The sequence below is a fragment of the Papio anubis genome, chromosome 14, assembly GCF_008728515.1.
Source record: "Papio anubis isolate 15944 chromosome 14, Panubis1.0, whole genome shotgun sequence".
Classification (NCBI taxonomy): Eukaryota; Metazoa; Chordata; class Mammalia; order Primates; family Cercopithecidae; genus Papio; species Papio anubis.
Window position 1 is genome coordinate 60,652,246 of NC_044989.1, and position 130,174 is coordinate 60,782,419.

The window sequence follows — 130,174 nt, forward strand, 5'->3', positions numbered from 1 at the left end:
GCATGCGCACTCACATATAGGGTGAAATGTACATGCATTTTAAAGATTAATATAATATGAGATTAGGATTTCAAAAGTAAGAGTGCGTTTGGCCTTAAAATGGCTCTATCTACCGATTCAAAACACATTTCCATGTGCCTGGGTGAGTCAATTACACATAAATCGCATCACTAACATTCAGGTTCTTCAGCACCATGCCAGGTACACTGGGGGGACAAGGGAAATTACCCTCACAGCTGTGAGAATCTATTTGAGAAGATGTAACTAAGTTATGAAGAACAATTCACTTATTCAGTTACTCAGTAAATATTTGAGCAGCTGTTATGTGCAATATTCTTGATACTGAGAATAAAACAATAAACAAAAGATACAAAAATCTCTGCCCTCTTAGAGCTTACAAGTCCGGTGAACAATGGCATGATAAAGTACTACGTTCAACATAAGTACCAATGATTTGCAGAATGCTGAGTGTGATGGCGCAGCCCACATGATCAAGGACAACTCAATGCTGGTGGAAGTGTGAGTAGGTCTGGTCACTCGGTCACCCACTCTGCAGCTTGTGCTCCTCCACCCGTGTGTACAGAGAAGCAAAAGGTCTGTTTTTGCCCACAGGAAGATAATATATGCATGGATGAGATAATGTGTGTGAAAAGGCATGTAGTAAACTCTCAAGTGCAATGTGAATTATATGTCTTATTATGTATGTGACACATTCTGTTTATGCACCTGAGTAGAGATACTAGAATCATTGTAGAGAAATCCATGTTCAATCATTTTCTACTCTCAATTTTTGCCCAGATATTTTTCTGCTAAGTTGAGCCAGCTTGTACATAAATATCCCAAATCCTCTTTGGTCACACTTTGGAATCCCACTGAGGTACTGAGAACAGTAGCCACCTCAAAACAGCATCAGAGAAAGACAAAACCACCTGAGACCTTTTCCAAATGGACTCTCGTTGCTGAAAGGGGAGAGTTTGGGATGGAAGAAGAGTTTACCTATCAAGGGCGTCCAAAGTCTGGATTCCAAGGTAAGATCCAAAGCCTGGATTCCCTAAAACCATGTGGTACAGCTCAGTATATTTTGGCAAAACAGAGTCCATTTCCTTTAGTCATACAGGAAGTTTACACTGTTTCAAAGAGTGTGAGCATCATGATAATTTATGGTTCAAAATAAATCCATGATGTAAATAAAATAATCATTATTAATCCCATTTGGCAGATGTGGAAAGTGAGACAAAGCAGGCTTAAGAGAGATGCCCAAGGTCCCGCTGGCTGGCCATCATAAAGGAGTTCCATTTTCTTGGCATACTGCAGGATTCCTTTCACCATGTCTCTCACTAAGGCCCTAGTGCCAAGAGCTGCCAGAGACCTCCTCCTTAGAAGATCCCCAAGCCTAGGGTTGACCTCCTCTGAGATGAGCAGAATTGTTTGATGAGTAAACACGCACCATTAATTTGCCCATCAGACTTTTCCTGTAACATGCACTTGTCTAATTGCCCAAGAAATTCTTCCCTAGACTCTCCCTTCTGTCCCCCAAAATACACACCTAAAATACAAACACACCCAGACACATACAATGTGGATCCATTCAAAATCCATTTCTCAAGTGCTTACCTTCTAAGGCTGCCAGACTTAGTAAATAAAAATATAAGATACCTAGTTAAATTTGAATTTCATGTAAACAAAGAAAAATTGTTTGGCATAAGTATATCCCAGGCAATATTTGGGAAATACTTACAGTGAAATAAGACTTCATTATTTATTGCTTTGCACTAAACCGTTTACCCAAATGGAATCAGACTCTATAAGCCTCATAATCTAAAAATCAAATGGAATTTCTTGGAAATCAAGTGGAAAGAATTTCTTGCACAATTAGAAAGCGCATGTTACAGGAAAACTTTGATGAGCAAATTAATGGTGGGTGTTTACTCATAAAACAATTCTGGTCATCTCAGAAGAGGTCAACCTTAGGTTGACGATCTTCTAAAAAGGAGGTCTCTGGCAGCTCTTGGCACTTCCAGGCCTAAACATATCTTGGTCCTACTTGCAGTCAGCTGCAAAGGTGAGGAGTCTGAACTTATTTGTTTAATTGTCAGAGAATCTAAGAGTGATGGAAAAGTTAAAAATAATTTTGTCCCTGGCTTCCATGAGATTACACCTAAAGTAATCGAGACTAGAGGAAATTTAACCTGTGTATACATACCGAACCCAGAACCCTCACTGGAAACAGTACAACTGTCATACCCAAGAAGCAGTTTACACCTAGTATGAATCCCAGTGGCTGTGAATACGGTCATTTCTCTGCATCCTTCCTCAGCCGTACCAAAACCCCCTGCTCCTCCACCACAGTAAACTCTCTCATAACAAGCCTAGTACGCTTGTTGGCAAATGATAGGTTCAATTCTTATTTGTGAGAAGAAAATGCAATGCATGTTGGAAGCCATATTTTCAATAGTTTAGCTCAAGTTAGATAAAACTGCAGACTCTGAGAAAGATCTGGAGAAAGGCATCACTGATTCCTTTGGGGGACAGCATCTGGAACCAAAAGGAAATGGGTCCTGGAACCCAAAAAGGAACAAGCAAACAAAACATTGACAAGGCAAATGCAAGCTTTCTCCTCCTAATACTGAGTGAATAAATACTCATTATTACCTCTCAGCAGTATCAAGAAAAATAGCTAGTCCAATGGAGGGGAGTGATCCTCCAAGAACTGAAGAGCTCGTGGGCTCATTTGTATTTTCATCTTCCAAGTTTGAGGGAACACTCAGGAAAGATGTTTCTGAAACTTCAGCTCAACCTCCACCCAGTTAGAAAGATGGCTCTCCTGGTGTGTTTTTAATCCTATAGTATTTGTTTTAGAATGGGGTGGTCCTTAGAACAAGGATAGTGAGGGAGAAACTTTATTTCTTTATTATTTGTATTAGTATATTACAATGTATTTACAACACAGCTTCTACCGACTTTAACTGAAGAGACAGTTTTTGAGGGTGTGTGAAGAACTGTGAAGAAAGGCAGGAAACTCCCAGGGAACTGGTTGCAGGAGCATAGGATGGGAGAGGGAAACTTCTAGTGCTTATGCCATCCTCACCTCAACCCACCCTGTCGCTGACCACTGGCAAGGTTAGCTGAACCTGGACAGGGAGGTAACAAACAGGAAACCAGAGTGAGCTTGGGGAAGCAGGGAGGTGTGATCAGGAAACAGGGATATCACCATGCTGTGGAAACCCACACTGGCCTGCATGCTTGGGCGACCCTCTCTCCATGGGTCACACAGACACAGACACAGACCCAGGACCTGCCCTCAGGGACTGGAGCCCAGTGGGGAAGATAGATGTCTTCTGTCTTGCAAAGGCAACTGTACCATGCAGTAAGCAGTGTAGCTTGGTCAGTTGGCAAGAAGCACATGCACAGAGTCTCAGCAAAGCAGTGTCAACAACAGAAGAGCAAGAGAGAAAGATTCTTGGAATAATTTTACACTGGATATTTCTTCAAAACATGTAAAATAGCAAACATTCTGAATTTTGTTGAACTTCCTTATAGTATATGGTTGAGAACATAGACTCTGGAACAGAATGCCTATATTTGAAGCCAAGTTCTGTCACTTACTAGCTCTGTGATCTGGGACAAGTTACTTTACCATTCTGGGCCTCAGTTTTCTCAGCCACAAAATGGGGATAGCAGGTTGTGCAATTATTGTGAGAATTAAATGAGTTTTAACATCTGTAAAGCGAGCACCAGAGCCTGATCCATAACTAGCAGTCAGTGTTAGTGATAATTACGATGACACATATGGTTTACTACTTTTTATTTTAGATTACATACAGAGATGAGGATATCTTATTTTTTTAATTTTATTTGATTTCCAGCAACACCTCATTCTGTGCCATAGGATGGGTATTCCCCAAAGGCATTGTAATTTATGATTTATAGCCTCTAAAAATCTTAACATGGCCTGATGATAAACACTGTGGCAGAGGTATGCCCAGGGCAATGTCGTAAAGATGCCCCTAGAAGGCACTCATCCTTCAGGCCTCAGGAGGGTGCTCAAGGAGAGTTTCCTCTAGGAACCCTCTAAGCTGAGTCCTGAAAGGGCTGTCCAGGTGACAGGAAGAGGAGAAGTTTGTATAGAGGCCAGAGGCAAGAATGGGAGCAACACAAACCTGCTAAGAATGTAGACAGCAGAGCTGGACAGTAGGGCCACAGAGACACAGCTGCCCAAACCTAGGCGAGAGGCTACGGCTTAAAACCAAGTAGCAGAATGTGAAGGGAGAAGCACATCCAGCTTTTGGAGAGGGTCCCGCTAATCAAGGGCATTGACAGGACTTGGTAAGTGAGTGGTTATGAAGGTGAGGTGGAATTTTACTTCTTCTGGTCTGTTGGCTTAGACAACTGTAAAGATGTTGACACCATTTTCTGAAGCAGGAAACACAGGAAGAGGAGATGAGATGGGAGCAGGAAGAGTGAGGGAGGTGGGAGAACACCAGGAAGGAGGAGTTAAGGTCATGGCTTTCATTTGGAACCATTTATCTCTGATATTTGTGTAAAACAGAGCAAAGTATGAATGCTAGTAAGGAACTGGATACACAGTGAAAATAATCAAAAATCCAATACCCATCCCTTACATTATACAGAATTCTTCTTCCATAGAATGAATCACTTCACATGGTTTTTATAATTCCTGCGAGATAAGAACAAGTATGACAACAATATTTATTGAACACTTACTACACTAGGTATTTTGCATGTATTTACTCTCATAATGCTTACATGAACCCTGAGCAGTACATTCTGTTAATAACCCATTTCACAGTTAAGGACACTGAGGCTTAGACCCAAAGATTACAAATCTCAACCAATGACACAGAGCCGGTATGCAGCAAATCCACATGGTCTGTTTTACCTTTTGACAGCTACAGAAACTAAAGGTTAAATAGGACAAGGGTCAAGCACGAGGTTACATAACTGGGAAGTTGTGAAACCAACTCTAGCACCCAAATCTGCTACTTCAGGAGTCCAGTGTTCTTTGCCCCACCCCATGAATTCAGGCTGTAGGAGTATGTAATTTGCACAGGGGAAGATTGAAAAGATTGTTGGAGTAGGACCAACCAGTAGCCATGTTCACACAGGGCAAAAACTGCCTCTTTCCTTGTGCAGGCTCACGAGAGTAAGGTACTTCATCTCTCTCTGCTGCTGCTACCATGATGTTGATGCTGATGCAAAGGCTGGGTGCTACTGAGGATGGAGCTCTATCAATCCCAGCTCATTCTGCAATTAAGACCCAAAGACCTCTGTGGCCCTAGAGTTCTTGAGGACAAACTTGGGATGGAGCATTATCTTTTGTTTCCAGATTACTCAAGAGAGGAGAACCTGGGCCGCAGTTGTGTTTGTGTTCATTTATTCAGTAAGTATTACAATAACTGAGCAGTTACTGAAGTGCCAGACCATGTGCTATGCACACAGTACACAGTGACGAACAAAACAGACATAATCCTTCTCCTGTAGAACTCCCGGTTCCAAATGCCCCAGCTGCTCATGCCCAGCACTGGTTGAATGGTGAGTGGGGAATGGGTCTTACTACCCGAAAGCTGGCCTTGAAAAGCTGGCATCTGTGGTTTTAGTTGGGTCCCACTGATGGAGGGGACACTAGTCTGGCTGTCAAGGGACACTGGTTAGGCCTGGGTATTGGTTAGGACTAGTGACTGGCTAGGAGACGCTGGGAAACTCATCCAGCTTCTCCGGGCTTGATATAAAATGGGTGGTAGGAAGGACAAAAAGACTAGATCATGATTTTCAAACTCCTTTGAAGCTACATTATTCATTCTGTGTTCACTTAACAGATAGTTTTTACCTAGAGTCAACTTTGCGCAATTAACGTGAATAAAGTGAACATGGCCCAGGCCTCACTGAGCTTGAGTGGAAATCTTGTGCCAGACTCCACCATATGAAACAGATAAAAATGAAGCTAATCCTAGAACTCCAGAAAACGGCTTAAAAAAAATAAATAAATAAAAAGACTAGCTAATCTCTCAAGTTCCTTCCTACTCTAAGATTCTTGAGTTTTTTCCTCCAAGTCTGGGGCAACACAGCAGGAGAAATGCAACTTCTGCACACCTATCTTCAGTGCTACATCAACTGAATCTGTCTGAAATTTTGTCCCAGCCCCAAGCACTCAAGCTTTTCCAGGTACTGCTGTTTTGGTCCGTTGGTTTATTTTGAGGAATCCAGCCATTTGGGTGAGACTCCAAAGTGTCTCCTTCAAACCATTCAAGGAAGAGAAGACCCTATTTTCTTCTGGAGGCAGAACGATTTTCATGCATTACTTCCCAAGCACAGAGAGAGCCCTGGAGAGGCTACAATGGATATTAGCAAAAGCAAGAAAAAGAGGCACAGTTGTGAGTTGTTGCTCATTCCTTGAGAATCCTCTTTTTTTTTATTTTTTTATTTTTGAGAATGGCAATGAAAGCCCAGCTCCCCTAGTCCCTTGCTAGTTTGGTAAAACAAACAAGAGCAAATAATTTTTATTCATTGACTTTGTTCTTCCCTTCCAAAGAAACCTCTGCGTCCTCTAAGGAAGGCCCATTTGAGGCTTACTGCACACTGTCTGTCCACTTGGTGAGAAGGGATTTGACTTTGAATTTTTTTCTTTCTCACACCATTCTGTGCCAACGTGCGCCTGACCATTTCCAGATGAAATGCAGCCTTTACCAGAACGAGATGTTTGCGAAAAGGTCTTTAACGAACTGAAAACGTTAATTTGAAAAGTCTCCTCTGTGGAAAGAGTGAGGCTTGGAGAAGGAAATGACACACGGGCTGTGGACTGGCAGACAGCTGGTTTCTCTCAAGTTTTTCAGAGGGGAGATGGAGAATGGCTACACGAGAGTGGGACCCAAAATGGATCCTCACTCGGAGGGCAGGACCAAAATGGCAAGTCTGAGCTTTGTTCACACGCTCAGTTTTATTTGGTATTTTAAATGTCTGTATGCACAGGATTCCCCCTAGTGAAAAACAACGCACAGTCCCCCAAGCCTCTTAAGAGCCCCTTTCCCACCACCAGAAATTCCAGCAAATGCCCCACTGGCATTATTTCAAAGGTAACCTCAATAAGAGTGATGTTCATATAAACAGCCATAACCACCACTAACACCACCACCTTTTTTTTAACCAAGGTGTTATTCTGCCCCCTGCCCCCACCATCGGTGCCACCCATATTGCACACACGAGGAGAAAACATGAAAGTGACAGGCTCGGCTAAGAATGCTGATTATAAGCCATTGAGCAGATATAATTACAGGAATTGCTCTCCCTAGCTGAGCTGATATTTATTTCAGCAGTTCTGACCCTTCATGGGGATCTCGCTGCTGCCCCCACCCCCCAGCCCCACCTTCCTCCCTCCACTCCCACCCTCTAACTGAAAGCAAACCCAAGCCAAGTCCTGCTCATACTCTCGGCCAGGTGCCAGGAAAAGTGTAAATTTTCGTGAGCTCAGGCTGCTTTGCCAGAAGTCTGCAATGTGTCTGGACATGAACGGTTGTTCCCTTTTGTGAGGCCAGGCCTGAGCACCAGGAAGTTCTAGAAGCAACACATGGAGAGAGATGGGGTGAACCAAAAAAGGGGCAAAGGCAGCCTGTCTGCAGTAGACAAGGCTTGCCCAGGTGTCCTGTCTGAGCCCAGAGCCAGTCTCCTTATTGCCCTTAAAAAAAAAGTTGTCTTTTTAAGACTCAATATTCCAATTGTGTGCTGTTAACTTTGTTTCCAAGGGTAATTCCCTACTAGGACTTCACCCTTCATAATGAAAATTAAACAAGTTACATCTGAGAGAGTGTGTGTGTGTGTGTGTGTGTGTGTGTGTGTGTGTGTGTTTAAAAAAGAGAGAGAAATCATCTTTAAGCACGGGCACAGCTAACTAGATGTAACCCTTGCTGGTCCTGTAGGCTTGGCAGAGAAGAAAATAAAAAGACATTTTGAGGCAATTTGAAAGAAAAGATTTTAAAAATGCAAAACAGCAAAGATCACCAAACAAGGATGGGACAATATTAACCCATCTTCCAAGCTGGATCATTCTTGCTATGCCGGGGCAGGTGAGCTTCATACATTCAGAAACCCCCAAGACCCCAAAGGTAAGTGAGGGTGCTGTCCAGCCCCATTCAAGTTTTCTCTGTGTTGATGCTTTGCATCCACACAATATTATACCGGGTTGAATTTCACTGCATGGTCAAAGCCTGTGGTCTGTCTCTAAATTCTCTGGTTTTCATTTTATTTCTATTGAAAGGGGCAGTAAACTTTAATGTGGAGGATGCAATTATTTGGGGGCCAGGTGTGACTTCTTAACAAGCTTAAAAGCCTCTGGACAAAAGCAAAGCCAAAGAGAAGGGTATGTTTCTAAGTGATTAAAAAGCAGTGTTACTCCCTTCACACCCAGCCTGCCCCCATCTTGCCCTGACAGAGCAAGGGAAGGGTACAAATCAAAGATCCAAACTTTACTCACTAGATGAACATATGAAAGAAAGTACACTTGCTGCTGAGTTTCCACTGAACTGGCAAGGGCTGGGATGGGGCAAGGAAGAGCTTGCGTGATACAAGGTGGGATGAACACGCCGTAAGGTAACACAGGCTTTGCCTCGAGCTGCTCAATAGACATATATCAGAAAAAATGAAATAGAAATCATTTTAACAAATGGATTCAGTGTCAGTATACCAGCTATTATTCCTAGAGGGAAACCTTTTGCAATTTGAAACATTAAAAAACAGCTGCTATTTATCATTCAGGCCAACTTGGGTTGCCAGGAATGACAGGAGTTTTTACAGAAATAAAGGACATAAAAATCAACAAATTTTCTAAATTTTTTGAAAATACGGAATTCCAGCTAGAAATGTAGTTGCAAGGTACATGAACTAAAAAACTAAAGGAGGGAAAGAGAAGGAAGAAGAGAGAAGGAAGAGGAGAGGGAGAAACAATATACCCTTGGGTTCAACCAACCCAATTCAATGAGTTAAAGTGACCATGCTGTATCTTAAAAGGGACAGAAATTAGCAGATAATGTGGAAGGAGAGGAGCTGCCACTGGAGAACCAAGGAAAGAGAGGATGTTGCTGCACCAAGACAAGGAGAAGAAAGGAAATGAGATGAGGAAAACTGCGGATTAGGAGTACTAGGAAAAGTCAGAGACCAGCCACGTGCTTAAAATTGTTCGAGACTGGGCAGGAGGCAAGTATGTGAAGAATAGTAAAGGTGGATTAGTGATACACAATCCTCCCTTATTCTCTAGCAAAGAAGATTCCAGAATAAACTGTGCCCCTGCTATTTAGGAATTTCGTAGACCATATGCAGCTCTTAGAGCCACAGTGCCCTTTTCTAGTTGTCGTTGTTGTTTCTCTTGTGTTTTGTTGTTGTTGTTGTTGTTGTTGTTGTTTGAGATGGAGTTTCACCCTTGTCACCCAGGCTGGAGTGCAATAGCATGATCTCAACTCACTGCAACCTCTGCCTCCCGGATTCAAGCAATTCTCCTGCCTCAGCCTCCCGTGTAGCTGGGATTACAGGCACCTGCCACCAAGCCCAGCTAATTTTAGTATTTTTAGTAGAGATGGAGTTTCGTCATGTTGGCCAGGCTGGTCTCGAACACCTAATCACAGGTGACCCGCCTGCCTCAGCCTCCCAAAGTGCTGGGATTACAGGCATGAGCCACTGCACCCGATCTCTTTTCTAGTGGATAAGGGTCAAATCCATTTCCAGCCGCAAAATATACCCAAGTCCTCTCAACCTTCTGGGAGAGTAATTCCATAGATAGAAGGTGGAAAAGACAGAAAGGTTTTCAAAGAGACGCAAGAATTGACAGCAGAACAGGAAAAGTTTCAAGTCATTAATTACTAATGAAATAGAGTTAATTACATATTTGTGGAGTTTAAAAAAATTTTTTTTCTATGTTTTGCCTAATTTGTTTGAAAAGGAAGTTCAGGGTTTCTTTCTTAGTTTAAGAAATCTGCCTAAATGATTCTGTTCTTCTTGGTTACTTGTTCAGTCCACGGGTATTATTAGGGCCCAGGAGGCCTCTCAGGTGTGCAAAGCCCAGTCCCACTCGATGGAAGATTACGGTCTGCCTGCACACAGAGCCTCACAGGTGGGGAAGATCAGGCCACAGGAACAGCCAGCATCATTTCAAAAGGGCCAGACATTGTGCCAAGAGCTTTCCTTACCTCATCTCCAAGAATCCTATAAAAACTCATGGAGGTAGACAAGAATCTGCCCATTTACAAAGAAGAAACTGAGACCCCAGAAGGTAAGTGTCTGAGTCTGGATTATGCCTGGGAGACTCGAAGGAGGTGGGGGGCGACTGGACTCCTCTTGCCTGCTCTCTCAAGGGCTCGGCAAGGCTCTGGTCAGTCACACAGGCAACCTTCAAAATAAAACCACGCTTTACAAGGCACATAAAGGAAACTTGTTTTTCTATCTTTAGGTCATTCTGTGCCTCCATCTGTAGGGATGGAACTTCGTTTCATTAAACATGATATTTCTGTCAGCTCTCTTATGTTTTTATTGTTTTGTTTTCTCTTGCTTTCAATTAAAGGATTTTTTCCCCTCCCAGAAATTCTTTGGGGATTTGAAACCCACTTCAAGGAAGGAGAAAAAAAAAAAGGAAATCCATCTTACAGTATTAGTCACCAAGATGGCTGTGAAGACAACGGGCTATAAACCAAACTCGGCTCCATCTCCAAGACCAAAGAACAGTCTCTAACAAACGCTTTGAATTTTAAGAATTAGAAATAATGCTGGCAAACCGGTTTCCTTTTCTTAAAAATGCAATAATAATAATTTGTTTAAAACCTCCAAATTGACTCCCAATGTTAAAACAAATAAAGAACATGGGCTGAGACTTCAAGCAAAAGCCAGGATGCTCAAATGCCAGAGAAAAACACTTAACTATGAAAAAATTAAAATATGTGCTGGAAATAAAATTAAAATCCCAGGGAAGCAAATTTGGTGTTCACTAGAAGTCTTGCATTCTACCAGCAAAAGCAGGCAGTAGTGGGAGGCGACAGGGGCGGGAGGGACGGGGAGTCAGGAATGGGAGCAGGCTGTGTGGAATCTGGTGGAGTGTTTCACACTTTGAAATCAAAGAAATGGGCATGTGTAAGTGCCTGCTCTTCCTATGTGACTGTCCCTCTTTGTGGCAGAGTTGTGATGAAATAATCTCCCTCTTATCATAGCCTTTGATCTCATAATCCCCCTTTCCCACGCTATTAAGATATCCCATGTCTCAGCAATTCAACTTTGCATGCTCGAACTTTTTTTTTTTTTTTTTTTTGGCCCACACCTGCCCACACATCAGTGTCTCTGCTTTGCTTTATGCTTTGTCCATCTTGCAATGTTTTCATTAGGTGGGAGCCATGGCAAAGGCCAGCTGCCACCCCCACATGGGGTACTCGAGCCAGCATCCCTCCTCCATGGGGCTGGAGAGGGATCACAGAAGCAAAAGGCTCCCAAGGGCTCCAGGCCTCCCTGAGAGGGAAGGTGCTGACCCAAGGGAAGGGAAAGTTCACTTGCTTAGCAGTTCTCAGGAACACACTTTGTGTGTGTTTCATTCCCGAGCAAATGCTACTGATAGCAGCTCACTGGGGAGTTTGGCCCAAGAAGACACCGCCTACTTGTCTTTTGTGTTTAGCAACCATTTCCACTGGGTTTGCACCACTGCCCCTTTCACCCCCAACTTCTGAGTCCCATCCGAGACATCTGAACTGACAGTCTACAATGCAAGACCCTGGCCTGGAAATCACCTGGCAATTTCCTACCAGCTGCCTAAGGAGAAAAGAGCAGGATTCTGGAATCCAAGTTCAAATCAGCCTCACCAAGGTTCTTCACCACCTTGAGCCTCAGTTTCCTCCTCTCTAAAATGAAGACTCAGTGTCTTCCTCACATGTCTTTTGTGCCAGGCTTGAATAAGAGAATAACGATACCTTTCTTAGCAAGCACTATGTACTGAGCCTGTATGTGCATTATCTCATGAAGTCCTCACAGCACAGCCTGGCACACAATGCATGATAAACACACAAGAAAATCATGGTTGCAGGGGGAAAAAAAAAGAAGAAGAAAAAGAAGGCTGAGCTCAGTGGCTCATGCCTATAATCCCAGCACTTTGGGAGGCCGAGGCGGGGTGGATCACTTGAGGTGTGGAGTTCGAGACCAGCCTGGCCAACATGGTGAAACCCCATCTCTACTAAAAATACAAAAAATCGCTCAGGTGTGGTGGCCGGCACCTGTAATCTCAGCTACTCTGGAGACTGAGGCAAGAGAATCACTTGAACCCTGGAGGCAAAGGTTGCAGTGAGCTGAGATCATGCCATTGCACTATAGCCTGGGCAACAAGAGCAAGACTCCATCTCAAAAGAAAAGAAATCTTCCCCAAAGACACCAAGTTAGTAAGTTGCAGAGCTTGAAGTACTAACCACTTCTATGTTAGCAGTGTTTGTGCTTTAACCACAATTCTAGTCTTCTGCCTGGAGATAAAATTGCCAGATTTAACAACAACAACAACAAAAAATACAGGATGCCCAACTACATTTGAGATTCAGATAAACAACAAAATTTTTTGTTCTAAGTATGAACCATGCAATATTTAAAAAATTATTTGTTGTTTATCTGAAATTCAAATGTAGTTGAGTGTCCTGTACTTTATCTTGCAACTCTACCTGGAGATCCGCTTTACAAATGCAGTTTGAAAACGGTGAAGTGCTCACTTATATGAGGAATCTAAAATAGTCTTACTAGGGGCTGGGAGGAGGGGGAACTGGAGAAGTGTTGATCAAAAGGTACATAGTTTCAGTTATGCAAGATGAGTAAATCCTAGAGAGCTACTGTACAACACAGTGCATATAGTTAACAATACTATATTATACACTTAAACATTTGTTAAGAGGATAGATCTTATGTTAAACATCCTTATTGTAGAAAAAAGGAGAGAGGAAACTTTTAGAGACAGTGGTTAAGTTTATGGCATTGTTTGTGGTGGTGGTTTCGGGGGTGTATACTTATCTTCAAGCTCATCAGGGCATTCAGTCAGCCCTCCATATCCACGGGTTCCACATCCTCAGATTCAACCAACCACCCCAAAAAATTTTTGAGAAAAAAAGCAATAAAAAATAACAATACGACAATTTTAAAATACAAATTTAAAAATAAAGTATAACATCTATTTACATAACATTTACATTGTAATAGGTATTATATGTAATCTAGAGATGATTTAAAGTATGCAGGAGGATGTGACTAGGTGATATGCAAATACCGCATCATTTTATATAGGGGACTTGGGCATCCCCAGATTTTGGTCTCTGTAGTGGTCCTGGAACTAATCCCCCAAGGACAACTGTGTACATTAAATATTTATAGCTTTTTTGTACGTTAGTCATACCTTAATTTAAAAACTATTTTAAAAGAAAGTAAGAAAATAAAAATGGTGGACCAGGAGCGGTGGCTCACGCCTGTAATCCCAGCATTTTGGGAGGCTGAGGCAGGTGGATCAACTGAGGTCAGGAGTTCAAGACCAGCCTGACCAACATGATGGAACCCTGTCTCTATTAAAAATACAAAAATTAGCCGGGCATGGCAGCCCATGCCTGTAATCCCAGCTACTCGGGAGGCTGAGGCAGGAGAATTACTTGAACCCAGGAAGTGGAGGTTGCAGTGAGCTGAGATCACACCATTGCACTCCAGCCTGGACAACGAGAGCGAAACTCCATCTCAAAAAAAAAAGAAAAGAAAAGAAAAGAAAAAGAAAAAGAAAATGGTGGAGTGCTACACAAAGTAAAGCTCTTTTGTTTTTAGTCCTAACCCCAGGTCTAACTGGTAACAGGCAGGAGTTCCCAGCCCCAGTAGCTTTCATGGCCCATGTGGAGATCAGATAAGCTCTAAGCATATAAAACATGTGGATAAAGTTAATCAGGGTTCAGAAAAATAAGCTTAACCACCCACAAGTCCTCTCCCTACCACCTCCCTTCCCAATGACTGGGAGATTTTTTCTGGGACCTCTTCCCCTTCACTCACCACTTAAATAGCTAAACAACAAAGTCATTTCACCAGCTACATTTCTGGCTACTGCATGCCAGTTTAGTATGAGATCCTGAGGAATTTTAATGTGCAGATATGGGGCCTGCCCTCAAGTCTTCACTTTGTCATTGAAGAGACACTGTACAATTAAGTGTCAAAGCACAATGAGACAGCTCCCTCTTACCAGACACCTCGTTTTCATCAGGCACTACCCTAGGTGATCTTGTAGAATGCTCCCAGCACCTGGTCCAGGAATCACCCACAGCCAGCAGCCATCGAGGCAGCTGGAAACCCCCAGGGAGCTCCCATCCTACTGCTGTCAGAGGTGCCAGGCAAGGCCCTGATTTCTTATCTGATGGATAATTAATGTTACCAATTTGAGTATATTAGAATAAGAAGCCCTGCCCTTTTCCATCTCACCTCTTCATAGAAATCTCCTTATGACTGATCAAGATGGTCATGCCTCAGTTCAGACTGGACAGGGTCTTAGAATGTGACCTCTCTTAGGACACACCCTATGGCCAGAACAAGAGCAGAAAATGGCTCTATTATTCCTCGTTTGTGGACAGAGAGGAGAAAACAGTGTCCGAGTTTCCTTTCCCTAATGCAGGTTTGAGCTTTTACCAGCAGAGTTAGCCTCCACCTCCCAGACCACTTGCACCCAGACTTTCACTTCCACCTGGCTAGCAACTGCCCTGCCCTACGGACCCATGATCTGTCCTTTTCTTGTTATAGATGCCTAATCTTTTCTCATTTTTTTCCACAATTCCAGTTGATAACTGTAATCAACTTTCTGTCACTGTAGAAGAGGTCTGAGATAATGTAATCCCCTGCCTTCATAAGCAATGGAAGGACAGGATTCTAGGAGAGTTTTCCAACATCTAAGAAAAACAGAGCAGAATATAGCAAGGACAAAGGGGCCATGCTATTTCCAATTTCCCACGTGGCTTCTTCCAACTCAGCCTCTGGGAACACTGAGAGCATTATGCCTACAAACTGAACTGTATTAGGACAGCCAGCCTTTCTAAGAATGGTTTCTGCTCATGCAATTCCAAGAAGTTTCTCTCCCTTTTCCTGTTTCTCAACCTGGCCTTGATTCATCTCTCACTTAGGGAGTGCAAAGGAACCCTCTGCAAGATGAGCTGAATCAAGGGACCAGAAAGATGCCCACCTCAAATGCTGCTTGTATTGGGTAAGGCTTTGGAACCATCTCACTTATGGTCCGGATTTGACACCTTGGATAACTGAATCCATGAAACACGTAAACAAGATCTGACTAGACCCGCATGTCTTCGTCTATCATCCTTTCTTCATTTTCTGGAATGTATCATTCATTAACTCCATGCTAAGAATTATATCTACTTTCAATCTCAAAGTCTTCACTGTTTTATAAGGGATACTCAATATAACCTTTTTTTTTTTTAGCTTGCTATTTCAAGGCTTCATTCTACACCACTAACTTGTGGTTAAAAGAATTGTTTTTGTGGTTGTTTCTGTATTCTCTGTTTTGGTTTTTTGTTTGTTTCTTGTTTTTTCTTGCTATCCTTAAAGGAATTCTAGCATCCTAACTTTGATTCCAATATCTGATATGTGACCTCATTCTTAGCTTTCTGCCTCTAATATTTCCTTTTCCTCACCTAGAATACTCTATGCTGCCTCAGGTCTCTCTGAGATTTCTACCTTTGCTCATATTACTTTCCAAATCCCCCATTAATGTTCCCTTAGTTGTGAGTTCTTAAATAAAAAGGTAAGATTATTTCCCTCAAAATGAGATACACTCAACCTATTCCTTTTCACCATTTTCATGGTGAAACTCAACTTCAAACTCAACTTAAAAATTAAACGGTTTTGGGAATTCTTCTTTCAGTCTTCAGCCCATGCCAATCACGTCTGTGCTCTTTACAAATGGATGGCTAGCCTTGCCTCACAGTGACTTCCGCCTTCAAATCCTGCTCCCAAAAACATTTTCTCCCTGTCAGTTTGCCACTGACTCTCCGCAAATCATCCTGTGATCCCATGTAGAAAGGACATGATACACAAATAAATTTTAGTGTCCTATGCTTGAGGGTTATAACTGAAAATAGCTTGGTAGTCAGGAAAAATAAATGATGTGTGTATAGCACAAATATATATTTCTCTGTGTGTATATACACATCATATATATGCATACATATATGATGCTACATATATATGATGCACATGTCAATCATCTTAAATCCAATGTGACAATTTGCAAAATAAAATACAACTTCTCCTCAAACATCCCAGGATCTTTAAGTTGAAACAAATGCTTCATGGATGATAAAGCTATTTAAAACCCGAATTATCCTTCATCTATCTGTAGACAGCAACATCCCGTTTAGTACCCAACCTCAATAATCATCACTTACGATATTATTACCAGGGCTGCCGCTTATGGAAGGTAACTACATGCCAGCACTCTGCCAAGCAGTGGAAGCATCTGAACTCTTCCTTCTCACAAGAACCCCATGCAGTCGATATGCCTTATCCCCATTTCATAGATGAGGGAGCCAAGGCTTAAAGAGGTTGGTAGCTTGCTGAAGTTCTTATAATCTGGCAAGTGATAGAGCAAGGATTAGAACTGAAGCTCACCCCACTCTGAAGCCATCAGAAGTCATTGCTGCAGTTCTGAAAGGTTCCTTGGAGGGCTTCATGTTAAACCTGTGCAGGAGTCAGGAATCTGGGTCTTCTCACCAGACAGTTCACCCAGAGACTAATCAGTCAGCCTTTCTTTGGTAAGTCAAACTTTGCTCCGCATCTTTTGTGATGTATAAAGATGATTCATTGCTTACATGGAAATTGATCTAACCACTGTTTTATCAAAAATGCAGGATTTTCATATCTTTAGAAGGACTTCTTGAGGAAATTTGAATTAGAGAACAAAGTAATTAAATTTTTCTATCTTTTCTGACTTTTTTAGCTACTGATTAATGCACAGTCGTGGATGTTGGAAAGACTTAGGGAAATCAATAATAATATTAACCCTTATGGAAAGCTTTGGTATGAGATGGGATTGTAGCTCAAGGTCTTTGACGGTAAATAGTCAAAAGTTAGAGTTCATGGGTGCCAGCTCCGTTGGCAAGTGTGAACCTTCTTGCTACTATGACCTTCAACATTTCCATAGGACCTGACACTCTCTTGGTCCAAAGGAGATAGTGATCCCTTCCTATAACAATACCTAGACCCAGAAGAGAGAAGAAACAGTAGAGTTGGCTTCCACATTCAGGCAACAATATTGAAAGTGAATGGCGCCCTCCCCCAACACCCTCCCAACCAGGCAGATCATCCACCCCCAGCTTTGTCCTCTTAAGAAGAACGCCCCTTGTCCCTCAGGCCACAGTTGGTCATGAGGATTAACCCCTCCCACCCTTTCACCCCCTCCCCAGCATGGCCCCCCTTTCCAACCATCCTTTGGGCAGACATGACTGACAAGAGTACCACAGGCGATGATGTCACAAAGAGAGGGGGCAGTGTGCCCTGTTAGACCATCTTTCACTCCAGTGGACTCGCCTTCACAGACAAATTGATTTGCAAAGGTTCAGGCTGCCAGCCCAGCCTGCTTTGCATACAGAACACTCCCTGGTGACACAATAAAAAGTGGCCAGGCTAACAGAGGAGCGCAGCAGGGTCTGGCCGGTTCAAAGTCCAAACTCCACACCCCTCACCTCAGTCTGGTTTGAAAGGTCACTGTGTGTCTGGGAAAATAGTCGCAGGATACAATCCTTTATTAAAGGTCACTATTTTTCACCAGCACTTAACACACACTTACACACAAATTGAGACTGGAGAGGGAAAAAAAACTGGGGGCTGCATCGCATTGTATATTGTGCTTGCAAGATTTATGTCTTGTGGTCACCAGCAATAAACACGCACTGCTTCGGTATTAAAGTTCACATTAATCCACTGACTCCCCCTCCCCTTGAAACCAGCCTCTTCTTTGCCAGGCAAACCGGGGCAAATGGAGACTTTTGTTCATCTCTTTTGTTCCTTTCCCATCTTTCCCTTCCCTTGTTGCAAGTTGTTTTGTATTGCTTGGGTTTTTTAAATTATTTTTGGTGTTGGTGTTGTTGACACGCTGCCAGGAACTTTACTCCTAATTTCCTCTCTTGCACAGTGCATGATGTGTACCTAGCATTTGGGTCCAAGGCCATGTGCTGTCACCATGCCCGAGATGCTGAGTGTCCATGGATCTGTATGAGTCTCAGACCTTGAGAAGCAAAAGTCAAGTTCTTTTATGAGCTGCTGGTGAAAATCCAGGGGGGCGCTTTGGTTAAGTCAGTAGCTATAAAGCCGCCAACGAGAGTGCCAGTCCTGCCTATCCATTATGGTGTATATTTTATTTTAGGAAATGCTTCCAATACATGCAAAAATAACAACTGTATTTTCCTCCAATAATAGACAGTTCACATTGGGTTACCAAAGAACATTAACAATAGCAATCCCTGCATTCATAACAAAAGAGATTATCAAAGAAGTCAGCCCGAGCTGTTAGATTAATTTAGGCAAGAATTGCAAAAGAAAATATTTAGGAGAAATTCTATGAATTTCAAATAGCCAGCAAAATGTATGATGTTGAGAATTCCACTCTGCTCCATAGCACATCTTTGCAAAGCTTTTGCCAGTGATAGATTTCTGAGCTATCAAAAGCACATTAATTTTTTCTGATTAAAACAGCTGTGAAAATATACAAGTGTAACTGTGAAAAATCCAGGGCTTATTGTAATACTTTAAGCAAAACAAGGATAAAAGATTTTTAAATGCAGACTTGCCAAAAGTAAAATATCTAACACGAAGAGAGCTAATTCTGCGTGTGCTTCTGATATTTTGGCATAAATACTTTAATCCTCTTGTCCATCCTGTTGGCACCTCGTCTACAGTTGACTTGTTAAGGGCAAGTTCCTTTGTAATGTCGTCAGCACCTCTCCATAGTTATTGACTGTGCTCTCATTAAAACGGCAAGATCACAAAACAGCAGAAGTGAGAAGAGGTGGGGAGGCAGCCGGCTCCTCACTACAAAGGTATTCAAAAAGGCACAAGAACCTAAAGGAGAAATGAAAAAACATGGTAGAAGTGAAACTGTCTGACAAGGAGGAGGAGAAAGAGGAGGAGGACCTTTCTGGAGCTGGGGCCAGTTTTTAGAAATTCTGTTTTTGTGTTTTTGTTTATTATAAAAATACACAGGGCATCACCAAAGCCAAGTTCAAGTGGCTTGTAGTCTTCGTGCAGAGTTATGCTATGCTTGGCCCGTGAATGTTACAGACACACACTCCTTGTCTTCTTCTCATTGCTTAAAAATAAACCCTTTTTGGAGGAAGATGTCAACTTCTCTTTCTAGCATCCCTTCTTTGGGTTTAGCTAGTGATGATTTCACTGTGGGCCCAGAATCTTCATTCCTCATCTATTGCCTTGAAAGGCACGACCTTATGAATAAAGTCATTGTGTGATTCAAAAGCATGGTTGGGGTGGGCATGCTTTTTCAATTCAAGGTGGCTTTTGAGGGGAAGCATCCAAAATGTATCCCTCCCCCCACCAACTCTGAAGACAGCGTAAAGATAAAGAAAAGAAGAGAAAAAGGAAAGAAGCTCTCCCTCCCCACCCTGCTGCAGGCTAGACACACAGGATGGGGCTGTGTGCTGCGTGAGCCCTCTGCCGGCTCCCACTCAGATGGACGTTCTGAGATTGGAGGCTTCGGGTCTAACAGTGACATTGCCAAGTACTACCCATTCCCAACATAGAACCCAGACACAACATTCTCCTGCCTCCAAAGTAACGACTCTCCTGCATGCAAATGCCACTGTTCCTCAAATCTGTTAACAGAGAAATCGGCAGTCCCACTGCAAACCTAAGTGCCTGGGATTCCAACCCTCTCGCTCCCAAAATGTGCAAAGGCAGAGCACTAATGCACAAAATGTCTGGGGCTCAGCCACGGTGTTACATCAGTCTCTACAAAGGAGACTTTTAGGACAGTCAAGGATGAAGAGCTGGATTCTGAAGGAGTTTGAGAATTGCTGAGCCAAAAAGATCCCTCTCTTTCCTCCCCTCTGTCAAACTTTTTGTGCTCTTGCCCCTCCCTTCCTCTCAGCTTCTACCCACTCCCTCCTTCAGCCAGGTAGATTAATTCCTGGCCCCTACAGGTCTTTAAAGGGATCCACCCTCCCTGCAGTGACACCCGGTGCTAAGGGCAGGGAGGAACAACCAGAAGCTCATCTGTTGTCACATGTGGCCAAAAGACTCCTCAGGCAGGCTGAATGTGCCCTGGTCCTTAGACACCCGGGTACTCTGCTGTGCCCTGAATAGGATGCTCTGTGGTATAAACCAACCAGGACCACAAGCCTGGCCACCATCTGGGGGGTTCATGATGCCCTGCATCCCAGAAGGGCCCCCAAGATCCTTTGCAAAATACAGTTTTGCTCTGAAGGCCAGTCCTCTAACTCTGCAGCCTCCTGTCCAGGACCACTCCACTCACATCTCTGTATTCTGAACCTACTCTCCCTGCAGCATCCCAGGAAACCTATGGGCAGGTACCCACGGGCACTGCCCATCCTAGAGCCTGTGGAGAACTACCACCTCTCTCTTACTGTAAGAAATACTTAGATTTTTCCATGCACTGCAAGCCCTTGTAATTGTCCTTCCAGGTGGGTAAAATCTAGCTAACGCAAACACCTCCCAGGACAGAGTGCATCATCAGGCTGAAAACTAGTGTCACTTTTCTTTGAGGTTCATGGTTTGGGACATTTTAGTTTTTCCTGTTTTTGCAGACTCCAAAGAGAAATATTTCAGATATTTTCTTACTCTTTTACTATTAAAGTCTATAAGTATTATATGTGAGTGTGTACGTGTATTTGTGCAAATTGCACTAGGGGAAAATACTGATCCAGTCATGATTTGGTCACAGGGGAGGCCTCAGTCACTCATAGACTTTGAAGACAGGAAGCTTTGTATCACTGCATCCAGACTGACAGCTCCATGAGGACAGGGATTTTTGTCTGTCTTATATCCTGCTTAGCTGCAGCATCTAGGATAGTGCTGACTCCACAGTCCATACTCAATATATATTTATTGAGAGATGTTACATGTCAGAATGCAAGTATACAACTCAGTAGTTTCTAGCATCTCTTTTTTTTCCACTGATTCAAAGAAAATTCACCTGGATAGGAGATCAACAAGATCCCTTCTGCTTATTGAACCTTTCTTTTGTGGTCCTCCAAGGGGAAGATGAGGCAAACATGTGCGTGTGTCTGTGAATAGGCACATGCATGCGGGGTTACTAGCTATATGTGGGTTTTTTCCCTTTGCTATGTCTCATCCAATCCCATCTCTTCTTAGCTGCCTGGGTCATGCACCTGAGCTCTGTTATAATAGTAATTACAATGGTTTTGACAGCTTTCTGAGTACAGTTCGGAAAGCAGCTGTCACAGGAATTAGCAAGTTTTGCAAACAACTCAGCTCTGAGGTGGTAGAAGCCCAGGCTGGAACAGGAAGAGTTAACGGAGATGAGTGGGGTGTTATGCAAAGCACCAAATCCCTAAACTCCTGCAAAGATCTTTGATGGCCGTGATCAATAGATTCTCAGACCACACTGACATAACCTTGTCATGCCTCAGCAAGGGTACAGTGGCTAAAAAGGCATGGGGAAGTGGAGAGGTGGGAGGAGAGAGGGAGAGTGAGAGGACAGGGAGGGGATAAAGATATCATGCCCTCCCCTTGCTGGCTCCCCCAGCACCCCTCCTTTTCATACCCACCCCCTCTTCAACAGGCATCACACAGCAAGTGACTGGTAATGGTTCTTTGGCCTTGTATAGCTTTTAAAATCCTTCAGCTGAAGCATCTCAGCTCCAATCGCCAGCAAAGCCTGAGCACCCTTGAGACCCTGGTGCAGATAATCATCATCCACTCAGTGACAAGAAGCTGAGCGCCGCTTCGGTACCAAGGAGACCGAATGTGGCAGGGCACCAAGGTGCCATCTTAGATGCATCCAAGCAGCAGCGGCACACAGGGAGGTGGATGTGTTTGCAAGTTGTTGGGTTTTTTTCCTCCTTCTCCTTCTTTTTCTTCTTCATCTTCTTCTCCCTCTGTTCTCTCACCCTGCTCAGAGAATCCTCTTTCTTGAGAGGGATGCCGTTAACTCAGCTGCTCTTAGCGTGCTTCCTGCTTCCCTGTGTCTGCCGGGCCAAATTCAGCCCTGCAGTCAATACTGTTGGAAAAGAAAATGACATTAATTTGTGTAAAAGTGTACTCTAAAGGTGGGTGGGTGATTTTTCTTGCTTTCAGAGAGATGCAGGTTTGAGTTTATGATTACATAAACGAGAGCCAGCTGGTCAGCAGCTTCCTGCCTTCCACCCAGCACTTCCCCAGCGCTCTTTCTGCCGAGTGACAGCATTACAGTTAATGGTGTTGCATTATGTATACAATCCGCTGTGGATGGTACAGCTGGCTGGGACAGTCCTGCGGACCAGGGTGCTGATGGGTATTTACATGCCCACTGAAAGGTGAGAGAGAGACTGTCTAGAAATAAAAGAAAAGCCTTCCCTAATACACACAGAACCCACACCCCCAGCTGCTCGGAACAGCGGATACATGTCCAGGTCATTTAGATTCCCTTTCCACCTCAGGCCTTTGGCTCACATTTTCCATGCGCAGAGCTCCCTGGCAAACTGAAGATATTCTAAACAAGGACTACTACAGCCCTTGCACGTATTAAAAATAGCTCCCCAAACAACCCAAAATATTTTAACTCCATTGTCGACTTTCCATCTCACACCTTAACAAGGGGCAGTCCTCAGAGAGGGACAGCTCTGAGCAATCGTCCTTTGCAGGCGTGACTTTGTTTAAGGCCAAGTCACCAGGCCTGAAGCCCCTGCCTAGAAGCAGATCGATTTTACTGTTAAGCAGTCAGTCGTGCAAAGGAGACGCAGGCACTGGAGGTTTGCGAAAGGGAAGACACTGTTCTATTCCCGTCGCCGTGAGGACAGAGGTGGGCATTGCATATGCAGCTTTGGGATCCCCCGGGGGCGAATGAACATTAGGCACTGACCACCATGCTAAAAGAGGTCACCGTAATGAAGCTGGGGGCCTGGGAGAGTGGGAAAGGAAACCATCTTTGCCATGAAAGAATGGAAAGTTTGCCAGAAACCGAAGCAGGGGATTTTAGTATCCCAGAGAGTCTGACGAAAGAAAGTTGCGTCTTTAAAAAGTTATTTAAGGGATTGGCCTTCTGCGGGGTTGGAGGAGGTGGTAGCCTGTGTGTGAAACCTTAGAGAGAGTAGGGGCAGTTTCAGTGCCTGTCTCTCTCCAGCTGCTCCCCACACAGGGAAGAGCTGTCCCTATGTGCTGACCAAAACCTGAATTCACTTAGTGGACTCATTCACTCAATTAAGTTTCTTGATCATCTGCCATACACTGGGCACTGCCCTAGGTCCTGGGGATACCACAGCAAACGAAACTAACAAAAATATCTATCCCCATGGAACTTGCATTCTATCCTCCCATAAAGGACAAAGCCTTTTAGAATATAATGAGAGATGCAAACATTCTTGGGAAAGCTGAGATATGAGTTACTAAGGTCTGTGTTGTCTACGGAACTTTTTAATAGGGCAGAGAGAAAGGAACCCAGAACACCAGGTTGAGAGGGAAGGTAGGAGCTGAGGAAATGCGTGAGGGTGGGCCAGCCAGGGGATAGGAGAGGAGACAAAAAAGCTGAAGCCACTGAGGCAAGATTCACCTGACTTTGCAGTTTTGCTGAGGATTAGCGCTGGTCATGAGGAGGTAATTGTGCAAATAGCCATGGGATTAAAGGCCAAGATTCTGAGTTACTGTTTTATTTATGAGACAAGAGACTGGTGCATGTCTTCCTCCACTCAGCTATCAATAAGCCTGGGTCCCAAAACCCAGGCAAGGTGCAGAACTCCAGGGGTCTCAGATACTCAGACCAGCAGAGAAACTGTTACTAATCGCTAGGCAGCTGGTCTCATCCTTCCTGCCCTGTGTTTGCTACAAATATCTGAAATGCCTGGGACCCCAAGCATGTAGACCAGCCCCCCCTTCACTGAGAAAGATTCAACAATTTGTAAATACCAATTCTTTCCCTAAAATTCTGGTGTGCTGTTCAAACTCATTGAAAACCTAACCTTCATTCGCACCCACCACAACACCCAAGAAAGCCTCAGATTTCATGTCAACATGCCATGCTTTCCCCTTGTCTTCAGAATCATTTGGAGTCCTTGAGTCAAAAAAAAAAAAAACTGACTGCACCTGAATCATCCTGCAGCTAGTGCCCGGTTGCAAAGGAGGAGAGTCCAGCAGCCTCCCTGCCATCATGCAGTTTCTAGCCCTCCCTTCTCCCAGCCGTGATTTCTTTACCCAAAAGACCACACTCTTTGCTGAGTCCCCTGCCTGCCTCATAACATGACAGCTTTGGCTGGAGGTATCACCCATTTCCTTCTCTCATTAAAAAAAATAATAATAATAATAAGGAAAATGGGAAATAGAAGTTTTCAAATTACTTTATAGGAATCAAATACCACCCCAAAAATAAATCAATTTCTCTGCAATGCCATGTGTGTTTGTGTGTGTGCGGGCACGTGCACGTGCAGCCATCCCAAAACTATTGGCCTGAAAACCTGGCTATCCCACAGATGCCCCTTTCGACACAGCTACATAAAAAGAGGTCAGGTCTCGGTCTGCAGCCTGAGCTCAGTTTGTGTTCTGCCCAGGGTCACTAAAATAAAAGATCATCCAGAGAGCTAAAAGAACCAAAGTTTCTCAGCGTGCACACTGCCTAGGGGTGCTGAAACAAGGTTGAAAATACAACCGGGAATGTGCCTGCTGTGCAGGCTGTGAGATTGTGGCTGGCCTAGGATGCTGAATGCCTCGCTGATATATTGGGTGTGGGTCTGGTTATGTAGAGGCTGTAGCCAAAGAGAAAGACCAGAATACCCAGAGAGAAGAAGAAACAAAAAGAAAGATCTAGAATGTGACCGAGTGATTAAGAGACACAGAACAAGAGGAATGAAACAAAGAGGAGGGGAAGATAGAGTGCCCACTTTCCCTCAATATCCCCAGGGATTAGAAATGAAACCAAAAGGAATAAATGGCCATCCTGCTTGGTGATATTGGAAACCTCTTTTTTCCCTTAAAGGGAGGAAAAGTGGATGATGCCTTCTCTTTATCCAATTTTTAAATAGTTTTCAGGAAGCTAAAAAAAAAAAAATTGCAGACAGGGAAAATACAACAGCAGCAACAGGAGGGAGAAAAAGAACCATGAATGAACTCTGAACTGACTGTGAAAGTTTATGTGGCAGATCGAATTATTGTGGTTTTATGACTCTGATTTCTCCTTGCCAATACTTTTTTCCTTTCCATCCCCCGAAACTTGTTCCCTCAGACCCGCTTTAATGAACCTTAGACAATAGTGACCTCAGCATAGAGACATATATCCAGGCAGCCTCTGCCTGAGGCAGGAGATCAGGATGCAAAGGGCAAAGGTTTGGTCTTAAGAAAAATTTCTCATGGGGTCGGATCACACTGCCTGGTCAAAGATATTTTTCCCCCAACAATGTTTTCTCTCTTAAGATGACTGATTTTCCCAGCCAAAGCTTTTGCTCCCGTTCAGTGGTGTTCATCTCTTGTGAGTTTGGGTGTAGTTAGCTGCCTTCTGCCACTTCCCATCAAGGCCTTCACTTTTTTAAAGCTGCCACTTCTCCAGGTCTTGGCCTTGTGGTGTCAGCAAGATAGGCCTGGCTGGACTTCACCAGCTCCTGCCTCCCTGCACCCTCCCCACCTACCTTCCACCCCACCCTGTGCCTTCCTTAGGGGATTCATCATCTCTCAAAACTGCTGGGTTATGTGTGGGCCAATGGGAAGGTATTTGTTAGTTGCAAATGTTCAAATTAACACTTATTCCTGTCTCTGAGTCTGCAGGGAAAATCAAGCCTGACAACTAATTACAGCTTTTGGGGGTGAAAATAAACAGGAATGTGGCAAGTCTAGGCCTTAGTGCAGAAGAAAAAATATATTTATTTGTTTGCAGCATTTTGACATTTGAGGCCCAAAAACTGGAGAGAGGAGCCTGGAGCAGAAAGGGACCTTATCCTGCCCCATTGAGGAGTGGAGGGGTAGAAAGCATGATGTATTCAGGCCTTGCCACTACACTCAGGGTATCAGAGTTCCAGGGCACCCTCATTCATCTTTGCCAGACTTTTTATAGTGGCAGAGGTGAGGCACAGGTGGGGAGGAAGTTGTCCCAGGAGCCAGTGGAAGGTCAGTTGAAGATGCGTGAGCACCATCATGACTGCCCAATAAGCTGGTCCCTTTCTACTGAGCACAGTCAGCCTTCTGGGCCTGAAACAGACCTAGCCTTCCCACTACCACCTACAAAGAGTTTTCTCACTATTCCATCCCTAGAAATCTCTTGCCCTTCGTTTTCTTTGAAGCAGTGTCTTCTGCCACCCTTTTGCCAATGTGACTACTTTGTAGAGTTGGCTAATTTTTATTTACACTTTTCAGCCCTGATGAGATTTTTTTCAACCTGGCAAATATTATCTTCAGTCTTGGGAAATTCTCAGCCATTATACCCTCAAATATTTTGTCTGCATCTTCTTCTCTGTTTCCTTCTCTTGGGACCACTATTAAATTTATATTGGGGCATTTTGATCTGTCCTCCAGATCTCTTCACTTCTTTTACATGTTTTTCATCCCTTTAGCTCCTTATGTCACATCTTGAAACATTTCTTCAGCTCAGTCTTCCAGTTTCCTAATTCATTTTTTGCTGTGTACAATAGGCTATTTATCCCACCATATGTTTTAAAATGTATCTGCAAAGTCTTTCCTCTAGGAGGTGGAATCTAATTCTTCTCCTCTTGAGTTAGGTCTGGTTTTGATGACTGATCTAATTAATGGAATATGGTGGAAGTGACAATGTGTAAATTCCAAGACTTTATCATAAAAAGCCTTATGCTTTCTTAATCCTTGCTCTCTCTAGGATCACATGCTATAGAAGAAGCCTGCTGCCGTGTTATAAGAATACATCAAGCAGCACTATGGAAACTGAGGACTTTGGCCAACAACTACATGAGTGAACCATCCTAGAAGCAGATTCTTCAGCCCCAGTCAAGACTTCAGATGACTGCAGATTTGGCTCATATATTAACTATAACCTCATGAGAGATCCTGAACCAAAATCAACCAGCTAAGCTATGCCTGAATGATGACACAAAGAAACTCTGAAATAATAAGTGTTTATTGTTTTAAGCTACTAATTTTTAGCATGATTTGTTAACTAAAACACCCATGGACTAAATAATTTTATTCCAGTAACTATTTCTTTATTTATGAAGTTTCTAATCTTTTCATAACCACCTACTCTTGTTTCACTGTGTTTTGTTCTTATTTCATTATATCTATGTCCTCCCTTATCTTTGAAAACATTCAGATTATTCTTTGTGTCTTTTTTTTTTTTTTTTTTTTTTTTAGATTGCTCTATTATCTCTTTTCCTTGGATGTTGGTTCATCCATTTTCTGAATTTGTTATTCATCTTCCATGGTGTCGAACTTCCTGGGCATTTTGTAATTTTTGTTTGTGAATTTATCTTTTAGGAAAATTGACTGATACATTTGTGTGTGTGTGTGTGTGTTTGTGTGTATGTATATACACACGTACACGTATCAGTAGATCAGTAGATAGGTAAATAGATATAGATATACTGATATAGCTATATATCTATATACATATACTGATTCAATGAGATTCAATAATACATATGTGTGTGTGTATATATATATATTGACTCAATATATACTCAATATATATTGATGCCTAGTATATAGCAGATACTGTTCTCAACACCAAAACCTCAAAAATGACCAAAGCCCACAGGGTTCACTGGCTAATGGAATGACAGACATGTAGACACATAACTGTAATAATACACAGTATGTATATTATTTATTTATATTACATATACATTCTAAAAACCCAAAGTAGTCTTAAGGAGGCCTTGATACTAAGGCTCAGGCTTCTCATCTCAAAGTAATCTGCTCACTGGCCCTGGCCCTGAACATACAGGATGGTGCCAAGGTCTTGTCATGCTGGGTGGCATTCCTCAGACCCTTAGCCATAAGCCTAGGCACAAAAGTAAGGTGTTTCTGCTGCCCCCTCCCACCTTTAATGAGGAGAGTGTGTTTTCAGGCCTTAGCTCTATACAAGTTGTATAACTCCAGCCCCAGGTTCTCCAGCTAATGGGATTCCAGTTAGAGCCCATTGATTAGTCCAGTTTCATTCCCACTCCCCACAAGCCTAACAGCTAAGGCCTCCAAATTCCAGTATGACTTTTGTGTTAAATTACTTTACAGAAACCTCTCCATATCTGATCATGGAAATTTACTCTTGTTTAAGCATAGCTATGTGCTTGCAAAACTTTTCTGTTATCATTTGTGAGTATTCAAAGTAGAAAGGGGAGGCTGCAGCCTGTGGTCAATGTATTTGCCTTATACCAGAAGTCTTATTTGCTAACTTTCCACATTTATTTTTCCTCTCTCCCCAATCCCACCTTAAGCTCCTAAAAGGCAAGGACAAGCTCATGCCCTTTTTTCTTGTTATTCTTCTAATTGGAAGAGAATAATTCATTCAACATGGAAGCTGCTCTAAATATTTTTTATTGACTGACAGTTAAGGGGATGATATGATGGGAAAATCTGGGAAGAAAAAGAAATAATATTTCATCAGGCCTTGTGGCCCTTAGTTCTCAAGTTTGGAACCCTCTAAGTAAGTTGTTCTTAAGCTTTTCTGGATCATATACACTTTGGAAACCTAATTAGATCTCTGTGGAACAAAAAAAAAATGTGCAACACACAAACTCATAAAATTCTGCATTCTATTTCAGGAATCTAAGTAGTTTAAAAATAATAATATTAAAAAATAAAAATGTTTCTTCTTTTGGTGGTGTGAGTTATTTTTTTCCTGCTACTTACCAAGGATGCTTTTTTAAATCATTAGAAATAACCCTGTCCAGTGTATTCTCCGACAGTTGCAGAAGCTGAGGGCTTGCAAGCCTGGGTGGGGGCAGCCAGAGCAAACATTAGACTGACTGCTTGCTAGATGCAGCTTCAGGTCCAACTGCTTTCCATGATCTAGACTGCTTCTCCTCCTAAAATTAAGAACAGGTACACCACTCTGTGGTAGCATCACAAAAAAAAGTTAGAATTGACTTTAATCTTGTCAATAAAGGATGATAATTTGTTACAAATAGGGAACACATACTTCACTTGTTCTACAAATACATCTTTGTACCTGATCTTTTGTTGTGGATCAATAAAGTCAACCGGTAAAACTGGGATCTGCAGCCTCAGCCCCCTTAGCCAGCTGAGCTCATGCCATGCTCCCATCTGTTCAAGGTCAATCCAACCAATATTTATTGATGCCTAGTATATACCAGGCACTGCTCTCAACACTGAAAACACAAAAATGACCAAGGCCCCACGGGGTTCACTGGCTAACAGGATGGCAGACATGTAGACACATAGCTGTAATAAAAGAGAAGTGCTGAACTAGAGGTCTACACAAAGCAGAAGCCCAAAGCAGGGGCTTTTAACTCAGTGGGTTTGTGATGGGGAGGCAGGAGGGCTTGACTAGTGCTGGGGAGAAGGGAGTTAGTGGCAAAAAATGAGGCTAGAATAAATTGATAAAGGCTAAATTCTAGAAAATTTGTCTTGCCATGTCAAGGACTTAAGATTGTATCCTGAAGGTAATGGAGGAGTACTGAAGAATTTTACATAGGAAAGGAACACACTCAGATTTCAACTTAAAAAGACTCTTACAGAAAGAAAATTACAGTTAGTTGGAAACAAGTAGAAATTGTTTCAACCACATCCTCAATGCACCCTAGAACAAATCTAGAGATTAACAAAAATTACAACACTCCTTCCAAAAAATAGTCCCAGCTCCTTAACAATGTCAAAATTCACTTATGAATAATTTTCAGTTAAAGAAGAAATAACAGTTCAATTCAGACTACATAGAAAAGTTTATACATGAATTTAGGAGATGCTCTCAAATCCAGAGTCAGAGGAAAAACACGTAGCCTTAAATGGTTTCATCAGTAATTTTAAAAAGATAAGAATAAACTAAAATTTCAAATTAAATAATTTAGAAAAAGTAAATAAGATGCAATTAACAAAAATAAAATGGAAGTGAATGTATTTTTAAAAGAAAAAGAATAGAACATAATTTTAAGACAAAAAATTTTTATTTTTTCAAATTTTTATTTTTTATTCAAAATTAGAAGCAAAAATGTATATGAATCTACAGACATGAAAATATTTTTACTTAGACAAGAATTTCATGTGCCACACTACAACAAATCTAAAAAATCAAATCTCTATAAAACAGATAATTTTCTAAGAAAATGTAGACTACCAAAATTATACCTAAAAGTTGAACAAGCAAATGCTATGGCAGAAATTGGAAAAGTTTGCCAAGAGATTAGAATCAGAAGGTTTTATAGGCAAATTCTTTCAAAATTTTAAGAAATCAACTATCCTTTTCTTATGTAAAATGTTCCAGACCATATAATTTCTTTGAAAGCTCTCATTTATTTTGCCAGGTTAGCATAATGCCCATACAAAAATCTGACAGAGACAATAAGCAATACAATGTCAATACAAAAATCAGACAAAGTACAATAAAGTCTTACAAAACTTTGACCAATCTTATATTAGAATAGATAAAAAGATCAAAGTATATCAAGGGCAGGTTAAGTATGTTCGTCGTTCCCAATATAGCTGAATTTTTTTCCTGACATTTAGCCAATGCAGTAGGACAAGAAGAAATATGAAATGCAAACATTGACAGTAAGACCAAATGAACACTGTTTGCATAATCAATGACCCAGAAAACTAAAATTAATAAACCATTGAAACTAATTATTCAGTAAACTAGATAACTACAAAATAAATATATCTAAAACAACAGCTTCTTAAATAACAACAATAGCCACCTAGTAAACATAATGGTTAAAGGGGTCCATTTCAAATAGCAACAAAAATACAAAGTACCTTAAAATAAATTCAACATATGGGACTGTTATAAAGAAAACAACATGCTTTACAAAGATCCATAAAGAATGTTTGAAACTAGAAGTGCTATATCATGAGTATGGAAGATAAGATGTAATACTGAAAGCTGTAAATTCTCCCCAAGTTAATGGACTTTTACTCAAAATCACAATGGGAATTTTTAGAATCTGAAAGAAACAAAAGATTCTGAATTTCAAAAATTCTTTTGAAAAATTTAAAATGAGAAGAACTTGAACTTCATCTGCCAAAACAAACTAGAAATCTAGCAAAGAAAACGATGCAGAGTAAAACAGAACAGAAAGCACCAAAACAGACCCAGTCAGATAAGGATTTCGTCTAGGAAAATGTGACATTTCAAATCAACAGGAAAAGATAAAATTATTAAGAAGTGGTTTCAGGACAATTATGTAACTATTTGGAAGAAAATGTAAATTCATTCCTTACTTCACATGGCATGCCAAAATTTCAAATAAATTTAGAAAATCAAATGTTCAAAATATAATAATAAAAGAACAAAAACATAGATGAATATTGATCTGATGGTGAATATGGAAAAGTTTTCTATAAATAAAATTAGGAAGGAAGGTGAGCAGAGAGAAAGGGAAAGAGAGAAGAAATATTAATAGACTTAAATATAACAAAGTTACTTTTAGAAATAAACATGACATTTGCAAATGCCAAAGGCAAACACAAACTTGATTAAAAAAACTTGCAACATATAACAGATAATTAATATGCTCATAACCAGCTTTTGCAAATAAATATAAAAAATTAAAATATTGTTAAAAATAGACAAATGGTATGAACAAGCAATTCAAAAATGAAAACTGCAAATAATATATAGTATTTGAAAAAAAAAAGTTTAGCTTCAATTATAACCAAAGAAATTCAAATTAAAACAAGGCACTACGTTTTGTTTAATTTCAAAAATTGAAATACCCAAGGCTGGTGGAGACATAGGGCAATGATTTTTGATACAGTTGACCCTTGAACAACACAGGTCTGAAGTGCATGTATCCACTTATGCATGGATTTTTTTCAATATATATATAGAAAATCCTTTCAAGATTTTTCAACAATTTAAAAAGACTTGCAGAACAATTGTATAAACTAGAAATATCGAAAAAATTAAGAAAAAGGTATGTCATGAATGTATAAACTATATGTAGATACTAGTCTATTTTATCATTTACTACCATAAAGTATACATAGATCTATTATAAAAAGTTAGAATTTATCAAGACATGCACACAAACACAGAACATGCATGGCATCATTCACAGTCAAGAGATATGTAAACAAATGTAAAGATATAGTATTAAATCAGAGCTGCATAAAATTAACTGTAGTACGTACTGTACTATTGTAGTCATTTCATAGACACCTCCTGTTGCTATTGTGGTGACTCAAGCGTTACAACTATCTGCTTAAATCGCCGCCGTGTGATTCTAATCATCTTCGGGTGAGCAGTTCGTCTCTCCAGTAAATTGTGTATCATAGTGAAAAGTGATCTCTTGTGGTTCTCTCATACTTTTCATCGTGTTTAGTGCAATGCCGTAAACCTTGAATAACACCATGGGATCCACACGAAGTGCTGCTAGTGATGCTGGAAGTACTCCCAAGAAGCAGAGAAAAGTCATGACATTACAAGAAAAAGCTGAATTGCTTGATATGTGCCTTAGACGGAGGTCTGCAGCTGCATTTGCCCATTTCAGACAAAAAAATTCATCCTGTAAACAGATGATGTCATCTTCTACTGTCAGTAAATACAGCACAGTACTGCAAATGTCTTTTCCTTCTGATTTTTTAAAAACATTTTCTTTTCCCTAGCTTACTTTATTGTAAGAATATAGTATATATACACATAACATACAAAATATGTGTTAATCAATCATTTATGTTATCGGTGGGGCTTCTGGTCAACAGTAGCCTGTTAATAGTTAAGTTTTCAAGGAGTCAAAAGTTATACCTGAATTTTCAAGTGCACAGGGCATCAGTGCCCCTAACTCCCATATTTTTCAAGAATCAACTGTATATTCTGTTAGCAGAGCTTTATATCAATACAATACTTCTGAGGGGCAATTTAGTAATATGTATCAAAAGCCACACAAATATTCACCCCTTTGACCCAGGTTTTCTACCTCTCAAATTTTATGCTAAGAAAATGATCAAAGCTGCTTACAAAGATATGCATACAGCAATATTCTTTGCAGTATTACGTTGATAAAGGAGAGTTTGAACCCTCTAAAATACATAATAGCACCTTGATTAGGTGACTTGCAGCACATTTCACTATATACTCATGAAAATTTTTATTGCAGATTCTCTAACAGCACAAGAAAATGTTCAAGATACTTAAAAGAGAATGTTACAAAAGAGTATGCATAATATAATCTTAATCGTATTTTAAAATTTTAATCATGAAATTTGTTATTTACTGTCTATCTTGCCCACTGTAGTGGTCCTAGAAGGTTCTCATCTCTGGCTGCAAGTTAGAATAGTCAGGAATGCTTTTGCAAAATATCCCTGCCTGGGCCCCACCCAAAATTAAATTAAATCAGAATCTCTGTGGGTGGTTTGGTTTTAATTTCTCCAAGTGATTCTAATGTGCAGTCACTGTCAGAAACTTTCTGTTGTATAGAGCTGTGATTCTCAACACGGTCCATTTTGCCCCCAGGGAACATCTGGCAGTATCTGGGGACACTGTTCATTGTTGTCTCAACTTGGAGTAAGGGATGCTACTGGCATCTAGTGGGTAGAGACCAGTTGTATGGACTGAATTTGCCCCTCCTAAAATCCCTATGTTGAAGTTCTAATCCGCAGTACCTCAAAATGTAAATGTATTTGTAGATAAGGTCTTTAAAGAGGCAGTTAAGTTAAAGTGAGGCCTTTAGAGTGGGGCCCTAATCCAATAAGGCCAGCACCCTTATAAGAAGAAGAAAGGAACCAAGGATGTGGTCGCACAGAGGAAAGGCCATGCGAGGACACAGCAATAAGGCTGCAGCCCACAAGCCGAGGAGAAAGGCCTCAGGAGAAATCAACCCTACTGGCACCTTGATCTTGGACTCACAGCCTTCAGAGCTTTGAGAAAATAAGTTTCCATGGCTTATGCCCCTCAGCCTGTGGCACTGTTAGGGCAGCCCGAGCAACTAATACAAGAGGAATGCTGCTAAACATCATACAGCGCACAGAACATTCCCCACAACAAAGAATTATCTGACCCAAAATGTCCATAGTGCCAAGATTAAGAACTCCCTAGATCCTAGGTCTGTGCTGTGTGTAGATAACCAATAAATGTTTTGTTACCTAGGTGAATGACATATTTAATAGGTAGAAATCATCAGGACTTGGTCACCCATTGAATGTGACAAGAGATGGAGAGGTAAGAGTCGGGAATGGCAGCCAGATTTCTGGTTGGGATGACCAAGTGAAGGGAAAGGGCAGAATCCCGGAAAGTGGACAGGAGGGAGTGGGGGATAAGGTGGGAGCTGAGGGAGTGGGGGCATCCCGTGCAGGTGTACAGTGGCCAAGCAGAAATAGGCTTCCTGAAATGAGAACTAGGCAATTGCTAGCATATAAGCCATAGTTCAGCAGCCGCGGGGAGACAAGGCCACCCAGAGGAGCATCTAGGATGAGCAAAGTGCTAGCGATGGAGCCTTGATGACCATAAATACTTAAAGAGTGGGCAGAGGAAAAGGAGGACAGAGACACCACGGGGGCCTTAGTGCAAGGGCAGGTCATGGAAACTGTGACGATGAGTCCTATGGACCTACGTCACTGAGCTATCCTACCCAATTATCCAACCAAACACAAAGGTAGGTGTTGGGGAGGTGTTTGTACATGTGGTTGGTCTCTATAATCAGTTAACTTTATGTAATGGAAATTAGCCTCAATACTGTGTGTAGGCCTCATCCAATCAGTTGAAAGGCCTTAAAAGCTAAACTGAGGTTCTCCTGAGAAAGAAGAAATGCAAGTGCAGCTTCAGCTCCTGCCTGAGAGTTTCCAGCCCACCAGCCTGCCCTCCAGGATTCTGACTTGCCAGCCCCTTGTTCTGTTTCTCTGAAGAACCTGATGGATACAGAAGCCAAGGAGGGGCTCCAGGAGAAGAGAAGCTGATGGCTCCATTCCGTACCCTCACACGTTGGCTGCGGCACATATGACTGAAAAATCAAGTTTACTCCATATCCATGGCAAGACCTCAGAAGAGAAATCAAGAAAAAAGAGGAGAGGTCTAGGAGAGAGGGCAGAGGAAAGCTTCAAAACTATGTACCCACCGGGCACAGTGGCTTACACCTGTAATCCCAACATTTTAGGAGGCTAAAGCAGGAGGATTGCTTGAACCCAGGAGTTCGTGACCAACCTGGGCAACAAAGTGAGACCTTGTCTCTACAAAAAAAATAGACAAACCTAGCCAAGTGTGGTGATGAACACCTGTGGTCCCAGCTACTCGGGAGGCTGAGGTGGGAGGATTGTTTGAGCCCAGGAGATTCAAGGCTGCAGTGAGCCGTAATCGCACTACTATGCCCCAGCCTGGGTGATAGAACATGACCCTGTCTCAAAAATAAATAAAGGAAACTGTGTGCCTACCTGTGGAAATCAGAAAGACAGGATAGGGCAACACGAAGAGACCAAATCAGGAAACAGACGCCCAGCTGTCCCTCCCTACACCCATCACCACTTGAGCACTCACCACACCCTGAGAGCTGTCAGCTGTTTACACACACTAATTCTCATTACAGTCCTTCCAAGGGGGAGTTTTCATCTTTATTTTATATAGGTGGCAACTGGACCACTGTGGGAGACCAAAGAATCACCCTAGACCTTCTGCTAGCATGTAGAAGAACCCAGAACCAAACTCAGGCTTCTCGGATTCCACACTTCTGCTATTCACCACAAAGCTGTTATTGTGCAAGCCGCTTTGTCTGGTGGAAACGTTAGGCATGGAGAAATGGAGTTCTAAGGCCAACTCTGCCCTGACAGGGGCTGGGTGTCCACAGGCAGGTAGCCTCCTACCACAGGAGTCATCTGCTGTCATGGAACAGCCCAGGCTTTGGGGTCATATACCTGGAGCTGCATCTCAAGACTACTATTTACTAGTTAGGTGGTCTTGGGCATATCTCTTACCCTTCCCACAATTCAGCTTCCCCATCTCCAAATGAGCGATAAATGATATCTTTTAAAGACAGTATTTTTTGAGACAGCATGCACAAGGCACAAAGCACATAGAAAGTGCCCAAGAATTGGGAATTCTAGTCCATTTTCAGTCTTTCACTGGTCCTTGGTTTTCTCACCCATTACACCTCCTGCAGGGTTGTTGGGCTGGTCCAATGATATGATAAATGCAAATGTACTTGACACATTCAAGGCATCATCACTATGGAAAGAGAGGATACACACACTATATTTTATACAAAATTTAGCCACCAGTTTTACAACCCCGAGCAAGTCATAGAAACTTCCTGTGCCTCAGTTTCCCTGTGTGAAAATCAGGCAGAGCGAAAGCTGCTCCACCCACCCCCACAGTCTTACAAGGACACATATGTGCAATTTGTAATAATTATAAATTGAATTTCAGGCTATACGGTTATACTGGATTTCTAAACAGCCAGATGACATTCCTAGCCCCCTTCCCCAAAATCCATTACATCCCCGTCACAAGGTCTAACTTTATGGAATTCTCTTCTGCTGTTTCAACCCCTGATTTGATTCACATCTCCTGCCTTGCTCCCACTGTCATTTTCTCTCCCAGACTCGACACATGGCTGCACCGATATCCTCCCTCTGTTTCCTTTCTTGTTACTACATGTCCAGTAGTATTGCATAAAAGTGCTCAAAGGGAAGGGTCAAGCTCCGTTTCAAGTCTGAGGTCTGGGATTACATCAAATCCGTAACGTTTATCTGCCCTCGCCATCAGCCAAATACTTCCCAATTTAAGTCTCAGTCACATCAAGAGAAGACTGAATAGTATGGGCTGCAGAGTGCCCTGCTCTCACCTCCATTTTTCTTACTTAATTCCAAGGGTATGGCTCCTAAACCCACTTAGGCCCTATAATGGTCACAGGCAGTGTGGCCATTGGCAGCCAGGCAGCGTTTCACCTGAGGCAGCTCAGGGGCTGCAGGGCTGCTGTCAGAGCAAACAGACCGCCTCCGTGGACTGGAAGGAGCAAGGCTCACACAAAGGGCTTTTTGTTTCAATTAAATAAGAAGTCATTTTGAGCCCAATTTCCAAAGTGCCTCGCTCTCCACGTGCCTTGGGCACACAGTGAACATTCTTATTGTATGGTAGAACTCCCCCATTCTACCTCACACAGCCCAAACTTAGAGGCAGGGGATATTGGCCTAGGAGGTGCCCCCTGGCAGCAGATGTGATGTGCATCTGTTCTCTTGACCCTTGTGCAGAAATTCATCTTATTGCCACTAAACCAACAATGCATAAATAATAGGGTGCAGCCCTAGTGCCTAGGACAGTGTCCGAAACCCCGGGGAAACGTGATGAATATTCGTGCAATGAATAAGCAAATGAATACAAATAAAACGAATAAAAAGTTCAAATGGGGGTTAGAAGGAAAAATAGTTTCAGATTTTGTTTTGTTTTGTTTTGTATTTAAATGAAAGAGGAGAAGAAAGAACTATAATTTGAGTTCCAAATTAGAAGGCAACTAGACCCAGGAAAGAGTAAGTCATTTGTTTGACCATTTGGGGGCATAGCAGTCAGCCAGCAGGTACCCAAAACAGACAGCGCAAGGCACAACTCCGGAAATACTTCCAGGTCCAAGAAGTCTCCGTAACTTCTGCGCCCTCAGCCTCCACTCTTCACTTCTGCCTTGTTTTGCTCTCCCTGCTCTGCGTACACAACCTGAATGAGGTTACTTAGCCCTGACAGCTTTCTCTGGGGAGCAATTAGAGCCTTTAAGATCTTACCTATGCTTCACCAGAAGTCTTCTCATTAAATGGTTACTTCAAATGTTCCCGGGGCTGAAAACATTAAGATTTAAAGGGAACAATTGACTGCTTTTTTTCCATGCCAAATCAGACCGTTGTTTAACATGGTGAGAGCTACCACTGAGGTTATTGAGGTAGAAAAAGGGGGTTATACATTGCTGGAGAACAGAAACTTAGCAGGGAAATTAAAAACAAGACAGGCTCTGGGACCAAGTAAGTCAAAGTGATGTCTTCAAGGAATCAGGCTTTGCAGGAGTCCTGCAGCCCAAAAGTCAGACCCTCAATGCCCTCCAGGGCTTCCAAAGCAACTCTGTTCTGCATCCCATCTCACAAAATAATTGGGAGCTACCAGCAAGGTGCCTGCCATGAGGGGGCAACTTCCTGGAGGGGGGCCCTTGGCCTGCCTTGAAGGATGGCAAGCCCAGCAAGGACAAAGTGTGGCAGGGAGGGTGAAGAGCCGTGTTTGAGACGGCAGGGCCCATCTGAGCGTGGAAGCCTGTTTTGAAGCAGAAACTGAAGTTGAAGTTCTCCTTTCTGACCATGCCCCACCCTACCGAGAGAACCTTGCCCTTCATGGGAAAGTGATTTGGGGAGCACCAAAGTCATTTGTGTCTGAGTCGTGTGGGGCATTGGGCTGTCTTGGAATTGTGACTCATCCACTTATACATCGTGGTTTAAGATAGGGTTCCAATGTATTAAAATTTATTCATAATTTCTTAGTGCTTTCAGGTCAGATTCGAAGATGAAAATAAACATCATCTCCTTCAAACTTGAAGTTGATTAACCCAGAACAGGAAGAGGACTTCTAAGTGAGCAAAGAAAGAGGAACACATTTGTTTGGTGTCCAGCTCAGGATAAATGGAAAACATTCCTTGGTTCCTTTTAGCATGTATGGGCTTCTGTTTCCCAGAACTGTCCCAGAAAGAATTCTTCACTTTTCTAAGCTGCAAGTATACATAAGCATCAGGATAAGTCAGTAATTAAATCCCCACACAAACCAAACTCAGATGATTTTTTTTTTTCGTTCTTCATAATTTCCCATGAAGGCCTTGTTCTCTTGGCAGGGTGGAGCACTGTTAAAAAGACCAGGCCGACATAAGCTCGCCTTCTAGCTTCCTGGGCTCCTTCTAGTTTCCTGGGAGTTGGACCCTATGCCCAGCACTCCCCCTTGCCATTCCCCGTTGACATTGCCATGGTTGGTGATCACTTCATGACAGAGGCCACCTTCCTGGGCATCATTCTTTCCAGGGTCCCTGGAAGGTAATCTAGGCCTTTTGTTCTGAATAAGACTTCGAATTTTCATCAGACCTTCTGTAGACATCTCCTACAGGGAACATTGGCTCTATCTTTGCCGATCCTTTCTATACTGGGGGAAAATCTCATGATAGCATTCCTGCCTCCCCAGTGTAGTCACAACTCAAACTGCCAGCCTCTCTTGTAGTTAGAATGCAGGCCTGTGACCCAGTCCTGTCTTTGTACACATCTGTATAAGATTTTGTTTTAGAAAAGAAGAGGTGAGCAGTGTAAGGAACTGGAGTCAGCCAAGGGAATCCCTTCACTGACACAGGAGCATCAGTTCTTTAGAAGCAGCTGTGCATGGGGTAGAAACAACAAGCTCCTGTCATTGAGTTCTCAGTGGCTGCAATGGTGGTTTCATCTTCAGGCCAGTTCTACAGTGTGGTTGGGGTACTTTTCCTGGAAGCTTAACCTGGAACTTGCTTTCCCTGCCCCTCAACTCCTAATGATCCCAAATATTCAATAGATCTATTTTATGCTTGAAATAGATGTCTGTAACCAAGAATGTTGACAGTGGACATTTCAGGAGCTGAGGGTATTTCGGGCGATCGCTCTTCTCCTGGTGTTCAGTGACAGGGTGGGAGGAAAGGATCATCCCTTCCTGGGGATATAGAAAACTCATTCATTCATTCAATGCATGGTGAACTTGTGAGTTAGGAGCAATCCTTTCTGGGAATCAATGATGTCTGCAGATGTAAATTCCTTTGACACCCACAAAAAGTTACAACACAGAGGAGCTTCAAAACACACAGGCTTAAGCTTCCACACACACCCTTTTGCCCTCCTTCCCTGGCCCTCACTCAATCTTCACTTCAGTACTCTCCAGGCAACCAGATCTCTCAGTCCCTTCTCCTCCACTCACCTCAGCCAAATTTGCAATCAACCTCTTTAAGGTTTAATGACCAAAATAGCTTGAAATATTATCCTTTGCCAGAAGCATTTGTATGATACAGGAACTAGAGCCTTGGACTAAAAAGACAATGCCTCCTAGTGAAATAAAAGTCAATAAAGAAAATTTGTGTTTGATTTGCTTCAATTTTCATCTATTTGTCTGTTCTTACCAATGAGGATTTCCCTGGAAGACTACAAAGCCATCATCTAGAAAGGAAGGACAACATTTACGGACTATCTACATATATGCACGTGGTGTGAAGGATGCTTTTTCCAGCATGACCACACTTACCTGGCCCTCACCACTCCAGCCACACCAACCGCCTTGCTGCTCCTCCAACATGACACATGCTCTCTGGCCTGGGGCCTTTACAATGACCCTGCAGTCCCTCTGCCTGCAGCACCCTTTCCCCAAAGATCTCCATGGCCCACTTCTTTACCTTCAGGTATCTACTCAAATGTCCTCAAGTAGACACACCTTCCCTGACCACCTGCCCTCCACCCATCATGCTTGGTATTCTCACTCCCCCGACTCTGCTTTATTAGTTCCCCACATCACTAGTCACCACGTGGCATACTTACTTAGTAATTCACTGTCCAGCTGCTCCTGGCCCCAACCACCACCACTAGAAGATCAGTTCTAAACAGGCAGGAATTTTGTGTTTGCTCACTGCTCCTCTCCCTAGCACCTAGAACAATTATCAACACAGAGTAAGTGCTCAACAAAATCTGTTGACTAAATTAAATTCATACAGAATGATGCAAATATCATTCTAACTTTCAGAAAAACAGTGATTTTAGAAAAATTAAATTGTTCAAGGTTCATTAATCCATTAAGCCTTGCACCCAAACCCGAATCTGTGCAACAAGAAAGACCGAGCTTCCTCACCCCTTCCTCCCTAGGCAAGTTAAGCAGAGGGAGTATTCAGGGTCATGCCCTCAGCTCCTCAGTGGCCCTCCAACCCCTTCCTGATGGGTAACACTTGCATAGCTTAAGGTAGCATCAGTTGCTACAACTGGTAAACCTTCATGTATAAGTGGGTTAACCCAATAAAAGAGTGTGATACAGGTATGCTTGGTAGGAATATTCTCCTCCAAGTGGTGAATCAGGGACCCAGACTCTTTCTAATTTATGGGTCAACCACCTTTAACACATGGCTCTCAAGGTGGTCCTGGAAATCACTTCCACTCCAGTCACAGAATGAGCATGAAGATCACCTAAGGGGGTAGAGGGGAAACACTTCTACTCACATGACATTGGCCAGCTCTCAGTCACATGGCTACACCCAACTGCAAGGGAGTCTGGGAAATATAGTGTGGGCATGAGCCCAAGAAAAGGAGAAAAGAGGTGTGGTAATCAATAACCAGCCTCGGAGGATTCCATGTCATCTTCTATTAGTAACCTAGGTTTTAGAGTAGGCCAACTGCTGAATGGAAAGGTACCAGGAAAGTGGTTAACCACCTAGACTTGCAATTCAAGCAGTCTTGGGCTCATGTTCCAGGCTCACCATTGACCAGATGCTTAAAGTTAGTCTAGTTACTTACTCTCTGAGTCTCAGTTTCCTCAGCTATAAAATGGGGACAATACTAGTACCTACCTCACTGGGTTGTGGTGAGGAACAGCTGAGATTATGCCTGTTGGGTATGTAGCAGTCCTGACCGGAACTGTTATGAGGGAAAAGATGCTCCAAAAAGGGGTCACAGCTTCCTCCCCCAGTGCTCTCACATCCCAGCAGGCCAGCGATTCAGGGACCCACTCTGGGTCTCAAAGCTTAAATGAGAAAAGCTTTGTCCCCACTTGACAAGTGACCTGTGAGTCCTCTCTGTTGCATCCTATTGATGATTTCTCACAAATCCCACGGTATCAGTTTGCATAAGTAAGTTTGAAATGCCCTTTCCATTAACGGAGGAGCTCTGCTATTAGCTAATTACACTTTGGCTTTTCCTGTGTGAGCCACTGTGCCAGGGAGAAGAGGTCGAGTGTGAGGTGGCCTCTGGTGTGGCGAGAAGGCTTGTGCAGACTGGGATGGGCAGGGGCTGGGGTGAACATGGGGGCTGCTTCTTTCTGTCCTTTCCTTTCTATAAATCCAGTTATTGGGAGAGAGACCTTTGGAGGAGTGGCTCCCAATTTCCCACAGGAAGGTTTTAGAAGAATTTGGGACAACTCCAATTTGCTGATGTTCAGAAAAAAACTAAACGCACTGCTCAAGGTTACCAGAGAGTACCTGAATCCATTGTGAGGTGGGATCCTGACAGAAGAGCAATGTCCTCAGAAGCTACAGCCTCCAACATGGTTCTGACCCCAGGGCCGACACCTGCCGGGTCAGTCCCAGGCCCAACTGGGGAGCAGTGGTCTGCCTACTCCATCTTCTGCCATGCCTTGCTCCATGTTGGTCAAAAAAAATTTTTTTAAGCCTAGGTTTTAGGCTGAGTCAGATGTGGGTTTAAATCCCAGCTCTGCCACTTACCTCCAGCAAGTTATATCCCGACGTGGAGTCTCAGCTTCCTTGTGGGTTAAATGAGAAGACCTATCTCAAGGAGGTACCACAGGATTAACTACAAAAGGGTGGCTCAGAGAAGATACCAAAGAAACGTTAGTAGGTAGGTGTTCCTACCCTACTCTCACCCTGAAATCGCTCCCTTTTCTGTAAGCCTTGATGTCACCCAAGCTGAAAATGCTTTTGAGGGATTGCCCCTCTCCAGCGTATTCTTACTGTAACAATAGATGCATTGGGTAGCTGAGGGGTGAGGAGTTTGCCATGCCTTGAATAGTGACATTTAGACGTCTCCGTAACACTGATGGGTGGGCCCAACAGAAATCCATTTAATGGGCTCTGAAGAGCCTCTTGGGGCAACTTCAAGTGAGAGAAGGAGTCAGAAATTATGAGCTTTATCCAACAGAAAGTTTTTGGCATAGGAAAGGAATCGGGATTTTGAGTTGGGATCACTCAAATCTATTCCTATCCCAGCTGCATACATTGGCATCTAGTTACTGGAAATAGAAAGTAAATAAATAAAAACAAAAAGAACTGAGCTCTTGCTCCCACCCTAACAATGAGAATGAACCAGGTAAGGTACAATATCACAATTGTTTAAAACCTATCAGAGAGCTGCAGATGCAAAGAAGTGAAATGAACTAAATTTCAGAAAGTGAAGATTCCTTCCTAGCAAGAAGAGAGCCATTTTCATCACTAGGAAGGAGCAGAGAAAAATGAATCTGCCATGGATGGGGGTAAGGAGAAACCACCAAACTTTTTTTCAATTAATTTTGTTTTGTTTTTTATTTATTTAATTAATTAATTTTTTTTTTTATTTTTTGAGACAGAATCCCGCTCTGTCGCCCAGACTGGAGTGCAGTGGCACAATCTCGGCTCACTGCAACCTCTGCCTCTGGGTTCAAGCAATTCTCTTTCTCAGGCTCCCAAGTAGCTGGGATTACAGGTGCCCACCACCACACCCAGCTAATTTTCATATTTTTAGTAAAGAGAGGTTTTGCCATGTTGTCCAGGCTGGTCTCAAACTCCTGACCTCAGGTGATCTGCCCTCCTCGGTCTCCCAAAGTGCTGAGATTATAGACATGAGCCACCACGCTCAGCCCCACCAAACTTTTAATAGACTTGCAGCAGTCAGTGGGTTGCGTGGCAGATTAGGACCCTGGAGAGTGTGTGTCTGCACCAGCCCACAACCCTCTGCTATTGTTCTTATCTAGTGCACAGGGCCAGTATGCTGTAGGGCTGGGGTGGTAGATTACCCTGAGATATCCAGGGCCTTCTCCAACTGCAACATCGAAGCTGGGGTAGGACAGGAGATCCAAGAGAAATCCCTCTGAGTCACCCTCGGCCTCCACTGAGTGCACTGTCACCATCCTCCAAAGACGCAAGCAGGACCACTGGGTGGAGAACTCTCAAGAGGCAGACATTTGGGGGCAACACTGGAGGGCAAAGAGAACACCCCATGGGAAAAAGAAGAAAAACAGCTGGCAGCCACATTGTAAAGCATAAGGAATTTTCTGGAATCTCACCAATGTTCAGATCCCAAACTCTGCTGAAGGGAAATCCATGAACCTTTCTTCAAATTATTTGAAGCCAGTTGCAAAATAAGTCTGAGAAAAAAATGGAATGTTAACAAGGAAAATTTATTTTTTCTTCTTTTTTTTTCGAGATAGTAGCCAAGTATTTTCCAAAATCAACCCATGGATCCAGGAAGCTCAGTGAACCCAAGTAGATAAACATAAAGAAAACCATACCTAGACATGTCACACACACACACACACACACACACACACACACACACAATATGTATATTTCCAACTTCTGCAAAGAAAAAAAAAAACTCACTGTTAAAAGCAAAAATAATAATACATTATGGAGTTTATAGCATAAATAGAAGTAAAATATATGAAAACAAGAGCATAAAGGGCAAGAAGCAGGCGAATGTAATTATATTTCTGTTTCTTGCATTGCTCATGAAACATTAGGAATGTATTTGAAAGTAAACTGTGATAATTTAAAATACATAGTCTAATTTCTAAAAAGCAAACACTATAAAAATAATACAAAAAATATAGCTACAAAGTCAATAGAGAAGACAAAATAGAGTAATAAAAAAAATTTGATTTACCCTAAAAGAATACAGGAAAAAAATGAAGCAACGTATGACAAATACCAGAATGATATGACAAATACCAGAATGATAAACTTAAACCCAATCATAAATGTTATTATAGTAAATGTAAATAGATTAAACACATCAACTGTAAGGCAGAAATTGTCAGACTGAATAGAAAAGCAAGACTTACCTATATGCAATTTAAAAGTAACATGTTAATTATTAATATAAAAACACAGATAAAAGAAGATAGATTGGGCTGGGCATGGTGACTGACGCCTGTAATCCCAGAACTTTGGGAGGCTGAGGCAGGTCGATCACTTGAGGTGAGGAGTTTGAGAGCAGCCTGGTCAACATGATGAAACCCCATCTCTACCGAAAATACAAAATATTAGCTGGGCATGGTGGTGTGCACCTGTAGTCCCAGCTACTCAGGAAGCTGAGGCAAGAGAATCACTTGAACCCAGCAGATGGAGGTTGCGGTGAGTTGAGATCACAGCACTGCAGTCCTGCCTGGGCAACAGAGTGAAACTGTGTGAAGAAGGAGAAGGAGAAGGAGAAGGAGGAGAAGGAGGAGAAGGAGGAGGAGGAGAAGGAGGAGGAGGAGGAGAAGGAGGAGGAGGAGGAGAAGGAGGAGAAGAAGAAGAAGGAGAAGGAGGAGGAGGAGGAGGAGGGGAAGGGGAAGAAGAGGAAGGGGAGGAAGAGGAAGAGGAGGAGGAGGGGAAGGGGAAGGGGAAAAAGAGGAAGAGGAGGAGGAGGGGAAGGGGAAGAAGAGGAAGAGGAGGAGGAGGAGGAAGAAGAAGAAGAAGGAAAGAAAGAAGAAGGAAGAAGGAAGAAAGAGAAAGAAGAAGAAAGGGAAGAGGAAGAGGAAGAAGGAGAGGGAGAGGGAGAAAGGTTGATTGAAAGGAAAATATTGGAAAAAGATGTTCCATGCAAACAATAAACATGAGAAAGCTGGTGGCTATATTAAAATCAGACAAACTGGATTTTAAGACAACAAATATTACCAGAGATAAGGTGAGTATTTTGTCATTTTTAAAAGATCCATTTATGTAGAAGACCTAATAATTATAAATGTGTATATATATATATTCATAACAGAGTTTCAAAATTCGAAAAGAAGAAATTGATAGAACTAAAGAGAAAAATAGAGAAATTCACATTCATACTTGGAGACTATAACACCTCTCTCTCTCTCAGCAAATGATAAAACAAATAAACCACAAAAAATCAGTAAGGATATAAAAGGACTGAAATACCACTTTTAATCAATTTGACATTTATAAAATACTGTAGCCAAAATCTGCAAATACTCATTATTTTCAATTGTACCTAAAATATTCACCAAGGCAGTTTACATGCTGAGCCACAAAACAAATCTAAAAAAAAAAAATCAAAGGCTCAAAATCATATCAAAGGATCAAAATAATATTCTCTGATTGCAATAGAAATTAGAAATCAATTACCATTAGATATCTAGAAAATCTTGAAATATTTCAAAATTTAAGTAACCACTTCTATATAACCCATCAGTCAAAGAAGAAGAAAAAAAAACAAGGGAAATTAGAAAATATTTCCAACTGAAGAATAAAAAATGTACAACATAACAAAATTTGTAGGATGCAGATAAATCTGGGCTTAGAGGAAGATTTAGGGCTTTAAATGTCTATGTTAGAAAAAAGGACTAAATCAAAGACCTAAATTTCCACCTTAAGCAGCAAAAAAGGTCAGGCACGATGGTTCATGCCTGTAATCCCAGCACTCTGGGAGGCTGAAGAGGGAGAATTGTTTGAGGCCAGGAGTTTGAGACCAACTTAGGCAGCATAGTAAGACCCCATCTCAACTAAAAAATAAAAAATTATCTGGGTGTGATGGCACACACTTGTAGTCCTAGCTACTTGGGAGACTAAAGCAGGAGGATCACTTGAGCTCAGGAGGTAGAGGCTGCAGTGAGCTGTGCTCATGCACCTGCACTCTAATCTGAGTAACAGAGCAATAACTCAATTCAAAAAAAAAAAAAGCAAGAAAAAAAGAACAAATTCAAGCCAACATTAAGTAGAAGAAAATAAATAATAAAATGTAATAGCAGAAATAAATACATCAGAAAATGGACAAACAAAAAAGTTAAAAGTTGGATATTTGAAAAAATTAATAGAACTGATCAATTTTTGGCAAAACTGAGCAAGAGGAAAAAACACAAATCATCAAAAACAGGAGTAAAAGAGGAGACATCACTGCAAAGTTTAAAGATATTAAAAGAATAGTAAGAAGATTGTATACATAAATGAATGCCAAAATATCAACAATTTATACAAGAAAAATTTCTTGAAAAATAATATGTACCAGAATTGAAGTAAGAAGAAATAAAAAATCTCAATGGTCCTATGTCTGTTAAGAAATTAAACTCATAATAAACTACCTACCAAGAAAAAAAATCCAGGCTCAGATGGCTTCACCAATAAATTATGTAAATATTTAAGGAAGAATTTATACCAATCTTACATAAGCACTTTCAAAAGTTATAGGAGGGAACATGTCACCAGTTGTTACATAAGACTCATATAACTCTGATACCAAAACCTGACAAAGACATTGTGTAAGGAAATGATATCCATTCTTACCCCTTTTATTCAGTATTATACTAGAAGTAATAGCCAGTGCAATAAGGCAAAAAAAAAAAAAAAAAAAAGAGAGAGAGAGAGAAAGAAATATAATGCATGAATACCAGAAAATAATTTAAACCATTGTTATTTGCAGATAATATGATTGCATATGTAGAAAACATTATGGAATCAATTTAGCAAGACGAACATTTTAAAAGTAATTTAATTTTTATGCAGTACCAATAAACAAATGGAGAATAATTGTTATATCCCATTTACAATATTATCAAAAAACATTCAATATTTACAAACAAAAATCCTGAAAACTGTACAGGGCATAAAAATCTTGCAGAAAAAATTTAAAGGTAAATAAATGTAGAGATATGTCATGCTCATGAAATGAAAGACAAAACATTGTCAAATGTGCATTCTCTCAGAATGAATCTACATATTCAATACCATTAAGATCAAAATTTCACAGGCCTTTTTGAAAACTTCACAAGCTGATTCTAACACTCATATGGACAAAAAATATCAAAAACAATTTGAAAAAGAATAACAAAGTTGGAGGACTTATACTACATGATTTTAAGGCTTACCATAAAGTTGCTGACACCAAAGGGAACAAAAGCAGTCTATCCCTACTGATTCCTACCAAGAATAGAGATTCATGAGCAAAATAAATGTTTTCATTATTTTAAGCCAAATATGTGGGAAAGTTTGTTATGTACCCATAGTTACTGGATCATTGTCAAATAAAAAAAAAAACAACAATTCTGTGCATCAAAAAACACCATTAAGAAATTGAATTGGCAATCCACAGACTGGAAACAAATATTTACAATACAAATATCTGACAAAGGACGTGTATTCACCCTACATAGAGAATGCCTACAAACCAAAAATTTTGAAACCAACACCATTAAAACAATAGGAAAAAGGCTTTTTAAAAAATATCACAAGATAGGCCCGGCGCGGTGGCTCAAGCCTGTAATCCCAGCACTTTGAGAGGCTGAGACGGGCGGATCACGAGATCAGGAAATCGAGACCATCCTGGCTAACACGGTGAAACCCCGTCTCTACTAAAAAAAAAAAAAAAAAAAAAAAAAAAAACTAGCCCTATGAGGTGGCGGGCGCCTGTAGTCCCAGCTACTCGGGAGGCTGAGGCAGGAGAATGGCGTGAACCCGGGAGGCGGAGCTTGCAGTGAGCCGAGATCGCGCCACTGCACTCCAGCCTGGGCGACAGAGCGAGACTCCGTCTCAAAAAAAAAAAGTATATCACAAGATATACAGTCAATTAAATATGAAAAGGTGCTCAACATAATCATGAAAGTGCAAATCAAAATCATAATTTCAAAACTGCTAACATAATTAAAATGAAAATCACTGACAATGCCAAATGTTGAAGTCAATACGGAGGACATAAAATCCTCTCATATTGCTTGGCGCAAGTACAAAATGGTATAACCACTTTGGAGAACTGTTTGGCTGTTTCTCGTGAAGTTAAATAGATATCTACCCTTATGACCCAGCAATTTCACTACTATTTACACATGAGAAATGAAAGCATGCTTCCAAAAAGACTTGTAAGAAATGTTCTTAACAGCTTTATTCATAATAGTCAAAAACTGGAAACTACCCAGCTATGCAAATATAGGAGAATAGAAAAACAAATTGTGGCACATCCATACAATGGAATACAATTTAACAGTATGTATTAAGAATAAACTATTGATTCATGCAACAACTTGGATGCATTTTGAAAACATTTTTCCAAGTTAAAGAAGCCAGACATAAAATAGTATGCATGATATGACTCCATTTAGGAGAAGTTAGAGAAAACTAAGATGATAAAAATTAGAAAGTGATTGCCTCTGGGAAACAAAGGAATTGACTCTAAAGGGACATAAGAGAAATTTCTGGGATATTCTATAACTTTTTTGATCACATGGGCATATACAATTGTCAAAATTCACTGAACTAAACACTGAAGATCTGTGCAATGTATTGAATATAAATTATACTCAATTAAAAACTGGAAAGAGCTGGGTTTTTTCTAAGCTCTGTAACTCATTGGTGCTCCAGCAGCCCTGCTGTGGGACCCCTTTTAACAAATGCCTCTAACAAAGACTACTAAGGCCTCCCTGTCCATCCCTCCCTCTGCTTTTCCACAGACCACCAGCCTCCAGCACAGCAGTATATGTGAGCACATGGACACAGAGTAGGGCTCCAGGGAGAAGGGCAAGACACGTGATGAATAGATAGAGCCCAGCAGTAGGTCCAAGTTTGTTCACATGCGATGCTACTCAGTGCATTCCAGAAGTACTAGTGGAAGTAGGAAACGTTGCAGTGGGGCTGAGGTCATGAGTTCTGCAGGTAGGAGTAACAAGCCAGTTAAATGTGTGACTTCATTCATACCCTTACACCGGTGGGTCAGGTTATATAAGAAACCAGAAAAGGTTTAGAAATTCACTCCAATGATATGACCCTTACTGTATGTACTTCATAAGCAACCATCCTCCCACCTTACCTACTACCTCCTCTACCCAGCTGACAAGTTCTAAAACTCATTTCCATCATGTCTTGCGTGAATACACAACATCATTTTCCAAAAGTATATATTCCATAACATTTATAGAGACTGATTATTAAAATACAAGTTCACCTAAACGCATTACTGAGTTCATTATATGTTTACTCACATAGTAAACGTTCTAAAAGTAGAACTTCTATTGGAGATGTCATAATTTCTTTTTTAATTTTTTTTTTTTTTTTTTTTTTTGAGATAGAGTCTCCCTCTGTTGCCCAGGCTGGAATGCAGTGGCATGATCTCAGCTCACTGTAGCCTCTCCCTCCTGGGTTCAAGTGATTCTCCTGCCTCAGTCTCGCCAGTATCTGGGACTACAGGCGCACACCACCACACCTGGCTAATTTTTTTATTTTTACTAGAGATTGGGTTTCATCATGTTGGCCAGGCTGGTCTCAAACTCCTAGCCTCAAGTGATCCACTTGCCTTGGCCTCCCAAAGATCTGGGATTACAGGCGTGAGCCACCACACCCAACCAGAGATGTCACAGTTATTTTTAATAAATAATTTTAAGGGGGTTCCTTATACTTGGATACATACGTTGTATCTGGTACACCTGGATTCAAATTCTGACTCTGCAACTTCCTAGTTACGTGACCTTGGGTAAATTACTTAATTTCTTTGACCTTCAGCTTGTCATCTGAAGAAATAGAGATAATGATAGTCCCTACCTATAGCAACATCAAGAGGATTAAATGAAATTAATGAAGGCTTTAAAACAGTGTATGACACATAGTATGTGGTCAGTAAATATTAGCATTATTCAATAAAAACTGCAAAGTATACTTTAAAAAAAAGTACAAAGACTAAGTTCTGCTCCTGTGTCCCCACTTCTCCCCACATGATTTGAACACGTTCTTTAACTCTCTGGACCTCCATTTCCTTATATGCAAGATGAGAAGGTGAAGGTTGAGGCCAGCCGTATCAGTGGCTTCACCACCATTGAGCACCTTTCCCTGTGGCATGGAACAAGATGCCCAAGGATGGAAATGTTTATCCCACCATCAACACAATCCAAACTGCAGCAAAATGCCAAAAAACACCAGGGTCAAAGTGACCACAGCTGCCACTCCCTGCCAGTTGCACAGGAAATAAAGAAATGACCCAGGAAAAGATCTGGTAAACAGAGATCTTGGACTGTTGAGCTAAGGATTGTCTCTTCCCTCGAGACTGGCAAGTGAGTCAAAAGTTTGTTGGTTGTTTTGTCTTGTTTTGTTTTGTTCAAATCCAAGCAAAGAGGACCTCAGGGATGGGAGAGGAATGAGTCTTTGCAGTGTGCCTTTCCATTCCTATTACTACCAAGTAAGTCAGGCTTTCAGAATCTCTTCTTGGGACAATTGTGAGGGCCTCCTAACTTGCCACGCCGCTTCAAGCAACCCTTCCTCCAGCCTATCCTAAATAGCACAGCCAGAGCTGTCTTCCCAACGCACAGCACTGATATGCTCTCTCATGCTCAAAATCCTTCCCCAGGGCCCATCAACACCAGACTCGTTCTTCCCTCCATCCAGAATGCCTTCTACATTCTGATCCTTGAAGCCCCAGATCAATTCCTACTGCTTCCAAGAAGCTCATCCTCATGAGTTCTTGGATGAAATAGGGAGTTCCCACTCACTGGAGAATTTCAAGAAGAATGACTCAAGCACATGCTCAGGAATCTTTATTGATTCTCCATGTTCTATTGAATTAAAAAAAAAAAACAAAAAAACTCAGACTGACAGTCAATACAATCTACAACATATACTCACCCAGATTTCCACCCTACTATTCCACCCTACCTGGCCTAATCCCCTGCTAATCCTGAGAACATGCCCATGTCTCTGTCTTTATCTATATCCTTACCACCTGGAATTCCTGCCCTCTGATTGTCAAAACTTGACCCCTCCTTTGAGATTTATTTCAAATGCTAACTAAACTCTGCTGCTTTCTCTAATTCTGTCCTCCTTCCAAGCCCTTTAACTCCTTGTGTTTCTTGTTTTTCCCTAGGACTCAGAATCTCCTTGGCACTTCAGTCAAGGGTACACTTGGAGAACATAAGGCCATTGAGACAGGGACCGACCCATCTGTGCATTGTGACCCCTAGGTCAGCACTGTCATGCTGCAACATTTAGGAATTATTGAGTGAGGGACTTTGGAAGGTCCATGTCTTGGCTGTTGTACAAAACACACCAGCATTGAAGTTGGACAAAATGATACCAAGAGTCTCTTCCACTTCTGACCTTCCAGAAACCTGGATCAACTCTAGGAGATCTGAACTCTGCTTTTCCCAAATTCCTTTGGCCCCTTGTCACCCAATTCACATTTAGTTTTTTGGTTATTGTTTGTATTTAATGTTTTGCAAAGAAAATACATTCACATAGTTCGAAATAATTTTGTAATTAAAAGGTACAAAGGACAAAAATCTCACCCCCACCCCATCACATAACTGTTTAGTTAACACTTTTATTAGCTTTTTGTATCCTTCCAGATTTCCTTTATGCAAATACAAATATATGTTCTTACATTTTATTACACAAACAGTAGCTTGCATGAGGTTGTTTTTGTAATTGATTTGTGAGTTAAATTTGCTCACCAGCTGCAGTGAAATTGCTGTGTGGGGAGGGTCCCTCAAAGCTCCTTTATCCCCTACTATGCCTAGCTCAGGGCTAGGCACATAAAAATGCTTAAATAAGTGTTTCTTGGTTGGCTGCCCTTCTCTAGTCCTGCCTGGAGCTGAAAGCACGTGCCCTATCTACAGTTCCAACGTGTGAAGAGAGGCCCTGCACTCTCACTTCCTCAGACACATTTTTAGAGAATCATCTGAGCCCCAGGGGCAACAACACAAGTTTCCATCTGTGGTATGCCAGGCCTCCCATTACCTCAGCCTTTCAACTTGGTGGGAGAGAAAGCATGATGGGCTAGGAATCAGGAGACTTGGATTTCCTGCAGCTGTGTCCCCAACTTGCTGTGCAACCCTCAGCAAGCCATTCATCGTCTCCAAGCCTCGTTCTTCTCATCTTTAGAATGAGGAGATGGCCCAATTGATCTTCCAGGGATCTGCTCACGCCAGCACAACCCTCAGCCAGGCCCTTCCAGCCTCAGCTGTGCAGACACTGTGTGCTATGGGGTGAGGGCCACTTTGCACCCAGGAAGGCACCTGCAATTCCCCTGGACCTGTGCCCACTGACGTGTTGATCCCAGCTACAACAGCACAGCCTTGCCACAGTCACACAACATTGCGTGAGCATCTTGGGGCAACAGTTCTTTCCCCTGGGGCCATAGGCCTGGGCCCCAGAGGCAACTGCCTGCCCGAAGCAAGGCTCAGCCTTTCCTGGTAAGTCAAGAGAGGCCTAAGTGAGGTCTCCATGATGATCCAGATATGGACCCCATGACACCTAAGGACACATCTGGGGAGGCCAGACTACCCACCGATGTAGCCTTCAAGGCCAGCACTGCTCTCACTCACACTCTTGAAGCAGGTGGCACCAGAATGGGAAATTGTGTGTTTCCCAAGAGCCTCTGCTGGGGAATTCCTCTCCATTCCTCTCTGCCCCACTGCCCTCCTCACCTGCTTCCACCTGCTGTTAGGAACAGGAGAGCTCTGACCTGGAAGGGACCTCCAAGACCATCTGGTCCACCCTCTCTGTCTACAGATTCAGAAACTGAGTCCAGAGAGAGGAAGTCACTCACTTGGGGCATGTAGCTGCCTGAGTGGGGAAACAGTCTTCAATGACAAGCCACTCAACACATCTCAGAAAAGCCAGCCATGGCTCCCCTCCCGCTTCTGGAGGCTGCATCCGCACGTCCACAGTGCAGCAGGTGCCCAGCCAAGGCTCTTGTCTCAGGGAACAGGCTGGGAAAGTGTCTCAGGGGAGCAGCCAGGAACCCCGGGTGGTTGACTCAGTTCTCTACACCAGTGGCAAAGGCTGGCTGCCAGCCTGCCTCTGGGGGCTTAATGTGGGTATAAACTTCTTACAACTGTTGTTGTAAGCAGGACAGGCAGGGAAGAGATGAAGGTGGCAGCGTTGTCTTCAGTTGACCAGTGTTCAGGCTGGAACTGGGAGTCGGGCCTGAATTCAGACCAAAAAAAAAAAGTTATTATTCGGAGCCCTGTTCCCTATAGGGATAGAGATCAGGGCTTGTGGAATTTACTTCTTCTACTGAGTGATTCCCCACTTCTCTCTGCCTGTCTAAATCCTCTCTTCTTTGAAAAGCAGCACAGGGCCGCCTCTTTCTTGAAACCTTCCTTGCCTCCGAACACCCCCATGTGGTCTCCATCCTCTGAACAGCTTGCAGCATTTCCTTCAGGAGGCACCAAGGAACGGGGCACCGTCATGAGTTCTGGGCTGCCCCTTAGACTGTGCACGTGCCTGAGGTCATGGGACCAAAGGCTGGGCATCTTCAAGAAAAGTGGGATGTTCTACCTCTTTAGCACCCTCCGCAGCCCACAGCCCAGCAGAACACATACAAGGTGTGCAATAACAATCAACTTGCTGGTTGACTGATTCCAGTTCCATCCCCCAAAGGACAGCGAAGCAAACCACATGCTTCTTGAAATGCTTGTTTCTCCTGTCTGACATCCCTCGTGACCCCATGCCAGCACCCCCAGGCAGTTCCATAGGGAGAGGAGTGTAAGGTGGCAGAGTTGCCAACGGGGCTCCCGGAACTGGCATCAGGCTTGAGTGTCGTTTTGGTGGACTCCACACTGCCTCACGGACCAGGCAGAGCGCAACTGGCTAGGACCTGTAAGTCCTACCTTGCATCCTCCCTCCCTCCCATCATCACAGCAACACACACACACACACACACACAGTCCTTGCCTTTTTCCCTCCTTGGTTGCCTCTGAAGCCTATTTCCACTCAACTCCTCTTCTATGGATATGTTCGGACATGTGTAATTTATCCCAGGGCCATTTTGGACTGGAGTAAAACTCACACCCCAGTCTACAAGCATCACCTGCCTCCCAACTCATCCCCCAGGGACTCCCTCCAGCTCTGGGAAAGGCCAGGTGACAGCAGCTCTCACACCAGCTCTGGTGTGGAGAGGTTTCAGAGTAAGTAAAACCAGAAATGGAGAAATAGCAGCAGTAAAAGCAAACACCACTGTGTTGCTGGACCTCACGGAGGCCCCTGCCGACATTTAGAAAGATCCTATAATTTCCAGACCGTTCTGGTCGATAATAATCCGGGAAAAACCTTAATGCTTGATTTCTTCCTCGTTGTGATTTGTGGCTTGTGGAGCTCAAGATCCTTGAGGCCAAAATGGTGGGTTTTGTTCATTAGGCAAAGTTGCAGGCCCAGGCAGCAGCGGCTTTCTCCAGTCTGCCCCCGCCTGGCCCCAGATGAGGCTCAGGAAACCTCCTTGGCTACAGCTAAGGGTCTCACAGTGACATTAACCCAGCCACATTCCACACATGTAATATTCCCGAGTAGTAGTTAAGCTTGTAAATCCATTTTTTATGATGCAGAATTGTACAGCATGTGCAATGTGATGCGGATGTGTTAACATCACCGTGAGAAACTTAACTTTTGAATATCCTTGTTTTGGGAGGTACATATTTTACAACTTCAGCAATGCGTTACCGAACATTTCTTACACAGTTACTTCCATACAAGGTTCAAGGTGGTTGGTTATATTTAAATATAGAATTTCCCCCTACCTGATCACACCGAACAAATTAAAAATGGCTCAATTATTTGCATCAAGTTCTGGGTTTCTTACCATCGCCCTTGCTTCCCTATTGTAGCTTTGAAATTAGACTTTTAATTGTGCTTGTGAAACAAAAACATGGGAGGCCATTTTCATTGCAGAACAGAAAGTTACAGGCAAAGTTAAATGCACCTGCATTTCTTTCTTTTTTGGCTGGGGGTAGGGTAAGGAGGGAGGAGGAAGAGAAAGGTTTCTATTTCAATGTCTCACTTCAGGTCAGAGATTAGAAGCTCCAAGCTCTGTGTGAACAGGGCACCTGCTCACCTTCTCTGGGCTGTGATTTCCTGCTCTTGAAAACAGCTACACCAGCACCGCGTGCTTCAGCATTGTCGGAGGAGAAAAGCTTATCCAAGTGACTCGGGCAAATATACCTGATTATCACAAGCCCTCTTCTCTTTCTGTTGGCACTGACAGGGAGATATAATTCAGCACCCTCCAGTGCCATAATCCATGGAGGGGAAAATTCTAAATTCAAACCTGTTGCAGGTCAAAGATTCTTATGTCAAGGAAGAAGAATAGCACACAGTTTAGAAACTGATTAGCTTCATTTGTAAAGCTAATTGATTTGCTTTATTTGTTAATTGATTAGCTTTTATTTGTGTTAAGCAATTTAGTCATGTGACAGGTGAATGTCCATTTCTACTCTTATTCTACTCTTCTCTTGATGATCGGCTGGCTGACCAGTTCCCAAAACACGCTCTTTGCTTCAGTCAAGACGGCAATCCCACAGACTCACTGTCTCATTCTTCAACTACACCACCTCCCGCCTAAGCCTCGTTCTTCTTGGCCCTTCCCCAGGATTGCTCTCCCACCCCTTCCCTCCATCTTTCTATCCTTCCAAGCCTCATTCGGCCCCAGTTCCTCTCTGAAGCTCCCCCTGATACCTTCCACCCCTCACAGACCTCCCTGCTCTCTACACACCTGTAGTGCTCCCAGCATATGCCACCAGCCTTGCCTTGTGGAATGACTGTTTTCATCACCTGGCGACTTGCACCAGCTTGTCTCTCCACTCTTGTAAACCTCTGGGAGGGCCCCTATCTAATGTGTCTGTGCATTCCAACGAATGCCTAAGAGAGTGTTGCATTTAGAGTTGACACTTAATAAATACTTGCCTGTTTGGGGAGGAAAAATTGCAATCAAAATTTTAAATGCACTTGGCCTCTAACCTACCAATCCCTCTTCCAAGCATCTAGCCTATAGAAACACAAGCCCACTTATATAAAGATGTATGTTTAAATGAGTTTCTACATGGAAAAGGTTTAGAATAGGACCCCACCCACAGTAAGCACATTATTCAGGATTAATGGTAGTTGTTGCTACTGCTATTGTTGAAATGTTCACTGTAATATTGTTTATAATAGCAAAAATCTGGAGCGAGCTCAGATGGCTAGCAGGAAGAGTATCGGTTTTGAAAATGATGCTACATCAGTATAATTGTAGGCACATTTTAAAAAGAATTAAATTTATATATACTGAAATGGGAAAATGTCCCCATTATAATGTTTATCAAAAAAGCAAACCACAGAACAACACATATACTATGATTTCATCTTTTTAAGAACTAGGTAGTAATATGTATATGCACTATACATATTCATGGCAGCAGCATAAAGTTATAACTAAGAGCACAGATTTAGGACTCAGAACACTTGGATATTGATCCTGGCTTCACTGCCTACTACCTATGTGAGCTCCAGAAAATTACTTAACATCCCAGTTTCCTTATCTGTCAAATGGGGAAAACAGTTATACTTGCCTCAGAGGACCGGCACAGGGACTAAACAAGTTCATATATGTAAAGCACTTAGAATTGTGTCTGGCATGTCCAGATTCCCCAGTAAAGGTTAGTTCTTACCACTGTTATTATTTGCAAAGGAAAAAAGACTGAAAGGATATAAACCAAACTGTTAACAGCGGTTTCCTCTGGAGAGACAAATTAGGAGAAAAGGAAACCTTCTGGTTTGGTTTTGTTTTACCGCAAGCAGGTATAACTTACATAATATAAAAATACCTCCTATTTGTCAGTAGCATGGCAGGTTTGATTCATAAGGACAAACTGCTACCTGAGATGTAATGTAAGATGTCAGGACGCAGGCCACAAGCCACGGCTTCCCCATTTCTAAATCCTGATTCTAACTCCAATCCACAGCCAGAAAATTAAAAAATAAAAGATGTTATCGCCAGCTGCTGCCCCACACATACTCTGCAACCCCACAACATGCTGAAAAATTGAGAACATCTGTTTTAAAAAATGAAAGCATCAATTACTATTTTAAACAGGAAGAAAGGGAACAGGAAGTAAATTTGGTGACAAGTGTATTTTTATTCATGCAACTTGACAGCCAAGGTAGGGTCTAGTGCTGCTTTAATAATCATCTTCCTGTGGTAGAAGATGGTTCAAAATGCCATAACTTTCCTATTACTCCCTCTCACCTGGCAAAAATCCTCGTCTTCCAAGACACCTTCCCAGCCAACTCCGGTCTTCAGCGTTCTCTCCCTACTCCCAACTCAGAGAGATGCTCTGCCCTCCAGCATCTGGGTGGCTCTCCTTCTGGTGACTCATGTCATGATTTAACATAAACACCACCCGAGTCCCAGAGTGTGGAGAACAGGAGCCTCTGCCTCAGGCTTCTGTGTCCTCTATCACATCTCATGACAACCCCATCCCACTGGCTACAGCGAAAAATCTAAACTCCTTGGCCCGACACTCCACACCTCCCTACTATAGCCCCACACTCTCCATAGGATCCCCTCTCTGTCTGGGGATGCAGTCAGACTGGCCAAGTCCCTGTCCTCCAACTCCACCTGCTGCTCTCCATTGCTTACTCTTTTTTTTTTTTTTCTTTTTCTTTTTGAGATGGAGTCTCACTCTGTCGCCAGGCTGGAGTGCAGTGGCGTGATTTTGGCTCACTGCAACCCTCGCCTCCAGGGTTCAAGCAATCCTCCTGCCTCAGCCTACTGAGTAGCTGGGACTAAAGGTGTGCGTCCCCACACCCAGCTAATTTTTGTATTTTTTTAGTAGAGACAGGGTTTCACCATGTTGGCCAGGATGGTCTCAATCTCTTGACCTTGTAATCCACCCACCTCGGCCTCCCAAAGTACTGGGATTACAGGTGTGAGCCACTGCGCCTGGCCTTCCATTTCTCACTTTTGTGGCCACTTTCCCCCTTATATTTGCCATCTCTATGCTGTTATCAGCATCTCCTCCCTTGCTTTTCACATACCCACCTCTTGCTATTCCTTCAGACCAACTTATTATAATACCCCCAAGTCCTGGTCCCCAGCAGATACATAAGGATCCATTTTCCCCCTTCCTCTCTGCATCCCTCATCCTGTGCCCAGCAGAAAACTCAAATCACATAAGCCATCCTCTGAATGGGTAGAGCTTGTCTTTTCAACTGGATTGCAAATTCCTGGAAGGCAGGTTACCTGTCAAACTTGCTTCTTTTCTTTTCTCAGATTGGGCATGAGCGGAATGGAGCAAAGGCTGGGAGTTGAGGGAAGGCGGGGTGAGAATCTTCCCCCAAAAGTTTAATGTGGACTTTTGTTTAGTAGTGATATCTCTCTGACAGCTCGCTAACTTTGTATGGCAACACTTTCTTATTTGTCTTTTCATTTATTTTTCTTGCTAGGAAAGAAAAAAAAAAGATAGTTAAAAATTAAATCCAAAACTTTCAGCTCTGATAAGATGAATTTTCTCAAAAGCCAATAATTCCACATGGCTCATCTAAAATTAGAGAGAAGTGACCAGGAATTTTAGTTGATTGGCTTTATAGTAGATGCAAGATAGTCAAAATCTATTTAAATGACTTTCTTAGGGAGTTGGAGCAGCAGGCAATGTATCAGATGCCAGAAGTCCATTTAAATATTACACTAAGGGAAGGGAATTAGTTTGGTCAAGCTGCTAAAATGAACAGGCAGGGACAGAAATGCCCTGGAGAAGTGCTGGGTATTTCATCTTGAATCTATTTGAAAGATAAACACATTTATTTACCAAGTTTAATACTTTGACTATTTTCTGGAATCAGTATTTGCACAAATCCAGGCTGAGCTGGCCAACTGGAATTAAAAAATGACCAGGACTACAAAATTAATTTGACACTCCTTAATTTCCTTGTTTAGAAACACAAAATAAAGTCCTACTGAAATTGGAGATTTAGACAGTATTTCCGTCTACAACTTGGAAACTGCCACGGTGCACCGGCAAACAGCAGCACTCAGCTCCTCCAGCCCCAACGTGCTTGCCATGAAGGTCCAGGCTGCAGCTGTTTATGAGCTTAAAATGCAAACATACTAACTTTTTTCTTCTGCAGGAAAAACTTGCATTCCCACTGACACCTACTGCTGTCTTACAGATGGGCCTAACACTGAGATTTCAAACATTTTACAGGAAATACATGGACCCACACTCCCTGAGCAGGCCCCGTGCTACCCAGACACTTTTTAAATTGCTTTTCCAGTAGGATCCCAGGAAAAGGTTCAGTTTCACCACCACCTGCACATGGCCAGGATATGACTGGTTTGACAATCTCTAACCTCTGCAGTCCTGCAGGGGTCCTCCGGGTAATTCTGCCCCCCACCCAGTTAGTGACCCCTATGGACTTTGGATTGGGTGTTTGGTAGCCTGAGTTTCCTGTGGCCAGCAGAGGCAGGAAGACCACACAGTATCAGACATAACATCCCACAAGATGAGGTGTGGCACAACATCCCAACTGTGCTGGAAACTGGGGCTGGCTGGTGAGGATGTCATTTAATGGATGAGCAACTCACCAGCCGGTTTCATTACTGAACGCCTCCCTCTGGTCCCTGAGTAACGGAGCTCTCACTGGCAGGCCTGGCTCTTCCCCATAGGTCTCAAAGGTTATAGAACCCCCTTCTTCCCTTGTAAACTCTTTTCAGCAATAGTCTGCCCTACTCCCCCTATATTGTCAACACATCGTAGCTGAAGCCTCAGTGGAATACCCCATCCAATTTCCCATAAAATGGGACATGAAAATAAACACACATATTGTATGTTGGTTTACATTTCCTGCACAGACCCAGCAGGGGCGACAGGAAAGACATTAAGGAAACTATTTCTAAAGCAATGGGCTACATTTTAGCCAGAATACTCTCACTGACCCTAAAAAGAAAGCCATTCAGATGGCTAAAATCCCATATAATTCTTTGAAAACGCTCTTCAACATTCCCATTTTAATTTCCAAAATCAATATGGCTTGCTAGTGCCCCATGCTCCATGACAACAATTCATATTGATGGGGAGGAAGGGATGAACATTTTTCTATTGAATGGAAAATTTGGTTATTTTTAAGGACATTATTCCAAGAGAGAAAAAGGTCTTAAGTCCACTGCACCTGACAGAGTATTGTTTTGTTCCTAGAAGGCTGGTTTCTCTTGACATCTCTGCCCTCATTAAAAAAAGCATATCACAGTTGTCACCTTTATGTTTTCAGTCATGCAGTTTCAAGCCCCAAAACAGAATGTCGTCATTTATTTTTCTTCTGAAGAAATGGCACCCTGCTCACATGCGTGCATGCTCAATGCCAAAAATCCGAGAGAACACGCCTGTCACACCTCTCTAATTCAGAGCGCCCAGTCTGAGTTAGCGAGTTGTCTCAACCAGGGGATAGTAAAGGCTATTTTATGTCTTCCAAGTAGATTCACTAACTAGGTAATAATCACTTGCCATTAGCACATGAAAATTGTGTGTAAGTGGTGCTGCTAAAGAGCTAGAAAACAGTTTGTTCTCAGGTAGGTAAATGGTCCCTCCTGCAGTCTTGTTCACACTGTTAATTTCCTGAGCAAACCCTCTCCTCAAGGACTGTGCAAACACCGGTTTCAGACTCCATGTCAGGGAAGCGCACAGGTAGTCCTCTGCCCCTTTGAGACGACAATTCATCTTCCACCACCACAAAGCCGTTTTTTCACACCTAAGAACCAAAAAAAAGAAAAGAAAGAAGCATTGCATGTAATATCATTGTCTCTCTCAGGCATGGCCTTCCTTTGGTAGGGGCAAAATGTTAGTCTCACACTCCAGCCGTGGGGAGAAACTTGACACTTCCGAACATTAAACTTCCCTCCAACCCTGCCCCCCACACGCCTGCCTTGCTACCCTAATTCTTCCCCGTCTCCCACCCCCAAGCTTCTGACTGTGAGGAGAGAAGGGTGAGGAAGTGTGGGTGCCTGCTTCAGGGTGCTCTTTGGGGTTTCATCTATTCATACTTCTCGCTTAGTATCCACTTGCCATGGAGGGACAAGATGTACCTGGGACCACTACCTTTGAGGGTTGGCCAAGAGTGGGCATCTTGGATCAAGTCTTCTCTGGCCTCAGGAGAAATTTCCTCTTTGCCTGCTCTTCCCTGAGGATCTGGGCTTGCTCTTGTTCCAAAAGGGAAACTTGACAGACCAAGGTCAGAGTGTGGGGCTAAGGACTAACAGGACTACTAGACTGCTTTGAGGCTGGCTTTGAGCCGGAGGGTTAAGGCAGTCCTGAGACCCATGCATGGTGCAGCAGATTCAACGAGAAAAGGAGTTTCACATCGAGAATGGGGTCAAAGTCCTGTGGAAATCAGGAGGCCTTCACCAAGAGCACATACTCTGCATATCTCCCTTGAGCCTGATCTGGGATTGTGTATTGGGATTTGATTCATCACAAATAACCTAATGAGTGAAGAAATGTCCAAAAGCAGATAAATGGAAACGTAGAACATAAGAAGCGGAGATAATCCACACACAAATAACAAGTCCCCAAATGACTCTGGGTTGCCTATATGTACTCCAGACATTTTCATAAACTAAGAAGAATTAAAATCGACCCAAGCCTTTTGCCCTTCCTACATTGCAGATAACGCAACTGCAAATATCTAATGCCTTTAGTAGGGATGACTAAAGTTGACATTATAGATGTAGTAAGATCCATGCTCCAAGGATGTTAAGATTCACTCTCAGACAAATAATCTGTGTCAGCTCTGATAAGAAATCCACTAGAGTAATTGGTTCGAGGGTCATGCACCTCCCCACCCCTTTGAAGAGCAGAATCCTACTTCTGGAGACTGTGAGATGGGGGCTGAACTGGAGAACCTCAAGCAGAAGTTTGAAGTTTCCTTTGGCTGAGGCCATGGTTCACGCCTGTAATCCCAGCACTTTGGGAGGCCAAGGCAGGCAGATCACCTGAGGTCAGGAGTTCGAGACCAGCCTGGCCAACATGGCAAAAGCCCGTCTCTACTAAAAATACAAAAATTAGCCATGCATGGCAGTGGGTGCCTGTAATCCAAGTTACTCAGGAGGCTGAGGCAGGAGAATCACTTGAACCCAGGAGATGGAGGTTGCAGTGAACTGAGGTAGCACCACTGCACTCCATGCACTCCAGCCTGGGTGACAGCGTGAGACTCTGGCTCAAAAAAAACAAAAAAGCAACAATAACACCACAACAACAACAAAAGTTTGAAATTTCCTGCTTTTAACATTAATGCCAATGTTGCATTTGACTCCATCATGTGGATGATCTTTCCATTAACTACATTTTCCTCAAAAATTGTTAAGTAAAATAAATGCTCCATGAAAGTTGCCATGTTTATCCCACAGCCCAGGGTTCACCCAGCATACCACCACCTCACTTGACACTCCCCAGTTCGAGAAGAAAATCAACAAGGGAACGAAAGTAGAATTCTGAATCTTGGAAGGAGAAGTGAAAAGAACGCTTACCAAAGTAGGGGAAGACAGAAAAGAAGAATTTTTTGGTATTTTTCCCATAGTCATTTTCCATAACCACTGAGTCACTGCTAGAAAATGATTAAAGTATTATGTTGGCTTGTCATGAACTTTTCCACCAAACTGTGTTCATTTGGCATGTGAAAAGTTTTCTCCCCTAGGGACCATCAGAACTTGGCTTAGGAACAGGCTCTCCAAACACCTTGAGAACTTCATGCACATAAGCCCAACTCCTTGATCCCTTAATACATCTACATTCTGATAAAGTCACTGAAGGTGTCAGAGCAAGACACAAAATCCTCAAGGGACTACCACCAACTTAGTGTTTCCAGTTCACATGGAGATGTTAAATCCACTTATCAAAGGGAAGCACAAACCAGCCTGACCAACATGGAGAAACCCTGTCGCTACTAAAAGTACAAAATTAGCCAGGCGTGGTGGCGGATGTCTGTAATCCCAGCTACTAGGGAGGTCGAGGCAGGAGAATCACTTGAACCTGGGAGGCGTAGGTTGCGGTGAGCCAAGATCGTGCCATTGCACTCCAGCCTGGGCAACAAGAGCAAAACTCCATCTTAAAAAAAAAAACAAAGAGAAGTACAAAAAGGCACTCAATTATGAAAAGCAGAAACTAAAATGAATGATATTATGAGTTGGCCTCAGCTGAGGTTTCCTGAATTTATTGCTTTAGAAAGTTAAAAACTGGATCTGCCTCTTCCACCCAACATGGTAGTTGGTGGAAAGTAGTGTCTCGGGGCAAATCGCCAGAGTCATGGAGGCCTCCTCAAAGAGGAACAGCTACACAAACCTCACCAGGCAAAGGGAGGAAGAATAATCACTTGCAGAAGCAGGTTAATGAAATCATGTGTGTAAAGATAAGACAAGTAAAATTTTAATATTAGATAGTTTGATATATGATGAAACCAAGAGGGAAAGAGATATGAAAGAAAGGGGAAGTCAGGAGGCCAGGGAGGACCTGGGAGGCCAGGAAGGAGGAGTTGGGAACAGTAGGAAGAATACAAAGCCCAGAAGAAAGAGAACAGAAAACACAGGAAGAGGAGAAGATAGGGGCCGCGCGTGGTGGCTCACGCCTGTAATCCCAGCACTTTGGGAAGCCAAGGTGGGCGGATCACGAGGTCAGGGGATGGAGACCATCCTGGCTAACACGGTGAAACCCCATCTCTACTAAAAATACAAAAAATTAGCCGGGCATGGTGGCACGCGCCTGTAATCCCAGCTACTCAGGCGGCTGATGCAGGAGAATCACTTGAACCCGGGAGGCGGAGGTTGCAGTGAGCCGAGATTGTGCCACTGGGCAACAGAGCAAGACTCCATCTCACAAAAAAAAAAATTAACCATTTTGGGGGGAAAAAAAACTAGTACTAGTACAAGCCCGAAACTTCAGATGATGGACCTTCCACTCAAGTTGTGGTTCAGTCCACCTTCTTGAAACAAAACAGTAATTATTTTGTTTCCACGGCCACATCTTCTGTCACGATTTGATTTGTGGGAAGAGTTTACAAAGATGTGATTGTACCTAGCAAAAAGTATGGTCGAAAGGTTTACTTATTAGAGTAAGGAGCATCATTTTCTCTATTTCATGCCAAAGTTAGGCATTGAAGCAAACCTCTCTCTCAAAAATACACACACACACACACACACACACACACGAGCACCTACACATACATCACTCTCTCACACACCAGCTAGATATTCATGTTGATACCAAGTCCCAAAGCCTCTCTCACCTGCGTTTCCACCATTTTTTTTCCTTATAAGCTTCAAACTACATGTGTGATGTAGGGAACCAACTCTCACTTGCCATATCAAAAACAGAGCCAAGGCTGGGCACAGTGGCTCATGCCTGTAATACCAGCACTTTGGGAGGCCAAGGCAGGAGGATCAGGAGTTGAGGAGTTCAAGACTAGCCTGGGTAACAAAGGAAGACCCAGTCTGTTCAAAATTTTTTAAATTAGCCAGTTATGGTGGCACATGCCTGTAGTCCTAGCTACTTGGGAGGCTGGGTGGGAGGATCATTTGAGCCTGTGAGGTGAAGGCTGCAGTGAGCCATGATTGCGCTACTGCACTTCAGCTTGGGCAACAGAGCAAGACCCTGGATCAAAAAAAAAAAAAAAAATGAATGGGGCCAATACAGAGACTTCTTTTAAAGAGCTTCTGGGCTGCCAGAATTTTAGGGTTCAAACAAAAACTACGTTTGACTTACAGGGTCCTTTTTCTCCAGCCTCCTGGTAAAGGAGACAACAAAACAGCCAAAAGGTAGACAGACCCTGGAGAACAGGTGTAAAGAGCTGGGAAATCCTCTAGTCCTGACTAATTGAAGGTAGACCAGGGATCCCTGTGTTCTGTGAACCCTCCACTGCAATTGGACAGTAGGCTCCCTGAAAAGGCTCAAGCACTGCTCAGATCATTCCAAATTACAAGGGGGAAAATCCCTTGAATGAAGAGCTCAGTGAGCAATCCCCATCTATTTTAAAGTGTAAGGACACCACCAGAAACATGAAAATCTGCCTCCCACACTTGTTCTTACTCACTTGAGCCCACTACACTCATGTGCGTGGATGCAGAAAATAAAAATGGCCTGCAGTCCCTTGAAAAACTTTCCTTAATCTTGATGTTACTTTAAAGCCATCATAAATCATGCAACCTGCCAATCTTGTTGTGTTTTATAAACTGTGGGGAGCAGTAGAGCATTTCTGGCCCAACAATCTCCTAGTAACAAATGCCAGTTCTAATGCTGCTGCATTTTCTCAATACCACTTGACCTCTTAAACAAGGCCCTACAAATATATTAACTGTCATATTCTCAATTTCTTTTTTTACAATGGGAAGTGATATTCTCTTATGACTAGCTTGATGGAGCTGAGGGCAGCGTCTTTCCGGGCATTGAAAAAATACCCAATTGTGGTAGGTAGGCCTTTCCTGCCTGATAGCTACCACCCCTAACACTCCTTCCCTATAAACCCCTAGGGTCACACCCCACAGGCTCTCCAGGGTCCTGCTGAATCCCAGCCTGCCTGTGCTCCTCAAAGGCATCCAAATCAGTGCCAAAACCAAGCCCTGAAGGGGAACGCTCTTCATGGCCTTCAGGATCAACGGAAAAGGCAGAACCCAGGCGAGCCGAGGGCCTGGCTTGCCTTCAGGAAATTCCGGGCTGTCTGCAGCAGCTGTGCTTCGAGTAGTACAACAAATTCACTTACTGAATGACAACAGCTTTATTGGCAAGCCAATTCAATTAAAGCCCCTGCATCCAACAAAGTCTCCGGCAGCCCTCTCTGCATAAAGAACATGGAATCGTGCCTACATTTCCCTGAGTGCCCTCAGCCCTAGCTGTCCCTCTACATGAGAGGGAGAGGGATGAATGAATTAGACGCGGATGATGGTAATTAATGGCTGGCTGTCAGAGAGTCATTTTGGAGGCTCAGCCGTTGAAGGCTCCATATTAAAGACCGAATCCCAGCACAAACTGACCAGGACAGGCTAGAACTCCCTCTCTAAATAGTAGAAGTGTCGTGGGCACCTGGGGCAAGAAGGGAGGGGGAAGAAGGAGATGGCGAAGGAGGTTTGGAGGGGAAGCAGAGAAACAAAACAACAGGCTGCTTGCATTGATCAATGCTTTTTACACTATTGATATATAAATAATATGTTCATTTTTCATTTTTACAAAATATGTCCTTTAGGCTACCATTATGGCAAACTGACTTCAGAGTTCTGACATGAGCTTATTAGGGGGCGGAAAGGGAGGGCTGGCTGTAGAACTATAAACAAAACACATTTTCTTATAAAACATACATAGCAGATCATTTTCGCCTTCAGTAACAAAGATAAAATCAGGGAGTTTTTTGATTCCTGGCACAGTCCTGCCAGCCATTCTTTTGGTACTTGGAAAGGCCTTAAGGAAGAGGTGGATGGAGGACGAATGGAGAGGGATGGAGGAGGGGCACCAAAGGGAAGGAAATGGTTAACAAATGGGCTCCAGCTGGCTCATTTCCATGGAGGTGGGCAGCCCTCACTCTGCCTGCCGCCAGTGCCACCAACAGAGCCAAGTGCAGGTTAACTACCTAGCGGGAGATAACTTGGGTATATTGCGGCTTAATTATTCCTGATAGTAACAGGTTACCATATGCACCATTTGGAGCATAAACATAAGCCAGATACTGAGGGGCCAACCTGATCCTTCTCCAACAATTCAAGTCAGGTGAAAAGCTAGGCTCCCAGCTCGTTTATTTGTGCAAGTCCTAGTCTTAGGGGCCACAGGGCCTGAGCTTCCACCCATGAAATGTGGGGCATTCTGTGACTATACTAGAATGATCTTATCTCACTCCCATAGAGGACAAATTCCAGAAATTCCATTCAGAAAATTTGCCTCTCTCCTCATGAGAGACAAATTTGCCTCTCATCCTCCAGAATGTTTGCCTAGAATCAAACTTCAGAATTCACAGTTCAGAGCAAACGCCAACCCCACCAGGAAGCTTTCCCAGATTCTCTCAATAGGAATGAATTATTTCCCTGTTACATTCCTACAGAACCCTGTATGTGCCTCTATCATGGTCTTTAATTCATTTCTTTTACACCAAAGTCTCCTCATGTGCCTTCCCCAACAGGTAGTGGCTTCCTGGAGCCGGGATGTGGGCTTTCTATATAGGTGGTGCTCAGTAAATCTAAGCAGAATTGGACTGAATGGCCCCTAGGAGATGGAAATAATTTGGCAATGCCTTAGTCTTGGAAAGTTGTATGGGGCCTTATTATGACCCTGCAGCCATCAAGATTTCACTGCCGCTTTCTTCACTGCAGCCACCAAATTGGTTGCCCACTTTAATTAGAACAGAGGCCAGATGTCTGGCCAGCCCTACTAGAACCGGAAGAGCTAGCAAGCTGGTGGAGTTTCCCAGCTGGGGGCCCAAGTGGCTGGCTTCGTGTGGTTGGGTCACCTTCCCTTGCATACTTCCTTCCCTCTTGCTTGACTCCTTTCTCCCCCACCCCCATCCTGAGGGCAGCTGTCCCTTTTATCACCAAAGCCCTTTCCTGACAACACATCTGTCCAGCACAATGTTTCACCCTGTCCCATGATTCGGTTACCCAAGGCATTTGAATCTTTGATCACTGCAAGGGCATGAAACATTTGTGTCCATAAAGAGCCAGCAGAGACAGGGTATCCCCTTTCAGAAGCCTACCATCCACTAAGTAATGAAATCTAATATTTAAAGGGCATGACACCCGTTTATACTAGATTTCATTAATCAATGTTTCATGGAAAGGATAAATCCTTTATGCATGCCTTTTTCCTGATTTTTCCCCCATTTAAAACATGCAGTGCTGATTTTTCTTCCCTGCTATTAACTCACATAGACCCACTACTGTGCGCCCTGGTTCCCAGCCTCCCAAAACTCACCCTTTGACATTCACTCTGTGGTCATGAAGTTCAATGGAGAAAACAAAGAGGTAGAATGAGGGACAGAAAGGTGTTCTAGTTAGTCTTAAGCATGTTTCATTAAATAAAACCTTCACAAACCTTAAAAAAAGAGAATGTCATTGTAATTACAAGCTCATATTTGGCATGCCGGTGGCCAATACATCCAGTGCCTCCAAAATATTAAATAGAGGATCACAGCCTTCATTTGCACATTCGCTGAGTGCCATATTACTGACATTAAAGAAGACAAGAATGGGCCTGGCGCAGTAGCTCATGCTTGTAATTCCAGCACTTTGGGAAACTGAGGTGGGCAGATCACAAGGTCAGGAGTTCGAGACCAGCCTGACCAACATGGTGAAACCCTGTCTTTACTGAAAATACAAAAAATTAGCCAGGCATGGTGGCCCATGCCTGTAATCCTAGCTACTCGAGAGGCTGAGGCAGCAGAAACACTTGAAACCAGGAGGCGGAGGTTCCAGTGAGCCTAGATCATGCCATTGTACTCCAGCCTGGGCGACAGAGCAAGACTCCATTTTGAGGGAAAACAAACAAACAAACAAACAAAAAGACAAGAATGGTATTCCTATTACAACCACAAAAACCCACACCTTAGGTGAAGTTCAGGTAAATAGGATATCCTGGAGGATGTTGACCAAAGAATATTCTGATTGCCCTGTTTAACACCTTTGCACATTAGGCTCTTGTGTACCTGCATATGGCAGTGAAATTGTAATAAAGCAATAACAACCAGCACCAAAGCACGTAAGCATGTTGTGAAGGACAGAAGAGTCCTAACAACACCATAAGCCCTCTGAATGAATCACAGGTACTTTTAAGGTGTCTGAACGCCTATGACTGTGGTAATACCATAATGCTACACGTTCTCCTCAACTTATGGAATAGTGAAGACCCAATACATTGTTAAATAATGCCCCATTTTCCCACTGTAATTGTTCTATAAAGCACCTTTTCCCCATTAGTTTCAAATGCAATGCCTCCTATTGAGCAAATATCCTGGCTCCTCGATGACACTTTTTAAAAAATGCAACAAATAATACAAATATGGAAAAAACAATATGCACAAATATGCCCATCACAATATGACTTTTAACAGTGGGAAACTGAAAGCAATCAAAACGATTACAGTAGGTAAACGGTTAAGTAAATTATGATACACAGCCATGGACCATCATGTAGCCATTAGGAGGATAAAGACCACACAGTAACATGGAAAAATGCAAAATGACACATGCTAAGTGGGAAAAGAAACTGGAAATAGTATGACACTGTGGTTACAACTAGATAAAAGCATACTTATTTTTTTAAAAGGCTGGAAGGAAATAAACAAAAATAATAATCGTGTGAGGGATCGTGAGTGATATTATACCTTATCTCTACTTCTTGAAATATCCATAATGTTCTGTCTTTATGATGAAAAAGAAATGGAAACCTAGCAACTCTTTAAAGAACTATTATTTTTTAAGTAGGCATAATTTTTAAATAAAGAACAGTAATATGCAAAATATTCTAACTATAGTAAACCCAAATTAAGATGTTTCACATGGAGACAGCTACCCCGGCAGGATGAGTATCTCCCCACACTACTGCTTGCAGAGCTAATGCACATCCCAAGTAGCTTTCCACTGACTCAGTTATAGGCTTTTTTCTAGATATTTTCATTTCACCTGAACAGTCTATTTCAGTATCACTGGATGGGAGAAAGCAGCAGCGGCAGCAGGGAAACAGGGCTGGAATGTCAAGCTCCTGCTTCAGTATAAAGGCCAGTTGTCCAATAGGCTGGCTGGTGACTTGGCAGCTGCAATGAGGCTGTTCATGGGTGGACCTTGGAACGGCCACAGGGAGAGAGATACAGGCCAGGAAGAACAAGCCTACCAGTTTAGAAAAAACTCAAATCTTGGCTCTGCTATAGAAGATCCCAGGATACTAAAACAACTTGCAGCTTTGACCTGAGATCCGCTGTGTATGATCTTTGAAGAGTTAAGAAGAATGAGAACAAAAGACCCAGGACATGGGTGGGGGTCAATGTTTCTTTTCTTTTTTTTTTTTTTTTTTTGTTTGAGATGGAGTCTCCTTTGCCAGGCTGGAGTGCGGTGATGTGATCTCCGCCCACTGCAACCTCCGCCTCCCGGGTTCAAGCGATTCTCCTGCCTCAGTCTCCCAAGTAGCTGGGACTACAGGTGCATGCCACCACGCCCAGCTACTTTTTTGTATTTTTAGTGGAGATGGGGTTTCACCGTGTTGGCCAGGATTGTCTCGATTTCTTGTCCTCGTGATACACCCGCCTTGGCCCTCCAAAGTGCTGGTATTACAGGTGTATTACAGGTGTGAGCCACCCCGCCCAGCCAATTTTATTTTCTTCTTCCAAATGTTACCTCCCATTGTTCCAGTAGATCATGCATACTTCTTGGCCAGAATCCATTCCCAAATGAGCACCTCTCTGTCTCACAGAAAAGAGTGTACCTAAAATTTAGTTCATGGCAGCTGGAAATAATTTGTAAGTATTTGCTAACAACAAATAACTTTCTAAATTATACAAGGAGACCTTGGATAACCAAAAGTTATCTGCATAGTGTCCCACTCACATAGGTACACTATTTGGACTTCACATTAAATTTGTACAGGTAGCACATTTTGTATCACAAAACCACCTCTTCTATAGTCTTCGATGAGTAGAACTTATGTTCCCACATAAGCTATAAATGCTAATAATTTTTTAAGACAATGGTCTCCTCCTAGGAATTGGCTTTTTACCATGACACTTTTGATGACTTTATCAACCCTGGTGTATTAAAATATTCAAATTCAAATTCATAAGCATAAACTATCTAACACTGGTCTGTGAGTCTACTCCTAAGACTAGCTCTTTAAGCTGTTACAGCCACTTTTATATGCAACCTGAGTACAAGACAATATCATATTCAGCTTGGAAGCCAGACCTTATAAAGTGTGAAATCTTTTAACACACCATAGGAGTGCACAGAACAATTATAATAAGTATTGCACATATTTTAAAATATGACTCTTTTGCTGACCTCTTCCTCATCTCAGTGCTTTTGGTCTCACTTCTGTGGTCTGTACAGTAAGTCATTTCAGCCATGTTCTTCCCAGGGAAATGGAAGCAAGAATGAGCTCTTCTCCCAGGTGAAAGTCCTCGTCAACACCTGAATCATGGAGAAGTAGACATAGGATAGCAAAAAAGGTAAGAAGTGTCTCCCTGGAACAGTGATTTATTTTGTCTTTAATAAGAGGCAACATAGTCCCCATACTTTGGCTGGGCATGAGCAGACTTTAGGAAATTACCTTCATTTCTGAAACAGGCACCAGGTGCCTTCTCACTCCACACTCACTCCTGCACCCCCTACTCTGTAACTTCCCCCTTGGACTCTCAGGTTTTTGCAAGTCCGCCTGAAACAGCTTTTTAAATCTACTGTTAAATCAAGTGCTACCCTTCACTACAGAAATCTCAGCCCACCCAGAGTCAAGGAAGAGGGTTATTGCAGAAAGGAGGCATTAAGTTGGAAGGATACTTGGGGAGTCTCTAGCCTAGTGGTCGTCAAACCTGAGTGTGCTGCTGAATCACCAAAGGAGAAGGTGCCCAAGCCCCAGAGACTGATTCAGTGGATGTGGGGAGCAGCCTGGGAACACACACACAAAGGACATTCTCTCTCTCTCACACACACACACACACACTTTTGCCACAGGTGGCCCCAGCATAGCACTTTGAGAAACACTGCTATAGTTCAATATCCTCTGAGGGTCAATGAAGTTGCCCAAGACACATGAACCATTGGCAGTAGAGTTAGAAGTAGCATTCAAGTCTGTAGACTCTTGCCACATCCTGCTGCCCCAGGGAGCTACAGGAAAAGCAATTACAACTGAAGGCTGGGCAGGAGTGGGGGTGGGCACTACTCTCCCCAGTGGATCCCAAAATGTGCAGTGGCATTTGAAGCCTAGAGTAGCCACTTAGTGGAGCTGGCAAGGGATCTTAATTCCACCTTTAACCATGCCCGTGGCTGATCTTCGTCACAAAAGCCAAAGCAAGAAAACTCTTTTCTAACCACCTGCATTTGATCCACTATCTACACAGAACTGGGGAGCTGGGGCTGGCTTGGAGAATCGAAAATGCAGTCCCAGCTTCACAGGTGCCAGCCATGTGTGAGCACGCCACTCACCCTCCCTTAGGCTTCTGTTTGTTCATCTGCAAATGAGTGTAATACCTACCCTGCCTGTTTTTCTGATTTGTTGTGAGGATCAAATGAGATCATAAGATGTTCTTTGAAAATTAAAACCTTCCAGAAGTGTCAGTTCTTGTCTAGTATGCACAGACTCTTTATGGATCTTGGGCAAACATAGAATGAATCCTCTTCTAAAACAAGAATTACATAGGACAGAGTGTCTCAAAACTACCATCCTTGCTCATATTTTCTAGGAAGCCTATAGCCATTCTACACAGTGTTAACGCAGACCTGTGCTAAGCAGACCAGAAACAATGAAGGCTTTAGGAGGCATTTCAGGACACATTCAGACTTGGACCCTATGGCTCCATTGACTCCCCACAGCCAAGACCCACAGCCATAGGACAGGGGTTTCTCTGGGCCACTTAGCCCTGGTCAGCGCCAACAGTTCTAACGATTCCAAGGTCCTTCGATGACCCTCCTGCCCAGCCATCTAAACACATGATGCTGAAGGCACTTCCTGCGCCTCCTCACCAGCCCTCACAAGCGCATTCCACGCAGGATTCCAAATAATCAATTTTCTGCCTGTATTTGCATGTTTAGAATAAGAAAAACTTTTCAGACCTTTGTTTTTTATTCCAGATGGAATCTGTTTATAGAAAACCAGAGCTCCTTTCAGGGGCCACGGAGGGGTGGAGGAAGGTTGGCAAAAGGGGCTTCTGGGAAGGCTTTGGGGCCCCAACTTCCTCTTCAAATAGAGCAGCTGCACTTCTACCTAATTGGGCTTCCACAGAAGGTCTCATTTTACTGATTTTTTTTAAATTTTTTTATTCATGAAAACTAGTCATCTAATCCCCAGCTTTGTAGGTGAAGAGATCGCACTGGAGAAACGTTAACTGATTTTCCAACTTCCTCCTTCAGCCACTTGTAGAAGAAAAATGGAAAATCCTGTCTCTATAGAAGGGCTTCCTGTCAGGGTCCTCGGTCTCAGCATAGGCACCTATTTGGGGCAACCCCTGGGAGGGGCTTCTCCTACCCCATCCCCCACCTAGAAGCTCACAGTGGTGGTCACGTCCTGTCCCACCTCATCAGCGCCTCCCTGGGGCCTCTCCTGGGCACTCCAACTAATACCTGGGTTGCATTCCCAGGGTTCCTGGCCTCCACAGGCTGCTTGTTTGGTCCTCTGGTTTCCAGATAGCACCAAGTTTACAGAATCAGCTCCACTCCAGGAGTTCTTTCAAAGGACAGTTCTCAGAAGAAACATATTAATGCCTCTGAAGTGGCACCAGGAAGCAAGGCTGAGTAACACACACTGGTTGTCACCCCTGGTTGCCCCTCAGGGCCTAGGCCTGCTGACTATCCCTAGCTCAGGAGGTGTTCACAGGTTCCAAGGCTGTCCTCCCAGAGGCTGTAAGGGGAGTTTTCAAATTTATGTAAATTTAATCTATGTAAACCTATGTAAATTTATAAGTTTGTTTCTGCACAATGTTAAAACCCATAGCTGAAGGCCCTGGCAAAGCTTCAGGTTGTTCTTCATAGGCTCCCACCACAGGGTCCAGAGATGCAGATGGAGACTGACTTCCCAGCTATCTAAAGACATGATACTGGTGTTTTAAGAGATAACACTGGGCTGGACCTTAAACAATGACTTGGAAATCAATAACAGGGAGTAGTAGTATTTAGATATAAAAAGACTTCCAGAAATTTCTTCCCCCTTTAACACAAGCTGTCTCTGTGGTCTACTCTCTCCTCACCCCACTTCCCAACCACAGGAGGAGTACACAAGAAAAGGCCAGGGCTCTGCAGACTGAGCCTTTTTCCATGGAACAAATTGCATCTCTCAAATACCTGACCAAAAGTCTCCAGGTGTCACCAACATCTGTGGCCTCCCTGGTACTTAAGTAGCAAGCCCAAGGACTTGTCTCCCAAGGAGGGGAGAGGGACACAAGGATCCAGATATAACAGGTGTTCACCCCACAGTGTAATGTCCCAACATCCACCACATGTTAATAGGTGTTTTGTTTTTGACAGGGATCCTTGAACCAGGGTTCCTTAGAGAGAATGGCTGATTCCAGCTCTGAGGGTAAAATAGAGCAATGTGATCCTGGGACGTTGTGAACCAAAACGTAAGGATGTAATCAAAGACTAATAGATAGGATAAGGCAAGGAGAGGAAATGAAGAAAGAGAAAAGGAAAGAGAGGGGAAGGAAAGGAAAGGAAGCGGTTACAAAGGACTTTTGATACCAGTTAGTAAATAAGCATATAGCATATGGAGTGTTTATTAGATAACATTATAATGTCTATGTAAAATTTATGAGACATGATAATAGTATTATGGCTATGTACAAAAATGTCCTCATTCTTAGAAAATATAGCCTGAACTTGTGTATGTGTGGTGTGTGATGTGTTGGTGGGGTGCGTGTGTGTGTGTGTGTGTGTGTGTGTAAACAGGAGAGAAGGAGAGGTAGAGATTGAGAAAGAGGTAAAGCGAATATAGCAAAATGTTTATTGGTGAATGTTGGTGAGTGGTGTACAAGTGTCCACTGCGCTAGTCTTCCAACTTTTCCTTAGGTTTGAAATTCTCTGAATAAATACTCTCTGAATAATAAATTTATCTGAATAAATAAACCATATATTTGCTTTAACTTGATGACTGTCTTATATTTACAAGCATTCTGCTTTATACAGCCACATTCATTAACCCGATTGAGTCTTGAACAGCCCCCTGAGGGAGGTAGGCCAGATCAGAAAGGTTAGCCCCACGTCCCACTTAGCAAACACCCACCCCCTCTAGCCTCTGTTCGGTGCTGTAACTTCAATGTTCCACATGAGTAAACTGAGGCACGGCAGTGGAGAGTAGCTTTTCTTAGAACAAGGTATAGGATCTGGGCTTCCATTTCAGGAGTTACTGTTCAATTGTTAATGATTTTAACAGATTTTATGTCTGTGGCCTGCATGTCCTTTCACATCTTGTACACTGAGTAATCAGCACTACCCGAAAGACAGAAACAGAAGACTGGCACTCACAGAGGGGCGGGAGAGAGAGTGAGTATGAAAGTTCACCCCTCTCCATCTCCCCAAAGTGAAAACAGCTTGTCCAACTGAAAAGGGTCAGACCTTGATACCTTGAATTATAGATAAGTTGCAAAACCAAAGAGGTAGCTCTAAACACTGAAACCAATTTTCAGGGAGAAAGACAGCCATCCACGGGCCCCTCCTCCTAACTAACCATCCCTCATCAGTAGATCAGGGACCAGACATGGTCTTCTGGACCCTGAAAGATCTGGAAAGACAGAGCCACATCAGAGTGCTGGCTTTGCACTAAATCCTCATGCTTCTATGTGGAATTCATCAGGAAGAAGGGAAGCCCTTCTTATTAACTATAACAAAATAGTAAACACTTCCTCTAGCACTGGGATAGGAAGGTTTCACCAACTTATCGTGGCAAGGGGTACAGATTATTGTTGTACTTTGACTCATCTCAATAAGCGAGTGGCAGAAGCTGACCCCTGACCCCTGTGGTTGGGGGTCATCCTCACTTTCCCACCTCTCACCCCACCATTATCCCAACACTCAGGACCAGCTGCACGGAGCCGCCACAGAATGAGAAGGAGGTGGGGAGGAAGAAACGACAAGGTTGGGGATAGCGGATACATGGGTTGGTGAGATGATCACCCTCAGATTCTAAAATAGGCCAAAATGTAAGAAACAATAGTAATTATACAGGTGATGCATTAATTCATTTTCATTATACTATTTTAACAATGTGGAAGTTTATTTAGTTAAAATCGGAGTTCGCTCTTCACTTGCTTTCCCACCATAACTATGAACACCTCAGAGAGCGTCCTTTCAGATTTTCCATCTGCATGACATGCAGATATATGCATGTAAACAATTTTGACCTAGATGGGTTTGAAAGTCCCTGCCCCCAAGATCATTGCTGGAAAAAAATGACAAGGGAACATTTCTAGAAAAGATAGAAAATGTCAGAGACCAAAGACACTGCTTCATCCCTAATCATGGTGCCAAGGGACTTACTTTACATCAAATTCCCTGGAACCAGACTCTGTGTCAGAGACTGTGGTACAGAGCAATTTGAAGAACACTCAGGAACAGCCCCTGTCAGGGAAAAGGAAAAGGAGGAGGCGGCAGGTGAGGGAGTTGAAGTGGGGTGCTGTTGTAACAGAGGCTTCCTCCTTCCATTGGGGAGCTCTGGAGGTGGGATGCCCTTCTGAGTGGTCCCAAGTTAGAGCAAGGGAGCTCAGCTTTTCTACTCCTCAGCCAACTGATTGGCTGCGGGGTTCCCCAGAGGAATAGGAGTAAGATGGGGTAAGGCCACTTCCTTCTGCCAGGGCTGGTTCCAGAGACAGTCCAGCTGTGGACCATCAGCAGCTGACTCTCCCTGGGTAGCTGGGACAATGGGTGCCTTGGTCTTGAAGCGGGGATCTGGATTGCCCACCACAGCCTCTACCACTGGAACCTCAGATGTTTCAAAACATTCTCTCAGAAAATAGCATCTCTTCTAGAAAGAATGAGGAGTAAATGCGGTAGGGAGGAAACTTGTTAAGTGAACAGATAAGAGAATGTCACCACCCCAGTATTGACACAGCTCCTGGATCTGAATGCCAAGGCTAATACCAAATGTTCCCACAACTTCCTAGAATGTTGCACTATGCCAGACCCTGGACAACACCAGTCTCAGAACCGCAACTACGATCACCAATAAGACAATAAGAAATGACTTTCCTTTCCCTCCTCCTTGGCCCAGGGTGTTGAGTTCTACTGGACAAATTCTACGTGTGTGTTTGGAAACAAAAAAAACAAAAACTTTCTTTTCTTTATAAACAATAATAGAGCAATGGAAAGCCTTCTTGGAAACCTCATTGTTGCATCAGGCATAAACTTCCCAAGGCACATGCCCTTAGCCCTGCACCACAGCCAGCAGCCACACAGACCTGGAGCTCCTGATGCCCTGCTCACCTGGCTGTTTTCTTTCCTTCTGGACTCAGCAAGAATGCCCAGCTCCAGCAAAGAGCTGAGATCCTAAGTGTCTGGAGTCAACGTTGGTATTCTTTGGGTGACATATTCAAAGTATCACATCGATTGAATTTTCCTGCAAACAATCATAATGAACATCCACCGAACCTTCTAAAACCGGGCCTCGACCAGTGTGCCTTCCTAGTAAACCTTCCCAAGTTCCTTCAAGAAGGACTTCTATCCAGCAAGAAGTGTCCAAAATTGTATTTACTAATCTCAAAATAACACAATCATTATCAGTATTCATGGTGAAAATGGCCAATAAACGTACCTCAGGGTTTTGGGCTTCTGCTCTGCAAAATGGGACGCTGCCTGCCTGCACTAAACTTTGCAGAGCAGGTCAGAGAATAGACAGTGCCTCTTGCAGCACTTGGGAAGATAAACTTTATAAACAAAAAGTAGAACTAACTGATCAACCTAGTAGCATGACCTTGTCCATCTGTTCTAGAACATGAGAGGAGATTTCCATTGTGATGGTGCAACTAGCACAGAATAAATTATTGTATGTGTTAACTCAAACACAAGGGCCTTTTTCCCTGTAGCTTCATAGAAAAACAAAACTGTTTCTGAGGATCTAGGAAAAGATGGTCAGGGAAGGGTTGTTATTTAGGGGATTTATCTTTAAACACCTTTTTTTCCACACTTTTTAACAAAGATTGGTAATGCTTGGCCAATTTTCCACTTGCCAGTGACTTACAGGAAAATATTACAGAAAAACAAGGACCAAAGGGTCCCAATCCTCTCTGCACCTATTTCTCCTGCAGGAGTCTTGCATTCAAAGGGGGGATACAGTATATGTCCTACTCTATGGTAGCTAACACCTGCAGAGCACTGACGCGGACCAGGAACTATAATGAAGCCCTTCACATGATTAAGTCACTTCATCCTTAGAATTACCCCGGTTTACCATTGTTATTCTCAATTTACAGATGAGAAACCTGAGGCCCAGAGTGCTAAGGGACCTGCAATCAGTGACCCAGGAGTCTGTGTACTTAATCATGATGCTACCCTGCTTCCGGAATGGAAAAACTTAAAAAGGAGTGCTTTTACTTTGAATCCTTTAGTTGTCTCTGTTTTCCAAATTCTCTTTGAGACAGGTAGAACCAGAGCTGCCCAATCCTTGAGAACACTGGACCTCCGTGACTTAATTGAGTCACAGAATTAATCAGTGATGGAGCACAAAATGGACCCTAATCCAACACATAGCAAAGATCCTTACAGTTCAGCCAAGCAGGCAGAAAACTCAGACCGAAGACACGTCTGCTCCCTAACAGAAGGCAAGCAGACCCACATGCTGGACAAGGGTGAGAGGTGATTGCTAAGCTCAGCCAACAGTAGCCCTAAGGCATGTCACATCCTCCCTCTATTTCATCCTGGGCAAGGGTTTGAACCTGTCTGGGCCTCCTTCTAGGAGCAATGACATGAGCCAATACATTTCAAAAACAAAACAATAATAGACATTTGCACTACCCTTAATCATTTCCAAAAGCATCATCTCATTTAGTTCTTCTAACAGCCCTGTGAAGGAAGTTTTATGGTATTCATTTTAGAGATATAGAAACTGAGGCTCACAAAAGTTTTGATTGATCCAGACTCACATAGCTCGGTCTTCATGCTTGATCCCACGCTGTCTCCACTATGTTCTTTCAACTGTTTTCTGGCTCAAGATCCAGCGGTTGAAGGTCAAGTTCAAAGAGAAGGCTGGGGAAATCTAGACCTAGACCATCAAACCAGAAACTGCTCATCCCCAGTACCTCAAATATATTATTACCAAATGCAAGAGAATGTTGGTTTCCATTATTTAACCAAACAGGATCTGTTCCATGCACATTCCCACTGCTAATCAGACTTGGTGAATCACAAAAAGACATTGTTTTCCACGTTTTTATCTGTTTGCCTGATTCCTGGTCCACTGGTTAAAACTCTGAGAGACCCTAAGATACCAGTGGTCAACTTGTGCAATCCAAGTATTATGTGATCAAAAGACTGCACTGCCCTAATACAGTGTTTTTATTTGTTTGATTTTTTTTATTAAAACACCACTGGCCACCAAAATATAATGGCTTTTTTTTTTTTTTTCTAGATGCAGTCTTGCTTTGTCACCCAGGCTGGAGTGCAGTGGTACAATCTCAGCTCACTGCAACCTCCACCTCCTGGGTTCAAGCATTTCTCCTGCCTCAGCCTCCCAAGTAGCTGGGATTACAGGCGCCTGCCACCACATCTGGCTAATTTTTGTGTTTTTAGTAGAGACGGGGTTTCACCATGTTGGCCAGGCTGGTCTCGAGCTCCTGACCTCAAGTGATCTGCCTACCTTGGCCTCCCAAAGTGCTGGGATTACAGGCGTGAGCCACTGCACCTGGCCAATATATTTTATGTTAGTAAGTCATTTATTCCTCCCAATAACCCTATGAGATAGCTACTATTGTTATCCCCATCCTACAGTTAAAAAAAACTAAGACACAGAAAGGCTCAGGGACCTGCTTGTCAGTGTCAGAGCCATGATTCAGGTATGGGCATCTGATTCAGGACTCTACCCCTGATTGTGGACTCCAGAGAGCTCAGTAAGAACTTCTCAAGCAGCAGTTCTCTAGGATTTGACTAGAGGGTTTGGAGATAGGAGTTTTGTTGTTTTGTAGGGCTAATTTTTTTTTTTTTTTTACAAGGTCTCACTCTATTGCCCAGGCTTGAGTGTGGTGGCTCAGTATCGGCTCACTACAACTTCTGCCTCGCAGGCCCAAGCAATCCTCCCACATCAGCCTCCCAAGCAGCTAGGACAGCTGGGACCACAGGCATGCACCCCCACACCTGGCTAATTTGTGTATTTTTTGTAGAAACAGGGTCTCACCATGTTGCCCAGGCTGGTCTCAAACTCCTGACCTCAAGAGATCCTCCAGCCTCACCCCTCAAAGTGCTGGGATTACAGGCGTGAGCCACCGCACCTAAACTTGTGTGGTTAATGTTTTAAGTTTCACTTTTTGTTTATCAGTGAGGTTTATCACCATATCTTATCACTACAGTTTTATTCTTTTGGCTCATAAAGAGACTCCTCCCGCTCATTAAAATATAAATCTTGGAAGGGCAATGTCAAGAACCTTTCTTGGTAAATATCTTAGTTCTCAAGTCATGAATCAGCAGAAAATGGAAATGAGCCTCTGGAGAGACTTGGCAATACCCGAGATGACAAAATGAAGGGAAAGGATAGGGAGATGGAAGGTTCCCAAAACCAAATGCCACCTTTCCTCTCTCCCCTAGCTCTTTATGGCACAGTGCACACCTCTATTAATGACCACTCTGCTTACCAAACAGAAATCTATGGAAGACATAAAGATGGATGGGTTAGTCCAGAGACGCAGGGCCTGGCTCTTAATTCCTCCAGGCCAGGCCAGCTGCTGTTCTCCTCACCTTTTGGCCCCTACATGATTACCCCTACTTCTGATATAAAGACATGTCATCATGTCCTAAGTGGTAGCTCTCCCAATCTTAGCCAAGTTCAATCTTGCAACCTTTCCCTTAGCCAGACCCAGCCTCCCAGAGACCCTGAGAGAGGACCCCCACTTCTCCCTCAGCAGCCACTGCCAATTACCCAATACTTATTTCCTACTTCTTGGCAGTTTATTGTATCAGTTATCTTACTTCCATCTGTCTGAGTCAGTCAAGTACTATTCTGAACAAGGCAAAATAGTAATTCGTATATCAGTAAGTAAACACGGAAATCACACCAACAGCAATAATGATAACAGTAACCACAACAGTGACCATGTGCGGAATGCTCCTGTATGCCCTGTGCTTTACATATCTGATTTCATGTCACCCTCTCAACACACCTTTGAGGTAAGTATGTTTTACAGATGGGGAAACTGAGGCTCGGGGATTTAAGTAACATGCCCACCTCAACCAGAAAGTAGTAAGGTCCAGCTCCATCTGTGGGGCTGTCTTTCTGCAAAGTTCAGGCTTTTAATCTACTAGACTCTAGCCTAGACTCTTCAATCCACTCTACAACCAGGCAGGATTTGGTTAAAGGAGTTGACATATTTCTTTGTTTTTCCCAGAATACTTGCTAAATTGATGCACTGCTGTTGTTAAGAGTTCAGCCAACTACAAAGTTTGAAAGGAGAGTCCTCACAAGGCTTCCCTCACTTCAGACACTAACTGCAAGTTTGGGGGTATCCATGCCATCCTCATGACACGCCAGCTGGCTACTAATTTGGGGGGTTCACCACAAGTACCCTCAGGTTTGATAATTCACTAGAATGACTCAGGGAACTCTGGAAGGAGCCATGCTTGTGATTTTATTATAGCAAAAGGATACAAATTTAAATCTGCAAAGAGAAGAGACACATAGGGCGGAATCCAGGAGGTGTCTAAAGGCAAAGCTTCTGAGTTTCCTCTCCCCATGGAGTCGTGGATGGTGTTGCCTCCTCCTGGCCACAATGTGAGATGATGCACACAGAGTATTGTCAACAAAGGAAGCTCACCCAAGCCTTTAGTGTACAGAGTTTTCCTTGGGGCTTAGTCACATAATGTCCACATGGTTGATTTTAAGTCTCCAGCCCTCAGTGGAGGCTCAGGTCAATATCTTATGCCTCTAGTTCCCATGGAGGTTAGAACTGATATGGTGGGTCCCAAAGCCCGGATTATGAAATGCACTATTGGACTGTCCAGTTGCCAAAGCCCCCAGATAAACCAAGACATCAGGTTGGACACTTCAGGGGCCTAGAGATTGTCTCGCAGGAGCCAAGGGCAAAGGCCAGACCCGTCTTTTGGTCAATTCTTCAGTACACAACTGTATTTATAACACCAAAGTGCCACAACACAGATAAAAATAGAAAAAGACAGAAGAGCAAGAGAAGTAGAGAGAGAAAGGGATAATATCCACAATTTGAAATTTAGAGTGGAAACAAACTTCAAAGAGCAAGTGCCCCAGTACCTGGGTTCAAGCAGACAACATATGAGACTATAATGAGGAGTCCTAGAAGGTGTCAGATCTAAGTGTTGGAAAGAGCCTGTGTTTTCTGATTTCCTTTTTTTTTTTTTTTTTTTTTTTTTTTTGAGATGATCTCCACTCTGTCACCAGGCTGGAGTGCGTGATGTAATTTCAGCTCACTGCAACCTCAGCCTCCCAGGTTCAAGCAATTCTCCTGCCGCAGCACCCCCTAGTAACTGGGATTAGAGGCACACGCCACCACGCCCGACTATTTTTTGTATTTTTAGTAGAGTGGGGGTTTCACCATGTTTGCCAAGCTGGTTTCGAACTCCTGACCTCAGATGATCCAACCGCCTTGGCCTCCCAAAGTGGTAGGATTACAGACCTGAGCCACCGCACCCAACCTGATCCTTGATTTCTACTAAAAACATCCATTCCTCTCTATCATGATGCCATATATTATCCCCTCCAAATCTCACTTGCCTATCCAAAAAGCCACATCAGTAGCCTGGGGTTTGGTGACGTACACATCTCTCAATACACAGCATGTTCAACAGACCCCCCTTTCACCTGCACCCACTGAAGATTCCAGGCAGGATCTTATAGTAGGTGGTCTACTATCACCCAGTTTCTCGACTGCTGAAGCCTGCGGGCTCACATCAAGATCTCTGGGGATCCAATCCACTCCAGAGCATCTGGGGAAAAGCCACCTGCTCCTGGATTCTAGGTGTGGTTCCAGAAGGGACCACCATCTCTGCTAAGACACACACCATCCCTGCCAGGAGCATCTGTGCAGGGCCAGGGAAACACCATGACAAGAGGAAGACTCAAGTCCTTACTCTGCCCCAACAAGCTCTTCCGGGTCTCCGGGTTTCCCTTTTATTCTTTGTGAAACCAAAGGCTTAGCTTAGAATCTTGATGTTCCAAGTGGGGTCCAACAACCAGCACAGGGCATTACCAGGGTGCTTTCTGGAAATGCAGACTTTCCAGCCCCACCTCAAGACTACCACATTTAGATCTGCATTTTAACAAGAACTCCAAGTGATTCCTGTGAGCATTAAAGTTTAAGAGACACCCACTTAGAGCATCATCTCTAGGTCCTTCCCAAGACCTACATGCTGTGATTCTTGAAAGGCTCAGTTTCCAAACCTCTGGATTGAGACGCCTCTTAGAACTGGGGGAAGCCAAGCTTCTAATCAGGAGTGGTCAGAAAGTGGAGTCACAGAAGGCGTCTGTGAAACCCAAAGCCCTTGGACAGGCAACGCTGGGACCGGGAAGCGGGCGGAGGAGAGCAGTTCATTTTTTCCATAGGCATGCTGTGTGTGCCAGCTGAGGTCTTTAATGTAAACCCTCCTGTGTTCCGACCTAAACAATGAGCGTAATTATGGGCTCTCTTACCCCCTTCAGACACAGGGCTTGGGGTCGGCCCTCCACAGGGTCCTGCAGGAGGTCTTGTTTCTGAGTCAGGGGGGCCTCTGGTTAACCAGAGCAGACCCAACTCTGCGGGGCAAAGTTGACATACCAGCGTAATTACACGTAGGTTGACCATATTTACTGCAACTCTGTTGTTCTAGAATTTCAAACAAAGGCTGAACCCTAGGAAAACACACCACTAAGGAGAAGCAGATTGTCCTGAATGATTTATTGAAGAACAAAAGTGAGGGAAAGAAAGAGAAGAGAATTATCAGAGACTCACACATACTTCCCTTTCCTCCTGTCTGGCCTAAGGAGAACAACCAGTGACCACCGTGTTCCGTCCCTCCCCAACGGAAAGGCCTCAAAACACTGACATTTTGCTTTTTCAGAGACACGTCTTCATGCGGCCACATCAGATCCCAAAAATCCATTCAGACTCATTGGAAGAAAGCAGGCGGCGGCAGGGTCAGGGGGAGAGAGCTCTCCTCCTTCCTTCCGACTCACTTCACTCACTCCCCACTGCCTCCTCCATGACATGCACTTACATTTCGTACAGATATTTTCCAAATGAACAGAAACATAACCAAGGCTGGAATTTGGCTTTAGAGAAGCCAGAAGAACAGGTCAGGTATGTTACTATTCTTTTACTTTGGGAGGTGACTGGTAAGAAGGCTCTGAGTAAGAGCCAGAACTGTTTGGCCTCAGGTTTGTCCCATGTAAATTCATCACTGTGATGGAAAGCAGTGGCATTTCAAACGCGAAGCCGAGAATTTGCATTGACCCAGCAATTACAGGAAAGGGGCAGTTAGAAATCAGCAAAGTTAGGAAACAGCACCTCACCCAAAAATTAAACATGTGATTTAGGTATTCCCAAGAGATCAGGGCTAGAGGGATCTCAGAGTATTTGCATGTAGTTGCCAACCCTGTCCCCACCCCAAAACACACACACACACACACACACACACACACACACACACACAGTTACAATTATAGCTCCCTAGCCAAGGAAGACTTATCAATGCCTACCATATGCCTAACAGAGAAATAGGAGATAGGCTTCCCATCCATAAGTTTATGACATCTCTGAAGAGACAAGATCAAGTGCGAAAGACAGATTGGAACACTACAAGAAGGAACCTAGCAAAGTTCCGAACTGCTTCATGGGCAGAACTGAGTACCTGATAGACTACTGGGTACCGGGGTCACCTGGTAGGAAGCAGAGAGAGAATTGTTTACTATGGAGTTACATGGTAGTTACCAGAAATTTGTTTGTTTTCTTTTTTAAGTAATTTAAAAAATATTTTTCTTAGATATACTTACTGGCAGGGGAGATACCATGACCACGAAGGTAGTTTTCCAAGGATGAGGCTTATCCATTGCACCCTAGATGTGCTGGCCCTTGCGATTTCCCCAAATGTGGGAAACCTGACTGCATAATTTGTAGTAGTAGGGCACTGCATTCGTGCTTAAAAAATAATAATAATAATAATTTGTTTTAGAAAGTGCCCAAATCTTCATCCTTTCCTATCAAGAAGGAGAGGACTTCCCTGCCAGAGTTCCAAGGCAGGGTCATGAGATTCCTAATTCAAAGTCTCATCAGGGTGGTCATCTGCCCTGCTCGTTGCCTAGTACTCAGAGGGATACATACTCCAGGGCCAGGTGGCGCCACGCAGATGATGAAATAACAAGTGATTGGGCTAATTAGCCTATTTACAATCATAAAATTGTGAAAGAACGTTTTGCAAAACTACAGATGTTTTTAGTGTTCAGAAGGTCTGAAAAAGAACACAAAATTGGGATAGGATTTGGGTCCTACCAGATGTTCACAGAGGAAAAGTCCTGCTGAATGGAAAATTCTAAACGTGGCCAGTTAGAAACTCTGTGGGCTTAAAGCCCATCTACAATCCTGAATATTTCCTAGTGACATCACTTGAGGTCTCCAAGCCTGAGCAAAGGACAGGATCTGAGCTCAGAAGCCCTAAGATGGGATGGGGCACCCTGGAAAGAACAAGGAGTGGGACTCTTCAAAAGTTCACCAGAGACTTATGTCAGCACCTTGACTCAGACCAGGTGTGTGATATCCCAGACAAAGAAGGGAGGCATAGAATAGAAGAAAAGCAATAGAAAATGTCCTAGACATTTACCAAACTGTCTACAAGAACAGCAGCCTCCTCTTTTGTGAGCATCTTGCCCCCAACTCTGATTTTGTGGTTCTAGCACAAAAAAATCACAGTTACCCATCCTTCTGCCAGAGAAGAGGGCTCATGAACTGAACTGGACAGTTTCCCCATCCCTCTGATTGGCCCAAGGATTGGCATGGGACTGAACAGGGAAACTAGGATTTTCCCTAAGAGGAAAGAAAAAAAAAAGGAAAAAACGTTTTACGCTCTGATCACATGAATCAATAAACACCCAGCCCTCCTTTCTTCTTAAACTGGTCCCAGTGAAAGATCTACCACGTACAACCAGTGGATTTGTGACTAATAAAGGAAGCATGTGGAATTCTCACCAGTTGCCTTCTGGTTTGTATCAGACTCCTACCCTGTGGCTAGGTCCTACAGGACACCCTCTGGAAGAGGGAACCATAGCTCAAGGGTGATGAAACAGGAAAGTGGCAGAGTGGAGGGGGCAGGTTCCTGCTAGTGGTGATAGCAACATTGTCTAAGGCATCGTGGTGAGACAGTCATGGGACACTGAGCTAATGTGCCGCCCAGCAAGGCTAGTGTTCTGCTCAGGGGCACTCTGTGAACAGAGCTGATGAGGACAGAGTCTCAAGAGCCCCTCCAACTAAAAGCTGCCCCTACCACTCCCAGCCACCTGCTTTCCAGCAGAGCTAGCAGGGGAAGCCACAACCCAGCACCCTTACACACCTCCGGCAAGCACTGAAAAGGGAGTCTGAGGTATTCATCCATTGAGAACATGAGAAATCTGCATTTTAATCCCATTTTTTACCAAAGATGGGAACTTGGTTAAGTAACAAAATCATTTGGACCTCTCTTTACTCATCTTTACAATGGGGATAGTGAAAGAACATGGCTCCTCAGACTGTTGTAAGAATTAAGTGTGATAATGTATCAAAAGCATTCAGCACCATACCAGGCACGGTTGAGATTGTCATCATTATTACTGTGGCCAGTAGTATTAGGAAGTGCTCTGAAAATTGTACTCTGTGAAATAAGTCAGGATCTGACATTGTAAAATCAAAAAGTACATTCTCCCTGGGAAATAGCTAGCAGCTCCTAGTGGCAAATTCCAGTCTTGGGTCTATTTTTTGCCTTTATATACTTTCTCATTTATGTTTTGATTTATGAAAACGCATCCATCATTTTCTAAGGAAAGCCTCCAGACACATGAACAAAAATGATAAAAATGCACAACAGAAACAAATAAAACCATTCGGCATGGCTAACAAGTCAGGCATTTGGCCCCAGCGGGGTAGATAAATCTAGAGCTGGGCTCAGCACCGGGACCCAAAGGTCAACAGGCTGGGACTTTGCTGAAGAAATAAAAGAAAGGGGATTCTGGAGCTTCAGCTAACAGCCTACCTCAGATCTTCTGAGAGCCTAGGAGTGAGTCTTCCAGAGGCAGCCTCCAAAAGGGTCTCCAAGAGACCAGTCCAGAAACCTGTGCACAGCTGCCCTCTCTGCTCCCTCACTAGTCAGTGGGAGAACCAGCAGACTTCTCCAGCTATGCCAGGCACCCCGTTTACTCCCGTGAGGGAAGGGCCATCTTGGGGAAAACCACTCAGTTAAGAGAACTGGGGTTCCCTAGGGAACCTGTCAGCCATCCTTCTGTCTTTATCCCCTTACTCCAGAGGCATTGCTATGAGGGGACTCCCCTCCCCAAAGAATTTGCTTCAAAACTCAACATTTCTAGCTTCCAATACAGACATCTCATTGTTGCTCAAGGCTGAGAACATGTGAGAGGAAAAGTGAGAAGGAATCCCAGCAGAATCAGGGAGGGATCCACATGGGGTGAGATGGGTTGGGGCCCTCACTAGCAGAGCACAGGTATCTCCATAAAACCCTGGCTAGCCCACAATGGTTAACAGGGTCCACCATGGTTGACAAGGCATCTGGCAGAGCCTTTCCAAGGTGATATTCTAGGGGATGACACTCTAGAGGTGTCACATTGGAACGGCTCTGCAAGATGCCTTTCTGCCCAGAGTCTGAGGGGATTCTTAGTTATAGATTGTTCTGGCCATAATCCACCAAACAAGGGGGTAATTCATAGGCTGCAAAGAGACCAAAAAGGTGGGCCAGTGTGAACACTAGGGCCCCGTGTGCCCAGTAGTGCTGCCCAAAACTAGATAACACCTGGCAGAGCCAATCAGATCTTCTGTTGGGACATCTGACTGAGACATGGGGAGCTGTCATCAAAGAGTAATGGTACATGTGGCAGAACAGAAAAGAGTACCCAGCACACCAACTCCCCAACACCAGAGTGGACAAAAAGTGGCAAAGCCCCTGCTAGTAACAAGTATTCCCAATAACAGTGTCCATGGAGCCACAGTTGACAACAATACTCATTGTGCATAACTTTGTGCCTGGCACTGTTGGGTCCTTGTGCACAGGATCTCACCGAACCTTGACAAGGACTCCACATGGTCAGTGCTATTATTGTCACCATGGTATAGATGGCAGGAAACTGAGGCTAGAGAGGTGACACAGCGGTAAAGGGCAGAGTTGCAATCTGAACCCAAGCATTTTGATTATGGAACATGGGGTTTTATTTACTAGATTACACAAACTCCTGTCCAATCCCATATGGCCATGGACGATACCCCAGTTCTCAGTGAAGCCCAGCTGTGACTGCTGAGAAGATTTACTGTTCTTCCTCACCTCCTGGTGTGTACTTCCAATAATCCCCTATCACCTAAAGCAATGGGATTATGCCAAAGTCCCCTTAAACTGCAAGCATCTAACTAATACAGGGACACAAGTGTTCCAGAGAAGTGGCTAGTAACAGCAAAGAATGACAGACCCTCCTAACAAGATTTGGTGGCCCCCTTTTACCCTTCTGAACCTTAAAGGAAGAAACACGAGCTGAGACATTCTGGACAGGTGGCTGGTGCTGGTGAAGTTGACCTCTTCATTTCCATTTTCTGGTCCTCATAAGGGCCTTCCCTGAAGCCAACTAAATCCTTGGACAGAGAGGACCTGTGCCCTGTGCTGCACAGTAGACAGCTCCTCTCCTGAGAAGGGCTGCTGGCAAGGAGGGGCCAGTGACTCAGACCCAGTTAGCCACATCCTCCCTGGTACAGTCTGCTGATGTCATTGAAGAAGGCTATGTCTTCTCATCTCAGCTGCTGGCCTATGAGCCTGGGGCTGCCTGCCTCATGGAAAGTGATAGAGGGAGAAGGAGAGAGGACCCCAACAACCTGGGCCAGGCATGGTGACTCACACCTGTAATCCTAGCACTTTGGGAGGCCGAGGCAGATGGATCACTTGAGGTCAGGAGTTAGAGACCAGCCTAACCAACATGGCAAAACCCCATCTCTACTAAAAAAAAACAAAATTAACTGGGCATGGTGGCGCATGCCTGTAATCCAGCTACTAGGGAGGCTGAGGCAGGAAAATCACTTGAACCCAGGAGTCGGAAGTTGCAATGAGCTGAGATTGTGCCACTGCATTCCAGCCTGGGCCACAGAGTGAGACTCCACCTCAAAAAGAAAAGAAAAGAAGAAGAGAGGAGAGGAGAGGGGAGGGGAGGGGAGGGGAGAGGAGAGGAGAGGAAAAGAGAAGAGAAGAGAAGAGAAGAGAAGAGAAGAGAAGAGAAGAGAAGAGAAGAGAAGGAAAGAAAAGGGGAGAGCTATGAGCTGTGGTGGCCCTTGTGCAGGAGATGAGGCAGTTGTGTGGCCAACCTGTAAAGGGAAAACACTTCCCACCTACTCCAAGGTGACTCAAGGTGGAGGTGCCACAATTAGGGGGAAAGACTTCCAGCCAAGCACAGAGTAAGGGCATGAAAGAACTTTCTAATAGCCTCAAAGCAAGATCACACAAAGATTCTGCAAGACATTTTTCTTTTCTTTTCTTTTCTTTTTAATTTTAATTTTTATTATTATTATTTTTTGGAGACAGGGTCTCACTCTGTCGCACAGGCTGGAGTGCAGTAGCACAATCATTGCTCACTACAGCCTCAACCTCCCGGCCTCAAGCAATCCTCCCTGCTCAGCCTCCCAAGCAGCTAGGACCACAATGTATGTGCCATTATGCCTAATTTTTCTATTTCTTGTAGAGTCAGAGTGTCCCCACATTGCCCAGGCCGGTCTCAAACTCCTGAGCTCAAGTAATCCACCCGCCTTGGTCTCCCAAAGTGCTGGGATCACAGGCGTGAGCCACCTAGCCCAGCCACAACATTTTTCCAGAAGACAAATGGACTAACCTCATATTGATCCTGGGACCATGAAAATAGGGCAGCCGGCAAGACTTGAGCCAAATATATAGACTCTACTTCATAAATGAAAACATCCAAAAAGCCCACATTTAGTATTTTTCATGTTTATGCGAAGGACAAGCTTCCTCCTCCACTGAAAGGAAAGGAAGGGAGAAAATTTACTTCAGGGTGGCCAGAGCTTTTCCCTGGAACGACCCAAAGGGCTTCTCTGTCCCCAGAGAACTTGGGTTTGGCCTCTAGGGGACCATATATAATATTTTCTAGGTCCCTGTGAGCATAGCCTTGATGTACTGGAGACGGGAGGTCAGACTTGGTTTATATTCACAGGCAAAATTGAAGTTAGAACTCACCCCAACTCAGCAGAAAGGAGACTGCAGGACAATCAGGGCTCGAGGAGTAACTGTGAGTCAGCTTAAGTGAACTTCACACAGGACACGGTAGGTTTTCTTGTTCTAAGTAAATATCTTAACAGTTTCCAGTTTTACAAATTTAAAAACAGCTAAAAATACACACACTTATATTTTCTAGTTTTTGCCGACGATGCTGAGGCAAGTTAAGAGGGAAGATGCTAACCACAAAAACCATCCTCATTTTCATGACTAGGTGGACAGGGAGGAACCGAGGCTGGTCCTGCCCTGTGCTACATAGTAGATAGCTCCTCTCCTGAGGAAGAGCTGCTGGCAGGGACGGGCCAATGATCCAGGCCCAGTTAGCCAAACCCTCCCCAGTACAGTCTGCTGATGTCATTGAAAAAGGACATGTCTTCTTATCTCAGCTGCTGGCCTGTGAGCCTGGGGCTTCCTGCCTCATGGAAAGTGAGAGACGGAGAGGGAGATAGAACCCTGACAACCTGGGCCGGGCGCAGTGGCGCACACCTATAATCCCAGCACTTTGGGAGGCCAAGGAGGGCGGATCACCTGAAGTCAGGAGTTTAAGACCAGCCTGGCCAACATGGTGAAACCCTGTCTTTACTAAAAATACAAAAATTAGCAGGGCATGGTGGCACATGCCTGTAATCCAGCTACTCAGGAGGCTGAGGCAGAAGAATCCCACAAACCCAGGAGGCAGAGATTGCAGTGAGCCAAAATCGCACCACTGCCCTGGGCAACAGAGCAAGACTCTGTCTCAAAAAAAAAAAAAACAAAAAACTGATAACCTGGTGCCAACCCCTGGATCCAGCTGTTCCTGTATCCCATGTTCCTCTGCACTTCCAGGATCAAGCTGTTCCTGTATCCCATGTTCCTCTGTACTTCCAGGATCCAGCTGTTCCCATATCCCATGTTCCTCTGCACTTCCAGGATCCAGTTGTTCCCATATCCCATGTTCCTCTGCACTTCCCAGTTACATGAGCCAATAATTCCCTTTTTGTTTATTACTAGTTTGAGTTGAGTGTCTGTCACTTATAACTTAAATAAGCCTGCCTACAAATTCCAGCCAAGGCATTCATCTTCTGGCAAGCCTCTTTAAAGAACCTGTAGGTGCTGCTTTTGAACACGAAGCTCCCTACTTCATTTGATCACTGACTACCAGAGAATGCAAACTCCTAGACAACATGAGCACAGCAAGTACTTTATCCTCAGTCCCTCCCTTGCCTCTGACTGTCAGCCTTTTTGATCTGGGCTGTTAGCCTTCAAACCCAATGCCAATCCCATCCCCACTTCCCACCATCATTACCATTGTCTCCCTTCTTCGTCTTTGTCAAAGTACCTCACCAGTGGAAGAAAAGTGACCTCTGCTTCAAAAATGAATAACTGCCACGAATATGGAGAGCTGCAGCAAGGGAAACCACCCCTGCTTTGATAAACACCATGCCACTGCTGCTTGGTAATGATGGTCTCTCCTTGGTGGAGCATTCTAGGGTCGGATGTTTACAGAGAAAAGGCAGGCAGGTGCCAATGCTGGAACATCAGGCCAAATCCCAGGCTTCCCCAGCCTTCACTCATTCTCATGCACAAAGTAGAAGCCCTACAATTGCTTCCTAAGACTCAGTTTCCTTATAGGTAAGCTGGAAAACATTTAGTATTAACAACCACCAGAGCTATGTCAAAGGAGAACCATCCAAAACATTGCTGAGACTTGACGAAGATGAACAGCACTCAGGGGAAGAATTCTAGGTGGATCTTTGGGTAACAGGAACCCTGAAAACAGCAACAATCCAGTAGGTGACATGTAGGGTGTGTCCCTCACCTTCCTGGACTGGTGCTCAGCATTCCACTTGTATGATCTCATTTAATCCCCACAACACGCCCATGCGGTGGGAAGTAATTATCATCTCTGCTTTACAGAGGAGGCTCCTGAGTCTTCAAGAGAATGTGAGACTTGTCCACAGTCACTCAGTAGTGCAGCCACAGTGACCTTGAAGTCAGGCCCGGTGTCTGGCCTTTATGACCGTGCCATCCCAGGGATGTAAAAGAACTCAGCAGTTGCTCAGAATACACCTTTTACCATCTCAATGACGTGGGCAATCAGGACTGCCTTGCTTCCTGCCAGGTTCCTAAGTGAATCAGTGCGCATGACTTTGAGAAACAGAAAGCTCTATAAAAATCTTGGGTATTATTACTGTCTAGGCAATGCAGTCAGAGGTGATGTTGATGGCGGTGTCCTGTTTTACTCACCTCACTCTCAGAAGATGCTAATCACATGGGTGGGAAATTTCATTAAACAACTGTCTCCTGGAGGCAGATGTTCATCCCAGAGCAGCTTGGCATTTAGTCCCTTCTCCCCAGCTGGCCTGCAGAGTCCTGGTGAGCAGCGCAGGCCAGTGCTCCAGAAGTGCTGGGATGGAAGGTCTTGAGGTTAATCCTCTTCCAGCATTCACTATCCATGCACCCTCTAAGTTTGCTTCCTCATCCATGAACTTTCTCATCTGAGGAAGGGCTGCTGGCAGGAAGGGGCCAGTGATCCAAGTCCAGTTAGCCAGATCCTCCCTGGCACAGTCTGCTGATGTCATTGAAAAAGGCCATGTCTTCTCATCTCAGCTGCTGACCTGTGCGCCTGGGGCTGCCTGCCTCGTGGAAAGTGAGAGAGGGAGAAGGAGATAGAACTTTGGCAACCTGGGCTGGGCTAGGTTATAATAATACCTACTGTAGGTTATAATAGTACCTAACGGTGAACTGGGAACCATAATAATACCTAGTAAGGGTTTTTTAGGAGATGGGAAGTTTGTCTTCACTTTTTTTTGAAACTACAAAATACTTTAGACATCCAAAATGTAAGTATTAATATATAACCCACCAGCAGCTTAAGAGATAAAATGTTGTAACTGATGCACTCCTGCCCCAGTTCCATTTCTCTCCTTTCCTTACCAGAGGCAACCATTCCCCCAAGTTTGATATAGATCAGGACTTGGAAAACTTTCTGAAAAGGGCCAGATGGTAAGTAGTTGCAACTTTGCAGGCCACACGGTCTGTGGCAAGTATTCAACCCTGTCCTTGGAGTACAAAGGCAGCCATAGTTGATAAGCAAAAGACCAGGTGTGGTGGTGTTCCAGCAAATTTTATTTATGCACACTGGAATTTGAATTTCATATAATTTTCAGGTGTCACAAAAGAGTGTCCTTCTTTTGATTTTTTTTCAACTATTTAAAATTGTAAAACCCATTCTCAGCTCACAAGCCACACAAAAGCAGGTGGTGGGCTGGACTTGGCCATAGGCACAATTTACCAACCTTGGTATATATTATTCCCATGCGTATTTTAATACTGCAACTCCGTATGTGTTTATCCATAGAGAGTATTGTTTAGTGAGTCTTAAAATTTCATATAAATGGTATTATATGGTACTTTTGCTTCTACAGCTGATCACTCTTTTTCAACATCATATTTGCTGAGATTTATGTGAGTTATTACATGTAACTTCAGTTGATTCATCTTAACTGCTATATAGGAACTCACTATATGACTTTACCACAACTTATATGTAGGATTATTTATAGGATTTTACTGTATGAATTCACTACAACTCATTTATCCCTACTCCTCTCAGTGGACATTCAAGTTGTTCTATAGTTTTACAAACAATGCTGCAAGAAGCACCTTCTACATGTCTCCTTGTGCATGTGCACCAACGCTGCTGTAGGATTGCCCTTCCTAGTAGAATTCCATGATCACAGCGTGTTTGCTGGTCACATAAAGCCAGGAAGGAAAAGACTCACACCCAGCACCTTGTGGATCAATCACTGGCAACTCCTGTTCCTCTGGAGCCCCCTCAAGCACTGGACAGAGGAATGAGCATATATAAGTGCTTAATACACACTTTTTCACTTAATGCAAAAAGACAGAGGGGTTGGAGGCAAGGGGAGGGAGAGCATTAGGACAAATACATAATGCACGCGGGGCTTAAAAACTAGATGATGGTTTGATAGGTGCAGCAAACCACCATGGCACATGTATACCAACATAAAAAACCTGCACCTTCTGCACATGTATCCCAGAAATTAAAGTAAAATTTAAAAACTAAATAAATAATAAAAATTTTAAAAGGCCATCATGGAAAAAAAAGTGTGGGACAAACAATGGGACCTGTGAGTGATCAGGGAGAGGAAAACTCAGTTAGATCAAAGTCTCCAAGAATGGTTTTTTTAAAAAGCAACATAGGGCTTGAAGTTGGGAGGGATGGATGGAAAACAAATGCTTCTGATGAAGGCACTGACCTAAGTGGGCTCCGAGGTGGAAATGAACATGCCATGTGCGAGGAAATCCAGGAGACCAAGTTGGCTGGAGTATTTGCAAAGTTCCTTTGGCAGGCATTGAATGCCAGGCAGGGGGCATGGGGCTTGGCTTGCTGGTCAGTGGGAGCACAGGAAAGGCCAACCTAGGATGGCCAGGGCTACCCACTGAGGATGTTAACTCAGCTGGTCCTGTGTGGTGGAACCTTGGGATCAGAGCCTGAAATCACACATACCATGAAACTGGTATGTTGGTGTTGTGGTTCTTCCAAGGCCAAGCCAAGCCTAATAGAGCTTGACTTTTTTACATCGTACCTTTAAACCAGTTTAACATTTGTGACTTAGGAGAAGTGGATATACTATTATTCATCCAGCTGAGACTGTGGAGGCTCACATTTCCCACTGTACACAAAAAACAAACAATGATTGCTATTAAGGGAGAAAACTATGTTTGACATGAAATCAGAGAAAAAGAAAGAACAAAGAAAATCAACAGCATCTCTCCATTCTTTCATTCAGCATATACATATTTTTTAATCCCCTTTTGTGTGTGCCAGGTACAGCAGGGCCACAGGAATGTATAAAGCATGGCATGTACCATCCACTCGATGTGGTTGAGAGGGCCACTGTTGTTTTCCAATAGTAATACAAAGCAGCATAGGGTAAGTGCCAGAACTAATCTTTTGAACAATTAACATAATAGAAGTTCAACAGAATAAAGAAAGGCTAAGGAAAGCCTGGAAGAGGCACTTCCAGTTGGCTTTTTGAAGGACTTAGAGGCAGAGAGGGAACAGGAGGGAACCTCAAACAGACTGGGACGAGCAGACATATGGCAGTGAAAATGAGCAAGACATATTTGGGCAGAGTGAGGCCCGGAACGCAGGCTCCTGCACTCACTGTAACGCAGCAGCACCCAGTGCTCCTGATTTGAGAATGCAGGCTGCCCCACACATCAACATTCTCTCTTCCCCCAGCATCCTGGTGATACATCCTGTGCCCATCTCCCTCGCCCTCTTCCCAGACTCCTGTGGAACCAGGCACCCTGGTATGTTGGCTCTGTGGCTTGCTGGCCTTGTTACCTCAAGCAGATTGTGTAACCACTCTGAAATTTCATTTATTTGATGGGTAAATGGAGTTGATCATGCCTCCACTCACCCAGCTGTTGTAAATAATGAAGGGATCGGCCACGTTGGGTCACTCTGTAAGTAGGAAAGGATCCTTCCTGCAGACCTGTGCCACCATCGTGTCTACTGTGAAGTTTCTACATAAAAATCTGGAGTACAGCCAGATGCAAAATCTGAAAGGATACCGTGAAGCCATAAGCAAGAATATTTCATTTAAAATGGAAGCTCCAGCCATGGATAGTCTGACTTCTGCGATCCTGGCCCTCATCGCCATATCTCCCGCATTGCCATGCAGACAGAAAGACTAGACAGGGCTAACGGATGGACATCCAGAGAGTTGGTGGCAATTGTTAAGGTTATGTCCAGAACTACCGCCTTGCTGCTTTGCGTTTGGGCAGGACACTTTCTCTCTCTGGGTTAAGTGTGAATGGCTCAGAAATACATGCTAAAAGTTCTCTCCAGGACCTTTCCAAGGTTGGGGCTAGAATCCTGGATGATGGTGTCTTCAAAATGGAATTTCCACACCCCGAATGCGGCACATGATGAACCACTGGAGTGTGGGGAGACAGAATTAGAGCTTCTACCTTCAGTTTTTCTAATATATAATTACTTTCATTTTCTGTTGCCACCAGAATAAATTACCACAAACGTAGCAGCTTAAAACAGTCCAAACATATATCAGTTTCTATAGGCCAGTTGAACTCAGTGGGATCCTCTGTTTAGTGTCTCAAAAGACAAAATCAGAGTATCTGCAAGGCCCACTTCCTCCTAAAGGTTCTGGGGAAGAATGTTCTTCTAGCTTGTCCAGGTTGCTGGCTGAATTCGGTTTCTTGTGGCTGGAGGACTGTTGTCTTTTCCTTGTGGCTGGCAGTCTTTGTTCCCAAAGGTTGCCTGTGTCCCTTCTCATGCTTTCCAGGTGGGCTCCCCAGAAACAGTAGGTCGGGTCTTTCTCACACTTCAAATCTCTCCGACGACCTCTTTTGTCACAGCTCTTTGACTCCAGCCAGAGAAGGTTCTCTGCATTTGAAGTCTCATGGGATTAGATTAGACACCTGGATAGTGCAGGGTACTCCCTCTAATTTAAGGTCTTTAACCTCAATCACGTCTGCAAAGTCCCTTTTGCCATAGAAGGTAACATGTTCAGTTTCCAGGGATTCAAGCATAGTCACCTTTGGGGGGCATTCTGTCTACCACAATCCTCAAGGAAAAGGCTTTACACTCAGTGACCACTGCTGTGGGACACAGGGTCAAGGTCACATGTGGTATCTGAGATGTCTCGAGGGAAAGGTGGGAATCTTACGACAAGGAGCAGTTGACAGTGACACCCTCACTTGCTGGGTTGCTTTTAGCACATAGTGACAGATGAAAACCTGTGCCTTCACAGTGGCCAGGATTCAGAAATGAGAGTCCAGTTCCCTTCTTCTGTTTAGATTTATATGTCTTACATATCTTTCTCAGCTATAATCGCCCAAGTATTGAAAATCAGAGCCAGGCTTTTGACTCACTGTGCCACAAAGTATTATACCAAGATTTTTAAAAATAATCATGCCTATCTAATCCCATTGCTCTCACTAGAAATTTGATTAATTTATTTTAATGAGAAGAAAAAGGGTTTCAGATAGTTAATAGATAAAACCTTTTTTTTTTTTTTTTTTTTTTTTTTTTGAGACAAACTTTTGCTCTTGTTGCCCAGGCTGGTGTGCAATGGCACGATCTCGGTTCACTGTAAAGTCTGCCTCCTGGGTTCAAGCAATTCTCCTGCCTCAGCCTCCCGAGTAGCTGGGATTATAGGTGCCCACCACCACACCCAGCTAATTTTTTGTATATTTAGTAGAGACGAGTTTTCACCATGTTGACCAGGCTGGTCTTGAACTTCTGACCTCAGGTGATCCACCCACCTCGGCCTCCCAAAGTGGTGGGATTACAGGCATGAGCCACCACACCCGGCCCTATTTTTAAAGATTTATTTCATCTGTATCCATTTTTAAATTTGTGTTTAGATATATGTTTTTAAAAATACAGAACATATTAGTACAAAAGTATGTGTACGAAAGTTATAATAAGTATATATGTGTTAGTGCATTCTCTAAAATGTTTTTATTGATGAAGTTGCTCAAATAAGATTTGGAAGATAAAGCTTTGGGTCACAAGACAGACATTGTGCTAGGGTAAACACAAACCTTCTGGAGATATTTTAAAGCGTCCTCAAACTTCCTAAATATGCTTGTTTCAAAATATTTGGTTCTTGGGTTGTGCTCAGTTTTACAGGCAATTTAGAGAATTTCTTTTCCAAATAGCCCCTTCCCTACACCCTCTTGTTTTAGCTGAAGAACGTTAAGAAAAGAAAATGGAGTTTTCAGGTACTGTTTCCTGAGGTGCAAAATGAGAGACGGGGTCTGAGCCTCCTAGTTTCTTGTGTTTGGGTCCAGCAGGAGTTGAGAGCCTCTGAATGGCCATGCTGGGGGATTTCCTGTGCAAGACTTTACACATTTGAGGTCCCATCAATCCGGCACCTATGGGACAGGAAGCCAACAAGGTTTGTGGAGCCAGATAGCCAAATAAAAAAGAATCACCTTTTACTTTCCTGAAGTTAATTAATGCTGAGTGGAGCAGCCCAAGTACAAAAACTAATCAGGCTTTCTCCGAGCAAAGACTCCACATTTTACCCACAAAGGCAAATAAGCCTGACCCTGGGACCCCCACAAATGCAGGTCAGGCCTAGTTGGGAGGTACAGAGGAACTAACACTTTTCCCTTCACACTCCTTCTGGTGTTTCCCTTCTGGGTCTTATTTTTATTCATTTTTCCAGTTTATAAAACACACTCACCGACGGGCCCTTGGGGCACATGTGGAAAAGCTTAAAAGACACAAGTACAAAAACAGACTGACTTAGAGTCAAGAACCAAAACCCTAAGAATTCTCCTCCATCTCCCCCCCCCACCCCCTACTCCTGCCCGAGTTACATTATGGGCCTTCCCCTCCCATATTTCCTAAAAGGGCCATAAAGTTGGGCTTTTTCCAAAGGAAAGGGAGGTAGGTATCAGAACTATTCTCTTAATATCTTGATCTAAGGTTTTCTTGGAGCCTGGTGCTGTAGCCTGAGGTAGTTTGGCAAAGAGGTTGCTTGAACAAAGAGGTCAGGCCTCAGCAACGGGCAGCGAGGTCTCTGCTCCCAGGCCCTGGACAGCCTCCAGAACATCCGGGTCACTCCTAAGAATCCAGGATCCAGACCTGGTACACACATATCAGAAGCTCAGATTTCCCACATCAGGAAGGGAAATAAAGACTACATTCTTAGGCCAGGCGCCGCGGCTCACACCTGTAATCCCAGCACTTTGGGAGGCCGAGGTGGGTGGATCACGAGGTCAGGAGTTCAAGACTAGCCTGGCCAAGATGGTGAAACCCAGTCTCTACTAAAAACACAAAAATCAGCCGGGCATAGTGGCGGGCATCTGTAATCCCAGCTGCTCGGGAGGCTGAGGCAGAGAATTGCTTGAACCCAGGAGGCAGAGGTTGCAGCAAGACTCCATCTAAAAAAAAAAAAAGTCTACGTTCTTTGAAGGCCTAAACAAGGTGCTTTCAAAGGCCCAATCTTCCCTCCCTTTTAAAAAGTGTGCTCTCAAAATTATTTGAATCTGCCCTGTTAAACAGCTGACTGATCATCTGATGAATGGGAATGAAAAAATAAGTAGTCCAGACACCATTCCAGCACGGAAAGGCGGTGCCATGCTCTCATTCCTTCTTTCATTAAATACATATTTGTTGAACACCTACTATATGCCATAAGCTAGAGCTACATCTGAAAACGAAACAGACTTGCCCCTTCTCCTGTGGCTCTTACAGTTTAGTGGGGAAGACACATTAACCAAATAACTAAGTAATTTAGTGTGGGCCTCGTGCGCTTTAGGGGAAACTGACCTCATCTGGGGGGTCAAGGAAGGCCTTTCTGAGGGCAAACATTCAAGCTGGAACCTGAAGGACACATGGTGTTAAACATGTGAACGGTGGAGGAAGAGATTTTGAGGCAGGCACCATGGAGGAGGCTGAAGGGTCCAGAGACCACCATAGGCAAAGACCAAGAGGTGCTGTCACCAGGCCTGGCAGGTCACGATCTCAGGGTGCAGCGTTGTCCCAAGTGCAATGAGCGGACTAACGTGATCTATTCATGTTTTTAAAAAGAACACTCCCGGGGCTGGGCACAGTGGCTCACGCCTATAATCCTAACACTGTGGGAGGCCAAGACAGGCAGACTGCCTGAGCTCAGGAGTTCGAGACCACCCTGGGCAACATGGTGAAACCCCGTCTCTACTAAAATACAAAAAAAAAAAAAAAAATAGCTGGGCCTAGTGGTGTGCACCTATAGTCCCAGCTACTCAGGAGGCTGAGGCATAAGAATTGCTTGAACCCGGGAGGCAGAGGTTGCAGTGTGAGCCAAGATTGAGGCACTGTACTCCAGCCTGAGTGACACAGCAAGACTCTGCCTCAAAAAAAAAAAAAAACCTCTCCCTAGAACTCCTGTTGTTCCTGGAGCTCTGAGAAAACGTGGTTTAAAAAGGGCCGACCTGAGGAATCAGGGTCGTGGTCTTCATTTCCATCAATGATTGACTTTTGTGATTACAGGAGTTGCATTCAGATGGTTTGCTGAGAATGTTGCTCTGGCAGACACGAAAGAGAATGTGGGAAACACAGACACGGTTCTGGGGCGCCATGAATGTAGACAAAACACACTCAGCAAAGCAACAAATCCCCACACTGGGTAACCAGGAAGGAGATGAGTGTGGTCTTCCGGTGAGACCCGTTCTTTCTGAGGGGCGCTGCAGGCACCAGAGGCCCCTGCTCACTTATGACTCCCTCAGCCAATCTCCGCCTTCTGCCAGCCAGCCAGACTCCTCAACCGCCAGAGATTAGAAGAAAATAAGGCTGTCCTATTGCCTCTAAATCAAGTGATGAAGCATGACAACTGTCAGGACACTTTTTTAAATGATTTGTCCTGAGGTCTGTGAACACATTCTTCCTGAGGCAAAGGAAAACAAAACAAACCAAACCATCGTGCACAGCTTTGGGCACACCCGTCTCAAGTGTCCCTGAGGACCAGGATCTTTGACTCCTCCTGCCCAGAGGAAGCTTCCAGAAGAACACTGTTCTCCAGTGGCTGTTGGGCTGTGGTATTTTTCACAGGAAAGGGAAGTAGGGTCTCTGTGAGAATCGGCCACCTGCCCCAGGTCCCCCCAAAGTTGACATAATGCCTGGACTGTATTCTGCTCTAGCTCTCTTCACAAACCCTGAGCGGGGAGAGGGGCAGTGCTCTGTGATTTATTCATCCTGCTTCCATCCTTCATGCAGTGCATGAATAAATGAAAGAGAAGGTGTACTCAGCTGAAAGGAAAATAAAAAAGAAGGGAATAAGAGACACCCCCCTGGCCAAAACATGAAAAAATAGGCAATTTTTTCAAAAAGCTATTGCATAGGTTAAAATCGCCCCAGGGAATGTTTAACTTGCTCCTTGGTCATTTATTTGAGCTTTAGGCCACTCTTGGGCTGTGCTGCTTAATGGAAAGAGTATTTACCTTAGCAACCGCGGCAAACCAGGGATCCAGCAGGCATGCTGGGAGGACACAAAATACCTTCACAAAGGAGGCCATCAGCTAAGAAAATGTCAGACTTCACATTTGGGGATGCCATCAAGGGATCTTTTAAAAATATTTTTCTGTTAATGATGACTGAAGGTGGAGAAAGAGAAGGAGAAGAAAAAGGTACACTCAAGTTTCCCTTCTATTTTTCACAACTGCCCCTGCTTTTTCCCTGTTCCCCCTCTCTGTTGAACAGTACACAAGCAGGTAAGACAGACTGAGAAAGGATCATTTGGGAAAAGGAGTTTGGAAAGCAATGTCTTTCTTCCTGCCACCTTGTTGCCAACAGTCATCAACATGCACACAGGAAGCTCCATGTAAAATCCTAGAGTCATTTTCCCCACAAGTCAAGAGGTAAAAGGTATCCGGATGTATGCTCTTGCATATCCAGTCTTCTGCTCCCCACACTTAAATGCATAACATTGGCTGGACGCAGTGGCCCACGCCTGTAATCCCAGCACTTTGGGAGACTGAGGCGGGTGGATCACTTGAGGTCAGGATTTCGAGACCAGCCTGGCTGATATGATGAAACCCTGTCTCTACTAAAACTACAAAAATTAGTCAGGCGTTGTGGCGCGGACCTGTAATTCCAGCTACTTGGGAGGCTGAGGCAGGAGAATCATTTGAACCCAGCAGGCAGAGGTTGCAGTGAGCCAAGATTACACCATTGCACTCCAGCCTGGGGGATAAGAGTGAAACTCCATCTTAAAAAAAAAAAAAAAAAAGCATAACATTTTACTTGTCTGTGTCTAATATCAGGCCTACAGCATGCACACGTGTGTGCACACATACACACACACACACCACACACACACACACCAAGCAGCCCTCTTGTTTTCAGGAGCACAGAAAGAATTCCACTATTTAGACGCAGTCAATTGGCCCAGATGATACAGTGATAGCCTGGAGTGTTAAGGCCCAGACCACCAAAAGAGAAGCAATGGGCATTTGTACTTTCCAAGGAGTTCCAGCAAGTTCTCAACCTGGTGACTTAGCAGAAATCCCAAGGCAGAGCTCCTCCAGCTTTTCATGGGGAAACTTCCTCATCAATGGGACACAGCGGGTTGGAGGGAACAGTGGGGGAAGTGATGGGTGGTGAGTGGGAAGGAAGGGTAAAAGTGCAGAGGGCAGCTGTCAACTGGGAATCTTACTGCAAGCTACGGGAATGCAGATCAAGCCAGCACCTCCCAGCAGCTCTGCTCCACATATGCACACATCACCTGAGATGTCACCATCTCAGATATGATTGTTCGGCCTCAAAGCTGAGCAAGCACAGTCTTTAGTGCTGGCAACAAAATAGATGTCTGACCTCTTAGGTCTGACTTAGCAAAGGCAGACTCTGTCATTGTTAGCATAGGCTAAGGTGCAGTGACTAAACAACAGAAGTTTATTTCCTACTCGTGTAACATCTTGGGCAGTGCTCCAGTCTGTGAGCAGCTCTCTCCACACAGTCTTTCAAGGGGCCAGGCTCCTTCTGTCGTGAGGCTCTGCCATGCACGGAAGCTTCACTCCCTAGGGTTGGTGAAAGACGGAAAGGATATAGAAGAGTGTTGGCCTGGAAGAGGTACACTCCACTTTCACTCACATTCCCTTGATGAGGAATTGTTGTGTCTCTGCTCAGATGTAAGAAAAGGACCAAGAAATGGAGTCCCTGGCTGGGCAACTCCTCCCCAGTGGCAACTTTATAGTATGGAAAGGAGATGGCTACCTCTTCCACAGTAACTCTGAATTCATCCTCTCCTCTGCTCCCAGGAAAAATCTTGGTTTACACATGACAAATAAGATAGAAACTACGTTCATTTCACTTTACTTCTACTTTCTAATTAAGGTTGGGGGGCCAGGCGTGTTGGCTCATGTCCGTAATCCTAGTGCTGTGGGAGGCCGAAGCAGACAGATCACTTGAGGTCAGAGTTCGAGACCCGCCAGGCCAACATGGTGAAACCCCATCTCTACTAAAAATACAAAAATTGACCAGCCACTAAAGACTGTTGCCCACACTAAAGGCTGTACTTGCTCAGCTTTGAGGCTGAACAACCATATTTGAGATGACGACGTCTCAGGTGCCTGTAATCCCAGCTACTGGGGAGGCTAAGGCAGGAGAATCACTTGAACCCAGGAGGCAGAGGTTGCAGTGAGTGGAGGTTGCACTGTTGACATTTTGGGCAGCAGGATTCCTTGTTGTAGGGGTCTGTCCTGTGCACTCCAGCCTGAGCAGCAGAGAAAGACTCCATCTTAAAAAAAGAAAGAAAGAAAGAAAAAGAAAAAAGGTTGAGGAGATGATCAAAGAAGAGGAAGGCCAGGTAGAAGTCACTTACCTCCCTTTTATTCTATTTGACTGCCTAGTTAGTGCATGAGAGGTATTTCAGCAGCCCACCCCACCCCACCCCAGGCTTAACTAAATGTGAAGATCTTCATTGGTTCCAATGTCAGAAAAAGGATGAAGTCCAAATGCGTCAGAGTCCTGTTCATTCTGTTCCTGGCCTTCCTTCTCCCATCTCCTCCTCCTCCTATCATCATTCAGCCTACACACCAGCCACATCCAGCTCTCTCTGCCCGTGCCCGCCATGCTCTTTAATGCTTTCACACCCATGCACACTGTTCCTTCAGCATAAAATGCCCTTTCCCCTCTGCTGTGCCTGGCAAACTTCCACGCACTGTTCAAGATGCAGCTCAAGCATACAGTTGCTCCCCGCCCTTAGCCCCATAATGCTTTGAGCATGCATCCGTTAAAGCACGTAGGTTACTTTGTGTCTGTCTCCAATTAGACCAACAGTTTCCAACTAGAGGCAATTTCACCCTCTACCCCCAAGGACATTTGGCAATGTCTAGAGACATTTTTGGTTGTCACAACTGGGGGGAGGAGGTGATACTGGCATCTAGTGGATAGAGGCCAGGGATGCTGCTAAAAATCCTATAATGCACAGGACAGACCCCCACAATAAAGAATTCTCCTGCCCAAAATGTTAACAGTGCAGAGGTTAAGAACCTCTGAATTAGATGGTGAGTTTCTCAGAGCAAGGATATCCCATTTCTTTGGAATCACCCTAGCAATGTCACAGTGTTGTACAATGTACATAGCAGGCTCTCTAGGAATGTTAAATGGGAGGATGGATGAATAGATAGATAGATAGATAGATAGATAGATAGATAGATAGATAGATCAACATTGGAGCAAACCACATAGACTGAAGAACTGAGAAGCCGGGCTTATCTCCTGAGTTGTCCTTGGCATGAAAAGATGCAGAATCTCCAAACTTCAAGCTTCCATGGCCAGAGAATAACTGGTTAAACTGCAGGAGCTGCCAAAGAGAGACCCCAGGAGGTCGAGGACCTTTCCTGGAGCTTACCACTAAATTCAGCAGCTCACTAAATACATTAGACACAATTTTAATACATACGTTTGTGTCTTTCCTTTTTTTTTTTTTTTTTTTTTTGCAACTTGTATTCTGCTAATTGATTTGTAGAATATAACTTATGTTTATCAATGTAAATCATTTGCATTCTGAACTTGTTTGTTTTACTTTACGCATCTTCATACCCTTTAGTCCCTGGGAACCCTGAGGGACAAAGTGTTTCATAAACTGGTTAATAAGCGTATTTTCAGCAATAATGATTTTTTGGTTTTTTGAGTTTTTTTTCTTTTTTTTTTTTTTTTGAGACGGAGTCTCACTCTGTCGCCCAGCCTGGAGTGCATTGGCGCGATCTCAGCTCACTGCAACCTCCACCTCCCGGGTTCACGCCATTCTCCTGTCTCAGCCTCCTGAGAAGATGGGACTGCAGGCGCCCGCCACCACGCCCGGCTAATTTTTTGTATTTTTAGTAGAGATAGGGTTTCACTATGTTAGCCAGGTTGGTCTTGATCTCCTGACCTCGTGATCCACCCGCCTCAGCCTCCCAAAGTGTTGGGATTACAGGCGTGAGCCACTGCGCCCAGCCAGGAATAATGTATTTTTTAAACCAGGCTTATTTAACTGTGGTTTGCTTGCTGCTACTCAGGCAAGAAGTAGGTGATTATTCGACCCAATCTGACATCACTCCCAGGGCGTGCCCCATCCCAGCCCCCGCAGAACTTCCAGTTAGAAAAGCAGCAACCACAGCACATGCTGCAGCACAGAAGTGATCCCCTCAACTCCTCTCCTTGTCCCCATGGATTCCAGCTGTCCCTTTTCTATCACCAAACAGGCTGATGACAACTACAGCTGAACATCATGTCAAAGGGCAGCCCCTGCCCACTGGTTACTCTGGGACTGTGGCCCAGGACTCTACAGACAGCGAGCTCAGAGGTCTGCAGAGCCCTCTCCCTAAGTGTGCCCCAAACTCCATCATGCCCAGGGGACTTCAGGGCTTTTGACAAGCATGTTCAGCTGAGTTCAGAGCAGCCCAATTCCAAGAGCTTTAACTAAACAAAAGCTCTGTGCCAAGCGCTGTGCTAGAAACTTGAGACTTACAGAGAAATTTTCGAAGAAACAGAGCTACTTGGGCTGGGAGGAGCTGGGGAGACAGACATGCAGACAAATAATTACAGGCCTGTGTGTCAGGGCAGTGACAGCAGTAAGGATGAAGGGCTATGGGAACAGAGAAGCCTGGACCAGACGCAGAGCCTGGCCCTGGCCATTTCCCTGCAGAGGAGAAAATGACGGCTGGCTGAAGGTCGGGGAGGGGGCAACTTCTGACCTACAGTCCCATCTAGGTCCCCAGGCTGAGGTTCTCTACAACTCTGATGACAGCGCAGGACCACTCCTCTGCCTTGGACTTCATGGGGAGCCGAGCTTCCCTCTTACAAACCCCACATGATTCCCTTTCTCAGGAGGGAGTGGGGGTCGATGGCTAAGTCCGGCCTATCAGGAGTGGGGCCCGCTGGGGCCTGGGGGGCTTGCACAGACTAAACATTTAAAACCCTGAACTCCCACAGATGTCAGTCTGGCTGGACGGCACAGTTGGACACCTCCGAAAGGCTGTCCACTCCCTGTCTGAGAATAAACAGGACCACAAAGTGTTGGATTTTTTTCTTTTTGGTATGACTATGTGTGTGTGAGAGAGAGAGAGAGAGAAAGAGAGAGAGAGAGTTCCTTAACTCAGAGGTCAGCAGAGGCTCAGCCCTGCCCACCTCAGCCCCACACACCAATTCCTCAGCCCACAGACTTTCCCAGGACTCTGTCCCCCTCCCCCTCCCCCACACCCTTCCAGATGCTCTCAAGGCCTCTGTCCGTGGAGGCTTCCTTGAAGACTAACCCTCACATCTCTCCAGCCTCCCGCTCCAGGAGTTATTATCCCAATGCTTCTGAGTTGTTCAAAACCCCATAGCCTGAAGTATGAGCTGCAATGTGCTGTCGTGGATAGTGCCTGGGGCCATGGCTTGAGTATCAACATTACACTGGTGGTTCAGCCTTGGGTAAATGGGTAACTCAAAGTTTCTACCTGAGACTGAAGAATCTGCCCTTTCAGCCCCCATCATGGACCCCTTATTGTTCCAGTAGAGCCAACCCTGGCTCTTCTGAACTTTCCCAGTAAACACCCCAGTGCCCAGTGAACTACACAGTTCTATTGCATAAACAATCCTTTATTCTCCAAATTTCTCTCAAGTTAGGGGATAGAGATCTGATAAATATGGACCCAGAGGACCCAGAACACAATAGTTCTAAACTCCTCCCGTAAATGTCTGTCTGTTCGCCCCACAGCCTCTCCCCTTCCTCTCCCAGCAGTCGCAGCCTCAGCCCCACCCGAGGCTCTCTTTCTCTGCCTCTGCTTCTTCTAGACCAGGGGATGCCAAACTATGACAGCTCAAGAAGGCTGTGGAGGAGCTTCCATGAAGTCCCTTCCATGCAGACCAGCCAGCACATCCTCAGTGGGGAGTCTTAATTATGATGAAGGGTGAGTCCAACTTCAAAATTCCTGGAATTCAGAGGGGTCCAGTGTGCGCATCTTTAATTTAATTACTATTTATTATTTATCATCCCTTCACAACCCGAGAAGCTTCAAACCTTTAAAGAATTAGACATGTGTACTACCAAGATCTGCAACCCAGAGTGTAACAGATAAATCACTGGCTTCCTTCCTTTAAAAAAAAAAAAAAAAAAAAAAAAATTGTTTAACGTCTTTACCATTTCTGCTTCTCCCTAAAATGTGTTTACCCTGAATTAACCTTACAGAAAAAAATTCCTTCCCCAGGGAGCAAGAGGAGGGCAGGTATATTGAGAGTCAACTCAAAGCTGACCTTTAACCCTCAGACTTTTCATCAGAAGATTGACCATATATTAAGCTGAGGGCAGCTGCAGCTGCCCTTGGCCCCTCATCCTTATCACGAATCAGATGCCTCTTCTCCCAGGCTGGCTTCAGTCCAGAAGCTCAGCTCAGCCAGTACAGATCGTGTTCCCCATGCCCAGGCTGCTTCCAGAATCCAGGACACTCCCATTGCCTTCAAAAAGCAGGGCCACCACCAAGCAACTACACAGCAAAGACCAATAAGGACAGGTCAGACCTGGAGGGGAAACTTGCTCTGCTGAGCATCCCTTAGCCCCAAGAAGTCCTTCTCATCACTCAATTTGATGCCTAAAATCCCTTCTGCAAGTGAGCAAGACTTTTACTCCACAATTGGAACTGAGGCTACAAAATGCCCCAAAAAGTAACTCATTGGCTTTAGTTCATGTTTCCAAGGGCTAATAACTTCTAGAGTTAGTCTTTGAGGGCCTTTCAAAGAGCATGCCAAAGGGCATGGAGGCAGCATGGTGGGAAAAACTTAGCATTTGAATTAGACAGACTTGAACTGAAATCCTGGCTTCATCCCATACTGGCTGTGTGATCTTGGCTGAGTTACTTAACCTCTCTGAAGGTCACTTTCTTCATGTGTAAAACATTTAAATCATTGGGTTATCATAAATAGCAAAGGTGCTGGCATAAGTAAAGTGCCTGGCATATAGATGGTCAACTTTCTTCTGTCTCTTGTACAGAGGAAACTCAAAAAAAAAAAAAAAAGGAAAAAACAAATAAAATGATACTTCACTTGTTTCACCATTGAGTACTAACTCCTCTGACATATAAATAGGAATTCATAAGTAAAATAAGCTTAAAAACTGGGGAAACCACACATTCTTAGGAGGTTTGCATGATAGCATATTTTAATCTATATTCTGTATGATGGGTAGGGAAAATTTTTCCTGTAAAGGGCCAGATGGTAAATACTTTTGACTTTGAGGGCCAATCTCAGTCATGACTACTCATCTCTGCCACTGGAAGCAGTCATAGACTTAGATAGCATAGACGCATAAAAGAACAGGCATTGCTGTGCTCCAGTAAAACATTATGTACAAAAGCAGGTGATGGTCTGGATTCGGCCCCTGGGCTGCAGTTTGCCAACTCCAGTTCTATACCAACCTGTCCCAACAAGTTTCATGACTTTTGAGCATCACAGGGATACCTCTGAAGATCTTGCCATATTTCACACTGAAGTCTGGGGGAGCATTGAACCCCTGGGTGTGTCCAGCAGTTTGTTGAGCCCTCTAGACTGCCACTGGGTTGAGTGAGTCTAAACTGTCCTGTTAGGGTCTTCGATGATGGTTGCTCATATTTGGGGAAATATGCTGTGTCCCAACCCAGGCTATCTGGCCACATGAAGTTTGGCTTAGCTTCTCCAAGGAGGACTCAAAGGCTAAAGGGGTAAATAAACAATATGCAGAACACTTTGTCTCCTTCATATCCATTATCTCAACACATTTCAAAACAAAGTCATAGCGAGAGTAGATAACATTACCCCACTTCACAGACCTAAAAGCTGAGGCACCAGGGAGGAGCCTGAACTACCCAAAATTTGATGGTTGGCTAATCGGTGACATGAGAAATAAAATGTCGTTCTTGCTCTTTCTGCCATATCACAGTATCTCCCCTTGCCCAGTTTGTCCTGCTTTTTGCTTGATGTTAGAACTTGTGAAGTAGCATGAGCAGACATCAACCACACTGAAAGGGACCCACATTTTTAAGAGTAGAGAAAACATGAATTAAGAAGCTCATGAAGATAGGAATTAACGAAGTGCTGTGTGTGATTTGTGATGTCCCAGGCATACTGCAAAGATTATGTCTCATTTCAAAGAGCAACCTCTGCCACCTGGAAGCAGGTTTAGGGCAGGCGGAGCAGGGCCAAGGCTGCTAGTGTGAGTCATCAGCCCCCAGGCTGGGGCTTTTCTGCACAATGCCACTGTCCGATCTCCCCAGCTTGTTCCTGGCACCTTGCTTCTTTGTCCAAGCAGGTCATTAAGCAGGTAAAATTGACCTTGATCTATTTAAGAACATCTTTCAAAACGGCAGCTGGTCTAAACAGGGTGTCGAGCATTCGTGCTCATCCTAGGGGTACTGCTCAGTTTCTGGAAGGATTCCATAATACATGGAGGAGTGAAGGATTCTCCAGCTTCCTAAAATTAGGGAAATTGTGTTTTGGTCAGAAGTATTCGTTCATTGAGGAATTCAAGCCTCATTTCTGAGCGGGCTCCCTTTCCCTTTGCCAAAATGTACATTTTAAAACTCTGCCTTTGCCCCACAGATTTATGTCTAAATCGCCTCTAACTCTTTGAAATAAGGGCTGGATATAAATCTTACCAAATAATGACTAATGTATATTAAGAGTCAACTCCATGCCAGGCACTCTGCCTGCAATAACTCATGCCATGTTCACAATAACCTCACAGCTGAGTTAGTATTGTCTCCATTTTCCAGATGAAGAAGGAAGGATCTCAGAGAAGGCACAGTTTCAAGTGATACTCAGGATCTGAACTCAGGTCTGTGTGTCTCTAAGTCCTGCCTTTGCTACTTGCGCTCACTCGTGGATGTATCTCTCTTTCATAAATCTCAAGTAAAGTTTCAACAATGCTGCAAGTCTAAAGCAAAGATTAGGAAACTGCTCTCCACTGGGAGCTCATTCTTCCTTTCCCTGGTCTTCAAATAATCAGTGTCTGAAGGATGAAGAAGGAAAGTGACTACGGTATCCACCAGTCTTGCCCCCTTTCCTAAAGCATCCTTGGGGTATGTCACTGTACCCTCCCAGCCAGGGTCTCCTCCAGGTCAGTGGGTCTTTTTCGAGGACTATGGTGATAGGGACAGATGTCTACCAGGGATCAGGCAAAGATCATCAAGCTCTGGTGACCAAAGCCAGAGGTGAACTATGGGCCGCAGAAATGAAACGTTGGCCGTCAGCCAATACTCCCCTGTTCCTGCCCCTCACCACAGGGCAACAGACAACCCTGAAACTCAGAAGCCATAATCACTGCTCTCTGAAGCCATTTCAAATGCATCTGACCGCCCAGGTTTAATTCATCTCCTTTGAGGTTTCAGGAGATGACCCGACCCTGGGCTGCAGACCCGAGGCTCACCTTCAAGGATGCGGCCATGAAATATGACACCACTCCCCCTCTCCGCAGCCTCCAGTCAATCCCCAAGGCCTCAGACTGCCACAGGACCCCAGGAGGTGGATGCAGACAGGCCTGACCAGGCAGAGGACGGGGAACATGACCCTCCAGGGCTTCTCATGCCACCACATTAAAAAAAATGTGGACTAGGTCAAATTTCATGCATTTCTTCTGGTTTACGAAAAGCAAGTCTGAGAGTCTGGGTGGGAAGGCAACTCAAAGGACAGTCCCCAAGGTACAGAAACCCAGACAGCCCCTGCGTAGGGGGGAAGGGGGGACATGCTGTTTGACAAAGGTGTCATGTGATATTAAACATGGTCTCAGACCTATGAACACTGACCTTCGCCCCTGCCAGCCCCGCCCTTTCTCTCCCCACTCCCCTATTTCAAATCTGAAATGTAGATTTGGCCTGAATACAAAATACCTTCCTCCAACCAGAACTGAACGTTTGCACACCCTGACTGCATTGAAATGATACAATGCCGGGGTCAGAGTAACACAAAATACTAGGACCACTAGACATAACACAGACTCTTTATTTCTAAACACCACTATAGCAGTTGGCAGTCCCCAACCCCCATCTCCAACCCAAGTCTCAAATGTAAGAGAATTTTCACTTTATCTCCTCGGGCTTGTTTTCCCTTCACTCTCCTTATTCATTCCATGTCCTTGTATTTTATTTTTCCTTTTATTAAAAAATATATATATCAGTGCCTTCTCTAGAGCCCTCCTTTTTAAAACAGCACAAGAAGGCACCTTAAGGGAGGGTGTGGAAATCTGTTTGCAACTTTCTGGAGTGTAATTCTAAACCACAAGGAAGAATATCCTTCCGCCTGTGCAGCTAAAAAATTTGACAAACCACAACAGCTTTTCTCACTCAGAGGCAGGACACCTCCTCCAGCTGAAAAAACTGGATTCTGAAAAGAAGGAATTGTAGGAAAACTAACCAAAAAGTCCAAAACACTCACCTTTGAGTTTGGAACATCTCGTTGACTGTATATCTGTGTGTGTGCATTTGAGTGTGTGGACACGAGTATGCACGAGTGTATCTTTGTGCAAGTAAGTGTATGTATGTGTGGATGAGCGAATGTGTATATGCAAGTGTACATATATGTGTGTATTAGTGTGCATGTGAGTTTATGAGTGAGAGTGTGAACATATGTGAGCGCCTGCTCATGCGAGTGTGTATGTGTATGTGTCAGTAGTGAGTGTACATGTGTTAGCATGAGTGTGCATGTGTATGTCTGGGTTTTTTAATGGAGAAATACAGTGTCTGATGAACCAGCTAGACTAAGGGTCTCTTGGCTCCACCTGGAATCTACCATCCAACCCTTGCTCCTTACCTTAGGGCAAAGGTGAGGCTAAAGTTGACTGGAGGTAGGCGATGAACAAGGGCCAGAGAAAAGCAAGGCAGAGAGCGCTCCGGGGTATCAGTTCTGTAATTGAAGACACTCTCAACATTTGCAGACTTTGCTGCAGGTCCCAGGAAAGCCTATCACAAGAGGGAAAGCCTATGGCAAGATGGGCAAGCTCCCTTGAACGGAAAGGTGAGGCTCACAGCACAGCTGTCTGCTGGTGCATCCGTTTCCTCAGTTATTACACCTGCCCCAAGCTCCTGGCTCTTGCAGGAAAAGTCCGCACTGCATCAGAATAAAGATGCCCAGGCATAAGTCTGCTGTATTTCTACATTTGTGGGCCAAGAGACTGATGCATCCAAACTGGTTCAAGCCTCTTGAAGACCTCATTCCACCATTACCCAAGTATTTCCCCCATCCCTCCCAGGCCCCAGCACACTAGCCACCAAATGACAACAGACTTCAGAATTAAATTTCCCTTTTTTCCCCATAAATATATAGTCTTCACAACCCCCTTATATTTTCTAATCTCCTAAACTCATTTAATTATGTCCAGAGTAATTAAACTTGCTATCAGGGGGCATCTGGAAGGAAAGTTAATACATTTTAATTTTACTTATACAATGAATATTTGATCCCACATACAGTGTAGGGGAAGGCGCTTGTACACACACAATCTTGCATAATGCACTCTTGGGGATCATGGGTTGCAGGAGGTTGGCGGGGTGGGAGCCAGCAGGATTCACCCAGGCATGCTAGGAGACAGTGAGCACCATGTGGACGCGACCTCGGGGTGAAAAAGGATTAGTGAGGAGTATTAAGACTGGGCAGGGTGGGGCCTCAGGAATCTCAGACACCCTTTGACCAAAGTCCCCAGGAGTCGTATCAGACAAAAATCTTCCTAAGATTTGAGGATTCATGATTCCTTTTGAAAGCAGACAGAGGTGGGGTTAAAAAAATAATAATAATAAGGTGTGGCTAGTACTAACCCTCCCTCCCCAATCAAATTCTGCATGGGGCTTTCTTCCTCCACCTGTCTGACAGGTGAAAGTGGGCAGGGGCAAACCTCCTCCCAAATTCCCCTTCTGAGAAGGGGTAGAAGGTGGGGTGCTTGTCCGGCACAAGTACACATTGTGTCTCCATCTACATGCACCATGCCATACCCCCACTGCTTGTAGACAAAAAGGAATGAGTCAAATGACTGTCAAGTGACTCAACACCTGACAGGCTGTGTGGCCATTATGTGGGTCCCTTCCCTACTGTCTCCTGGTGACTGAAGCCAGCCTCAGTTTTGTCCTCTGTGATGTGAGGACTTGAGCAAGAAGCTTGCCAAAGCTTCCCTAGCCAGGATACTCTACAATTGCACTCCCCTGGCTTCAGGCCTCCCCAGGGAACTGTACCTCCTGGTGAGAAGCGGTTGTGGGCCAAGATCTGTTGGCAGCAGAGCTCCCCAGCAAGGGTCTTTAATCCACATGGGGACAGTTAGCATAACTGAAATTTAATCAAATAAATGGCTAAAACTTAATTGTGAAGTGGGAGCTTGCCTATGCCATCTCACGGCTGGCATGCTCCCTAATCACACAGCTTACTGCATGGCTGGACGCCATCCGAGGGACAGGGTAGGACCGAGGCAGCTCCTGCTCACCTCCCAGTTGTCCCCAGACCATGCACACTCAGGTCCTGGTGAGGCCACCTGTCACCCATTATGAAGGCCCATTATGCTAACATTAGCTAAGATAAAATGGATAACTCTTACCGGGGCAAAAGATCCCTCGTGGGAAAGGCTCATGGTAAGAGAACGCACCTCCCTGGAAACAGATGTCTTGGTCCTATAACACAAATTGCAGTATCACATCCCCAAAACACAAGCCCTCCCATAAATCATTCAGGGGAGCCTGTTTCGTTTTCCCGTTCTGATGAAAGTGACCTACGTGTGGGGCTCAAGGCCAAAAGCACTGCCACACTCGAGCAACTCCACACTTCCCCACGGCTTACTGTAAAGATGCTGACCAAAACCACCAGGGCTGGAACCGCTGCCCTGCCCGACCTGTAGAAGTTGGCATTCCCCAGGGTTCTGCCCACAGGCTGAGCCCCTGCCCTTTCCCCTCCCCCTTTGCCAATCCTACCAAGCGCTCAATGCCCACCCACGTGGGTCTTCTTTCTCCCGCCTTTGTTGGATCATCTCACGCAGAGTTGGGGGCTCCAGGTCCCATTTTTTATCTTCTGTAGTGCTCAGTCTACGGCTCTGGTTCAGGCATTCTCCCTGACTCTACCTTGCATTGTTTGTTTCACACAAACATGTTTTCTCTCTCCACATTGTATTTTCTTTAATCAACAAAAATTCACCAACTATAAGTGTGCAATTCAATGAGTTTTGTCAAACGTATACAACCATATGACCACCACAAAAATTATGCGTAGAACACTGACATTATCTCTCACCTGTTTGCCATTAATCTCCCCCATCCAGGCCCCATGGCTGTTGGGAATCTCTGATGTGTCTTCTATCACTATTGTTTTGCCTTGTCCAGAGTTTTGCATTTTGCAGTCATTCAGAATGTAGCCTTTGTGGTTGGCTTCTTTCACATGGCATATTCTTTGAGATTCATCCACATTATTGCACTCATCAACACATCATATGGTTGCATGCATAAAGTACTTCAGTACTTCAGCTCTTTTTAGAACTGAGTAATATTCCAGTGTCTGTATAGATCACAATTTGTTTACCCATTCATCACTTGATGGGTATTTCAGTTATTTCCAGTTTCCCTTAATATAACAGAATGCTACTATGAACATTTAAATACAAGTCTTTGTGTGGATGTACGTTCTCATTTATCCTGGGAATATAGCTAGCAGATAAATTGCTGAGTCATACGCAGTCAGTGTATATTTCACTACATAAGAAATCGCCAAAGTCTTTCCCAAAGTGGCGGTATCATCTTGCATTTCTAGTGAATGAGAGTTCCAGTTGCTCCACATCTTGGCCAGTGCCTGTTATTGTTGGTCTTTTTAATTTTGATCATTCGAGTGCATATGTAGTGATATCTCCTTGTGGTTTTAATTTGCGTTTCCCTAATGACTAATGATGTTCAGCATTTTTCCATGTGTTTACTTGCCATGTCTTCTTTGGTGGAATGTCTGTTCAAATCTTTTGCTCATTTTCATTGTGTTGCATTGATTTCTTACTATTGACTTGTGAGAGTGCTTTCTTTATTCTGGATACAAGTTCTTTATCAGATATATTTTTTGCAAAAACTTTCTCCCAGTCTGTCTTGCCTTTTTATTTTATTAACGGTGTCTTTTGAAGAGCAAAAATTTTAAACTTTGATAATGCCTGATTTATCAATTTTTTGTTTAATAGTTTGGTTTGTATGTGCATGTGTGTCCTATTTAAAAATTATTTCTCTAACGCAAAGTCACATTGATTTTCTCCATGTTTTCTTTTATAGTTGTTGCCCTACATTTAGATCTGTGATCCACTTTAAGTTAATTTTTGTGTGTGGTGTGAGTTGTGGGTTGAAGTTCTTTTTTTTTTTTTTGCATATAAATACTAATTATTCCAGCTCCTTTGATGAAAAGATTACCTTTTCCCCCATTAAACTGCTTGTGCATCTTTGTCAAAATCAGTTAATCTTATATGCATGGGTCTATTTCTAGACTTTATTCTGTTCTATTGATCCTGTCTGTTTGTGCACTAACACCACAAGTTTTGAAGTCAGATAGTACTGTATAAGTCCTCCAAATGTGTTTTTCTTTTTCAAAATTGCTTTAAATATTTGAGGCATTTGCATTTCATATCCATTTTAGAATCAGTTTGTCAATTTCAACAACAACAAAAAAAGCCTGCTGGGATTTGGATTGGATTTGCATTGACTATTGATCAATTTCTCTCCCTGTTATGTTTTAAGCTCCTGGAGGACAAGGAACCTATCTTGCATTTCCCCATGGTTCCTGAGTGATAGTCAACTACGTGCCTACCTCTGGCAATGTGGCTGTGATTCGGGGCAGGGAGGGTGGAAGCCAAGCGAGAGAGGGTAAAGCAGAAGGCAAGGGATGGTATAGAGTCACAGGCAGATGTGAGGATGATGAATGGGAACTCTTGGTTGGTGTCATGTATTTTGGCAGTGGCACAAGGAAGTGGTGACTCAGGAGAAGCCAGTTTTCTTCTCATAGCCAAGGTCACTGTTTCACAATCAGGGAAAGTTGCAAGATCCCCAGAACTTGAGACTTCTAGGACAAGCTAGGGTTCCTAGAGTCTGGGATCTGGTGAACAATTGCCAAAGACTAGAATGGAAGTTGATTTCATATCTGTCTTACTTTGGCTTCCTTCTAGAAAGAGCTAGAAAGGTCTTAGAGATCATCTAGTCCATATTTTATAGATGAGCAAAACAAGAACTGGAAAGATTGAGGTCACAGAGTTAAACAGTGAGTTGGTAGCACCCTAAGACTACTAAAAAATTCAGGTCTTCTGTCCTCAAGGCTGTTGACCTTTTGGCTGTATCACATCTCCTCCGCTTTTTTTTTTTTTTGGTAATGTTCGTCCTCTCCTGTCTGTCACCAGAGCCATTTACTTCACAGAACTGGAGCTCTTAGAAGTCAATCAATTGGCTGTGCCAGAAAGTCAGAATTTGGTCTTCAAGTCCCCCTGACGCCTCCTCCCTTTCTGTGCATCTATCAACACAAGACATTATTAAGAAAGCTTAGTGGCTTCTCATGAAAATCCCCTCTGTAACCAGACTCCCTTTCCCTGCCATTTTCTTCAAGCCAGCTTTGGCCTTCCCAGGTATTTTGGTGAGATGGGATGGGCTCTAAAGCAGAAATCAGGGACACAATTTTTAAACCACCTATCCCTTACTTATCAGGCAAATCACTGAACTTCTCCAAGCCACCCATGGTTTTCTCTCTCAGATGAGGACGGTAACACTCACCCTATCTGCTTGAAGGCTTATAAGAACACAGTGAAAATAGAGCAGAAGTCCCCTCCAATGCCTACAAGGTGGCATATAATGGAAGATACAGGGAAGAAGATAACACACTCCAGAAACAAACTTTTTCTGAAACCTCACTGCCAGAAGTACGAATTACAAAGGAGATTTGGGGTACATTGCCAGGCCACGGATTCCAAGCTAAGCCATCATATTCCCTGTGACCTGCAGATATACATCCAGATGGCCTGAAGTAAGTGAAGAATCACAAAAGAATTGAAAATGGCCTGTTCCTGCCTTAACTGATGACATTACCTTGTGAAATTCCTTCTCCTAGCTCATCCTGGCTCAAAAGCTTTCCCACTGAGCACCTTATGACCCCTGACCCTGCCCACCAGAGAACAACCCCCTTTGACTGTAATTTTCCACTACCCACCCAAATCTTATAAAATGGCCCCACCCCTATCTCCCTTCACTGACTCTCTTTTCGGACTCAGCCTGCCTGCACCCAGGTGATTAAAAAGCTTTATTGCTCACACAAAGCCTGTTTGGGGGTCTCTTCACACGGACGCGAGTAAAATACATCTTGGATGCATACTCTCTCCCTGCCATGAACTGCTTCCCTACTGGAAAGAAAGAATGATTCCACTTCCTTTCATTCCCAGTATGTGTGTGGGGATGAGTGGACATCCTGACTTTCTGCCAATTGCTCCATCTCCATTTCTCTTTCTAGAAATAGAGGCTTCCCAGAAAGTGTTAAGCTCACCTTTGCTCTGGTCTTAGAAACCCCTTTCACTCCCAGATCACTGCACACAGCTCAAGTCCTAAACTTGCAACACTTTTCCTCTACTTTCCAAGTCAGTCCAGCCAGTGTCCTGGCCCATCTTTTGACAGGCATCCAATTGCACTCTTGATTTTCCTCTTCAATGGCTGACTTAGACACCCCAGGGCTACATTCCCCCAGAAGCCAGAAGTTGTTTGTTCATTTAACAGAATTTTGCGCCCACCTAACTATTATTAAGTGGGAAAGATCCATAAAAGCCATCTGTGATCACTCCTTCATATCAAGCACTGACCATTCTAAAAACTCATGGACTTCAAACTCTATCTAGTTCCCAGAGACATGTTATATTTGCTTGCTTTTCTCTCCCCTGAAAGGAAAGCCTACGTTTTTGCCGAGACTGAACACTGCTCACGTGATGAGAGCCTTCTTTTTGGTGATGCAGGATTCAACTCTGGTTCCTGGAAGGCTCAAAACTCAGTGCGCCTGGAATTGACCCTAGGCTCTGCTTATCTCTCCTGCTTTGAGCAATTTAATTACTAAATTAAGATAATACCATTGTTTTTCTAACCACAAATGGCTTTAAAATGATCCATGTCGCTAATGGGTAGCTGAATCTCCCTCTAGCCACCTCCCCCACCCACGTCCTAATCTTCCCACCTCCCCCCTCGAAGGAGAACCATACTGTCTTGTCTTTGAGTGAAAGTGCCACATTTCCATGCAAATTGAGTGTCCAGAGTGAATGGGGTGGGGGCGGTGCCCGGACTTTCTCCATGGCTGAGTTGCTGGAGTATTTGCATAATAAAATGTGTTAACAGCTTGGAATTAATCATTGCTGTTACCCTGAATGGCCTAAGAACTATTTTCCAGGCCCTCTTCTGTGAAAACTATGGATGCCATTTGTAGGTAATGGAGCCTCTGCATATTTTTCTAATTATCACTACATTTTTCTCTCTGTCTCCAAAATATGCCCCCATCCTAGAATATCATAAACTGTTGTAGATAACTGGGAATTTCACATGATATGAAAATTCTCAAATGCTCAGTAACTTACACTACGCATGCCTTTACACATAAGGATGATGTTGGAATAGGATGAGCAAGGTTTGCACAACAGAGTGGACAGAGTAATGACTCTGGTTTGAGTCTTCCTCTATGGTTGATTTAGGGCTAAAATTTGGTTCCCTTTGCCGTAAAAAAGGGATGTGGTAGGTGGCCTTCTAAAACAGTCCCATTCTCAGCCAGGAGCATTGGTTTCATGCCTGTAATCCGAGCACCTTGGGAGGCCAAGGAGGTTAGGAGTTCGAGACCAGCCTGGCCAGTATGGTGAGACCCCCCACCTCTACTAAAAATGCAAAAATTCACTGGGCGTGGCAACGGGTGCCTATAATCCCAGCTAGCTGGAAGGCCAAGTCAGAAGAATCACTTGAACCTGTGAGGCAGAGATTGCAGTGAGCCGAGATCCCACCACTACACTCCAGCCTGGGTGACAGAGCGAAACTGTGTCTCAAAATAAAATAAAATAAAATAGCCCCATTCTGATATCAACACCCTTGTGTAATCCCCTCCCCTTGAATGTGGGCTGGACCTAATGGTTTGCTTTTAACAAAAAGAATATGGCAAAAGTGATAGGATGTGAATTCCAAGGCCAGGTTACAAAAATCTGATCAATCTCTCTCTCTGTCTCTCTCTCTCTCTCCCCCTCTCTGCCAACTTGTTTACTCTGATGAAGCTAGCTTCCATGCTGTGAGCTGCTCTACAGAGGCCCATGTAGGAAGAAACTCAATGGGCCCCCAGCCACTAGCCATTGAGGAACTGAGGGCCTCAATCCAACAACCCACAAGGAACTGAATCCTGCCAGCAACCACTGAGTGAGCTTGGAAGTGGATGCTGTCCAGCTGAACCTCAAGAAGATGGTAGCTCTGCTTCCCTGACCACTATTCTAACTGCAGTCTTGAGAGAGACCCTCAGCCCAGCTAATCTGCACCTGGATTCCTAGCCCGGAGAAACTGAAATAGCAACGCATGTTGATATTAAGTGCTAAGTTTGGGGGTAATCTGTTATGTAACAATAAATAACTAATAATATTTATTATTTAGGAGATAAAACCATAGAAAATATTTCACAGGGATGTTTTCTCCTATAAGATAATCAGATTTTAAATCACAAAGTGCTATACAGTTGTATATTATCATTTGTTTTCGACCCAGTAAATAGGTTCCTCTCCTAAACGCTCCACTTGCTTCCTTTGAGTAGCCAGAGGAAGTTCTGCCTTCCTCCAAACGCCCCATCAATAAATTTGTCTGGAGCTTTTATTTGAGTCACAATTTTGCTTCACCGCTTGGGTTTGTTGCGCCTACACTGTAGGCAGGACCACCTCACAGAAGACAATGGGTGAGTTGAGGGTGCGAAAGGAAACTATATCGCAGGACTCCCAAATCACTAAGCTGAAGAAAAAGGTCAAGCTGGGAACTGCTTAGGGCAAACCTGCCTCCCATTCTATTCCTCAAAAAGATAGCTACTAAGGTAAAAAAGCTACATACCTCCCTCACAATTTGTCCATGAGGAAATTCCTTGTGGACAAAGGACAGACAGATGTCAAAGTCATCCCTCTGCTCACTGAGATAAATGCATATCTGATTGCTTCCTTGGGAAAGGCTAATTGGAAACTCAAAAGAATGCAACCATTTGTCTCTTCTGTACCTATGACCTGGAAACCCCCTTCCTGCTGTGAGTTGTCCCACCTTTTGAGACCAAACCAGTGTAAGTCTTTTTTTTTTTTTTTTTTTGATTTTATGAGACGGAGTCGCGCTCTGTGTCTCCCAGGTTGGTGTGCAGTGGCCCGATCTCGGCTCACTGCAAGCTCCGCCTCCCAGGTTCAGGCCATTCTCCTGCCTCAGCCTCCGAGTAGCTGGGACTACAGGCGCCCGCCACCACGCCCGGCTAGTTTTTTGTATTTTTAGTAGAGACGGGGTTTCACCATGTTAGCCAGGATGGTCTCGATCTCCTGACCTCGTGATCCGCCCGCCTCGGCCTCCCAAAGTGCTGGGATTACAGGCTTGAGCCACCGCGCCCGGCCTAAGTCTTATGTATATTGATTGATAAAACCGAGCTGTGCCCTGACCATCTTGGGCACATGTCATCAGGACCTCCTGAGGCTGTGTCATGGGTGTGTTCTTAACCTTGGCAAAATAAGCTTTCTAAATTAATTGAGACCTGTCTCAGTTGCTGTTTGGGTTACAAGGGCAAAGGAAGACTGCCCCCCAAAATTATTCTTACCCAGCTTTTGTCACTGACAAACTCCTACTAGTATAATAGGGATACGAATCATAATAACAACAACTACCATTTTTTGAGCAACTTCTTTGTGCCAGGAGCTTTGCAAACATTCTTTCAGATCCTCACCACAACCTTGGGGGAAAAAAATCCAGAGAGTTTAAATCACTTAGTCAATGGTAGGCAGTTAGCACATGTCAGAGCTGAGGTTAGAACCAAACTCCTCTCGCTTGTATTTGCTTATTTCTTGTCTTCTAGGAATGTGTGCCTAAACAAACTATTTTTAATAAAGTTAGAATTTATTGGTTTTGTGTGCTTTTTATCCCACTTAACGCATTATCATGAATATTTTTCCATGTCATTAAACATTTTTTTGAAAACACTATTTTTAAAGGCTGTATAATATTCCATTGTCGAGTGGATTTGCCCTTCCCTTGTTTTTCCAGCCTTTAAGCTGTTTCCAGGTGATTTACTATCATAAATGGTGCTGTGATAAGCATCCTTGTACATACATCTGCGATCACATCTCCAATTATTTTCTTAGGCTACAGCGCTAGAGGAGGGACGGCCAGGTCAAGTCAGAAAACGCCTTTAAGGCTCCCAATGCCAGTTGCCAAATTGCTTTCCCGAAAGGTTGTACCTATTCATATTCCCAAGGAGATAAACACTTAACTTTGAAAGGAAAGGGTGTTTAAAAGTGTGAGATAAGCCGGCACCTTGTTTAAAGGAACAACTCCTTAAGTTCCCCACAAAGGCCCTCTGAGAACCCCTGTGAACCATGGGCTGAGGAAACATTGTTCGGCCTTCCTGACTGGCTGGTGAAATTCCCAATGTCCCAGATGTCATTTTACTCACGGTTGTAGGAGGGGATTGGGTGGGGTAGGGGGGGAAATGGAAGCATTTGCATGATAATAAACCTGAAACTTAATAATCATGCTTTTATAAAACGTGTATGGTCCTTTCTTGAGACAGCTTTTCCAGAATTGGATGACCTTCTCCAAGGGGATAAGGATATTTTTCACTGCCAGATCTTAAGCTAGGGCATTGAAATTATTTCTATACACATACACAAAGGGAAGGAGGGAGCTGAGGTGCAAATATTTAGCCACCCAGAGAGAGGAGAAAAGACATCACTACAACAGTAATCCTCTAGATGGTACTTAAGGCCAAAGGAAGATTCAGAACAAATTTTTTTTAATTGTTAAAATTCTCTACCTCAATTTGTTATGCATTGACATAGCCAAAGAACTATTGGCCTATTTTAACCTTTGAACATTTCTATTTTGCTTCTGTGAATTGGAAGAGGGAGAGAGGAAAAGAATATTGAAAAAGACAATGGGTAAAGATGGCCATGGGAGGGAGACAGAAACAGAAGAGGGAGAAAAGGCTATTTTAATTCTCTGTAGTTACTTGGATTTTCACACCATAGGCTAGATCTTAAGAAATCAAAGTCCACTTCCCTTATAGGTCAGGTAGGGCTGGGCCTGCCTGGTATGGTTCTTAGTAGTCAAAAAGATTTCTGTATTCTGCCGTTATTTGAAATGCCCTGCATCAGTCAGAGAGGCCAACTGCTGTAACAACCCCAATCTCAGAGGCCTAACACAATAAACTTTATTTCTAGTTTATATCAGTTAGATACAGGTTAGCCAGGGGGCCAGGAGTGAAGGAGGACCTGCTCCACACAGTCATTCAGGGACTCAGGGAAATGTGAATTAAACCAAGACCATGTCATTCTCACCCATCAGATGGATAAAATTTTAAATTTTACAACAAAAATACATGTTTATGCCAATTGTATGATTCAAATGGATTTTAGGAATTACAAAATGGCTTCTAAGTGTTTTGTGCTCTCAGATAATATAGGAAACACCTCATAAGCAAAGTTGGGGTAGAAGGAGAATGAGGTGAAAGGGAAGACACTTGAGGGAACCACTTGCATTGCTCCCTAATTCAAAACAGGTTTAGAAGAAACATGAAAATGGGTCTAAGCCATTATAGGCTGTGCTTTATAAAATGGGCTCTTTTAGACTCTACGACCACTCTCAGATCCCTCCCTTCAAGAATAACTCACTTAAATCAGGATATCTCGGAATTCTAGGCATGGAACACCCATGCTCATCTCTTAATGCTCTTGTTCTCTTGTGGTCATACATTTTTTAGCAGCCCAGTCAAAGCATCCATTTTGGAAGGAAAAGATTTTTTTGGAAGAAAAGTTGCTCCTTTGCAGGCATGAGGTAGGGCTTGGGAGACTGTGTGAGAACCGAGGCAGAGGCCCAGTCACAGTCACACCTGACTCCTCTGAACCTTCAGCTCCCACCCTAGGACAGGTGAAGGCAAAATTAGAAGCCTGGGGTGAGAAGGTGACTTCAGGGACATGTGGTGCAAGACCAGCTAGGCTCAGGTCCAAACTAGCTTCTGGGATATGAAGTGACATAGGCATAGGGGCTGGGGGAGAAAGCATTTCATCATTTAAATTTCAGTATTTACTTAATAGGGACCTGAAGAGACTTTAAGAGAAGTCAAGTAATGGCCAAGAAAAATCCGAGTTTTCTAGAATTTTTTACATCTCTTAGTGATGCTGTCACTCGCCCTGGCTTAGCACCACCTTAACACTAAATTGATGGGAACTGTCCTTCTCGGGGTGGCCGCCTGGCCTGGTTTGCCCAGTGCTTTGCTGGTTTTAAAACTGAGGGAAGCCACCCGGTCTCAGGCACACCAGCATGGGTGCCCCCCTAGATTGTCTACACAATTTTGCTGACAGCATCAACTGGGAGTTATTTTAATCAAAAAGACTGCTGGGCGCAGTGACTGACACCTGTAAGCCCAGCACTTTGGGAGGCTGAGGTGGGTGGATCACCTGAGGTCAGTAGTTCGAGACCAGCCTGGCCACCGTGGTGAAACCCCATCTCTACTAAAAATACAAAAAATTAGCTGGGCGTGGTGGCACATGCCTGTAATCCCAGCTACTCAGGAGGCTGAGGCAGGAGGATCGCTTGAACCCGGGAGGCAGAGGTTGCAGTGAGCCGAGATCGCACCATTGCTCTCCAGCTTGGGCAACAAGAACAAAACTCTGTCAAAAAAAAAAAAAAAAAAAAAAGACAAAGGATTTGGTCTGAACCACTGACAGTCTCACCTAGAGGAGTCACGGTGAGGATAGGACAGGGCTGCTGTCTGTGACTGTGGCACAATGCAGCACTGTCTACTCCACGAGGAGACTGAATTTACAACTTTGGCCTCTCATCACAGACTTGGAAGGGAGCTTGGAGATTATCTAGCATAACAATCCAGATGGCAAATAAGGAAATTGAGATGGAGAAACCTTAAGGAACTCATCTAAAGCCATGAAGCAGAACTGTCCAGGACCAAGGCTTCTTTTCTAATCTGGTGCTCTTTCCAAGACATGGCATAGACCCATCACTACAGCACCCAAGCAACCAAATTAATGGGCCTCAAGAGATAAACATGGACATCCATCCAAAACCCTATGAGAAACGTTCCCACTAGTCACCACCAGTGGCAAAACAGAGGATGGCAACAACAGCCACCCCCCGGGGAGACCCAGTGTGGTGGCTAAGAAGCCGCACAATGCCACTGCGAGCCACTCTGTTCTTCTGAGACTCCACCCCACCTCCCAGCTTCCAACCTCTCCTGTCCACCTGCAGAACACTAAACCAGCCTGTAGTCTCTTTCCCCACCCCACCTTCTTGGGTTTACACAGGTCTGAAAAAGAAGGCCAAAAGAGAGGGAAGAGTGGGCATAGGATGCAGTCAGTTAGAGTCACAACAGCCTCCTCTGAGAATCTCTTTAAATAAAGTTTTTTGGCAAATTTTGAGAAGCTGAGTTAAATACCTTGTTCAAGTTGATTTCATAGAAATATCATGTCTGTTCTCTGAAAACCAACCTGGCACCCAGCAATGACCTCTTCAACCAATGAAGCACCTGCTTACCAATGTATTATTTTTTAAGAGAACAGAAAAGGTTTTGATCACGCACAGAAAGAAGCGCTTTGCAGCTAGTAGCATATGGCTCTTGGGAACACAGGGCTTTTAAAATCTCTACTTTTATGACTTCTCTCATTATTATTTCATCAATTATTTCATTATTGTATCATCTGTGTCATCTGTGTAGATGTAGGTAATTTGGGTTGGTTATTGTTTTAGGAAGCATGTGGAAATTGCTATCAATGAGTAATTATTTCATATTCTCACCCCTCCCAGTTCTCCTTCTGGACTTAGAGCTAGTCACTATTAAGGCAGATGAACGTGGGAGTTAGACAATGAAACCACCCTCTTCACTATTTGAGGGCTGAAAGGCCACTCTAGGTAGTTATAATTGAACCTCAAAGCAGGTGACCTTGCAAAGTTAAAGCATCTGCTCCAATTTACCTCTGCATCTCACTGCCCCCCAGACACAAGTTCTGCTGCTCTTCTCTGTTCACGGTTCCTGCAAATCTTTTCTGTGCTCTGAGACTCAGCTTGAGATCCTCTCAAGACATTGTGCCAAGCCTCTCCAGCTGACATATTCTCCTTTCCCTGAATTCATATAGCTCTTAAAGTAGCACTTAATTACAAAATATGTTATATTGTGCTGTGTTTGGTGATTGTCTGATTCTTCTCCTTAGAGTACACAGAATGCCCCATGTGGAGGCAGCATGTTTGATGAGAAATGTTCAGTTCATATTTTTAAAATTAATTAATTAATAAGAGCATGGATTTTTGAGTCAGAAAGACTTGACTTTACCAGTTACTAGCTAGATGACCTTTATCGAGCCACCTAACTAGTTTAAGCTCCAGTGACTTTATCTAGAAAATGGCAATAATGCTACATGGCTCAGAGGAACAACTGAAATCCACCTCACAGATGCTCAAGCAGAGAGCATGTTCTTTACCCCTGCCAAGTGCCCACTGCGTAGACATTACTACTCAGAATACAAAATATAAACTAGTTTGTATTCCAGAGTCTTATTTTTCTTTTTAATAGTGCTCATTCCAAGACATGTCTACCACATTTTTGTTATTTTCACCTATCAATTATGAAAAAGTTTTCAGGAACCAAGACCCAAGCCCCACAACAAAAAGACACAGGTAGGTCAGCATGTAGATGTGTGTTGATGTGCCTTCTTATCTGAAAATAAAAATTCCCCAAACTTAATACAATTTGGGAAATGTTGTTTGAGTCACCTCCTGTGGACCTACTATTGTTCAATTGTCGTTTTCCTCAAAACACTGGGTACTGTGTCTTGCAGGTAGTAAGACATAGTGGGAGCCAGGCACGGTGGCTCACACCTGTAATCCCAGCACTTTGGGAGGCAGAGGCTGGTGGATCACCTGAGGTCAGGTGTTTGAGACCAGCCTGGCCAATGTGTCGAAATCCTGTCTCTACTAAAAATACAAAAATTAGCTGGGGGTGGTGGCGCACACCAAAAATCATAGCTACTCAGGAGGCTGAGGCAGGAGAATCACTTGAACCTGGGAGGCGGAGGTTGCAGTGAGCCGAGATCACACCACTGCACTCCAGCCCGGGCAACAGAGTGAGACTCTGTCTCAAAAATAAAATAAAATAAAATAACAAAGTGGGCACTCAATTTGTGTTTGTAAACTGAATTATAGCCATGATTCCAAAGTGTTGGGAATTTAACTGCCTAGGATGGGATGAAAATGTTTTCAAAAGGCACTTAATTCTCTGCATTCTAAACTACATTTCAACAAGCAAAACTTCCAAACAGAATTCCAAAAGATGCCCAAAGCTGCAACCAAGACAGCCCCAGGCCAAGAATTGTTAAATGGTGTCCTTTAAACTCTGCCTCGTAAATACTCCCAGCCTAATGAACCAATGCTCCCAAACAGCCTCTGAACTGGTCTGCTAACCCCAATACATGTTAAATTTATGATTTCTAAACAAGATAAAAGACCTGATTGGATTTATTTTCTTTAAGAAAAAAAAAAAAAAAGCATTCCATTCCTGACCAAGTTGAGACCCTGCATTGGTGTGTTTGCTACTAGCGCCTACTGGCCAATCACTTAGACAAAACCTGCTTGTAAACTTTCCTGGCGTTTTTTGAAGTCACCTCCTTCCCCTGACTGGCCCGCACCTCCTTCTCTCCCACCACAGATTGCTCATGGCCGGTGACTCCTCGGTGACTCAGGGATGCCTCCTGTGCCTCTGCCTGGTGGCTTTGTACCTGGCCACCCTGAGCAGCCACCTCCCAGGCGCCCCTCCTGAGTTCTCTTCCAGGGAGAGTCCTGTAGAATCTAAGAGTGACCTTAGAATTCGTCGGCTCCTGCTACAGATGAGAAAACTAAGATCCAGAGAAAAGAACATGAAGTGAAGGAACAGGAGTTAGAGCCCAGGACTCTTGGTCCTGAATCCAGCGCCATGCCCAGCAGCCATGTGGCCCAAAGACAACCTCAGCAGCCCCCTCCCTGAGACACTCCTGTCAGCACACATGGGGAGTAGGAGGAGTTTGCCTTCAAGGCCTGGCCCCAACACGGCACCTGGATAGGGTCCCTGCAGCTGCCATCCTCGCTGCCAGCGCTCCTGCCAGCTCCAGTCTCAGCTCAGCTCGCTCCCCCACCTTCCGTCCTCTCAAAGTCAGAGTCCTTGCTTCAGGAACCATCAAGGTGAGATGTGCTAAATCCATCTGAGGAGAGGAGACTAGAGACCCCTCCCAGATAATCTGAGAATACTAAAACAATGGCCTACTGAAGGACAGCTTAGCTATCCTGACCAGAACAGCAACCTCAAAAGAGGGCACCTGAATTCGAAGGGGAAGGCAGAGGAGCTGGCCAGGCCCAGAAGTGGCCCAGAGGCTCCATTCATCAGTGCCATCAGCTATTGCAAGCTGAATGCAATTACATAGAACCATGCCTCACTAGCCTGACCCAGCACTCACACTCCACCCTTCTGAGAAACGGTCTGGCCTGAATTGCTATCACCCACCACCCCCTGCCCCCGCATGGCAGGGTTAGGACCAGCTTTAGCCTGAGCACTGCAAGAGCTACCCTCCATTCCCACACTCTCCCCAAGACATCCAACACGCTCCCACCTAGCCCCCAGCATGAGTCTAAACCCAGGCGTGGGCACAACCAGAAAGGACAAGATTGAAAACCCCAAAGGAAGTCTGCAGAATGAGTCACAATACCTGCATCCTAATCCATGCTTCTTCTAACCGGTTCTGTGGCCTCCAACAAACCCCCAGACTACTCTGAGCCTGGGTTTACTTCTCTGAGAAATTAGGGCAATAGCAATACCTGGGTGGCATAGAGACAAAAGAAGAAAATAAAAACTCTTCAGCAAACCTAAAAGTATTTGTCAAAGCTATGACTATCTCCTTGCATTGCTAGTAATAATATAGTCACTTCCTTGCCCTCCACCCAGATATTTACTCAGAATGTTCAGAGAATTCCCCAAATTTACCAAGCACCTTGCAAGAATGAGCTTCTCTTGCTGCTCAAATTCCCTTGTAGTTAATCCCAGCTTGTGCCCATCGATTTTCCTTAATAAGATTAAAGGAGAAAGTTTGACCAGGTCATCTCTCAGGACTCAGGAAACAAAACCATTTGGCAACAAATAAATTCAAATCATCTGCCTCTGTCGCCAGCAAATATATGCTCAGTGCTACCTGAGAGCAAGTCAGTGCTGAATACTTGGTTCCTCTGCACTGGTTTCAGAATGTAATTTCATTTCTGAAGTCCCTTTACTGTTGAGGCCACTTCTTGAGCTTCTAGTTCTAAAGCCTGATGACGCTTAGCACAGTGGTTCACACCTGTACTCCAACACTTTGGGAGGCCGAGGCATGAGGGTCGCTTGAGCCCAAGAGTACGAGGCCAGCCTAGGCAACATACTGAGACCCCTGTCTCTATAAAAAATTAGCCAGGTTTGGTGGCTAGCCCCAGCTACTGGGGAGGATGAGGTGGGAGGATTGCTTGAGCCCAGGAGGTTGAGGCTGCAGTGAGCCATGATCATACCACTGCACTCCAGCCTGGGTGACAGAGCAAGACCTTGTCTTAAAAATAAAATAAAACGGAGCCTCATGGCAACCAAACAAAACAAGTGCCCGTGCTCTGCTTTATCTCAGTGTTCACACCTTGCATTCCAGCCTTTTTCATCTACGGACTTTAACCTTCAGGACTGAACAGAGAGTTCTACAGGCAGGGGCTGGGTTGTAATTCTACC

General features: G+C 43.9%; 1 long non-coding RNA gene and 1 other non-coding gene across 3 annotated transcripts; one reads left to right on the forward strand and one right to left on the reverse strand.

Annotated features, from left to right (window-relative positions):
- Positions 1-58,793: 58,793 nt before the first annotated feature.
- LOC110741064 lies at positions 58,794-116,318 on the reverse strand. Of its 2 annotated transcripts, none has more exons than XR_002516666.2 (3): positions 114,771-116,318; positions 103,666-104,498; positions 58,794-61,670 (listed from the first exon to the last, which is right to left on the reverse strand). It is a non-coding gene; the product is annotated as an uncharacterized LOC110741064 (long non-coding RNA). The 2 variants fall into 2 exon arrangements; XR_002516665.2 differs by lacking the exon at positions 58,794-61,670 and adding an exon at positions 98,579-99,150.
- On the forward strand, positions 85,764-85,921 carry LOC116270462. Its single transcript, XR_004178493.1, has one exon. It is a non-coding gene; the product is annotated as a U1 spliceosomal RNA (small nuclear RNA).
- Positions 116,319-130,174: the final 13,856 nt, after the last annotated feature.